This window comes from Diorhabda sublineata, chromosome X (assembly GCF_026230105.1).
Source record: "Diorhabda sublineata isolate icDioSubl1.1 chromosome X, icDioSubl1.1, whole genome shotgun sequence".
In the NCBI taxonomy this organism is placed as follows: Eukaryota; Metazoa; Arthropoda; class Insecta; order Coleoptera; family Chrysomelidae; genus Diorhabda; species Diorhabda sublineata.
Genome location: NC_079485.1, coordinates 21768296 through 21873351, shown reverse-complemented (window position 1 = coordinate 21873351; position 105056 = coordinate 21768296). Strand labels below are relative to the sequence as shown.

The window sequence follows — 105056 nt, the reverse complement described above, 5'->3', positions numbered from 1 at the left end:
TCCAATTGCTAGAAGCACAGTAGGCAGAATTAATGCAAACTTTAATGAAACAGGTAGCGTGGCAGATGTTCCAAAATCAGGATACCAAGAATAAGCAACGAAGGAAAGTTTGATGTTTTAATTAATTAATCTGGATTCAGATATAACAAACGCAGTGCCTCCAAAAAAATTATTTTTTGGGAAGGAATCGTCGGGGGAAGATTTATCGTTCCTTATTTCTATTGTAGTAATCGAACAGCTCAGCGATATTTGTAATATTTTCATATGACATAGCTTCCGGACCTAATTGCGGCATTTGCGGATCCAAATAATAGGAAAAACTGGGATCCCAGTATTTGGTACCAACAAGATGGAGCACCACCACATTATGGTCTTAATGACTAAGTTGGAATTTCTGGAACCGTTGGCGATATTCATACTGAATATACTGTTTACACCACCACTACACCAACACTAACAATTACACTGTCTTACTGAAGGTAAACTTCAGTCTTTGAAGATGATAACTTGGTTATCGAAACGCGCGTCAGACAGTGTAATCGTGAGTGTTGGTGTAGTGGTAGTGTAAACAGTATATTCATTATGGTCTTAATGTTCGAAGGTTTCTGAATAATCAGTTTAAAGGAATGTGAAATTGGAAGACGTGGGTCAATAGAGTGGTTACCTACTTACATCTTACCCTTCTTGATTTTTGTGGGAACATCGCAAATCTGTAAATCAGGTCCACCATCGTGTAGTGAACAGTACACAGTTTGAACAACTCCTGTAAGAAATAGTTTTGGTTCAATAGACAGTTTAGTTGATTTAAAAGTTATTACTAAAACCTAGTTTATCTTGATTTTTATTGGTTTCCTCCTATTTTTATGTAATTCCTACTCAAATTATTTGTTATTATGACGTATTTCTTTGACTTGTCAAATGACGCGTTTTCACATTTTTTTCGAAAATGAACATTGTACGTTTTATGAATTTTGTGCATTACTTTATAATCCTATATATAGGAGCAAACAATAAACAGAACCGAATTTACGGAAGTACCATCTTATCCTTTAGAATCTTTAGATAAATAGTCCTTCGAATCAGAAAAATATTATTGTAAAGCCAGCTCTGCAGGAGTGGTGGGAACCACTCCTCCGAATGCCTCATAACTTCAGAACAGCTCTCGAGACAGCATACGTCGCGTTAGTCGACCCAGCTCGGTATTTTGTGCCGTTACAAAAATCTTAGTCTATTTGTGTAGTGTATTGCGTACGAAAAATTTGTGAATTTGACTGACTACCAAAAAGGAAATTGCTCTTATACAAGCCCAACACCCCATTTGTCAGAATTAAACTGGAATTCCAAATTTGTAAGGTATGTGAGATTTGATTTAGTGACCTTAAGCCACGTAGAAACTACCTAATACAGGTAGACTGATGATAGGTACATCGTTTTTTACCTGGATTTTCAATTGTTACGTTATATATAAAAGCACAGATATTCCAATGCATTCCAAGATATTTTATAATTGACAACTTAGCCAATTATACAATAGTTATGTAATTATAAACAGTTATATTTATTTAATGTAGTATGTTTATAGTAAAATATTCGGCATACCAAACGAAACTAGTTTTTTCAGGAATTCGTTAAGAAATAGGAAGTGATAACATTTCATATTAAATTTCAAGGATTTACTAATGAGTAGGTACCTAGATTGTTTGAAATTATTTAAATAAGTTTTTTCTAAATAACACCAGCTACATTTATTGACTTTTTCTTTACGTTACCGCAAAGTCATATTTAAAGAACTTAACAGTACTAATTTGCTTTCCTTAGGTATAATCTAATATTTTTAGTATAAAAATCTTATACACATTTTACATTTTATGTACTAGTCTTCGATGTTAAGGTATGTGCTAAAAGGAGTTTATTATTATCTGTAAGATATATTATATGGAAGATAAAATAATCAATCCATCTCTTTATGTAGAAATTGAACTAAAAATATAACGACGTATGAATAGCTAGAAAAATGAAATCTAGAGATGAGATTGTTTAATTGTTTAATTTCAACTTAATTTTCTATTGCTATTATAAATTTCGTGTAATTAACAATTGTTTTAATTAATAACTACAGTTTCGTATAAAACAAAAAATAATGTAGATATGTTACATGAAACAACAGTTCCGTTTCTGCTTTTGGCGGCATATTTCAAATTCAAATTAGAAACAATTCAATGTAGTTGTATCAATTCGAACGATTGTAATCGTTTTGGTCGATACAACTTCAATGAGCTATTTCGAAAAATAACTGAACTAAAGTTGGTATTGAATATCAGAAATGAAACAAAACAAATGACAGTTTTCTACTACATTCGAAAGACCATAAAAGAATCTATTGTGTCCACCTTTATTGCTGCGAGACTGGGGGTCCTTAATGCTTATAGCTAATCTATTAATTTTTCTTTTCTTGGAAAGTTCATAATATGGGATGACTCTTGCAGCCAGATATCTTCGTTTTCCATTTCATACGCTCCCAGATGTAGTGCTCTGGAATGTTTCACACTTCGAGAGGTTTCATTCTCTGCGCAACAGAATCTGCAGGCTGCATTATATGCTAAGTTTAACGTCTTCAGGTGTCCGTTGAGGCGATACTGCCATAGATAAATACATAGTTACTACAAATTTACCATTATACCGGTTTTTTGTATATTCTTGAGTTTTTCTATGCTATTTTGAATAAGAAATCACCATATTTTAATCTTTCATCTAAACCTTTCAAAACTCTCTTAATTTTTTCACATATTGAATAAAACTATATTTAATATAATATTTAACAAGTTAGTTTGCATTTAAAACGTATTATTGTTATCACAAAAAAGAAATTTATAGTTGTTACTTGTTTTTTATTTCGATAGTCCTATTAGAAGGTCTGGTACTTCACCCACAGATTAAAAAGTTGAGGGTTAAGGCACAAGAGCATTTTCGGTAACACAAAAAAAAAAGAAAAATACAGTATACTCCTTACACGGCAATTACATGTGTGGAAATTCAAATGCCTACATTAAACTTATCCCTGTATTTGAATAGCAGTCTTCTTCGTCTATTTACTCTAATAGGCCTAATGGAGTACTCGCAAATATATTTACAAATACTACGAACCCCGTCCCATTTCAGTTGGCCCAATTGAAAAAAATTACTAATTATTGCTTTTTTAGCTATTAAAAATCGGCAAATTATTTCGTTTTGAGCACTTTATATTTTCTATAAACATTTTAGATACTTTCACAGGAGTTACAAGTCTTAACATATGTTATAATTACAAACCAAAAAAAATGTAATCAGAGAAACTTAAATATTAAACATACTTTCAAAAGTTACCATTGCGTAACATCCCCTTTATTTTTAATAATAGCCGTAATTCTTTGAGGCATGGTGTTTATTAAATTCTGGCAGTATTCGGGAGTAAAATCATTCCAAATTTCTTGTAGTCTTTCTTTCAATTCCATGATAGTTCTAGCTGGATTTGCACGCAACTGCTTTTTCATTTCATTGTATCAAAGTGTTTCTATTGGTGATAAATCTGGACTACTTGAAACCCACTCTAAAAGTGGAATATTGTTTGAGAACCGTTTTAAGACCTTTTTTGACTTATGGCATGCTGCTCCATCTTGCTGAAAAATAAGGCTTTCCTAGCGGTTAAAGTTACTTCTCTTGTTGGCAACAATGATTCTTCTAAAATATCCAGGTACTTTTCAGTATTGACAATTCCATTTATGAAATGCAGTTTTCCCACTCCTCTTGCAGATATCGAGCCCCACACTATCACAGATGCCGGAAATTTTACTTTCCGCTTCAAAAAATTTCGATGAAAAGCTTCATTTTTTTGTCGAATAACTCTACTTCGATCGTCACCCACGCAAACTTCAAAACGAGGCTCATCACTCCAATGTATACAGCTCCACTGTTCAAAATTCCAATTTTTATGCCCTTTGGCCCATTTAAGTCTATTTTTCTTTTGGATTTGAGTCAATAATGGCTTTTCCTTGGCCCATGTAAAGAAAATTTAAATTTAGAAAAACATGCATTAAACTGTATGTCTAAAATCCAAATTTTTGAGCCTCTCTGTGACATGTGGATCTTAAAACCCGCCTACCCACTGCATTACTCCAAAGTACACTTAATTGACCATAGTTAGCACTTCTGTTTTGTTGAATTATTCTTTTCAACGCTCGTTTATCTTTGTCTGACAATTTCGATTTTCTTACGTACCGGCATTTAGGGACAATTGAACCATTTGCTTTGCTTTATACAAGCAAATACATTTATATTTCGAATTTTTTCATCAATAACTTTTCCTCTACCAATTTTAAAAATTATACTCACCTTATTACTTCAAAAATCTATCTGTTACTTAAAAAAAAACATTTTAAAAACATTTTGTGAAAATATGACTTACACAGCCTACTTTATTATTTGCGTATTTTAGACCTAATGAAACTTTGAACACAATTTTGGAAACAATGAACCCTTGTATATGCATAAAAAATTATCATCAACAAGGTCTATCTATTTCCATCATATTAAATATCATTCAAAATATTTGACAATATTCATCCAAAACCTATTTTAGACGTAAAACTAAAAGTTTGAAACATTTTACTAACAGCTACTTTTTGGCATTTAAAAAAAAGTTTAATAATTTCGAATTTTTCTAAGTGGGCTAACTGAAACGAGATGGGGCTCGTATTATATCTACCTTAAATTTTTTTCTGATGTTTAAATCTTTTATTGAAGTGTTGCTTGTGGTGGAAACCAAAAGTTATCGGTGGAGTTAGCTTTGAGAAATTTTGAGAAAATCTGAATCTTAAGTTTAGCTGTTGACGTTTCATACCAGTACATCTCAAATTTGAGAAAAAATTAATTTTCCTTATTAGAACAAATTTTAATTTTATTTTATTCTTATTTTGATGTTCATGATGTAGACGATCTATTGATTAATATAAATACGCAAATTGTCAGTGTGAATATCATATTTTGATAACGACTTAAAGAAAAATCGAAACGTCAAAAGTTTTCTTTCTTTTAAAAACTATCGAAAAAAAACTAATTTTAAAACAGAAGAGACTTAAAATCAAGAACATTTCCTTCATCTATTTTTGTTCATGGCTGCTTCACGCCAGTTCTCTATTCCTATTCTTTCTAAATCTTCTCTTGATGCTTCTATGTATTTTTTCCGTTGACGCCCTCTTTTCTTTTTGCTCCTTATTCCCTTAACAAGGATCTTTTCACCCAACTATTTTCGTCCATTCTGGCTATATGCCCCATCCAACGGAGTCTTTTTGCTCTGACCAAATATCCCATATCAGCTTGACGATACAGTGCTTTGATCTCTGCGTTTGTTCTTTTCCATTTATTTTGTTGCCGCACTCCTCCGAAAATCATCTTTAGTACCTTTTTCACCCATATCTTCACTTTGTTTTCTTCTTTTTTTGTCAAATATTAATTGACATCTATATTTGATATTTATCATAATAATTTTAGGATCGATCTTATAAAATATATGAATAATGTTATGTATCTTACAGACAAACTTTTTCAATTAATTCAGATTCAGATAAATTACACAAAAAAGTGCTTATGAAAAAATAAACAAGTAGCAAAAGAAAACCCAATTCCAGTAGATATTGAGTTGTGAAAGGAAAGAGCGAGACAAAATAGTAAATAGTGTATGAAGCATGGACAGCCAGAGGTGCACCAAGAAAAACATGACATAATGAAGTCGGATATACTCCAGCAGTGGGAAGAATACGATTGCACCTCACTGGATAAAATCTCAGACTTCTAATGGAATAAGTCTATTGCAAACAAAAAATGAAGTAAATAGAGAAAGGTTCCAAATGAGGTCGGCAAATGGCCTTAAAAATAGCAGAATCTAGAGAAATGAAGACAAATTAAGGAATAGAGACACATAAGAACAGTTAGAAGTTACATAATGATAAGGCAAGTAATCATAATCTGTTCTATCGGAGTTACAAATAGAAACTAACCACATAACCATGACAATGATACAATGAGAACTACAATCTTCAATCCAATAACATGATCATTATCACTTGCGCTCTTGCAAAGTGGTAATCAGCCACATTTGAAGTTCAATTGGATGCCAGCTTTCTAACTGAACTATATTTACAAATAAATCTAGGGGTTGGAGGTGATGAAACGGTTACTAATGATCTGTTTGTTTTCTTGCCGTGGTCCAGCAATGATCTCCATGATTTCTTAGCCCTGATCTAGCACCTGTATGAAGATAAATAACATCATTATTTATTTATACGATTTATAATTGTTTCTACTAGGAAGTAATAAAGGATTCGAACGTTCGAGAATTGGATATAACTAATGGAACGGAGTAGGTAATAGACAAACTACTATTTTTTGGGTATAGTACGAAAGTGATTATTGCGCCACAATAATTAATTGACGGAATAGGAAAAATATTTTACGATAAATGTAACAGGCTATTTGATATGCTACATTCCTTCTTTTCTTTATTAATTTCTTATAAACTTAACAGTATAAGAAGAAAAAAGGTGAAGTTCAAAAAGATAGAACATTGATGTTAACGAGACACTGTTTTTTTCAATTAAAGCTACAACTTTGAAGTTATCAATAAAGGTTACCTAAAATTGAAATTGGAAGCAAAATGCAGTTAATTATAAAAATTCATATAAGAAGAGCATACTGCCATTAGCAGTAGGTTAATAGAAAATTAACCAAAAAGTGCCTCAAAAAATTATCAGTACGATAACAAAAATTAATAAGAATGGTAGCTTCTATTGAAATATGAATTGATAAACACTAAACAAAATCTTGAAGAAAAAAATTAGAAAATGAGCAATAATTCAACAATAAGATAAGATGAAGAAAAAAGCTTGAGATTATTCGCAAATGGTAATTAATACCTGCTTACAAAACATGAAATTTTTATTTACTAAAAATAAGCAATAGTAATGACCCCATGTGAGAAACCACAAAAGCTAAGAATAATGATTATACTTATATATCGAAGAAAACTGTGTCAATGTAAAAATACGTGATACTTGCCAAGCTTTCAAAAGACAATAGTGCTTTATGGAAACTATGATACAGGATAAGATAATATGACTATCAACTGATATTGGATCCTAACTCAGAACGAGATTTTCATCAGAGTTTCCGAACGTCGTGTTGTATTTTCGTGGGAAATTTTAAATTTGAAATAACCCATAAAAAATTTTTATCACCTCTTCTAGTGTCATATATTGCTTTACAGGTTTTGTTTTTATAGAGCTTTATTCATCTGTCTCACAGAATTCAAGTATTTCCGTATTCCAATATTTACACAACAAACAAGGAGATTTTACACCTACTTTGAATACCGATAAGCTATTTTTAGATCAAACCAAATCGCAATTTCCGAAAAGTGCTTATGTAAACAAAATCAATCTAAAACACTTTCTATAAAGTATCCCACACAAAATCTAAATTAATCAATTGAGTTCTGCAACTTGTCATTGATAGAAGAAAGAATTCTCACAATTTTTTATGATACTTTCGAAAAACATCGACGAGCAGGATAATTTTTTCTACTGGAGGATTATCATAAAGTCATGCTTCTATTTTTAATGTCAAATCAGTTATATTTAAAAGAAAACATATAAAAAGCTGATGGCAGAACGTATTTTATCAAATTATTTTTAATAGTTTATAATTTCAAAATATTTTTGTTTCATTGCTTTTAAATTTACACATACTTTTTCTAGTCAAGGTCAGGATTTGGAAACATAAAAATTTCCCACGATATTTTGTTTTTACAGATACATTATTTAGAAAATAACACCAATAGTAGGTTTTTCCTTGAGAACGTTACGCTGATCGTAAAATAGTAACTAAGGCTTAATGATAATTTTAGATAAACATCCTGAAATATTTTTTTAATAGAGTGCGAAAATTTTGACACAGTCACGTAATCTTTGAGGTTTTTAAATTGAAATGTTATAATATAATTAAATAACTCAATTCACCAACTTGCTTTTTTATTGTTTATCGCAGTCCATAGTAATAATTTCACTTCTATTTATGTTTCGTTTATTCAATATACTGTTGTGTTGAGATGTTAGGGAATTGTGAATTTGTTTATTTATTGCGTGAATGTTTTCTGGATGTTCTGGTATGTAATTAGAGATAATTTGTTCTTCACTTAATTCGAGAGGGTTACGATAATCACGTTTTCCTCTAACGATTTGAAACTGTGTATATTTTAGAGCGCTATGGGTTGAATTGTTATCGCGTAATTCATTACTTGAACAATATTCGCATTTTTATCTTTATTTTTCGGGGTCACTATGGTTTCCTGTAAGGTGGAGTGAAATCTTTAGATAGAAATATTAGAGTTGGGATTTCTAGGTGTACAGTAATGCATTTCAATATTGTGTAAGGAACATAAATTTTGCAGATTTTCGTTTTTGAATATTTTACTGTTTTTTGATGTTAGTTTTCTTGGTATGCCATAATGATTGAAGTATATTATTAATTTATCTATTATTTCGGTGCCCGTTTGTGTATTTAGGGGATAAGCTTGACCTAACTAAAAAAAAAACTATCAATAATTGTTAAAAAGTCGTATTATGTGTTTTGAAAGTGTCTATGTAAATATGATCGATGGGTTCATAGCCTATAGGAGTAGGTTTAAATACTAATTTGTTCTCTGTTATACCTCTATGAGAAGTTTTAGTCTCATGATAAAACTTTATTTTTTCTTGTTGGATGTCATTGTCTGCTACATCTTCCAATATTGTATTGGTTATATATAAAATGAAAGAACCTTTTCTAAAATAGAACTCTTTAATATTAGAGGTTCGAGGTTTTTATTTTTAAAATACATGCAATAAGCCGATTTTCTTTAATTATTTTGTAAATGTCGTTTTCAGAGGGATCATTGGGTAAAAATATATATGATCTTTGTTTATCAAAAATTTTTTCTTTTCTGATTTTTATTATATTGTCATTTGAATATCTAAACACGATTTGATTTGTATATACGTTTAATATATGGGGCTCCTATTATGGGATTTTCTGTATTAGAGTGTATAGTCTCTAATTCGTCACGTTGATTGGAGTCTTTAGCTTTGTCGGGTTTAATTGCTATATCTGATAAAATTTTGATTTTTGGTTCTAGGCTCGCATCTATGGTGAGTAATATTTCGTCTAAATCGGCGGTATCTAGGTAAGGTAGATCATTAGAATCGAAACTTGGAAAAAGGGAAATATTTTCGTCTATGGCGTTCATTTGGATTCTGGAAAGGGCATCAGCATTTGTATTGTTTTTATAAGGCATAAATAAGTCGGTATTTTCTTCTAAATCGGTATTGATTCTTTTTTATACTACGGAGGTAGCGGGAACTTCAATTTTTTGTGAGTTTAAATCTTTTCTATAGTAAAGAGGTATTCAGCAAGTAGGGCTAATTAAATAACCATTGCTAAATAGTCGTGGAAATGATAAAGAATGAATTCTAGTTCTTCTAGTAAATTAAATTCCTTTAGAAAGGGTATTTTGCTTTGTTTTTTGTTTTTGTATAGCAATGTATTAACGGTACATGCTATTAAGGTATGGTTCGAGTGAAATATTTTGTTTGGGAAATTTTTTTCAACTATATATGGTCGTAAGATAAAACTGTGGCATCCGTTATCTATAAGTAATTTTATAGGTGGGGTTGACATTTAAATGTAAGGTAATGTATTCATTTGAAAGCTATTTATGTTTGATACTGATTTGTTTCTGAGGCTGGTGTAGGAAATTTTTTCGTTATCGTTAAGGTCGGAATTATCATTCGTTATTTCGTTTGAATTATTGAAATATTGATAATTGTAATTATCCTCTGGAAAATAAGGATTCGGATCGTTAACAGAATTTTCATAAGGGTTTTCTTATAAGTTGTCTCCATCGTTGACATTGGTAATTTCAGTAGATGTAAATTGATGTCTACGGGGGTAAGCGAAAAATAGATTTTGTCTAGGAAGTTTTTTGTCTGAAGAGAAGGTATTCTACTAGTTGTAGACATTGGTCCCAAAATTTGTTGATTTGTAAGGAAATGCTGGTTCACGGGTCTTGACTGAATATTAATTGGTGGGCTTGGGAATCTTGGAGGTGTTTCTAGATTCGTATTGTGGTTTGGTTCACTGAAAGAATTGGGTTTGTTATGCAATTGAGTGCGGGGATAGAAATTAGAAAGATGTAATATATGTTCCCTGGGTTGTTGATGCATAATCTTTGGTTTTATATTTGTTTGATTGGAAAAAGGCTTATTAATATGGGAACGTGAAGTAATTTGTTGTTCAATCAAACTATGATTGAAAACAAGACTGTTTGCGTCTTCTAGAGTTTTGAGGGGTAGAAACATATGCCAACAAAACAGTGAGGGCTATTGATTCGGCTTGTTCCATTAAAGCAATTTTGTTTGGAATGCTAACGTATTATCGGTCTGTATTTTAATAGAAATTTTAGATAATAATATTTTTAATCTATCAATAAATTTTGTTTTTTTAAAAACAATTTATTTAGCAAACTGAGGATTTAATAATTTAAAGGTACAAGTGTTTACACCAATCTGGCGTACTAGGCGAATATCAAATTGAATGAACTAAGAATTTAATGTTACAAGTGATTACACCAATCTGACTGGCGTACTAGGCGAATATCAAATTAAATGAACTAAGAATTTAATGTTACAAGTGATTACATCAATCTGACTGACGTACTAGACGAATATCAAATTAAATGAACTAAGAATTTAATGTTACAAGTGATTACATCAATCTGACTGACGTACTAGACGAATATCAAATTAAATGAACTAAGATTTTAATGTTATAAGTGATTACACCAATCTGACTGGCGTACTAGGCGAATATCAAATTGAATGAACTAACAATTTAATGTTACAAGTGATTACACCAATCTGACTGGCGTACTAGGCGAATATCAAATTAAATGAACTAAGAATTTAATGTTACAAGTGATTACATCAATCTGACTGACGTACTAGACGAATATCAAATTAAATGAACTAAGAATTTAATGTTACAAGTGATTACATCAATCTGACTGACGTACTAGACGAATATCAAATTAAATGAACTAAGATTTTAATGTTATAAGTGATTACACCAATCTGACTGGCGTACTAGGCGAATATCAAATTGAATGAACTAACAATTTAATGTTACAAGTGATTACACCAATCTGACTGGCGTACTAGGCGAATATCAAATTAAATGAACTAAGAATTTAATGTTACAAGTGATTACATCAATCTGACTGACGTACTAGACGAATATCAAATTAAATGAACTAAGATTTTAATGTTATAAGTGATTACACCAATCTGACTGGCGTACTAGGCGAATATCAAATTGAATGAACTAAGAATTTAATGTTACAAGTGATTACACCAATCTGACTCGAGTACTAGACGAATATCAAATTGAATGAACTAAGAACTTAATGTTACAAGTGATTACATCAATCTGACTGACGTACTAGACGAATATCAAATTGAATGAACTAAGAATTTAATGTTACAAGTGATTACATCAATCTGACTGACGTACTAGACGAATATCAAATTAAATGAACTAAGATTTTAATGTTATAAGTGATTACACCAATCTGACTGGCGTACTAGGCGAATATCAAATTGAATGAACTAAGAATTTAATGTTACAAGTGATTACATCAATCTGACTGACGTACTAGACGAATATCAAATTAAATGAACTAAGATTTTAATGTTATAAGTGATTACACCAATCTGACTGGCGTACTAGGCGAATATCAAATTGAATGAACTAACAATTTAATGTTACAAGTGATTACACCAATCTGACTGGCGTACTAGGCGAATATCAAATTAAATGAACTAAGAATTTAATGTTACAAGTGATTACATCAATCTGACTGACGTACTAGACGAATATCAAATTAAATGAACTAAGATTTTAATGTTATAAGTGATTACACCAATCTGACTGGCGTACTAGGCGAATATCAAATTGAATGAACTAAGAATTTAATGTTACAAGTGATTACACCAATCTGACTCGAGTACTAGACGAATATCAAATTGAATGAACTAAGAACTTAATGTTACAAGTGATTACATCAATCTGACTGACGTACTAGACGAATATCAAATTGAATGAACTAAGAATTTAATGTTACAAGTGATTACATCAATCTGACTGACGTACTAGACGAATATCAAATTAAATGAACTAAGATTTTAATGTTATAAGTGATTACACCAATCTGACTGGCGTACTAGGCGAATATCAAATTGAATGAACTAACAATTTAATGTTACAAGTGATTACACCAATCTGACTGGCGTACTAGGCGAATATCAAATTGAATGAACTAAGAATTTAATGTTACAAGTGATTACACCAATCTGACTGGCGTACTAGGCGAATATCAAATTAAATGAACTAAGAATTTAATGTTGCAAGTGATTACATCAATCTGACTGACGTACTAGACGAATATCAAATTGAATGAACTAAGAACTTAATGTTACAAGTGATTACACCAATCTGACTGGCCTACTCGGCGAATATCAAATTAAATGAACTAAGAATTTAATGTTACAAGTGATTACATCAATCTGACTGACGTACTAGACGAATATCAAATTAAATGAACTAAGATTTTAATGTTATAAGTGATTACACCAATCTGACTGGCGTACTAGACGAATATCAAATTGAATGAACTAAGAACTTAATGTTACAAGTGATTACACCAATCTGACTGGCCTACTCGGCGAATATCAAATTAAATGAACTAAGAATTTAATGTTACAAGTGATTACATCAATCTGACTGACGTACTAGACGAATATCAAATTGAATGAACTAAGAATTTAATGTTACAAGTGATTACATCAATCTGACTGACGTACTAGACGAATATCAAATTGAATGAACTAAGAATTTAATGTTACAAGTGATTACATCAATCTGACTGGCGTACTAGGCGAATATCAAATTAAATGAACTAAGATTTTAATGTTACAAGTGATTACATCAATCTGACTGACGTACTAGACGAATATCAAATTGAATGAACTAAGAATTTAATGTTACAAGTGATTACATCAATCTGACTGACGTACTAGACGAATATCAAATTAAATGAACTAAGAATTTAATGTTACAAGTGATTACATCAATCTGACTGACGTACTAGACGAATATCAAATTGAATGAACTAAGATTTTAATGTTACAAGTGATTACATCAATCTGACTGACGTACTAGACGAATATCAAATTGAATGAACTAAGAATTTAATGTTACAAGTGATTACATCAATCTGACTGACGTACTAGACGAATATCAAATTGAATGAACTAAGAATTTAATGTTACAAGTGATTACATCAATCTGACTGACGTACTAGACGAATATCAAATTGAATGAACTAAGATTTTAATGTTACAAGTGATTACATCAATCTGACTGACGTACTAGACGAATATCAAATTGAATGAACTAAGAATTTAATGTTACAAGTGATTACATCAATCTGACTGACGTACTAGACGAATATCAAATTGAATGAACTAAGAATTTAATGTTACAAGTGATTACATCAATCTGACTGGCGTACTAGGCGAATATCAAATTAAATGAACTAAGAATTTAATGTTACAAGTGATTACATCAATCTGACTGACGTACTAGACGAATATCAAATTGAATGAACTAAGAATTTAATGTTACAAGTGATTACACCAATCTGACTGGCGTACTAGGCGAATATCAAATTAAATGAACTAAGAATTTAATGTTACAAGTGATTACATCAATCTGACTGACGTACTAGACGAATATCAAATTGAATGAACTAAGAATTTAATGTTACAAGTGATTACACCAATCTGACTGGCGTACTAGGCGAATATCAAATTAAATGAACTAAGAATTTAATGTTACAAGTGATTACACCAATCTGACTGGCGTACTAGGCGAATATCAAATTAAATGAACTAAGAATTTAATGTTACAAGTGATTACATCAATCTGACTGACGTACTAGACGAATATCAAATTGAATGAACTAAGAACTTAATGTTACAAGTGATTACACCAATCTGACTGGCCTACTCGGCGAATATCAAATTAAATGAACTAAGAATTTAATGTTACAAGTGATTACATCAATCTGACTGACGTACTAGACGAATATCAAATTAAATGAACTAAGAATTTAATGTTACAAGTGATTACATCAATCTGACTGACGTACTAGACGAATATCAAATTGAATCAACTAAGAATTTAATGTTACAAGTGATTACATCAATCTGACTGGCGTACTAGGCGAATATCAAATTAAATGAACTAAGAATTTAATGTTACAAGTGATTACATCAATCTGACTGACGTACTAGACGAATATCAAATTGAATGAACTAAGAATTTAATGTTACAAGTGATTACACCAATCTGACTGGCGTACTAGGCGAATATCAAATTAAATGAACTAAGAATTTAATGTTACAAGTGATTACATCAATCTGACTGACGTACTAGACGATTATCAAATTGAATGAACTAAGAATTTAATGTTACAAGTGATTACACCAATCTGACTCGCGTACTAGGCGAATATCAAATTGAATGAACTAAGAACTTAATGTTACAAGTGATTACACCAATCTGACTCGAGTACTAGACGAATATCAAATTGAATGAACTAAGAACTTAATGTTACAAGTGATTACAACAATCTGACTGGCCTACTCGGCGAATATCAAATTAAATGAACTAAGAATTTAATGTTACAAGTGATTACATCAATCTGACTGACGTACTAGACGAATATCAAATTAAATGAACTAAGAATTTAATGTTACAAGTGATTACATCAATCTGACTGACGTACTAGACGAATATCAAATTGAATGAACTAAGAACTTAATGTTACAAGTGATTACAACAATCTGACTGGCCTACTCGGCGAATATCAAATTAAATGAACTAAGAACTTAATGTTACAAGTGATTACACCAATCTGACTGGCCTACTCGGCGAATATCAAATTAAATGAACTAAGAATTTAATGTTACAAGTGATTACATCAATCTGACTGGCGTACTAGGCGAATATCAAATTAAATGAACTAAGAATTTAATGTTACAAGTGATTACATCAATCTGACTGACATACTAGACGAATATCAAATTGAATGAACTAAGAATTTAATGTTACAAGTGATTACATCAATCTGACTGGCGTACTAGGCGAATATCAAATTAAATGAACTAAGAATTTAATGTTACAAGTGATTACATCAATCTGACTGGCGTACTAGGCGAATATCAAATTAAATGAACTAAGAATTTAATGTTACAAGTGATTACATCAATCTGACTGGCGTACTAGGCGAATATCAAATTAAATGAACTAAGAATTTAATGTTACAAGTGATTACATCAATCTGACTGACGTACTAGGCGAATATCAAATTAAATGAACTAAGAATTTAATGTTACAAGTGATTACATCAATCTGACTGGCGTACTAGGCGAATATCAAATTGAATGAACTAAGAATTTAATGTTACAAGTGATTACATCAATCTGACTGGCGTACTAGGCGAATATCAAATTAAATGAACTAAGAATTTAATGTTACAAGTGATTACATCAATCTGACTGGCGTACTAGACGAATATCAAATTGAATGAACTAAGAATTTAATGTTACAAGTGATTACACCAATCTGACTGGCGTACTAGGCGAATATCAAATTGAATGAACTAAGAACTTAATGTTACAAGTGATTACACCAATCTGACTCGAGTACTAGACGAATATCAAATTGAATGAACTAAGAACTTAATGTTACAAGTGATTACAACAATCTGACTGGCCTACTCGGCGAATATCAAATTAAATGAACTAAGAATTTAATGTTACAAGTGATTACATCAATCTGACTGACGTACTAGACGAATATCAAATTGAATGAACTAAGAATTTAATGTTACAAGTGATTACATCAATCTGACTGACGTACTAGACGAATATCAAATTGAATGAACTAACAATTTAATGTTACAAGTGATTACACCAATCTGACTGGCGTACTAGGCGAATATCAAATTGAATGAACTAAGAATTTAATGTTACAAGTGATTACACCAATCTGACTCGAGTACTAGACGAATATCAAATTGAATGAACTAAGAACTTAATGTTACAAGTGATTACATCAATCTGACTGACGTACTAGACGAATATCAAATTGAATGAACTAAGAATTTAATGTTACAAGTGATTACATCAATCTGACTGACGTACTAGACGAATATCAAATTGAATGAACTAACAATTTAATGTTACAAGTGATTACACCAATCTGACTGGCGTACTAGGCGAATATCAAATTAAATGAACTAAGAATTTAATGTTACAAGTGATTACATCAATCTGACTGACGTACTAGACGAATATCAAATTGAATGAACTAAGAATTTAATGTTACAAGTGATTACACCAATCTGACTGGCGTACTAGGCGAATATCAAATTGAATGAACTAAGAACTTAATGTTACAAGTGATTACACCAATCTGACTCGAGTACTAGACGAATATCAAATTGAATGAACTAAGAACTTAATGTTACAAGTGATTACATCAATCTGACTGACGTACTAGACGAATATCAAATTGAATGAACTAACAATTTAATGTTACAAGTGATTACATCAATCTGACTGACGTACTAGACGAATATCAAATTGAATGAACTAACAATTTAATGTTACAAGTGATTACACCAATCTGACTGGCGTACTAGGCGAATATCAAATTAAATGAACTAAGAATTTAATGTTACAAGTGATTACATCAATCTGACTGACGTACTAGACGAATATCAAATTGAATGAACTAACAATTTAATGTTACAAGTGATTACACCAATCTGACTGGCGTACTAGGCGAATATCAAATTAAATGAACTAAGAATTTAATGTTACAAGTGATTACACCAATCTGACTGGCGTACTAGGCGAATATCAAATTAAATGAACTAAGAATTTAATGTTACAAGTGATTACATCAATCTGACTGACGTACTAGACGAATATCAAATTGAATGAACTAAGAATTTAATGTTACAAGTGATTACAACAATCTGACTGGCCTACTCGGCGAATATCAAATTAAATGAACTAAGAATTTAATGTTACAAGTGATTACATCAATCTGACTGACGTACTAGACGAATATCAAATTAAATGAACTAAGAATTTAATGTTACAAGTGATTACATCAATCTGACTGACGTACTAGACGAATATCAAATTGAATGAACTAAGAACTTAATGTTACAAGTGATTACAACAATCTGACTGGCCTACTCGGCGAATATCAAATTAAATGAACTAAGAACTTAATGTTACAAGTGATTACACCAATCTGACTGGCCTACTCGGCGAATATCAAATTAAATGAACTAAGAATTTAATGTTACAAGTGATTACATCAATCTGACTGGCGTACTAGGCGAATATCAAATTAAATGAACTAAGAATTTAATGTTACAAGTGATTACATCAATCTGACTGACGTACTAGGCGAATATCAAATTAAATGAACTAAGAATTTAATGTTACAAGTGATTACATCAATCTGACTGGCGTACTAGGCGAATATCAAATTAAATGAACTAAGAATTTAATGTTACAAGTGATTACATCAATCTGACTGACGTACTAGACGAATATCAAATTGAATGAACTAAGAATTTAATGTTACAAGTGATTACATCAATCTGACTGGCGTACTAGGCGAATATCAAATTAAATGAACTAAGAATTTAATGTTACAAGTGATTACATCAATCTGACTGGCGTACTAGGCGAATATCAAATTAAATGAACTAAGAATTTAATGTTACAAGTGATTACATCAATCTGACTGGCGTACTAGGCGAATATCAAATTAAATGAACTAAGAATTTAATGTTACAAGTGATTACATCAATCTGACTGACGTACTAGGCGAATATCAAATTAAATGAACTAAGAATTTAATGTTACAAGTGATTACATCAATCTGACTGGCGTACTAGGCGAATATCAAATTAAATGAACTAAGAATTTAATGTTACAAGTGATTACATCAATCTGACTGACGTACTAGACGAATATCAAATTGAATGAACTAAGAATTTAATGTTACAAGTGATTACATCAATCTGACTGGCGTACTAGGCGAATATCAAATTAAATGAACTAAGAATTTAATGTTACAAGTGATTACATCAATCTGACTGGCGTACTAGGCGAATATCAAATTAAATGAACTAAGAATTTAATGTTACAAATGATTACATCAATCTGACTGGCGTACTAGGCGAATATCAAATTAAATGAACTAAGAATTTAATGTTACAAGTGATTACATCAATCTGACTGACGTACTAGACGAATATCAAATTGAATGAACTAAGAATTTAATGTTACAAGTGATTACATCAATCTGACTGACGTACTAGACGAATATCAAATTGAATGAACTAAGAATTTAATGTTACAAGTGATTTCACCAATCTGACTGGCGTACTAGGCGAATATCAAATTAAATGAACTAGGAATTCAATGTTACAAGTGATTACATCAATCTGACTGACGTACTAGACGAATATCAAATTGAATGAACTAAGAATTTAATGTTACAAGTGATTACACCAATCTGACTGGCGTACTAGGCGAATATCAAATTGAATGAACTAAGAACTTAATGTTACAAGTGATTACACCAATCTGACTCGAGTACTAGACGAATATCAAATTGAATGAACTAAGAACTTAATGTTACAAGTGATTACAACAATCTGACTGGCCTACTCGGCGAATATCAAATTAAATGAACTAAGAATTTAATGTTACAAGTGATTACATCAATCTGACTGACGTACTAGACGAATATCAAATTGAATGAACTAAGAATTTAATGTTACAAGTGATTACATCAATCTGACTGACGTACTAGACGAATATCAAATTGAATGAACTAACAATTTAATGTTACAAGTGATTACACCAATCTGACTGGCGTACTAGGCGAATATCAAATTGAATGAACTAAGAATTTAATGTTACAAGTGATTACACCAATCTGACTCGAGTACTAGACGAATATCAAATTGAATGAACTAAGAACTTAATGTTACAAGTGATTACATCAATCTGACTGACGTACTAGACGAATATCAAATTGAATGAACTAAGAATTTAATGTTACAAGTGATTACATCAATCTGACTGACGTACTAGACGAATATCAAATTGAATGAACTAACAATTTAATGTTACAAGTGATTACACCAATCTGACTGGCGTACTAGGCGAATATCAAATTAAATGAACTAAGAATTTAATGTTACAAGTGATTACATCAATCTGACTGACGTACTAGACGAATATCAAATTGAATGAACTAAGAATTTAATGTTACAAGTGATTACACCAATCTGACTGGCGTACTAGGCGAATATCAAATTGAATGAACTAAGAACTTAATGTTACAAGTGATTACACCAATCTGACTCGAGTACTAGACGAATATCAAATTGAATGAACTAAGAACTTAATGTTACAAGTGATTACACCAATCTGACTGGCCTACTCGGCGAATATCAAATTAAATGAACTAAGAATTTAATGTTACAAGTGATTACATCAATCTGACTGACGTACTAGACGAATATCAAATTGAATGAACTAAGAATTTAATGTTACAAGTGATTACATCAATCTGACTGACGTACTAGACGAATATCAAATTGAATGAACTAACAATTTAATGTTACAAGTGATTACACCAATCTGACTGGCGTACTAGGCGAATATCAAATTAAATGAACTAAGAATTTAATGTTACAAGTGATTACACCAATCTGACTGGCGTACTAGGCGAATATCAAATTAAATGAACTAAGAATTTAATGTTACAAGTGATTACATCAATCTGACTGACGTACTAGACGAATATCAAATTGAATGAACTAAGAATTTAATGTTACAAGTGATTACACCAATCTGACTGGCGTACTAGGCGAATATCAAATTGAATGAACTAAGAACTTAATGTTACAAGTGATTACACCAATCTGACTGGCCTACTCGGCGAATATCAAATTAAATGAACTAAGAATTTAATGTTACAAGTGATTACACCAATCTGACTGGCGTACTAGGCGAATATCAAATTAAATGAACTAAGAATGTAATGTTACAAGTGATTACATCAATCTGACTGACGTACTAGACGAATATCAAATTGAATGAACTAAGAATTTAATGTTACAAGTGATTACATCAATCTGACTGACGTACTAGACGAATATCAAATTAAATGAACTAAGATTTTAATGTTATAAGTGATTACACCAATCTGACTGGCGTACTAGGCGAATATCAAATTGAATGAACTAAGAACTTAATGTTACAAGTGATTACACCAATCTGACTGGCCTACTCGGCGAATATCAAATTAAATGAACTAAGAATTTAATGTTACAAGTGATTACACCAATCTGACTGGCGTACTAGGCGAATATCAAATTAAATGAACTAAGAATTTAATGTTACAAGTGATTACATCAATCTGACTGACGTACTAGACGAATATCAAATTGAATGAACTAAGAATTTAATGTTACAAGTGATTACACCAATCTGACTGGCGTACTAGGCGAATATCAAATTAAATGAACTAAGAATTTAATGTTACAAGTGATTACATCAATCTGACTGACGTACTAGACGAATATCAAATTGAATGAACTAAGAATTTAATGTTACAAGTGATTACATCAATCTGACTGACGTACTAGACGAATATCAAATTAAATGAACTAAGATTTTAATGTTATAAGTGATTACACCAATCTGACTGGCGTACTAGGCGAATATCAAATTGAATGAACTAACAATTTAATGTTACAAGTGATTACATCAATCTGACTGACGTACTAGACGAATATCAAATTTAATGAACTAAGAATTTAATGTTACAAGTGATTACATCAATCTGACTAACGTACTAGACTAATATCAAATTAAATGAACTAAGATTTTAATGTTATAAGTGATTACACCAATCTGACTGGCGTACTAGGCGAATATCAAATTGAATGAACTAACAATTTAATGTTACAAGTGATTACATCAATCTGACTGACGTACTAGACGAATATCAAATTTAATGAACTAAGAATTTAATGTTACAAGTGATTACATCAATCTGACTAACGTACTAGACTAATATCAAATTAAATGAACTAAGATTTTAATGTTACAAGTGATTACATCAATCTGACTGGCGTACTAGGCGAATATCAAATTAAATGAACTAAGAATTTAATGTTACAAGTGATTACATCAATCTGACTGACGTACTAGACGAATATCAAATTTAATGAACTAAGAATTTAATGTTACAAGTGATTACATCAATCTGACTAACGTACTAGACTAATATCAAATTAAATGAACTAAGATTTTAATGTTATAAGTGATTACACCAATCTGACTGGCGTACTAGGCGAATATCAAATTGAATGAACTAAGAACTTAATGTTACAAGTGATTACACCAATCTGACTGGCCTACTCGGCGAATATCAAATTAAATGAACTAAGAATTTAATGTTACAAGTGATTACACCAATCTGACTGGCGTACTAGGCGAATATCAAATTAAATGAACTAAGAATTTAATGTTACAAGTGATTACATCAATCTGACTGACGTACTAGACGAATATCAAATTGAATGAACTAAGAATTTAATGTTACAAGTGATTACATCAATCTGACTGACGTACTAGACGAATATCAAATTAAATGAACTAAGATTTTAATGTTATAAGTGATTACACCAATCTGACTGGCGTACTAGGCGAATATCAAATTAAATGAACTAACAATTTAATGTTACAAGTGATTACACCAATCTGACTGGCGTACTAGGCGAATATCAAATTAAATGAACTAAGAATTTAATGTTACAAGTGATTACATCAATCTGACTGACGTACTAGACGAATATCAAATTAAATGAACTAAGATTTTAATGTTATAAGTGATTACACCAATCTGACTGGCGTACTAGGCGAATATCAAATTGAATGAACTAACAATTTAATGTTACAAGTGATTACACCAATCTGACTGGCGTACTAGGCGAATATCAAATTAAATGAACTAAGAATTTAATGTTACAAGTGATTACATCAATCTGACTGACGTACTAGACGAATATCAAATTAAATGAACTAAGATTTTAATGTTATAAGTGATTACACCAATCTGACTGGCGTACTAGGCGAATATCAAATTGAATGAACTAAGAATTTAATGTTACAAGTGATTACACCAATCTGACTGGCGTACTAGGCGAATATCAAATTGAATGAACTAAGAACTTAATGTTACAAGTGATTACACCAATCTGACTGGCCTACTCGGCGAATATCAAATTAAATGAACTAAGAATTTAATGTTACAAGTGATTACATCAATCTGACTGACGTACTAGACGAATATCAAATTGAATGAACTAAAAATTTAATGTTACAAGTGATTACATCAATCTGACTGACGTACTAGACGAATATCAAATTAAATGAACTAAGATTTTAATGTTATAAGTGATTACACCAATCTGACTGGCGTACTAGGCGAATATCAAATTGAATGAACTAACAATTTAATGTTACAAGTGATTACATCAATCTGACTGACGTACTAGACGAATATCAAATTAAATGAACTAAGATTTTAATGTTATAAGTGATTACATCAATCTGACTGACGTACTAGACGAATATCAAATTGAATGAACTAAGAATTTAATGTTACAAGTGATTACATCAATCTGACTGACGTACTAGACGAATATCAAATTAAATGAACTAAGATTTTAATGTTATAAGTGATTACACCAATCTGACTGGCGTACTAGGCGAATATCAAATTGAATGAACTAAGAATTTAATGTTACAAGTGATTACACCAATCTGACTCGAGTACTAGACGAATATCAAATTGAATGAACTAAGAACTTAATGTTACAAGTGATTACACCAATCTGACTGGCCTACTCGGCGAATATCAAATTGAATGAACTAAGAATTTAATGTTACAAGTGATTACACCAATCTGACTGGCCTACTCGGCGAATATCAAATTAAATGAACTAAGAATTTAATGTTACAAGTGATTACATCAATCTGACTGACGTACTAGACGAATATCAAATTGAATGAACTAAGATTTTAATATTACAAGTGGTTACACCAATCTGACTGGCCTACTAGGTAAATATCAAATCGAATGAACGAAGTATTAGTTTTACAGGCTTCCTTATATATTAGTTCTTATCTTATACAATAATAATTATAAAATTAGATATTTATATTTATGGTTCATTATTGTCACATTAATAATAATTAAATAATAAATAATCGAAGACGATACCTTAATGGGGTTGAAGAGGAATCTATAAAACTGACAGAGACTAAACACAGACAAATTTATAGCAACGATAACTTAATGAGGCTGGAGTTCATAATAATAAGTAATTGATGATGATGCGCCGCTGTGAAAAAGGTTGTTTTGGATTACTTAATTATATCTCATAATGCGGAGATGCACCATCTTGTAAGTAGCTACTACAATCTGGTGAATTAAGATTATTGGTATAACACTCATTACACTGTCTGACCTAACCTAACCTAACCAAGTTATCGTTTTCAGAGTCTGAAGGTAAACTGTAGTGTAGTGGTAGTATAAACAGTGTGCTCAGTAGATGGTTATACCTAATATTAATTAACTAGATACAAGTTATGTCCGTTGACATAAAACATTTTATGAGCACTATTCACTACAACGGCTGACTTCGGTTTTCACAGGTGAAATTTCAAGTTCTCGTTCGATTAGTAGGTTTGGAGAACTGATAATGCTGCGTATCTTGTTCTGGAACCGTTGTAGTATGTCAAGGTTTGAATCACTGGCTGTATCCCATAGCTGTATTCCGTGAATCCATATTCGCTTTAATATAGCTTTGTATGTCAGCAACTTATTTTACAGATTTAGTTGGGATTGTCTCCCAATTAACCAATGGTCCTGTCTTAGTTTCATGCCTAACTTTTTCCGTTTCATAAATATATGTTAACCTTCGATTTAAGAAGATTCCAAGGTATTTCAGTTCATGCACGAGGGTTGATTGGACATGAATCTTTCTTTAGGGCGAAAGTTACATCCACAGTTTACAATTTGTTTGCTTTAATTTTCCATGCCTAGAAACTTTTTTTAATATATTTAGAGATGTCTAGATGTTTTGTTTGGATTTTGATGCATTGCAAGCGAAGCTTTGTCAACTGAAAATGTTGCGATGGCTATGTACATCGTCGGTAAATCCGCTGTATATATTAAATACAATAGTTTATGTGCATGCTTATGTTATGAATAGAAACAGATTTCAACAAGATGATTCGTTGCACAAGACCTATTGGATATGTAGGAGGAGGCCACTGAAATCTCTAGATCTAAACCCTTTGGACTTTGTTATGGGGGTACTTCAGTTTTCAAGACCAAGTCGGAAAATGTTGAGGAGCTAAAAGCACGAATTATACATTACGTGTTGCTCGAGAAATTTGGAATTACATTATTCGTTATGTATAATCTTGTTGAATTTAATTGACAAATACACAATTACTTATGCTAGATATGTTACAAAGGAGAAATCGAATATTTTCCTAATTAATAAATTGTTTGTATGTTCGTAGATGTTATGAAATGATAAAAGAAAGTAGAGATGGTGTGGTGGTGGAGTGATTCTATTAAAATAAAAGGATATACATTTCACTATATATATATATAACGAATTGTTAAGCTTCAGTTACTCATAGAAAGTAGAAAATTATATTCATTAACTAGCAGAAAACCTCGTATTAGTTTCGATTTGACTTTTAAATTACCTACACTCATTCGAATGAAAACATATATACCGTCCATGCTAGATTCATTTACTACGTCAAATAGGGTAATTTAATTTGACATAGTGTAAACAATTAATGATATATAATATCTTCCGTATAAATATCTAAGAATAACAACGAACGCCCAAGAAAAGCAAAACTTAAAGACTGCAAGGATCTCGTATACAATAATTAAAAGTAACATACGTTACTGAAAGTGTTGTTATATACTTAAAGTTAGGCAACCCGCGCATCGCGTTTTCAATAACTGACGTGCGAGCAGCTGAGTTTTAAAGAACATTTCAAGTTTGACAATGGTTTAACACATGTTTGATATAAAACATAATCTTAATTTAACTAAAAATAAAACGTTTGCTATTAAGAGTATTAAGTATAAGTTTTAAATATTTTAAAAGACATTCAAATGTCTTTTAAAATTGTGCAAACTGAAGAGCCGGGGCATAAGTTGCTATCTTTAACAATTGTGCGTGCAGCTTGAGAAAAGGATGGCACTCTTTTCCGGCCCCCTGGCCAAAAGAAAAGGCTTATTACCAAATTAATATGTGATGGCAATTCGAGGCCCCAATCAGATTGGGTGCCTCAGCCCTGTATCAGAAAAAGGAATTTCAGTAATGTTGAATAAAATGGGCCAAAATTCGTCCCTTGAACTTTTGTAAATGGTCAAACCATCCATACTTAAGTTGATTGAAATATCTGAAAAAGTCTGCAGACTCTGATAACACTGCTTGGTTAAACAATATTCAAGACCTTGATGCCAATAGTAACCATCGCCCACTGGTTGTAGTAGAATATTTGTAGGAGTCTCCAGTAATGTTCTCGGATCCACCGGTAAAATGTTTGGTAAACGATTATTAATTATTCTTATCACTTCCTTCAAAGCAAAGATGTGTTATGTTAAATTCGCAACCCCATTTTTTTAAATCATATCTTAACTGTTCATTTTTTGTGCATTCTAAATCCTCCTCGGAGAGAGGAGACAAATCATCATCCTCAGCAAGTTCTGTCAACCACTTATTAAGTGGCTGTAGTGCAGTCATTCAAGGGCTGAAGATCATTTTCTGCCGTCGTTGGCGTTGGATTGCTATCATTTTGTTATGTAATTTGAGGGATGTTTGCGGAAAAAATTCATTATTTATCTGTCTAACAGTAGCAGTTACCGGTACACAATCTACGATTCGTTTAAAATTTTTTGTCACTTTCCGCCGAAACGCAGCGCAGAGCTGTGCTTTATTTTTTTCCAATTTCGTAACATAGCGATATTTTACAATAATAAATTAATGTTTATTACACTGCTGCTGCTCACTGCTCACAAACAACTGGTGTTAGTACTGTTAGTGTTAATTTTGTATCTTAATAATATATTCTTATTCGACAATCGACACCGGCAAGAATTTTGTCAATCGTCATCTGTAATAAGTTTATATATATATATATATATATATATATATATATATATATATATATATATATATATATATATATATATATATATATATATATATATATATATTGGGCAATTAGCAATTGATTTTACTTGAGGTAACCGACGTATATAAAAGAAATGGTTGTCCCTGTTGTCCCTAACTTGGTTACCAAAAGTTTTTTAATAGGATATACAAACACTAATAATCCCCAATTTTTTTAATTGTGTTTAGAAACACTATTATATAACTCAAAGTCTATATAGTTATATAATTTAGGTAACGGAAAACCTTATATAAATTTGTTATAAACACATTGGTAACAGTTACTACATTATTATTATTAAATGGTGATGGAAACAGTTATACCACTTCTTTATATACCCACAAGTTACAGAAATTTTATAAAACTGTAATATAACTGAGTTACTAAAAGGTGATCTTACAAAACTTTGTAACCTTTTTACATAATTTCATTACCTTTATATAGTCTTTATATAACTAGGAATCACCATAAGTTACAGAAAATGTTTATTGGGTAGTAACAATTCGGTATAAGAAGTCTACACCGTTGTCAAATCGAACACAGATCGAACGCGATGCTTCTTACCCTTGCATGCTTTTGGTCAACATTCAAACATTTGGGGATCCATTTTGCAGCAGTTTTTCTCAAGTCCAAATTGACTTGAACTATATGATAAACGCATTCGTATGAAATATTCAATGTTTCAGATATCAGTTTACTTTTTTGACGTCAAACTTTATACTGACACTTCTAATAAATTATTGTTCGTTGCTATGGTAACGCAAGATTTTGTTTATGCATGGATCTGATATAGGCTAACTAGATATCAATACATCCTCGTATGTATTTATTGGTAGTGAAAATATTTTACCCATTACAAGCCCAAAATATGAATATTCAAAGCAAATAACGCTCTGATCTGAAATCTGTTTAAGTAAAAATAAACTGGGTTTGCACGTTTATCTAGACCATTGGGTATTTTTTATCATAATTGGTAATGAATTATAACTTAAACACCGTTTTGGATAATAGTTGGCTATGAAAATAATAATAATTGATCCAATTTGTCAGTGTAGTAACTGAATTTTAATGTTATGTTTATTGAAAGATTTAAAAAAAAAGAAAGAGGCTGGCATTGAATGCTTTTGAATTTTTTAAATTCTTAATTTACAGACAACATTTTTTGAGACGTCATTTTACTATCCAGTCATTGTACTAATTTCCATATCGTTTGTTTGGGACAAGTAGTGAGTTTTTGGGGCCGGCGAATATTTTTTTACAAAATAAACTGAACATTTGCGAAAAAATGTCATTAGAGGAGACATATAATGACATTATAATCGGATACATAATTTTACTACCAAAAATTGAAGATTAAGTGGTTAAAACATTATTAAACTTTTATACATATTTTACGATTCTGAAGCAAAAACCTAAAAAATAAAAAAACATCCTCAAATTTTCTTTAACGAGAAGAATTAATAAGAAACCTATTAACAAAAAGTTGTGATGTAAGTATTTTTTCATTCATAAATTGTACGTTTGAGAGCTGACGCGCATCGTTCGTTTTGATATCGAAGTCCAAAAATGTCTTAAAATTTTCTCTAATTATTGCAGAAGATGTAATTGATGTAAGTACTTTTTATAACGCCAGAGAAAATTCATAAAGTTTATGTTTGAGTCCTGAAATTTTTCAAATTTTCTTAACTATTGCAAAGGACACTTGAATATCGAATAAAACTTTTTATCCTATGGTATGCAACAAAAAGTTTCGGATATCTGGGAAATTTCACACGGGATAGCCAACGGCCAAAATGCAAGAAATTGCTCAAATAACTATGCAGTATTTGGCTATACAATGTATAGTAGTAGTTTTTAACATTGACATTGTATGAGTAGATAATGCAACTATATTCCCCGAATTCCAGAGGTAGGGGAGGATTGTGATTGGTGTAAGACTATCTCCGACCCTTTTTTTCTTGAGAAGCTGAATTTATTTTTACAGAAAACTTTGATGAAATTGGCATCATGGTTTCGTTTATTATTATGAAAAGAATTACAGTTAGCGCAGAAAAAGATTTTACTCGATTAGTAACTACACAATCTACACAAGCAATATATAAAAATAATGAATGTTCCTTAAGAAGATGAATTTACTTTTTTATAAAAAAATAGTAATGCTGACGTTTCTATTAAATGACTGTTACACATAATACACCATAAAAAGTCGCCATTTAATAATGATGTTATAAAGGATATTTGTATTAAATTCGAGTATGTCAAATTCTAGGCATTTCAATGTAGTAGATAATTTTTCTCAATAACTGACAAGAGTAACAAATATCAAACAACATCATGTTCCGATCATTGTGTGAGAGATTATATTTTATTACTGGTTATATAATTTAAAAGAGTTTATTGCAGATCCAATTATTGCTGGTCTCTCCATTTCTAGTAGAATATTTTTTTTATTGAGTTACCGTTCTGACAAAGGTGTTCATTCCATAAATAATAATATTACAAACAGGTTTCAGTTTTCATTTTTCAAAAAATTTTAAGATATTGATTCCCTACAATATTACTTTACAGATTACATTTTGGTTTAGTTTCAACGACTATTGAAGTGTAATTAACTTTAGATATTGTGAAATAGAATCAAACGTCATGTTTATTAATTTTTTTGCGTTATAAAAAATAGTTACATCACAATTTTTTGTTAAGTCTCCTTTGCAATAGTTGAAGAAAATTTTAAAAAATTTTGGGGTTTCGATATCAAAACGAACAATGCGCGGCAGCGCCCAAATGTAAACTATATGTTTAATTTTTTTGGCGTTATAAATAATACTTACATCACACTTTTTGGTTAATTGCTTTTTCATTAAGTGAACTTTGTAATAGTTATTATTATTATTTTTTAGGTCTTCGCTTGAGAATCGTGAAATATGTAGAAAAACGAATGTTTAATATTTTTTATATCCACTTAATCTTCAATTTTTGTTAGTAAAATTATGTAGCTTATTACAATGTCATTATATGTCTCCTCTATTGAAATTTTTTCACAAAAGTTCAGTTTATTTTGTAAAAAAACATTCGTGGTAGAAATCCTTGGATACTTCACGCGGGTACACACTGGACATCTCACCGGGCCACGACAACTCGCTACTCTTGTCTCACACAAACGATGTGGAAATTAATTGTTTGGTACGTACAATGACAGAATAGTAAAATGATATCTCAAAAAGTGTTGTCTGTAAAATAACAATTTAAAAAATTCGAAAGCTTATTGGACGTCGTTTGTCAACGTCAAATTGTATTTAATATTTTGTGACTGGTTTAAAAGTGAAAATAACAAAGCTAAGTGAAATGAACAAGAAGGAACAAAAAAGAAGTAACTAGACTTCTTCCTAGAATTGCAAGTACGAGATTTTGCACGAAACGATCAACTAAACTTCACCTACGCTTTCGATCAAGGAATATTGCGTCTTGCATTGCATTGCACGTTGTATTGCATGGGGTGCAATGCTCATTTCAGACGATAAATGGACATTGACGTTAAAGAGTGCGGGTGAATGAATATCGATTTGAGATTTGGGAGTTTTTCTGGTTCGATGGCGGGCAATGTCCTACATTTCGAGAGATATTTACTTATTCAGGTAATATATTTATAATTACTATAAAAATTTGATATATTAATGTGGTTTTTCTTTTAAATTTCGTATTGTACGTACATATATTTTTTGCAATGAAACTATTTTGATTTAAAAAAATTACTTGCATAACCCATTAGTGACCAAATGCAACTGAAATTGCATGATAATTCAAAATTTTCTGAGAATAAGAAATTTTAAGCTTTTAGACAAACTTTGAATGTTGAGAGGGTGAAGATAAAAAATCAACAATTGATTTAGTTGACAATATCATGTGACTCATAGTGAAAGGGAGTTGTTTTGGGTAAATCTCTTTATTGTCAGTTACCTGCTGGACTTCATTGTAGTAAGATTAGAGTTATTTTCTTTTTATGAAGTTATTCGCTTCATATTCATGAATAATTTCTATTACTATGGTCAAAAAATTATATTCAAATTTTGATGCAACTTGTGCTACTTTTTTCAGGAAAAAGAGAAAAACTTTCTCGTATTTCCCTATATATATGTGAAAAAAATTATATTCTTAATATAATGAAAATATAACTTTAACTAAATTTAACAACAAATTCCTGTGAGAATATTACATGGAAATCACGAAAATTGAAGAAAAATACCTCTATAGAATAAACATTCATTTTCTTGAGAAATATAGAGTAAATATCAAATGATTTTCAATAGGAAATTGACTATGATCTGATGAAATGACAATAATTTCGTTACAGTTTTGATAAATTGTATACTATGGCCCCAAAATCCGCGAATAGATATTATAAAAAGAATCTCGATTCGAATGACTCTAGTTCATAAGGGAGGAATGGATTTGATCGATCAATTCATACGCACATATAGGATTGCAATACGGTCCAAAAAAGGGGTGGCATTATTTTTTCAGGGTTATAAATGTTTGTATGGTCCAAGGATAGGTACTGCATAGGCAGTCAGGTTCTAACATAAATCTTTTACAATTCCCGAGGAAATGTTTATGTACATTCTTCAGAATATGGTCATGAACCATACCTATCTTATATAGGAAGAGATGAGCTTGGTTTGGTGCGGTTAGGACATTTGATTGTGAAAACAGAATCCAAATATAGAGTGTATGTATCATGTAAAAACAATTTACTTATATGAGAAATGCAATCTTTAGCTCCATCTGAAGTACTATCAACCGTAAAATATAAATTGTTGATGTTTGGAGATGAAATTGATGAAATATATTAGTAAAACACTTTGATTTTAGTTCATACTGTGGAGTAATAATTTTCTAATAACTCTTTTGATTGATAAAAATAATTTCAAAATTATTTGATGTCATTATCCTAATCTAAATCCTAAATTGCTTGGTAGAAATTAGTCTCTAAGTGATTAGTGCGTCACTCCATTGATGTTTATTTATTTATTCAAGACCATTTTGAAACAAAATGATTCAAACAACATTTTTTTAAAAAGTTTTGGGCATTAATGGGTTGAGAACATTTTACTTTAAATGCTTCATAATTTCTTTCAGAAAATTTCATTATGAATTTTAATAAGAGTTTCATTATGAATTTTTCATTATGAAGTTTTATTTACAGGTTCTATTTCTAGTTACAAAAAAGAGTTAAATAGATAATACGTTTAGATATGATGAGTATAAACATTTGTAACCAAAATAGACTACGGAAGAAATGAAGAAATAAATTGTGCAAATGCGATAAAAAATATAAATAATTTTTTTTATGAAAAAACAAACACGTGGTTGTTTTTTTGTTGTATATAAAATGAAAAAAAATATGCTGAAAAATTTTTATTGTTTATAACAAATTGTTTTCTCAATAAACAATGAAAATTTAAATGAAACCGATTATTTTTTCAATTATCCAAGAACAAAATAAATAATGATTTTGCAAAAAATGGTTCCTCAATCTTAGATACTAGAGGCGGAAAAAATTTGTTAATTAAAAAATATTTTTTAAGCATCAAATGAATCATTTAACTTTTTAACTTCTCACCGACTTAAATTGTTGATAACAATGTGAAGATTAACAATTTTTTTTATTCTATCGTCGGCAATCTGGTCTAATGCCTGACTTTCAAATTATTAACTTAGAATACACTTTTTAAAAACTTTATTTTACACGAACTAATTATAAAATGATTACACTTTATTGTAAATGACCACAACTGACTGACTAAAAAATGTGTGAGAAAATACTTTTATATTAATGTAAAATGCTGATGAGGTCCTCGCACTGTGATTCCGTGGAAACAGCAACTCATCGATTTCTGTGGGAATGGTAGAGATAATTCCTGCAAAGAGTGGCTCCAAGAATGGAAAAAATCTGAGAATTATAGTTTAACAATTATCACACTTACAATATTGATTTACAAGCTACATGAAATTGTTAATTAACAAATGCATAATTTATTAAAAAATTGCGATAAAAATTTTGTGCCGGTAGATTATTATTTGTTGATCTATCCTGTAAGTTCCTAAATTTTTTCAAATTAAAATTCTAATATTTACTTATGCTTAAATAATAATTTTTTGGAAATGTTCGAAAGGGGCGTGGCTTGCTAACCCGAGTACCCGTTTTAGAACTTATTTTCAGCTCTTGATAAAAATTATAAATATTGGTCCTACAGTTTCTCCTTTTTTGGAATCTTCAATATATAAGATATACGCAGAAAAACAAACCTCCTTTTCTTGTTAATTGTTTATAACTTTTGTAATTTTTGTGAGCGAATCTTCGATTCTTTCTACATGCGCCTACGAATAGAATGACACCTCAATCATATTTTAAGGAGCCGGCGAAAAAATTTGACCTAAAAAGTACTCGTTGACTAGAATGTTGACTGAGGATAATTTCCAGAAATTATTCAGAGGAGATAAAAAATATGAAAACAGCTAAAAAGGAAGTTTTATAGAGTTAATATAATTTACACATTTTCTTACACTTTTCTAAACATTTTTAGTATCGTTTTAACTTTCTTATTAATAAACAAATGAAAATATGTATGTCCAGGTAATAACTCAATTAAGTTTGCTTTGAGTTCAAAACCATCATCCTTTTATTACATAATCTAAATTCAAAAAGTTACAAACTTTTTGAAAACAAAAAAGAAGAAAACGATTAGGACCCAAAGTAACGTCACGAATGTAAACTAGATATGCTAAATTTAAATATTTATGCGCTCTCTGTTTACTTGATTCTCATTGATATCACTTTTAACTTGAACTTATCGAATAACTATAGTTGATTTTAATACCATAGAAAGAAAACCTAACCTGTCCCATGAATAGATTTTGACAGGATGGTGTAGTTAATTATGAGTTATAGACGGGGAAGGTAGGGGAAGTATCTCATATAGGAGAAAAGTTGAAAAAAGGTCCAGTTTTATATGATGAATAACAGTTCAAAAATCTTTCAAAATTAAATTATGCAGAGTTAAAAAATTTAATATCATAATTCATTATTAAAAATTTCAACAACTTACGTTGTACAAACGTGTAAAAAGGTAATCACGGCGTAAATAATATTTTGAGCTTCCTTTAAAATTTACCCTGATGCTAATGTGACGCCACCTTTATTTAACACTTTTTCATATACACATATTGTTGTTCTTACCTCCACCCTTCATATTATACGAGGGTTGCTACTTAAATTTTGAGATAGAGAAATAAAAACAAATATTTATAAAAGAATATGGTTTTTCAAAATATTCTCCATTCAGATCAATACACTTTTGCATGCGTTGAAACGAATTGTCGAAGCATTTTTCCATTCTTATTCAGGTACCTCCAAAACATACGATTTGAACGCATCAACCGCTTCTTCAAGTGTAGAAAAACGTTGACCTCGCAATTTATTTTTGATTTGGGGGAATAAGAAGAAATCTTTGGGTGCCAAAGAAGGACGGTAGATGACTCATCAATTCACTCCACATTGACTGTTCAAAAACGTTTTTATTTGAACTGATGTGTGAGAGTTCGCATTGTCGTGGTGGAGAATTATTCGTTTTCTGCGATTGGGTTCCCTGATTTTTTCTAACAGTTCGGTAAACAAATGCTGGTTGAGTATGTTCACCATTAAAAAGTCAAACTTTATGATGGCAATGTCACATTTCACATATTCACATCAGTATTGCCATATCTCAAAATTAAAGTGGCAACCCTCGTAAGAGTAAAGGTCGAAACCCACTATAATCTGGCCGGTCGGTAGTGAGAGCGATAAAAACGCGTGATCGGCTCATGGGATGCTAGTGGTACCTTTTATAACGATTCGTATTGGCTGAAGCATTGTCTAAGAAAGTCAAGTTCACACAGCTGCACGTTACATTAATTCATTATTATTATATTCTAAAAATTTTATATTAATAATTATTTTAAGCTTTTGTTTTATTATGTTATTTATTTACTTTGATAAAAATTAAACTACATTTCTAACATGCGCTTTTACAGTAAGAATTATGTGACTGTATAATAGCGCATGTTAAACATGTACTTTAATTTTTATTATTCATTAATATGTGGTATTATAGTTATGTTATACATTGACTATCCTCTATTTTAAAATAAATTTTATTGTTAAAAGTGGCTGTGATATTCATGGAACTAACTTTAAACTGTCTATTTACGTTATTCAATCTGAAGAACAATCATTTCTAAACGCATCATTGCTTTAATACTTTTAGAATTTTGACAAAATGCATCTGAGCCACCTTACCATTGTGAATTCAACCCATTTGAACTCATATGGGCTCAAATCAAGGGTGAGGTGGCAAGGAAAAACATATTTAAAATTAGTGATGTCCAAACTTTATTTACTAAAGCTTTAAATAATGTTACCCAAACCAATTGGAGTAAGGCAATCCAACATGTCCGCTTTTTTCGAAATAAAATGTGGGACATTGATAATTTAATGGAAAAACGGTGTGGAACCTCTAATAATAAATTTAAGAGCTGATTCGTCCTCGTCGAAATCAGATTCCGATTTAGATTAAAATAAAAATTCATCCGCCCTTATATCCCTCTCAACCACCTTTTTTGAAAACAAAGTATTTATTTAGGAAAGGACCTTGTGTTGTTTATAAAGATTATTATTATTATTATTTATATCCTTTTTTATGAATTTACTTTATAATCTTTGATACGTATTTGAATAAAACATATAGCACGACATTTCTTTCTTAGATATTACTTTACAGTATTAGGTACCCTTACATTTGAAAAACCGTCTAGCTATTTAAGGTTAGGGAAAACAAAATTACAATTAAAATAATAATTATATATATTTATAGATACTTTTAAAAAAATCAAGGCAACGTGTGAAATATGTAGGTATAACATTTAGTAGTTAACTAAGTGAACGAAGATTTTAATGTATGAATGCTATGCAATTGATAAATAAAAGTATTATTTATATGATATGATATTAAAATAACGTATTTAAAATTCAAATAAAAATGTTAGTTTGAAAAAAGCATTTAAAATTCAATTCAAATTTGCCACTAAATACTTTTTAGTGTTGTGTATGGTGTGATTCAGGCTTACAATTTCTCTCGCACTCTCTGTAATGAGCGGCCAGATTATAGCAACATGCCACGTCACGTCACGTCACCCTTAGCCATGCGAAGTAGCTACACGTTTGTAACACACCACGTGACGACACGCTCAACTAGTAGTTCGTCTAGTGACCTAGAGTTTTTAGAAGAATCTATATAAACCCAATGGGATGAAACGTTTCCATAGAATGGATACAAAGGTAAGAGAAGGGCAATCACACGTCTTAGCACGCATCGATCGGTTACATTTGAGAATTTTGAATCGTCCCACGTGGGATGGCGTGTGGTGGTCTGAGTGTGTACGCAGACAATTGAATTAAATGGAAAAACATATGAACATATATTCGACACGTAGTGTGGGGTAGCGTGGCGTGTTGCTAGTGGATTTCAGCTTTAACTTGATCTTAATTTTCATTTATAAAAGCAGAAGTTAATAATGTTAACGGCTGTGAGGTTCATTGAGTGAGTTCATCTTTAGCAAAATATTTCATTTTATTTGTTCGCAACTAGAAAAGTAATTGTTATGACACTATGACAAATTCGAATTGTGTTATGTATGAAGTAAACAGGCTATATTCTTAGTCGTCGTAGTGCCTTGGAGCATCCTATGTAGTTCGCTTAGGTTTTTTCCTTCTTGGTAGTTAGTGGGATTTTTTGTGTGATCATCAACAGTTGTAGTAATGCTTTTTAATAATCATAAATATTTCATGTGCTCATTAAAACGTTCTTTACTAACTGTATGAGAATATTTCAATTAATGATTTACAATTTTAGGTAAGTATTTTCAAAAATAAATTATATATATGAATAAAGTAACGGATTTTGCACTACTATAATATATTCCTCAATTAAAGCTTCATTATTATTTAGTTGCTCAGAATGAAATTCCGAATGAAAATTTCAAGCCCGACAAACATTGAAAAAATAAAATTTGTGCGAAAAATGTTTTAAGATATTCATAAGATGGAGTTTTATTTTATTTACAACAAAATCCAATTATGAATTATAACAAAAGTAATTTTACTTGGCTTAATCGTTTGAAATAGCCCATATGGCTTATTTCCGTAAGAGTACCATCACTGAAATTACAAGGTTTGTATCAACTATACAGACGCAGGTGCATTCACAGGAAGAATAACAGAAATTCGTTGAAAACAGTTGCTTGGCTTCTCGACTTATATTTCCACTTCGAAGGCACAATTGATTCGTTGCAAAAGGAACAATGGTTAAATGAGTTTGCTTTATCGTCATTGTGATACTTAATAGAATGTGATTATACTGTAATAGACATTCTCCTACGAAAAATGTTTTAGAGGGTAAGTTATTTCAATTACTTTAAAAACGATGTTATAAGGATAAATTTAATTTTGTGATTCTTCGAAAATTGAGGGACCGTAATATTTACCTAAAGTTCATATTGGAAAGTATAGACTATGTTAGTTAACTTCTAATAATAATAAGAAAGAAAGGTGCTCACTTATTGATAGTTTTTTGATGTTTTTTTGGAAAAAACTGTTGTTTGTCTTGAAATTATTGATTTATTCTTTTCATTATAGCTTACACGCTTTAAAATTTGAAAAAAAAGACTGCAATCAAAAATTAATTATTTTGTGATCACAAAGTTAATATTTAAATATATAGTATGTGAACTACATTTCTTATCTTATATTTCTGACAAGCAAAGTTTTCTTTATTTCTTAATGAATATGTGTATGTTTCACTGCCGCTACATATTTTTTCACCTCGGCGGAACATGGAGCAGCATTAACAATTATTAAAAGGAATTTATTATAGGTTAAGATCAATACATGTATTTAACCAGTTGTGATCCTGAAAATTAGTAAGGAACTTGACCACAAGTAAAAACATAACACAAGTAGTTTCGTTGAAAATAAGTGTTGAAAAGTAGCTTTTTCTCCATTTAAATAAAAAAATGGGTTGGTTCATTTGCTGACTTTAATAAAAATATACTGATCACGGTGTTCAGTTCATCTGATAAGTTTTGTTGTAAGCTGACCAATCTAATAAATTTATTTTATGTGTGCCTGTCATAGAGGGGATTTGTGAACACTGGTTTTCTGAGGTTGAATTAAGTTTATATTAATTAAAACGTTATTAAATTTTACTCCAAAAAATACTCTTGGTAGAAATCTATAGGTACCGTGTACCATTTCTGGAATATTTCTACTTGAAAATCATACAGATATACGGTAATTCCTAGTAACTATAAGGCCCTAAAAAAATGTATTAAATAAAATTGAATTTATATACAAAATCAAACTTTATTCATAGCGCTCATCAAAAATCAACGATAAATCATTTCGGTGAATAAAAAAAATTAATTTTAACCTTTAAACAAAAACTAGGGCTAGCCATCTTTCCCAGTGTATACGGGAGTGATGGCCATAGTGTTCTGGCAGAGATGGCTAGTACTTATTTCGCTCTTTCCTTTGCCCTACAGTTCTTTTAACTCCTTTTTTTATTGCCGCAATAAGAACACATGTCCTCAAACTCATTACCTGGTCGATTGCAACCCGGACTCGTCTATGCTGTAAATATGGGCAGGTTTATTTATTAAGTCATTGTCACTGAGCATTTCAAAATAGAAACTTACTTCTGCTTTATTTATCCCTTGACGTCTAGCATATGACAACCCCTCTGATTTCTTCAATGAAATATCGGAATTTATTTTCTAAAACATTTGCTACCAATCATAACCCGCCTTCTCCGAAGTCAACAAATCTGTGTATAATTCCTAATTGCTCAGCATTCTTGAATGCAACAGTTCTCAAATTATTGATAGTCAAAGGAAAACCTCGTGACTTCATGTCTTCTGTGTGCTTGCTCAGTCTTTTTTCGTTATCCAACCAAAGGTTGATGATGGTTCCATAAGTCTCTTTATGTAATTGTTATGTTTTAATCTTCTCTCTAATGCTTTTCGTGGACTATTGTAAATCAAAGAGGTACTATGAACAGTCATCCACCATTTTGTACTTCTTCCATAACATTTTTCAAATCGTCTTCACTCTAGACCCCTCGACTAGTAGTCGCATTCCGTTTGTATTGATTATGTGTCTGTGGGAAATATAGAAGATTAAAAATCATTCGAAAGTACCACATTATATTTTATGGCTATCTTTCCCATAAACACTATGGTCATCTCTCTCTCTATTGTCTGGGTTCATAGCAAGTAACTGAACCAATTTCTAAAATTTATAGGTTATTTTGAGGTTAGAACACCACAGGCCAATATTTCACTCCATACAGAAAGCATATAAACAGAAAAAGCTTCCAAAATATTTTCGTAACCTGTTAATATGTCAACCCTTCAACATAAATCGAACGTTTGATTAAAAAACAAAGTCAAATAACTTACTTTTGATTATTGAATATACTGAAACTTGAGCCACTATTGAGGAAACACTGGTGTTGTGGTTACGTGTTATGCATAATAGTAAAAAACTTTCAGAACCATGAAATTATGTTTCCGAGATACTGGGAATATGAGACAAGAAAAAAATTAATTCTGGTATGCTTAGACTTACAAGAACTATGCAGAAAGAGAAAAATATTTCAAATTTAGTTAATAAAGATTTAAAAATTAAATAATAAATGTGGCAAGTTAAACAAAGTACACACACTTTAGAATTTAGATATTATTACACAATGAATTTTAAAGTACTGAACTGCTAAACATATTTATGAAAACACTATTTCTCCAAATGTAATGTATCCTTAGAAGGTTGTGATCTCGTTTTTTGCCGATATACTATTTTTTTTTTAACTTTTATTTTAAATGTTGTTGGTAAACACCCAAAATTTTCAATGATTTTGAAGCGATTTTAAGAGAAGTGATATAATGGGGGGATCGGGGTGTTGGTTTGTCCTATCACGAAAGTAACAGTGGCCAGAATTGTACTGTAATAACGGTTAGGCGCGGATAAAGAAAACCTACTGGTCAACCGAAACATACCACCGAGCGTCAAAATAGGCGTTTTAGGCAACTAGATCTGCGAAATAGGTTTGCTTCTGTTCTTCAAATTGCTGACCAATGGTTTGAAAAGAAGGCAGACCTGTTGTATACTATCTCTATTTTCACTCCATCCTCGATTAATCCTTCTTTTGAATCCGGATCACAGTATTTAATGCTGGTGCACAGAACGGTAGTACTGGGAGGCACACTATAGTAGCTATAACATTAACAAACATTAATAATTTTCTGTGTACATTCTTGATGTAAGGTTATGATATTACCAAAACATCAAGGTCAATAAATATATTAAGAGTATCGAAATTGTAGTGATTTTTGTTTATTTGTTTATATACATCGGTTTTTCATCTTTTTATCATGATTATATTAGCTTCACTTGTACTCGTATTTAGGTTTGTTTATGAGCTTGTTTGTAACTCTCCTTTGTGGCTTATTAGAGTTAGAAGATGCCACCACTTTTTTAGAAATTATCACTGCAAAGTTTCTTTTCACCGAAACAAATTTTACAACTGTCTTTTGGAGATTTACAATACTACCTGCATCAGTATTATTTTAGACTTTAACATCTTAAAATTTATTATGTCGTTCGAGATAAATTTTACATCCGTGCACCCTCTGTTGGAGATTTACAATACTAATGACGATATAAAATAGATCGAACTAAAAAGTGGGAAATAAATATAGTTAAAAAAATCCAAAAAAACCTTTCATAATATATGAAACTAAAAAGTTAAAAATAAATATACTGAAAAACACGCTTCAATTTTCAAAATAAGCTTAAAACAACAATTATAATACTAGTTTGTGAGGTCGTCGGGCGCTCAATGTACGAGGAATATGGATTAAATCGTACAAAAATACTAGTAATATTTCATTTTGAAAATTATTTTCAATTTTTAGTTTCATGTGCTTTAAAAGCTTTTTTTTTTCTAAATTATATTTATTTTTTCAAATTTAATGTTCGACTTCTTTTTTGAAAGAATGAACAACTCTTGTTTACTCCTTAGTTATCGAGTTTGTGAACATTTTATTGAAATAAGTTGACCTAGGTATAAATTAGCCATGAGTAGTTTTATCAGTTTGCATAAATAGATAGAAAGATAATTAATACGCAAAAATGTCTATGGTATCTATTATTAATTAACAATGTAATCGGCTCAAGTATTTCACTTGGATGACTTAGTTCAGAGTTGAAATTACATTTTGCAATCAACATTTACCACTATCACTGCTTCATCCAATTGCATTGGCAATTAGATTGAGTTAAAACGTGATGACGCTCTGCACATTTTAGCAAATAACAGAGAAATGCATTAAATCGAAGACTGCTCCTGATCATTAATATATTTCTTTTGGGCCTTTTTGTATAAAAAAATCGCATCCATCATGTTGAGATATTGAAATATGTAAAATATAAATGTTACCGATATTTCGATTTACGACACCATTCAATGTACTCGTACTTGCTTCTTCTTTACTACTCTTCAATGCACTCTATTAATTCAGAATGTTTTGTACATCTCATTATAGTTTAATTGTCAAACTAGTTCTCTTAGTACTTAAATTTATCATTTTCTTCTGTTGTAGGCACAAAAAACAAATGAAGAACCACACAGGATTTCACAATTACTCTCAAAGTATGTTCCTGTTTTCTGTAACATAATGAGCAGTAAAGACATAGAAAATTCTCAGATAAAATAAAAACATGCAGCTAGATTATGAAGAAACCTTACATCAGTGACATCAATCGTCCCACCGCTCAAATGGTTCTAGAAGATGCTGAAACATATAACAAATGGAGGTATCTCAAGCCGAGGTACCAGGCCAGACAGCTCCATGGTCCTGGAGACTCGAATGGATCATCGCTACCGCTCTCCCAATGCAAACATCTCCAGAACATCTCAACAATACCCTCTAAATGTTCCCCATCTCCATTCAACAAATTTAGACACTTCAAAACACTCCTTGTACAGTAACAGCGTACTGCCCCCTGGAAATAAAAGCTTAAATGGGGGACTAAATATTTCTCGAGTAAGGAACCAAAGTACAGTGAATAAATTCATCACTAAGTCAAAAAAAGTAGGAATCAAAGAGATGCTCGTTAGCTTGGGGTTGCTGTGTTTAGTAAGTTTGTTACTCGCATTACTATCATTGATATTTCTGTTAAAAATATCACCAGTGACTACCAATGATGTCCGTGAGTTACTAAGGTCGGAGCAATTAACTGTAATAACTGCTGAGGAATACGTCGTTGTTTACGAGGTGACTTTAGCGTTGTGCGCTTTGACATTATCACTTAATTTGTGTTGTTTGCTGGTATGTGCTATACAGTTCTTATTCGCGGTGAAGCTAGTTAAAAGTCCACATGGAGGAAATGACAGGTATGTTACTTTAAATTTACAAATAAATCGACAGTATAAATAATTAATAAATTATTTATAATATATTTGCGAATTTTCATAATTCGATAAACAACAAAACCAGGAATTTTTCAAAATTAATTTTCCACTTTTGATAGTGATTGTCTAAAATCACCTTCACAAAGAAGCTATTTTTAGTTGAAACATTAGTAATAACAAAGTTATAATTTCTCAAATTATTTGTGGCATTCCTACTGAATACACTTTTCAAGGCAACACATACACTGTCTGGCGCTCTTTTCGATAATCAAGTTATTTCCAGGCTACAGACTATAGTGAGTTCAGTACACAAAAAAAATCGTATTCCTTAAAGGAAAGAAGGGTAAGTCAGATAGAGCGGGCAAAATCGGAATTAACTTTATAAAAAATTAAGTGATCTGTGACGCAAATGTGTTAATTTGTCTGAGTTAATAGAAAGACATCATTTTTGGCAGTGGAATTATTTGACAAAGGTGAGAAAAAGTAACCGTTTTGTTATATCAATTAATCGCTGCAACAAATTGTTTGGATTAATACCTGTACCAAAATAAAATAATTGTTAGTTTATAGTTGTGCTGATATAATTACTATGGCCAGCGTATGGGTAAGATAGAAATTTTGAATTTAGGGAAAAATAGAATCAATTTAATCTTGTCAACATGATAATGATTTTATTTTTATTCTTCTCTTAAATTGATTTTTTATTTTTTGGAAGGTGTACAAATATGAAACAACAGCTAAACGCGGAATTTCTTTGGAAAAACAGTGAAAAAGGATGGTAGGCTTTAGCCTGTTTCTTTAAAGAGTTTAAAATTGTGAAATTCCTCTTAATATACTAATTTATGGGTTAACGGAACAATAACACACAAGAACTGATTAATGAGGTGACAAGGTTCAACAAAATTTCATAACTTTATGGGGCAAGGCTGGGAGAGCATGACTTGACGACTATGAGAAAACATTCCCAACTAACATTTTGAACGCCAGACCCTACAGTCTCTGCCCTATTTTAAATCGAATTTCGGTGAAACGCTTCTATATTAACCCGTGGGATATTATTCTAGATCAGTATCTGATCTGAGCAGACTACATATTTTACACTGTGCTTTTAACGCTACAGATTTTCTAACGGCTGTCAAGACCAATGACAGATCGACCTGTTTCATTGATTGTAGATAATCACAGTTCTTAGCATTTTTCGACACATGAGGTGTAAGCTGCTACTATTAGACGAAACAATTTACTAATTATTCAAAGTAGCTTTCTATTGAACGATCGATAAATTTCAAAAAGAAGAGTGACGTTCTATACCACTAGACTGGTTTGTACTATTGACGAAAAAACTGCCTCCCTACAAAATACTAACAATGGCTTTAGAAAGCCTGGAGGAATCTTTCCATATAATTGATAATCGAATATTGTTTCGGATTCGGATTTTGCTTCGGTGTTTATTTGTGAAAACTCACTAGTCACGTTAAATATCAACAGAAAATTCAGTCATTTATAGGGACAATGCTGAGAAGTCTATGAACATGATTCTAGGTAAGTAGAGAGAGATGTATTGATTGTTATATAACTCTTGAATTGGAAAATGTTTCTGAAAAAAAAGCAATGCGGGTATAAAGGCAATGAAAAATTGCCGTGACTATAGAAAAAGATGTAAGTAATGGGGAACACATAACACAGATACAAGAGCTTCATACATTGAAGAGAAGTGTATTATCTTCAACTATAAAAAGTAGACTGATTAAAAATAAAAGATCAATTAATTATTTTCCTTTCATAATAACCCAAAGTTGATCACCCTTTCCCTACGTGTGTTTATATTAATAACAGAATGGCTCTGTAACGTCATGTCTAGTTCTCGAGTAATCACTGGCAAAAATAGGATGATGTTTTGTTGTATTAGGAATTTGTTAGAATAAGGATGAGTTTTTCCCTTTCGTTTTGTAAAGTGAAAATTTGCACAAGCTGGGCCAATCCTGTAGAGTGTTCATTCCAGCTGATAGATCCCGCCTGGTACTTTGAAATTCCAAAATGTTACTGGGAAAGAGAGGCAGGAACGCTCCTGAAAACTATACGTAAAGTTCCAACAATTCATTTTTCACCAATATCCACAAAAATATAACATTCACATAATATTCGTATGAGTAAAAAATGAAAAACAGTTCATTATCTACAAAACTTATACCAATGATTTTTTTCGCAACATCGACATTCTTTGCATAAATCTAAAATTTTGATACGAAACTAGAGGAAATCACTTTTTACCGGGTGAAAAAAGCTTAAAGTCGTCAGGGCTTCGCCTACTGGAAATTATAATGTTTTAGAAGGTTGAAACATTCCTCCATCCGTAATTCCCATATTGTTGCAAAATTTTTTGAAAAAATAGTTGGAAATGCACTACAAATTTAACATGTGCATATCACCTCGCCAAGTCACATTCTCCATTGTATCGTCTTTTACTTCCTCCACCTTAGTTTATTCCACTGTCTTCTTCTTCCGGTCCGGACCAGCTTGACATGAATCATAGATAGATAAACATTTGTTGCAGCAGTCCACCTTACAATGGAAAAAATCATCTTCAGGAGCTTTGGATGGGCCGGCTCTTTTGTAGTCTGTAATACATCCCCGGCACACTCCTGTCCCCATTTTTCGGGTGTTCGGGGTAAACTGTTTTTTTAATATTTCCCTAAAAAAACCTCAAATATTTGGTCCACTTTTAGAATTTTCCGTTTTTTTTTAATTGAATGCAGATGAAAAAATTAAAATGTTTCAAACCTCAGAATATTTGTGAATACATTTATAACAGCGGATCGTGTGCCTGGCGCGGAACTCTCGGTCTACAAAACAAGAGCGAGTTTGGGGCAATTTACTTTTTCTGAGAAATCGAAACATACGTGAATGGAAAGCTAAGAGCTAGATAAAAAAGGGACCTGGTACCAAAAAAGAAGAGTGTAAGCTTTCTAGTGATATGGGATATAAAGGGATACGATGATTTATACACTTTTAATTCACGATTATACGCGAAATATTTGTAAGTTCCTAAAACAGCCAGAAAAAAAAACAAAAATTGAAGAGGGATTTTATAATAAATTAAAAAAAACACCCGAAACAACCTTACTTGGCACATCTTTCAAATACCTATTATCGAAAAGGATTCGAATAAATGACAATTCATAATAAATAAAATTTCCAAAAGTGAAAATTTTAGCCTGCTTTTGCTATATTTCGCAACAATCAAAATCGGGTTCAAGTTACAGTTTATGATAGCTATGGAGCTGCTTTTTTCAAATGAGCTATGATTCATCAAAAAATATCAATAACTACACTACACTAGACTAATTATAGACTGAGCGTTTGAAAAAATTATCAGTACAAGTAGTACGGTTCTGTATATATTCTTTGTGCATTTTTCACCTACAACATTGTTAGTGGGAAATTCGAATGGCCAACAAATTGAGTAAATTTATTGTAATTTTAAAACCTTTTCAAATTCTCAAAATGTTTGTCGAAAAATATGATAGTGTTGCTTCGGAACATTATTCACATTCTAATATTTTTGTTTTCTGGAAATTATTTTTTTTTATAACCAGTACCCGACCCATTTGGACTATGTGTTATCAAGAAAATATATACAAAGAAGCTCTTAATTTTGACCACAGAAAGAAATGGGCAAATTCCACTAAACAACCTGAATCTCCGTTAAGAATACTGCAAAACCCCAAAAATGTAGTTCAACATGTAGAATCTACTCGCAATGACCTCTAGATATTCTTGGGTCAAGTTGGGTCACATTTACTATTGAAACACCTACTATAAATAAAAACGTGGATTATTATTGGTTATTCATTATTCTTTTTGTTGTTGAATATTGGAAATCAAACCACAATCCACACAAATATTTCAATATTCACCTTTTATCGAAAATATAATCTACTGTGAATGGACCTTAAAAAATGTACGACAATTTTTTGTATCAATCTTAAACCATCTTATTATATATAATAATATATAATATTATTAATGTTTTCGAATTTTTTGAATCCAGGTTTGCAACGGAAATTGCCAACCCATGATTTTACTGTTGATATTGCTGGCAAAATAAACCCTTTTTGTTGCAAATATCTGTATGTCTTAGGTCCTTTATAAAATAATGACAGGGCAGTTTTCTTTTCAGATAGTAACCATGGGGATTTCATCTATTGTTGTAATTGTATATTCGCAAGAGATTTTGTAAAATTCGTGAGAGTTCCTTCTCCATACAAAACGTTCGCAGAGAATTGCGTTTTCATAATTCTTTTTTTTTTTAGCTCTCAATTGAGTATTCAGGTTATTGACTTTTTTCCTAGCATTGGTTAGTTCCTTTCTCAACCGTTTATTTTCTTCTTGCAATGACTACTTCCTACCTCCAATTCCCATAGAACTAGATTGAAGGTTCTGTAACTCTTTCAACCACTCTTCATCTTCATGGTTACTGATAGAAGTATCTGTCATGTCAATGTTTCTGGAATGAATCTGGGCAATGAAATCACTATTTGAATATGTTTGTGGATGTGAGGAAATATTCAATTGGATTATTTGTTCATCCAAATTTTCCCTATCCGATTCACTTTCTGAACCTTCATCATTTTTGTAGCGGAATGGTACAGCAGTAGTAGGCAATCTTTTAGGTTGACTTATATTTTCACTGAAATGTTTGCTGCAGATCAGCTTACTTCTTAGGGATTTGTGGCTTAGGTTTGCCAAAACAGCATTACCTGAAATAAGGAACATCAATGTTAACATACATATTTATTGTAATGGTTATGGTAAAGTAGTATTTTTTTTGTTCAAAAACTTGAATTTATTTTATTTCAATAACGGGCATAAATGGAATATCAACTAGTAGTACCCTTATTTGGAATTTCCCTATTTGTATCTTATATCATCGTCGGAATGACAGAATTTTCCCGAATTGTGTAAAGATAATTTCATACCTGTGTATCATTCTCAAAAACAACTACACATCATTGAAATTTCTTGGTATGCTCACAACAACGGCAAAAACACTCTCATGCTTATTTTTAACAAGAGTTTTTAAAATCAAACAAAACAGACCATTCAAAAGAATTGTAACAAAACCAGAAATAAAAAATATACAATTAAGTATATAGGTACCAAAGATATTTAAAAAATCTGATTTTAATATAAATATTATATTCATTGGCTTTGTATTGAAAGTTACGGATCAATGCGAAAAGTGTTTTCAAAAGTGTTTTATTCTATTATGTTTGTCTTTACTATAAAGGTGGCTTCTAAGTTTAAATTTAATTTGAAATGATTCAAGTATTTTTGATAAGTTTATAAGATTGAATGGATTTGGAATTTGTAGTAAATCATTGTACTCGTATAATATGCAATGCGACCATAATACAAATAAACTCATTATCAGAAAAAACTATTGGACGAATTATCTTTTATTTGACGATAATTAAATACCTACTTATGTTTAGTATTGAACATTTGTAAACAGTCATTTATTCACATTCACTATTTTTTATTTCTTTATGAAAAATAATTGTCTTAAGAATAACTCACCCGAGTGTATGATCCATTTTTGACATCTCGTAGGGTCATTCACAGGAAATCGGTACATTTTAATTGAAGGATCTAATCTCTTACTTAGTCCACACTTGAAATAAACACACTTATTTCCAACCATTTCTAAAAAATTGAAAAGAAGAAGTGATTATTTGTTTTATAAATACATTTTAGTTAGTAGTTCGCTAAATATACAGTTTTTATTTTCAAAATTGTAAGCTGTAGCATTTATACATCTAGCGCCTCTTATAATTTGAATATATTAACTAAGAAAGTAGTGATGTATATTGATTGTAATAATATCCACTCACCTTAAAAATGAAATATATATCCAAGTTCAAAGATTCTCAAATAAAAAAATAATCCAAATGCACAATCAACGAAACAACAATAACACAACGAACACAATACAATAATGAACTCAAATTGCAACTTTGCTGTAGGCACCCAAAAAAAGAAACTTTACAACACAGCTTGAGGGTTGAATATAATATTTTAAATAATTTTGGCGCCATCTGTTATTGGGGTAATTCGGCAACCAAATCTAAGAAAACACGTAATTCAAGCTACGACGTACAGTAAGAAAAGACGTGCTGTGGACGCCAACTCTCCACTGCCATCTATTGGTGGCGTCCACCTCATCAAATGATATCCTCATAAGGTTAACCTACTATCCTATTCTTTATACAATGGTAATAGCCTTTAAATACTATGTAGCAAAAACAGTTCTCAGCAGATATTTTCATTTTCAACATATCCTATCAACTGAGCTTCATATAATAAATTGCACAAAATGTTTTTTATGCTACGACCAATCATATATGTTCGTCCCTGAACGCTGGTGTTTTTGTCATACATGTGAACATCCGATATGGCTGCTCAAATTAACTGTTATTCTTTGTTTAGAGTCATCATAAAAGTAAATCTAAAAATACTTGGAAATATATTATAAGATGTCAAGATATTTTTGATATTTGGTACCTGTTACTTTTCATAAATTGCAGAAATATACGGTTACGCTATTAACGCGCGTAGACAACCAAGCCTTTTGGAAATTTTTCCTCATAATTTTATTTCCACCAACTTTATTTGACTATGTTATTATTACTCGTATATTGTGTTGATCGAACGTGAGAGGCCTCTAATCAGTGGGAACATGATAAAACCATATCTTCAAATCACTGGTATATTTTCAACTTAGACATTTAATAACAACTAAAAAGTAATTCAATATTGTTGTTACTGACCTACGACAATATGTCGGTGTGTGAGTACATCGATAACAATGTCACTGTTAACAACTCTGTGACTATACATATTGCTGATTCTTACATTTACAGAATTATTTTCTGAGTAACAAGATCAATGTTATATTGTTTCTAAAGGTACATGTTTGTTGATCGGGACGAATTAACACGTTTATTGATTTATCGTGGTCCACATTCAACCTATTTTTTAACGACCTTCTACCTTAACAACCGTCACATTATCCCCTCTTGGATGAGACTACAGTATATTGCTCATTTTTCATTAAATATTTTTTGTTTATCTAATCTTGTTGATTTCACATGTTTAATGTTCTCTACAATAGTGTCCTTTTAGTGGTCGGTAATTGGGTATTTAACATATTTATACATCACTTTTTATTAATGTTGATTCATATTATATTAAAACTTGAAATATTATAAGTCACAAATATATATTGGTGATAATTTCAATAATAACACATGACAGAAAACATATTTCTATTGGTTACTGCGGCTGTGACGTAGAAAGTAAGTAAATACTGAAACGTGGTCGCCGCGTGTCGCCTTTCAAATGCCATTCTGTTGTTGTGAGTGGAGATAATTGGTTGTTTAGTGCGATTTGTGTTTTTGTAAAGGTTTCAAAGACTATTCTAATTGAAATTGTCTTGTATTCCACAAAATTGAATACTCACAGCCGTGCGAGTGTTTTTTTTAAAGAATCCTAACAACTCTGTTTAAACTGTATTTACTTCTAACCTCACTTAAGTCTTTTTACTTACTTTCTACGTCACACTCAGTCATGTGACAACAAATGCGTTTTGGCGTGTCATTTAGGTATTTAAATTTATTGATTTTTTTTTCATAAACTAATATATTGTTTTAAAAAATTAGAAAATAGTGTGTGATTAAGAACGATATACTAAACGTAGTTAAGCTAAAAAAAAGTATGCACGGACCCTATTCTTGTGTACAAACGTTAGAATTATACAAAACAATCGGTTTTTATGAACGATTCGCCTTTTATTACTTTGAGATGAAATTTCACAGTCCACACCTATTATTTTTGTTATCTGAAACGCTCGTAGGTAATGAGGATCAAATTTTGCTGTTATCTTTTTCTTTGATAAAACCAAGTCTCTTTTCTTATAATTTACTGGTGGGTTTTTTCACAATTATGTTTCCTAATTAACTCATATTTTAGTTAAAATTCTCTAGCTCGATCATGTGCATACTGTAGTTTAAACTTCAATTCGTTGTGATATATTTCAGAATTGTAACACAGTTCAATTCTTTTACTCGAAAATTCAGGTATGCTAGGCTTTCCCTCATAAAGTAATTCAAATTAAGTGTAACGATAATACGTATTGGGTGTCGTATTATAACAATATGCAAACATTCTCACAAATTCACACCAATTATCTCTGGATTCATTTATAAAATTTCTTACATACCTGTTAAACGTTCGGTGAAGTGTTCCACAACTCCCTATCGATTCGTGATTATAAGCAGTATAAAAGTTGTATTTTATTTTTAATAGTTCGCCTAGCGTACTCATGATTTCATTCTTATATTCTGTTTCTTGGTATGTCTTCATTCCTTTCATTATACCGTAAATGGGTATGAAATTGTCCAATATTTCTTTCACAACTGTCTCTGCTTCTTTGCTTTTAACCGGTATCATAACCGCGCATTTTGTTAGTTCACACAGTATTGTTATATAGTAACTGTTTTCACTACATATACATATACACGTATGTTGAATGATTTAACAGCAGTATCAGTAATGATAAAAATCTCTTCATGACCTGTTTTAGCTTTGTTTACTTGACACTCGTGCCAATGCTTTATATATTACCATACGTCTTTCTCCATTTTTCCCATTTGAAATTCATTCTTTTTTATTAATAGTTCAATAGTCTGCATGTACTCCAAATATTGGGTCATTGTGGTATCTGTCTAGGATTTTTTGAATCTCTTCTTTGTGCTCTACCATCTTTGATGGCATTGGAATTGCTAAATATAAGAACAGTTTAAATAAGGACAAAGGCATCCAATAATTTATTATTGGATTGTCTATTCCTTACAGCCCACTCTATAGTTTAGTCGATAAAGAATAAATGTGAAGATTCCTGCCAAGGAGGTTTTGCCACTGGAATTATTTTCGTGGGAGAAGGTTTATTGGTGAGAAAATTTAGTATAAATCTGGTAATTCAGATTTAATGGGTTTTAGTTTGTGTTCAGTCTCTGAAGACGATAACTTTTTGTTATAGAAACGCGCGTCAGACAGTGTAATTGTGAGTGTTGGTGTAATGGTAGCGTAAATTGTGTGTGCAGTATGACCAACCAACGTTTCAAAAATTTCCAGCCTAGCGTCTGTAGTTAGAATAAGTTGTTTATTGAAATCTGGGCATTTTAGAATTGGTGGGGGTATTAAAGCTTTTGTAGAATTTGAAATGCGTTTAGATATAAGAGGAGTATTATCATTTGGAGAAAATTTCGCTCTTCCATATAAAAATGAAATCAAATTATCATATACAGTACATATTTCAAGTATAGAAGCTGATATCATAAAAAAACTGAAAAAAACTAAAGAATTTATAGATGCAATCCTCAAATTACAATTTTACAACCAGACAAATGTTAAAAAACCCTAATAATGAACACCGATGATTATAACAATAAAATGACTGAGTTACTAAGTAATACAAACACTTATCAAAAAATTTAATCCGACCTAACCAAAATATTTCAAAACAAAAATATTACATTTATAAAAAAGCTTTTAAATAATGGCTCTAACAAGGCAAATGAAGCAAAAAAATTACAAACAGATAATGCTTTACCACCAAAATTATACGGTTTTCCAAAATTACATAAACCGAATATACCAATGCGTCCAATAGTGTCATATACCCAGACTCATTTCTGCTCAAGCAGTTTTTAGATACAGTACATATTCCTGACAATTAGAAAATCATATCTCTAGACGTTGTCTCAATGTACACAAATATTCCTAATGATCTCATAACACACGTAGCTATTGAAAAATAAAAACTTTTTCCAACAACTAAACGGATGTACAATGGGATTCTAATTTCCTTAAGTCTAGCGCAAATTGTTATGGAATATGTAGAAGAGAAAATACTGGATGATATGGATATTGATGTAGTGTTTTTCAGAAGATACGTTGACTATTTAGCGGTAATTCCTAGTAAAAAATGCAATACATTCCTTGATAACTTTCATAAATTTAACCCAAGTATCCAATTCACTTTAGAAATTAAAAACAACAACAAAATGAATTTCTTAGACATGACACTTATTAAAATCAATGATAAAATAAAAACTAAATATTATATAAAAGAAACATGGTCTTGAAGATATCTTTCTTATAACTCATGCCATCCCAAATCACAAAAAAACAGCGTCGTTATAGAATTAACAGATAGAGCATTAAAATTAACTTCTCCAGAATATCACCGTGAAGTAATAAAAAAACTCAAAAATACTTTGAAGAATAATCAATACCCGGAAAACCAAATTAATAGAATCATCTGACAACGCACATTTTGAGATGTTAATTGAAGTGGTAAGGTCATTTAATGCAACGGGCAGACAGGGAAACATTTTTAATGTAAGTCCATCAGTTCCAGATTTGTATTCATTTTTAATTTCATTAATTTTACTGAGTAGCTCTACTAAAACTACGGGAATAAATAAAAAACTGTGTAAGTTAGCGTTAGCACCAAGGAGATATAAAAGCGGATCATGAGGAGTTATAGAATTTGATAAATTTTTGGCTACATTCACAAAGTGAAGATCTCTTCTATTTTAAAATTAGTTTTTTTTTGATAATTTTTTTCAACTAATTTTAAGTCTATCAAAATATGATATTGACACTGATAATTTGCTTATTTATATTGATCTATTTGATATTCATCATGAATATCAAAAATCAACTTAGAACTTTGTTCCAATAAGAAAAATTAATTTTTCCTTGGTCCCTACATCTCAAAAATATAGCAGTTATCAATTGAATTATTTGTAATTTTATTAGAATTTACAAAATAGAGCTATAAATTTTACTTAAATTATTTAGATATTTTATCATTTATAGCTTTTTCGTTCTTATGAATGTGAACTATTTATAAAAATTCCCTTTTTAGTGTATTAGATTCCGTTTTAAGAATTTTTGAATCCTTATAATTGAATTTATGTTTTTTTGATATTTCATGGTTCGTTAATGCAGTTCTATTTTTTTATCGTATTGATGACCTCTTAGTCTATTTCCGAAATACTGATATGTTCGTTAACGAAGTTATTGATGACCTTTTAGTCTATTTTGTAAATATTGAGAGGTCTGCCCTATGTAGACAGCGTCTCAATTAGTACAAGGCACTTTATATATAATATTATTTCTTTTGTTTTTTGGTATAAATATTCTATTCTTTTTCCGAATGTAGATGATTACATTACTGCTGTACCAAAGAATCAAATTGATAACATAAATAAAAAATTCAATTCTTATCATAAAAAACTTCAATTCACAATCGAGGTTGAGCAAAATAATAGAATCAATTTTCTTGATGTCGCATTATATAAAATTAACAAAAACATAAGAACAGAATGGTATAAGAAACCAACTTGGTCCTCAAGATATTTAAACTTCAATTCGTCTCATCCTATGTCACAAAAAAGATCAGTGATTATAAGTTTGTCTGATAGATCTATCCAACTATTAGATCCTGAATTTGGATGCTTAGCTATTCAAAAAGCAAAAACTGCATTGAAAGAAAATAGTTATCCCGAAAAAATGATAAACAACATATTCAAGAAAAGGATAAACAAATACCACAATCAATTAAAAAACAAAACTGAAACTGAAAACTCTACTCTCCGAAAACAGTCACCAGTTTCATGCAAAAATAATAATTTTTTTGACAAAAAATTTTTTCTATAATTGAGCAACGGAGAATTTATTCAGAATTTGATTTGGGTAACATTCTACTTTCATTATCTATTGATTTTGCACATTTAGTTTTCACTACTCTGGTAACTTCATTCTAAAGTTAGCAGAACAGCCAATTTCTCAAAAACTCGCATAGCGAAATATTTCGTAATAAGGCACTTAATTAGCATTTAATTTTCCGCTTATTGTTTTATCTGTCTGCTCATATTGTTCTGTTAACTTAAGTGACATAAATAATTAAAAATTTTTTTGTTTAAAATAAAGAGGGAGAGAAATGCTTTATTGTCAAAAAATTGTTACAATTTTATATTCCAATATTGCTGGGAAATTCATCCAATCTCTCAAACCCCTCTGAAAATTCCTTTTCCATATCACCAATAGAAACAACAATTAAAGATTACTTTTGCTATTTATTACGCTATCAATTCGTTTCAATAAATTGAGCCTAAGGCAGATTGAATACCGAGTAATGGTATCTGATTTATAGTATTAACTAGAGCACACAAAATGTTTACTGGAGTATTATTTAGTTTACATGTTAATCTGACTTTTCCCAAGGTATCGTAATCTAAAGTTTGAACTACCTTATGACTATGAATTAATAGATTTAGGAACATGCTTTGGTATCACACTTATTTCTGCCCCTGTATTCAGCTTTTTAGTGGATTTTTTACAAAAAATTACTAGCGTTCTGTCCGTCCGTCTATCGTAGCAGGAAGCATGTGGCGAGCACGGTTCTTTTGCATTCCTGTATAGCTGATGATGTATCAAACCAAAAAAAAATTGAGCATTATCAGGAAAAAAGTTAATCAAATTAACCAAAATGAGATTACATTGATCCCATTGCCTAAATGATCTCAAATGAAATGAATTGACGTGAATCGACATCAATAGACATCATAAGACATCGATCAACATCAAATATCGCATTATCATACGCACAAGTTTTATTATTTGAAGGAAGCTTTGCATGGGAAAGCCAAACAGCTAATAGAATCTCGATACTTACAAAGGAGTCTTTTCATTCGTTAGGAAAATTTCTGAACTGAGAGGAATCAGTTGATACTTGGGACTTGAAACTTGATACCATCACGAAACTCGATTGGGAAAAATACTCAACGAAGTTAGAAAAAAAAACCGAAATTAACACATCTCGAAACCTTTCTTAACGAAAGGTGCAATATATTAGAAACGTTAGACACTCATAATGTTAAAGACATTCAAAATCAATTTATACAAAAAAGGGGAAATACGCGATCATTTGCTTAAACAAATTCAATTCAATAAATTATTAGGTTACTATTACATCTCGCTTAACTGAAATTAAACTCAGGTTCACAATCTAACTTCATCAGAAGTATGTGTACTGAGCTAGGCTTGAACGGACGCAAAATTAATATACCAGTCACAGGTGTAGGTCAAGTTCAAAAAAAAATCTAATCGCAAATACAACAATTTCGTCTATACAAAATAACTATTCTAAAGAACTGTCATTTATGATCATTGAAAAAATTACAGACGAAATGCCAACTTCAGTTTTCGATGTCGCAAATTTAAACATACCACATAACACTCGTCGATTCCACTTTCAATACGTCCGGTAGTTTAGATATGCTTCTTGGAGTGAGTGTATTTTAGGATATACTCCTGGATAGCCATATCAATATGGGAAATCACAAATCAAAACTACAAAATTCCAAGTTAGGTTGGATCATTTCGAGAGTTATCAACGTAAATCATACCTCATACATTACAAAAACAAAAACAATCTTGTTAACGGAAGCGCATTTCATGACAAAATAGAAATATTTTGGGATATAGAGGAATGTCATGTTGAAAGCCAGCCTTCAGTGGAAGAAGCAATGTGTGAAGACATATTCGTAAACATTTCGACGCATGATCATACTGGACGATTCATCGTTAATGTTCCGGTACGTAAATCGGTTTCGCGGTTAGTGGACTCGGAAAATAATGCACTCAAATAGGATTTGTCATTTGAAAATAAATTAAATCGTAAACTAAGCTCAAGAAAGAATACACCGATTTTATTCACGAATATCAGAATTTAAGTCACATGATAAAGGTCATGTGTTACGTTTTAGAAAATACAATTTTATAATAATTGCTAACATTGACAAAATGTATAGGCAAATTTTGGTTAGGGAAAATCAACGCGATTTGCAAAGGATATTATGGCGTGAAAATCCGGACAAACCTATAGCTGACTATCGTCTTAATACCGTCACATGAGAAATTTCTGTAGCGTCATTATTAGCAATTCGCTGTTTCCATCAATTAGCTCATAAAAACTCCGAAGCATGTCCTGAGGCAAGTAGAATTATATTATCAGATTTCAATGTCGACGAATTGATAACAAGTGCAAATACTTTTCAAGAAATACTCAAAATCAAACGCGAAATCAGCTAAATTTTCGAAGGAGGAAAAAATTGTCCTGCAAAAATGTATTCGAATTGTCACAAGGAACTAATTGCTTCGGACCACACTTTGGAAAGCACGTTCAGTATATTATTTTAGACAGTTCACGTATAAAAACATTGGGTTTGTTGTGGAATGCCACACCTAACCTAACCACTTTCACCGAACCGGCATCATAGAATAGCACGAAACGTTCGATACTATCTACTATCTCGCAAATTTTTGATCTACTCGGATTAGTTAATCTAATACCCATAAGGGCAAAAATTTTGCTATAACAATTCTAAAGATCGGCTGGGATGATCCAGTCCCAACTGAAACCTATATCACGTGGCAGCATTTTTGCTCCCAAATTGATAATCTAAGAAAACTAGAAATACCGTGTTTAGACCTTGCCAATGATTTTGACGCGCAAAACATCCAGTTTCATGAATTTAGTGATACTAGTTAAGTGCGTATACGTGTGATTCTCAACGAGATATCACTGTTTCACTTATTTACGCGAAGTCCAAGGTAGCGCCGGTAAAAGCATTAACGTTACCTAGGTTGGATATCAGCTCCTTCCAGTAATAATTGGAAAACCTTTGTGTGTAACCACGCTGCAAAAATACAACAATTGACTTCAGATCATCAGTTGCATCACACCAGGTCAGAAGACAATCCCGCTGATATAATTTCTGCGGTATTACTCCCGAAAGGTTAGTAACCTCAGCGTTATGGTGGTCAAGCCCAACATTCAGATTCAAACTCCTGATATATGGCCGAAAAATATCGTTAAATTGAAGGAAGTTATACCCGAAGGCAAAAGCATCACGTTATTACAAACAGAAATTGTTTGTAAAATTTTTAGTTATTCCTCACTATGGGAATTGCAACGCGTAGTAGCTTATTTGTTTAGATTTATGAACAATTGTACAAATAATACAATGTCTGCAAGTCTTTCGGTTGACGAATTAAGTCACTCCATGAATGTCTTAGTTAGGATAGCTCAATCGAAAGTATTCCCGGAAGAGCTAAATCGCCTTAAAAACTGCAAACAAATTTATAGGAAAGTAAACTCAGTTCATTAAACCCGTTCATAGATGAAAGAGGAATTATTGGAGTAGGCAGTCGGTTATCAAAGTCGCAGGTTACTATGGATTAAAAACATCGTATTATTATTTCGAGCAAGTATCCATTAACTCGTTTTATTGTATTTAACGATCATATTAAAAAAATTCATGCTGGTCTTCAATCTACACTCGATTTCGCGAGACACACATTTTGGCCTCTAAAATTTGCCTGGCAGTCGAGCAGTACATTTCGAATTGTGTAGAAATATGTTTACCTTCAGCTTCTGAAGACGATAACTTGATTATCGAAACGCGCATCAGACATTGTAATTGTGAGTGTTGGTGTAGTGGTGGTGTAAACAGTGTTTTCAATATGGATATCACCAACAGTTCCAGGAATTCCAATTTACCACATGAAAAGAATCGTTGGCAACGCGCATTTTATTTTCGAAGATTTGATTACTATATTTATACATATCGAAACCATCCTCAATTCGAAATCACTTCCTCCTATATCCGACAGTTCAAATGACTTACCCCCCTCACCCCAAGTCATTTCCTAATTAAAGACATTCTGAACCACGCACCTCAACAAAACATCATTCAAATACGATCAGGAAGACTTTCTCATTATCAACGAATTCGACAGATAATCCAACATCCAACTGTTGGAAATCAGCACTGCAAATCAGAACAAAATGGAAATCATCTTTCCCACGAAAATAGAAGTAGGAGCTATAGTAGTGATAAAAAACGACAATACTCCACCTCTCAGCTGGCCCATGGGAAGAATAATGCAATTACACCCCAGTGAATACGGAAACTTCCAATAGAGTTATTAAACATTCAGTGACAAAAATTTGTTATAGCCTATTGTAAATGAAGACATTTCAACCATATAAACTGTTGTTATTTTATTAGTTCGTTTTGAAAGTCCTCCCAAGGAGGCCAATATGTTAGGTTTATTTTGAATAATTTAATTTGATTTGCATAATGTATAATTTTAAGCAACACCCGCCTATGGAATTTTTTAGCATTTTTTAATCATAATTTTTTTTATAATGATTCTAATCAAAAAAGTTGTTGTCGTAAAAGGGAAGTCGTAAACATTAAAGTTAACACATATTTTTTATATATATATATATATATATATATATATATATATATATTTATATATTTCACTCTCAACTAGAATTAATCAATAAGGGTACCCATTGAGAAAACAGACATATAAATTACAGTCCACTAAAGGAATCAACGCAACCAAAGCTCCAACAGGTCAGGCGGTATAAGATAATTCTCCATTTTCTTTTTTTGCCAAAAACAACTGCACTTAACAACCGTTCACACCTGACACCATGTATTATAAGATGGAACGAAGACACACAATTAATTCCAACTTTAAGAATTTAAAAATTATTGTTTAATTAGGTACATAACTTTTCAGCCGTTATCGTAACCTTCACTGTCTGCTGATCTTGTCAAGGCTACCATATTAAACAACTACTACTGGTGGGCTCTTGAGATTTTTATTAGAATTTTTTCATTGTGAATTGGATTGATGTGGATGGTTCCGATTTAGGATTTGTTACTTATGCAGGGCTTGTTTTGAATGGAAAACTAGGGTTGCTGTTTATATTGTTTAAGTCAATAAAAGAGTGTGGCGATATTATTTTTTGTTTACATTATGCATTCACGCCAATTATTCGTGTTTTAAAAAATTCTGTTTTCATTTTAATATTATAATTTACACACAAATTAAACTTCGAATATCAATAAAATAATATTAATCAATAAATATAAATACTTTATATAAAATTCTGAATCTAAAATATAAAGATTTAAACCAAATATCTCCATGAGATACCGGGGTGCTTTGAGTCAAAATATAAAAATTGATTTTGTCTATCAATGGTCGAGTGCTAATTCGTATTAAACTTTAATCGTCCTGATCAACAGAAATATGTTCCATTCTCCACTTTTCCATTAGGCGTGTTTTTCCTAACCGTCTAAAAATGTTTTATAATTTGGTGGTATTCTACTGGATGCATACTGCATATCCTCATCAAGCAACACCACATTTATAATTTTTTTGTCTCTGTGCAAAAAACATTTCCCATGTTTGTATTTGAACAATTATTACAACCAAAAATTTTTATTTTTTCAAATATTATGTTTTAAAATGTATAAGTTGATATTGAACTTTACAAAGCAAACTACAGTGAAGACATATAAATCCTACTATGCAATATAACTTTCGATTTGAACAAAAAGTCAAATAAATTAAAATATTATATTTAACCAGGTTTATTTGAGTTTCTATTTGTGTAGTATGATATCAACATGCTGAACTAAAATCAAAATACTAACCTTATATTTGTCAAAAAGTAGACAGGTACACTTAAAATATTAAATGCAACATGATATAACATTCTAGATTTTTAATAACATTGAACTATTATGTGATACATATTCTAAAGAGTCCTTTATTTAAAAAATACATCTAAAGCTATTCTGGAAATAGTGAAACAATACATTGAGTAGGCAGTTGCTCTTAGTCGGATGTAAACATAAAAATTGGACATTCAATGGCTGGTCAACGGACCGTATACCCTACTGTCGTCACTGTCTTCTATAACTTAAAGATGGCGCTACTGTAGTAAAATTCGAAAATATGTAGAAAGTGCTGAGAATTACTAGAATATAACAAATTAAAAAAATGAAAAATATTCAGGTAGATGATAGCTGTCTTTCTTCGTGACGTTGTTCAACTGACGATAGTCCACACACAATCTCGTAGTTCCATCCTTTTTCTTAACGAACAGTACTGGAGACACCTATGGACTAGTAGATGGTTCTATTAATTTATTTTCTTCTATTTCTCGAATTATTCTTCCAGCTTCCTTTCTCTTTGGTTTTGGTAGTCAGCGAGCTGATTTTTTGATTGGCTTGGCATCACCAGTATCGATTGGTGTTTGAAAGTTGATGTTCTACCAGGCTTCCCTCTTTTTGGTACGAAGACATTACTGGTACGCAGGATCCAACAGTGGTTTCCTGTTTAATGGTGATCAAGTAATCGTGTATTTATCGTACACTTATCACACGTACTGGGACTAATCCTTTTCCAAGTAGTACTCCTTTGTCAACCTCTCCGTCGTAGTTCTATGGCTCCATCACAACCAGTAAACCTTTTTCCATGATTCCTAGTAGCCGCGCTCCATCATAACCGTTGTACGTTCTTCCACGATTCACAGTAGCCGCGTTAATATCGTAGTTTCACTTCGTGCAGGTAGAACAGTATCTTCATGTACACCTGCCAACACTGTGTTACTCTCATGAAGTTCTCTCTCATAATAGTTCTATATCTAAGGTCCAATTTGAAACCATGAAGACTCATGACGTCATTTCTCAGAATCATGTTTCTTCAATGTCATCTATGATTACCTTATGTCCAATTGCCAATTGGATTTGTGCTTCTCTGTGAACGTTTGCACTTTAGCCGCCCGTAGCCGAATCCTGGTTGGTAGAAGATTTTTTTCGGAACTTATGATCGGGTCTGGTTGCTCCAGTGTCCTCCAGCAGAGTATATTTCTTCTAATTCACTTCTTCATCCACATATGCACTATTATGGCGACATCTGAGAGAAGTTATCAGTATGAGAAGGTCTTTGGAACGATCTTGGGCCGGTACTGCCACCTTGTAGAAACAGAAATAGATAAGCAACTATATCATGGAATCGTTTAGTTTATTTTCAGAGTACTCCATATAATAGTCTGGTTCACATAATCCTTTCTAGAATATTTTCAAAATGTTCAAACATTCTAAATTCTAGTTTTGGGATAATCAACTTGTTTATGTTAACTTTCAACTGGTGACAATCGACGCGATTTTACCTTTATTTTCATCGCTAAATTAAAGTTATACATACAACGGTACATTTCCGGGAGTTAGGACTTTTCTCTGGGAAATTTTTTGCTATCCAATGATCTTTACGAATTTTGATTATCTCGAATAGTTTTTGAAATATTTCCAGAAAAACAATAATTTTTTACTTTATTGTTTATAACTTTTTATTTTAATAGTTTGTTATATATACCATTGCGAATCGAATGCTAGCAAAATCATAATTTTCGGTGGTTCAGTCAAGGTTTTGGATGGAACAGTATAAAAAGTGATTTTCAACAGCCTGGATTTAATAAACTATCAACAATTGAACGCAAGCTCTTAAGTATTTCTATATCTGCTCTTCAAAAAGAATAAAAATCTGTTACGAAGTACAGTGTATTTCATTAGAAAATACATGTTTGGTTTGGTAGTGAATTTTAGATTACCCTGTATATTTATAGATATTTTTAAAATCTTGTCCTTTGCGATTATTATTTATTCCAATATTTTTTTGTAGCGCTATGGACAAACAAGATATCTGGCTCGCTTCGACGAGGTATCAGAATACTATTTTTAAAAACAGTGAATTGATATAAAAAATCAACCTTACTCATGAAATTGCAATTTTAGCTAATTCTAAATTTTTGCGCTACTTTATCGTGTTTGAGAAACAGTTGTAATGCTCATCTTAGAATTTGATTTTTAAAATTATTATTAAACTAAAAATCCAAGCTTTCGGAAAGTGTTCTTCCCATCATCAGGGAAACCACAATAAGTGAAGAAGTAAAAAAGGAAGAAATATTTCTTTGAGTGCTATGTATATAACATGTTTGTTGATATATAATGTTTAAGTAGACTTACGTTCAATTCAAGGATGAATTCCTGTATGTTATCATAACGCAGTAAGTCATGGATTTTACATTAACAATGCATGTTATAATTCATATACGGTACCATGACTTACTGCGTTATGGTAACACCTAAGAACTCATTCTCAAATTGTAGTTTCCCTAATGATGGAAAGAACACTTTCCGAAAGCTTGAAACGGAATCTAATACATGAAAAAGGCAATTTTTAATTTTTAGAAATGGTTCACATTCATAAGAACGAAAAAGCTATCTTAAATGATAACAAAGATCTAAATAATTTAAGAAAATCCATAAGCCCTGAAATATACTAATATATATATATATATATTTATATATATATATATATATATATATATATTGCAAAAATTAAAGTACCTAGTTAGAAAATTAAAAATTACAAGGATAAAAAAAAGAATTAACTGGAAAATAGAAAAACGTCCAGCCTGTTCTTAAAAATATTGACAGACGGTGCCGTTACAATATCCTCAGGTAGATATTAAAAAAACACGATTACACAAAAAATGTTGCCTTGTCCAACAAGTAAATATTTCTTTTTTCAATTTCCATCTGTGTTCTCGAAGCCGATTATCATGTCCACATTAAATATGTTTCCATAATTGAAATTTAAAATGCGATAGGTGATTATCATATCCCCACGAAGAAGATGTTATTCAAAGGTCGGTAAATCCATTATATTTAGTCTTTCTGTATAACTAGGTCTTGTACGCTCGAGGGATAATCTGGTTGATAGACGTTGAACTTTTTAGATCTTTATCCCGCACTAGTTCCGGACACCGCACAGTTCCACAATACTCCATATATATATATATGGGCGAATATAAGTTTTATATAAACGAGTTTAATTATGTAATGATATCCTTCCATAAGACTTGCGGAGAAGATACAGCTTACTTTTTGCTTTGTTGGCAATACTTATAACATGTTCAGACCAACTCAAATCCGTAGTAATTGTAACACCGAGATCGTTATAAGAATTCACTTCATTTAAAGCGTGACCGTTTAAGAAGTATGTATGTCTCGGATTGTTTTTGCCAAAGTAAAGAGTTACACACTTATCTGCATTAAGAGGCAACATCCAGTCTGAGCACCACTTAGATATCGAATCCAAGTTTTCTTGAAGATATATATGAAGAGATGAATCAGCGAATATTTTCGAATCGTCGGCATAGAAAACTTTGTTGCATTGAATATGAAATTGGAGGTTACTTGCGTAAATTATAAATAAGAGAGGACCCAGTACTGATCCCTGCAGAACAGCGCTTAATACAGGTTTCTCAGCTGATAAATAATTTCCCACTTTCACACAGAATTTTCTATTTGTTAAGAATGAGTCAATCCACTCCAGTAGATCACCTCGTATGCCAAGATGTTCCAATTAATACAGTAATCTTCGTTTTGGCACTCAGTCAAACGCTTTCGCAAAATCTAGGTAAATGATGTCCATCGGGATTTTCTTGTCTAAAGATTTTGTCCATTCATTAACACACCAAAGTAGATTCGTCCTTTTACAAATCCATGTTGTTGTTCAGGTATTATTTTTTCTATAACCTTACAGATGATTGGTGTGAGGCTAATGGGGCGATAGTTATTGGGGTCAAGTTTATTGCCTTGCGTGTTACCGAGGCTGTTTTCCAGATAGGAGGTTGTATGTGTGTATTAAATGACAAGGACATTATTATAGACAGAGGATGAGCGAGAGCATTACATCTTTTTAGAAATAGATATATCTAACCTATAAAAATTCATTCATAATCTAACCAATTGAAAATTAATAAAAATTCCTATAGTAACCAGAATCGATATTTCAATTAATCAAAATTTTTATCAAACTTCAATTTGAATATTGAATTTTGAAACCTATGAATTTTAAAATGTGTTACAATACGATTCAAAACTACCGAAAATATTAATTGATTGTTGTAAGTAGGAATTTTATTATTTTTATAGATATTTCTCATATTGTATTTGACCATAATTTCAATCCCAGACAATGATTACGTAAGTATTTGAAACCTCAGAAAATATATTAAATAGGCTACTTTGGTGTTTCATTGCCACGTTCCCAATAAGAAACCTCTCATAACTTAGCTGGCAAAGACTTCTTTACAATTTATACAGATATATATATATATATATATATATATATATATATATATATATATATATATATATGTATATAAATTTCTTTAATTTCCTATTTCTTTTGAAATGTTTATGTTTCTACAACTTCTTGATTTTGGGTTTCTTCTGTTTCAAAATTAATTTTTTTAAATAATTTTTGAAAGATAGATACAATTGAGGTTTCTACTTTTCTCTCGTTTCCGTTGAATAGCCCAAGTGAACGCTCATCACGCAAAAGGGGGCAAAAGAAAACCTTAGCGTAGTCCTAATCAAGAAACCCTGGGTTTACAGGGAATATGCAATGGGTTCCCTCGTAAAAACACCATAAACAACATAAATCACCTTTGTCTTTCAGAATTTCTGACCAGAGAAATCATACTTCATACACATAATTCGAGCATACCTCGAATAAGAGAAAAAACGTCAAGAAATCGTCATACCCTCATGTTACTGCAAAGACTAGTGAAGTACTATCCGAAAAAGAAGCTACCAATACTCCTAGAATGCGATGCAAATGCACAGAACACTGTTTGGGGAACCAAAGTCACCAACAGCAGAGGTGAGCAACTCTTAGAATATATTTTAATTAATAACCTTCACATACACAATTTAGGGAACACACCAGCATTTGTAACAAGAGTAAGGGAAGAAATTTAGACGTAATATTAAGTAGATTGAACCTAAAAGAACGTGTAAAAAAACTGGAGGTTACCGAATGAGTTGTCTTCCTTTGATCACAGAATAATCATGCTCAGTTCAGAGACTAATTCCACTGAGCCAGAGCTTATCAAAAATTGAAGAAATTCCAATTGGAAAACATAAAACACCAATCTACAGCATAACTTGATGCGCATCTAAACCAGTAAGGCTGAACTTCAGCTGGACTTGCTTAGAAAACAAAATGGTGAAATATAGCAAAACTACGAGAGAAACTGCAGCAATTGCAAAACAAGTATACAGCAGTCAACAAATAAAATGGGCTTTAAACACTTTTCAGCTGTTCAAGTCTCCAGGAGTGGACGGAATCTTTCCAGCTCTCCTTCAAAGAGAACAATAGGAAATCCTGCCGCACTTGATCCGCCTTAATACAGGCAGTGTAGAGCCAGAACATTGGGAAGGGCCAAAGTAATCGTCGTACTAAAAGCTGGAAAGAAAAACACCATGCATACCCAATCCTTTAGACCAATCAGCCTCACCTCGTTCCTACTTAAAACGATGGAAAAAGGTGTCGACAACTACATTAGAACAGATATTCTGGAATGGAAATCTCTCCATCCGTGTCAATTTGCATACCAAAGAGGCAAACCTACGGAGATTGCACTGGTACAAGTGATAACTGGAATTCAGAACGCTCTGACGAACAAAGAAAACGTAGTATGTGCCTTCTTAGACATAGAAGGCTCCTTTGACAATACTCCACACGAAGCTGTTAAAGAGCATTAGACACGAGAGAAGTAGATATGACAACCTCCAAATGGATCGGAAAGTTACTATCTACTAAAACAGCAGAATTAAAACCAGAGTAAGGAGGCGCATCTTCATTTATGTGGAGCTTAGGAGTATTATTAAGCGGGATTACTGAACTCGGCATATCATGCTAAGAATCTGCAGACCAAATAGTTCAAAGAGGACTCAACTATACGAAAAGGTGGTGTCGATCAGTGGAGCAAAACGTCAACCCGAATAAGATCTACCTAATTTCCTTCACCATGAAGAAAAAACTGAACGTTAATCCTATTAAGCTAGACAGACATGTCATTGAGTGGAAAACAGAGGGAAATATCTGGGACTTACACTAGTAAATTTCTCTGGAACAAACACGAAAAGAAGATAATCACTAAAGCTATGAAAGCTCTGATGATGTGCAGAAATTGGGGTTATTGCCCAAAGATCCTCCTGTGGATGAACACGGCAATTATGAGACAAGTCATCACATATGTGCAACCGAAGCCCAAAAGTTTCAGCCCAAAATCATGTCCAAAAGCTGCACTAGAAGTGATTCTAAACTCTCCACATAGTACTGGAAAGCATGGCAGATAAAACATCACTTAGAATGTCTTGAGACGGACCTCGGTCATGCCTCAAGATGATGCATCGGAAAATTTACCTCAATTCCAAGTTGTAGAAGTAAGTGATATCATAACACCATACATGAAATCAACAGAAATGCCTTTAAATTGTATACGGACGGATGTAACAGTCATCCCACATTCTTGATTTTCTAAAAAGCGTAGGATTAACAGATCATCTGTGAACACTGGATTCCCAATATCGCAGCAAGAAAGGGGGACAATAGATCCTATGGGTCGTAGCGTATATAAAACTTCAATAGATACATACAAATATACACACAAGACGCAGACCAGGAGAATGATTTTTTGAATATACTATCTCTCCAAAAGAGCCATTTAGTGGTGATTACGTTATAAAGTTTATGCTATTTATAAGAGATGCCTTCATGTTCATGCTCTAAAATGCAAGATGTTCGGAAAGACCAAGATTATGAACAAGGGAACTATATATACAAAGTGTTTTATGTATGGAAACCTCAATTATCTCAGAAGAGGCTTGTACGATTTTCATAAATTTTTATGTATAAGGGTCCTGTAATACGGACGGTATTATGGTCGTATTTACATTGTTGTCATATCTTTATTGGATTAACTTGTGGGTTTTCTGCACTCTGGATTGGATAAATATTTTACTGCACCAGTTTTGTTAAACTTACTGACACTAAACCTTGTTACGAGATTTTTATTTGCACATAAATTATTGAAGAATATTCAAACTAAACGAGTTTATCCAATCGTAACCATCTCAATGTACAATATTCATTTTAACTTAGTGGAGATACTGTAAATGTAGCTATAACTTCGAAATTATGGCATTTAGGTATAGATAATATGATATTAAAAATAATCAATATTTCTAAGGATTTCTAAAAACACAAAATATATAGGGTGATCCAATTGAAATAACAAAGTTCATTATTTTTCCGGAAAACATCTGACAACAATGCAGATAACACCATAATACCGGCAACCCTGCGCACAAAAACTCATAAAAATCATCATACTAGCCTAACTTGACCGTTTCCTAGATAATTAAGTTGATTTATACATAAACTCACTCATATATATATATATATATATATATATATAGGGTGAGTCGGGAGGAGCACACCAAACTCTAGGAGTGTATTACACGTGAAAATAATGTAAAAAAAACTCTTATGTTCTTATCCGATTTTCATTTGCTTTCAAGTTATAGCGTTCTTTCAATAAATGTTCAAAAATACCGCCATTGACTTCTAAACATTTTCTGCTTTGTCTACAAAGAACGTTTGTTGCTCTCCCAATTGATTCATTTATTTCTTCTTTAATATGGGCTGCAGTATTTTCAATTCGTCTAATTAGTGCATTCCGTGTGTCCACTTTTATTTTGTAGACATTTCTCATCCAGCCCCATAAACAAAAATCTAGTGGTGTGAGGTCTGGAGATCTTGTAGGCCAATTAATGGGACTTCCACGACCAATCCAACGCCCTGGAAAATGTTGCTTGGCCTGACGAGCGACATGTGCAGGAGCTCCATCATGCTGATAGTACATCTGCAATCTAATATTTATAGGAACATCCTCTAGTAGGCCTTGTAATTCATTTTGTAAAAAATTTAGGCAGTTGTCTCTTGTGAGACGATTCTTCGAAAGGGTCAATTAAATAACTGTCAACCATACCACACCACACGCTTACAGAAAATCGATGTTGAAAATTGCTTTCGACTGTTGCGTGGGGATTTTCGTCCGACCATACATGATAGTTACGAGTATTATTAATGCCATCACGAGTAAATGTAGCTTCATCCGTAAAGAGTATACTCGATACAACACGATGATTATTATTTATCCACCGACAAAACTCCATACGGTTAGCGTAATCCTCTGGTTGTAGGTGCTGTACTCTCGGTACGGGATAAGGATATAAGCCTTCGTGGAGTGTGTTTATGACCCTTTTTTGTGGAATTCCCAATTGAGTGGTAATTCTCCGTGAGCTAGTAGTTGCATCTTCTACTAGATGCAGAATATTTTTTACTTCTACCAAACCTAGTCGAGTAGCGCGTTCAGATGATATGTTAACACTGAGAAGCTTACCAGTCTCGCACAATTTGTTAAAAACTCTATTAAACACCATATTTGCATATTCTAAATTTGAATAAGTATCCGGTATTTTGCAACACTAACAATCACATAAATTCGAAATTAAACGTTCAGTTACTGTTCACTGTACACTGACAGTTCATCAAAACGTCAGAATTATCAAATGCCGTTGAGCCTCGAACATAGCATACTTTTAATGTTAAAATTCAGATATAAGTGGAAATCTAGATGAACATTTTTAATAACTTCATAACTTGAAAACAAATGAAAATCGGATAAAAACATATGAGTTTTTTTACATTATTTCCACGTGTATAATACACTCCTAGAGTTTGATGCGTTCCTCCCGACTCACCCTGTATATATATGTTCTTGATTTTAGGTCTCTTCTGTTTTAAAATTAGCTTTTTTAATAACTTTTGGAAGATAAAATTTAACGTTTCTACTTTTATATGTGTTTATCAATATATATATAATATATATATATATATATATATATATATATATATATATATATATATATATGCATGGAAAACATCATGAATCTTTCGAGTGAATAATAAAAAAAATGGCCAGACATATAAGGCAAGTTAATCAGCTCTGTTAATTTAACTAGTTTCCTAATAGCAGGTAGACGCATAGACTCAACGTACCAAAAATTATCCATTTCCTGATCAAACAAATAAGGTATAATTATTATGTAGCTAACGGAAATGTTAAATCTATTCAGTTCATTCCATGAGATTATACAGATATATATATATATATATATATATATATATATATATATATATATATATATATATATATATAAAACTTGCTTACTCAATTTTATTGTATTTATTTACATACAAACATATTGGGTTGCAATAGTTCACACATTATAGAATTTATGCCAGAGTTTTAAAAGAACACTTCTTTATTGTTATTATATTAACAATATGACAAAACAGACATATAGAAATATTTCATCAGCTCGCATTAGGATCACGAATAGACTGACGTTCAAAATTTATTTCCTCGCCACGGGCGGATCGCGATTCTATTAAGCGAAAACTGCGGTACTGAAACGGATTGGTTTAAAATTTATGATTTGAAAACTATTCACATTAAGTTGAACGTATATTTTCAATCTTCTTTCACCTTCCTTTACTATTATATAAACACATAAAATGATTGATAACAATAGTGCTTGTTATCAAGTTAAGGATGGTTGCCGCCTCTAACTCTTGCAGGTTATTGGGACAGGTAGGAGATGCCGAACTAATCTTTGTAGAGCATACCAAAGTGCTCTATTGGATTTAAGTATATTTAGGCAATCCATAGTAGTAGGCATCTATATTTATAAATGGCACAAACTTTATAACGTAATGATATTTACCAAATATAATTCTGTAGTTATAGACCGCAGGTGCGTAGGAACCAGCTCTGCATCTCTCAAAACATATTCCTCTCAAAACATTTTTGAACCACCACCAAATGGCTCTTTTGGAGAGATAGTATGTTCAAAAAATTTTCTCCTGGTCTGTGTCTTATATGTATGTTTTTATGTATATATTGGAGTTTTATATACACTGCGATCCAAAGTATCTATTGTGTCCCTCTTTCTTGCTGCGATATTGGGAGACCCAGTATTTACAGATGATCTGTTAATCCCACTCCTTTTATAAAATTAAGAATGTGGGATAGCTGTAGCTGCCAAAGATTTTCTTCTTCTCTTTTATACGCTCCCAAGTGTGGTGCTCTGGAGTTACGTAGTGTTTCACACTTCGAGATAATGTGGATAGATGTTTCGTCCTCTGTGCAACAAAATCTGCACGCCGATTATCTGCGTCAGCGTCTTTAGGTGTCTATTGAAGCGATAGGACTCCTGTTGGTATTCGTAGATTGTTCTTACTTAGGTTGATACATTCAGCAGATCTACTCTGGTTCTTTCCAGAAGAGTCTATGTCTGTCTTAGCCCCTGTATGTTGTCCCCATAATTGGTTCTGCTCCTATCTACCCTCTTTTCCAGTGCTTTCTCCATTGTTTATCAGATATTTCATTTCCCTTCGCTCCTGTATGTCCCGGAATCCATTGTATTGTAACTTTATTATTCCCAAATGAGTTTGGATTTTATATTATTGCAGTTTAAAGCTCAAATGGCTAATTGGCTATCGGGCGGGATAATAATCTCCTATTTGCGATACTTGCTCTCTTGATTAAACTGGACGCATTTTTTAATTGCATGAATTTCTGCTTGAAAAATGCTTGATGTGTTACCAGGCTTTTAGTATTTGTGGTTCTGGCTCATACACTCCTATTTCCAGTTCTATCGCATGCTGGTTTAGATCCGTTGTATACCATTTCATGGCATTTCTGTTGATTTCATGTATGGTGTTATGATCCCTCTTACTTCTACAGTTTTAAATTGAGATAAATTTTTTTTCAGAGATAAACTTTTCGAATTATCATCCTGAGGCATGTCCGAGGTTTGGTCTTTATTTAGGGACAGTTTGTCTTTGGAGATTCCATTTCTGGATGTTCTAAGTGATGTTTTATCTGCCACGCTTCCCAGTGCTATGTGGAGAACTGGGAGATTTCGAATCACTTCTAATGCAGCTGTTGGTCATGATTTTGTCCGGTTGCATATACGCAAGCCAGTCTTTTTACCTTCGAGAGATTGTTCCTACTGGTATTCAGACTAGTTCTAGTACTCCAAAACCACTACACCATATGTGATGATTGGTTTTATAATTGCCGTATATCCACAGTAGGATCTTTGGGCTACAACCCCAATTACTTTCTGCATACCATCAGAGCTTTTTCTGCTTTCATTTCTGCTCTTCTAGTAGATTCTGTTTTCCACTCAATTACTTGTCTGTCTAGCTTGATAGGTTGCTTATAGGTAGGCTTAAGGTTGAGTTTTTTCTTCTTGGTGAAGGAAATTAGGTAGATCTTATTCGGGTTGACGTTTTGCTCCACCGATCGACACCACCTTTTTGTATAGTTGAGTCCTCTTTGAACTATGTGGTCTGCATATTCTTAACATGATATGCCGAGTTCAGTAATCCCGCTTAATAGTACTCCTAAGCTCCACATAGATGCGTCCCCCCTCCTTACCCTGCTTTTATTTCTGCTGTTTTAGTAGATAGTAACTTTCCGATCCATTTGGAGGTTGTCATATCTACTTCTCTCGTGTCTAATGCTCTTTAACAGCTTCGTGTGGAGCATTGTCAAAGGTGCCTTCTATGTCTAAGAAGGCACATACTACGTTTTCTTTGTTCGTCAGAGCGTTCTGAATTCCAGTTATCACTTGTACCAGTGCAATCTCCGTAGGCTTACCTCTTGGGTATGCAAATTGACACGGATGGAGAGATTTCCATTCCAGAATATCTGTTCTAATGTAGTTGTCGGCATCTTTTCCCATCATTTTATGTAGAAATGAGGTGAGGCTGATTGGTCTAAAGGATTTGATATGTGTGGTATCCTTCTTTCCAGCTTTCAGTATGAAGGTTACTTTGGCCCTTCTGCAAAGCTCTGGCTCTACCCTGCTTCTAATGAGGCGGATCAAGTGTGGCAGGATATCCTCCTGTTCTCTTTGAAGAAGAGCTAGAAAGATTCCATCCACTCCTGAAGACTTGAATGGCTGAAAGGTGTTATTCGTTGCTGCAGTTTCTCTCGTAGTTCTGCTATATTTCACCATTTTGTTTTCCATGGCTGGACCACCACTTCCCGACAAATGAGTATTTAGCAATGGCTGTGCTCTTTCCTCCTCACCCTCCATGAAGCTGCTATCTGGTTTCCTCGGTGCCATGGTTATACAGAATTTGCCGTCCGCCAGGACCTTGTGAAGTCTTGTAGCCTCAAGTGTAGACTCAATATCCTCGCAGAATTTTTCGAAGCATTGTCGCTTTGATTTTCTGATTTCCTTATTGCAGACAACGGGTTTTCTGGTAGATCTCTGCCAACCCCCGGAACACTTTGCTCGGTAGATTGATGTTGTATGTTTCCCAGTCTTATGTTTTTCGAATCTTGCTGATTTCAATAGAATCAGTCTTTAAACTGAACATGATTATTTTGTGATCAAAGGAAGACGGCTCATTCGGTACCCTCCAGTTTTTTTACTCGTTCTTTTAAGTTCGATGTACTTGATGTTATATCCAAAACTTCTTCCCTTACTCTTGTTACAAATGTTGGTGTGGTCCCTACATTGTATATGTGAAGGTTATTTGTTAAAATATATTCTAAGAGTTGCTCCCCTCTGCTGTTGGTGTCTTTACTTTCCCAAACAGTATTGTGTGAATTTGCATCGCATCCTAGGAGTATTGGTAGCTTCTTTCTCTGGTAGTACTCCACTATACTTTGCAGTTCTGGTGGCGGTTCAGGTCCGTTACCATCGATATATTAGGAGAGTATGACGATTTCTTGATATTTTTTTCTCTTTTTCGAGTTATGCTCGAATTGGTACGAGGTCTCTGGTCAGAAATTCCGAAAGACAAGGTGATTTATGTCGTTTAGGATGTCTTTACAAGTGAGTCCATTGACATGTTTCCTCTAGACCCTGGGTTCCTGGACTAGAACTATGCTAAGGTTTTCTTTAGTGAACGTTTGGGTGATGACTGCTGACACCTCTTTTGCGCGATGAGCGTTTACTTGGGTTATTTTGATACCGCCATGAAACCTTAGTTCCGTCCTGCTCACTAAGGATGTGTTCCTTTTGGTACTCTTCCACAGCAGGCTCGTTGCTTGTGCCAGGTATTTCCATTGAAGCATCTGTGGTCCAATCATCTAATGTGAAGGTTATCTGTGCCCTCTACATCTTCCTTAGCGTCTTCAATGCTTTCGTCAGAGTGCTGGGAGTGGTTGTGTTTTCCTCCTTTTTATTTAGGCCGTGAACAGGTATTTTCCTGAACCTATAGTGGATGGTGCAACCATTGATAGGATTCTTCGTCTGAACCTAACCTTACGAGCTGCCAATTACTTTCGTCCTTCCGACTTAGGACTTTCCAAAGTTATGTGGTGGAAGTCGTTTTTCTTCACCACTTCTTTACTTCTAGGAAGGAACAAAGTGTATGCTTTCAAGATATCTTCTCCCGCACAGGTCATTAGCTCAACTCTCGTCCAGCCCGAGAGCTGTGGAACCTTCAGCCGACTGTGGTATGGTGACTAGTTTCACAGTCAACCAGAATTATTCCCGACAGAAAGTGGATGTACATGAATTGGATCTTATGCTCCCATCCAGAGAACATCTCATCCACAAGTGCCTTCTTCATCAAAGTTTGCTTGTTCGCACTGAGGACAGCCTCAGAAAATGCCTTTGGCAGAATAGTCAACCTCATGAGCTTGGCAGCAGCTGCGTATGTGCCTCATTATGTCTTGGTGGCCAGTTTATGGAGGTGCAAAGTCCTAAGACTCTCCTTACACAACTTGGCCACCCTGGTATGGTCTTCCTTCAGTTTGATCCCGATCGGAAAGATTTCCTGGGTTCCCCGACCCTTGGCCTGCGTCATACGAACTCTGGAGATTGTTCAACTCATTTGGGTTTTATTTGTGAACAGCACCCTCTTCTAGTCATCAACAGCATATTGTGCATAATCTCAAGCAAAAATTCTGTAGTAGCAGGCCTCCTACTAACTAATCCAGTTTCTGTTGCTCTAATTCATTTAAAAATTATGTGACGAAGTACTTAACAACTTTTTATGAGGTACTTAATTTTAGTTTTGATTACAATCTAAGGAATCTTTCGATTTTCCTGAAACCATGCTGGGCATTAGTAAAAGCCTCCACTTCTTGCTATTTCTCCCAATAACCTGCTTTTCAGAAGGTGCTTGAGCAGCTTACCCATACAATCTAGCATACATAAGTGTCGATATGAAATCTTTCCCTGTGTATTCTTTCTTGTTTTTTCTAACAACGCTAGTTTGCCTCTCTTCCAAATGCTCGTAAACTCTTCCAGTTGTATCTGTCGATTCATCACTGCTAGACATACTTCGGGTATAGTTTTTCCAACGCACTGAATTATTTCTGGCGAAATCATGTCTGGTCCTGGGGCCTTTTTTTGGTTAATTCTACTTAGAGATTCACCAAGCTCTCCTGGGTTAAAGATCGCTATCATTCTGATGCATTTCAATTGTATTCCAGTATATAGTTGGATGTTGTGGGAATAGCTTGGTAGCTTTTCTCATCATAGTTTTCTGTGAAATTGGCTTCGTTAATTTCAAGAGGAGAGTTTTCAGGTTCTAGAACCTCCTTCCATGCCTCTTATTCTGCTTTTTGTATTTATTTTTTGGGTACATTCCTCTTTTCTTTGTATTTAGTTTTCATGAGTTCTTTATTCCTTGCTGTTCTGCTTCTATTGATGCGAGTCATGGTCCTTTTTGCCTCCATGGCATCCTTTTCTGGCTCCAGCAATATGGGTATTCCACCAGTACACCAACGTCCTATTTCCATTAGGTATAAATTTCTTTTCAAGAGCTTCATCGCATCTATTATTGTTAATATTCATAAAGGTTCTTGCTGTTAGATCGTTAATAATTACACGATTAGCTTTTCCTTCATTTTCCTCTGAAATTCCAAGGTTCCATCCTCCCACTTCCATCGTATCTGTGCAATCTTTGTTTTGTTGACCAGTATTTAGAACATGTGTCTTTTTAGTTGTACCTATTGCAGTATCTACGTTACTGTCTGTATACCAACCAATATCTTTAGCTACACTTTTATTTGGTTCACTCACCAGGAACGCGTCTATACTGTGCGAAGTTTTATTCGAGGTCTTTTTTATTATTGCTTTCTCGTTTTTATGTATGTGAACCATTTCTAAAAATTCTCTTTTCCGTGTTTTTGATTCCGTTTCAAGAATTTTTGAATCTTTATAATTGAATGTATGTTTTTTTGATACTTTGTGGTTCGTTAATGCAGTTTCATTTTGTTTATCGTATTTCTAATTTATTTTCTAAATACTGAGATGTCTACCTTATGTAGAGAGCATCGCAATCGTTACAGGGTACTTGATCTTACTTCTTTTCTTTATGTCTGTATTATATTTTAATTTAGTAAAATCTTTGGATAATGTATAACGACTACTAATATCATATTTATCAAAATAATTCTATAGTTGTTGGAAAAGTCTTATGGTAACGAAAAATGTTTTATTTTTTGATAGATGGCTCCTACATTCTTTTGAGATGTAAAAACTAAGGAAAAATTATTTTTTCTTGTTAAAAAAGATTTCTGTTTTGATTTGACTTTTAATTTTGATATTCATGATGTGGGAGATCTATTGGTTAATATATGTACGCAAATTGTCGGTGTCAAATCATATTTTGCAAAAGACTGAAAGTAGTTAAAACGTAAATATTAAATGTTTTTCAACAAATGTATGTTCCAGAATGCTGTGCTATATCAAACTTACAGTTTTTTAGGAAACACCCTATATTTCAGTGCATACTTGGAATCAGCTTTACTTCTTCATTACAATAATAAAGGGTTGTGATGTGCTCTCCGGGTTGTTTAAAAAATAACCAATACTTTCAATATTTTCTTAACCCTGGAGTACTAAACCTCAATTTAGGTACCTTATTACTAAACCTTCGTCATTGTGACTAACAGTATCTAAAAATCAAATGAGAGAGTTGTAATGGAAACAAGAACAAATAATTATCCATTTAACATTTTTATTGATGGGATATTAAAAATATGCACATTTTGTGCCGAATATTACAAAAGTAAATATGTAAATAAATGCTTTCACAGACTGTTACATAAAAAATTCATATAAAAATGGCTTAAAGAACACAAAAATTATATAAAAGCCAATATCTTTTTGAATTCATATTTACTACATTACATTTACAAACAATTTTTACACAATATCACTTGATGTTTGCCGCATATTGCTAAGGAACAACTCCTACAAGACTCCTATAGTCGCATTTAGAGCATATGCGTCGTTTTTTCTCTTGTGTTTCTGCTGCATCCTTGACTCTTCGGTGTTGTCCAAGTAGATCCCTTCTTTTTCTAACCTAACCAAGCATCAGTCAGTTTGTCCGACAATTCACACATGTAATCAATCCTTGTCAATGGCTTTCCTTTCTGCTTATTTTTATAAAAATTATGGCAGTATATGATATATGAATTTAATTCTGCTGAATTAATATCTCTATATTGGTGAAACGAAGAACTACTTCCATAAATGAATCGGTAAAAAATAGTTTCAGACACTCCAGGATGTCGTCACTGTATCCAGTTTGAGGGGTAGGGCCTTGTCTTATGTGGACAACATCAATACTCGGCATTTTTCCAGATCTCACCAAGCTAGACGTCTTCCATTTCTTTCCGTTTTTCTCTCTAATTTTTCAAGACCTGGTTGAATCATATATTTACTTGAACTTCTCTTTTGTACTTCCGGGCCGCTCTTATCTTCATCAAGTAATGTTCTTGGAGACTTTCGCTTTCTCTTCTTTCCAGAATCTTGTTTTTCTTCCTCTCCGATTTCAATTTCCTCGATTAGTTCAGCGACTTCCTGAGTTTCAAGCCAATCTGTTCGTCAGAATGACGAACACATTTTACTTGTAATACCAAAGCTTCGTCGAACAAACGACGTAAGTTTTATTTAGATTTACCTGGTTAAAATCCTTAGAGTTCAACGGTCCTTGCTCTTACTGGGTTCAAAGGGCACTGAGCTGGGGAAAGCACTCCCTATTCCTGACATTATTAGTTTTTGAGATATTTTGATTTTTCTATGCAAAACAATGATTATGTACCTATTACTAATAATTTAACAATTAATTATGAGTTTTTATTATTTATTTGTCACAAACTGATATTTAACATTGACATGACATGACAATAGGTACATTATTGTTTTTGGATTAAGCGGTTTAATATATTTTTTGGTGTTTTGATGACTTTGAACTTGGGCAAAAATGAAGTTCACTAGTGATGAATTGATTGATATGATCTGGATATTGGAAGAATGCAATAAATACGCCTCACTATCATGAAGAGTATACCATGAACTTTTCCTGAAAGGCGGCAACCTACAAAAGGAAATTTGGAGATATTAATGGAGCGGTTCAATCGCACTGGCTCAGTTAATTATGAAAAGCACACACAAGCGTATTGAGTATTTCCAACGAACAAAAATTGAACTACTAAAGTGTGCAAAGAATCCTTGACAAAAAAATGCAGCCTTGCCACATTTACTTACAACAGGAATTAACTGAAGTTGATTGAAAGTTCAACATTGAGACTATTTGGTGATGAATACACGTTTTATAAAAATAGTTGTGTTAACAGGCAAATTTATTATATAACTTATTCATATCACATAGTGACACACAGTCAAACTGAATATTCGTTGAATGACCATATTCTTTGAGAAACATAAACACACTGAGATGTATTTAAATATTCTAGTAAACCAATTACCTCTTTTATTGGAAGAAGTCTCACTTTGTACACGTTAAAGCATGTAGTTTTCGCATGATGGTGCGCATGCTCACGCTAATCAATTAACTAATGGTGAACTGAATGAACTATTTCCTGGAAGATGGATCGGAAGAAATGTTTATGTATTCTGGCCACCAAGGTCACCAGATTTCAATAAATGTTCTCATTTTTCTAGAGTCACATTAAAAATGAAGTGTACAGAATACTTCCAACGACAAGGGATCACATGATGTAGAGAATACAGAATGAAATGTATTTCGGAATGTTTTTATAGAAATACTTCGTAATATGAATAGCTCTTTGAATTGTCGCTTTCAACCATTCATAAATGTTTTTGGAGGTCATTTTGAACACCCCTTGTGTTAATCAAGACGTGTACGTATAATATAGTCAATGGGATAGTTTTTTATTGTTTCCTGTAATCTATTTGTATTATACTTGTTTTTTGTTTCTATTTGCAATTTAACCTCAACAGCAATTATAAAATGTCAGTTAAGAATGCTTCATGAGAAAAAAAAAGTGTGCTGGTAGTACTTTGCGATACTCATATAAAATACATGGTAATTCATTTGAATAACCGGAGAAAATAATGTATTAGTATTTTGATTCACCCTGTATCAGATTTAATGAATATTAACGAAATAAATTGAACTTGTGACGATTTACCCCGTAGTACTCATCACAACTCTATATTATTGTGATGTGGAAGTCAAACTGATTCCAAATGTGCAATCAAACGTAAGTTGTTCCATTTAAGAAAATGTAACTTTAACATAGCACAGCGTTCTGGAACATCTTGTAAGATTATAAATAATTTTAAAATGTGGAGACTAATGATGACTGTAATCTCTCAAATTTTTGTATTAATATCTCTAAAGACAAAGGATGCACACACACTAATCAATCACCCTGTATATATATATATATATATATATATATATATATATATATATATATATATAAATTTCTTCTAATGCATCTAATAGTTCCTGATTTTAGGTCTCTTTTGTTTTAAAATTTGTTTTTTGAATAATTTTTGGAAGAAAGATAAAATTTGACGTTTCGACTTTTCTTTAGGTTAAGTCTAATATCTAATAAGAAAAATTAATTTTTCCTTAGTCCTTCCATCTCAAATATATAAGTAATCAATCAAATTATTTGTTGGTTTATTAGAATTTACAAAAAAGAGCTATAAATTTTACTTAAATTAATTAGATCTTTTCAGCATTTAGATTTATAGCATTTTCGTTTTTATTAATGTCAAACATTTCTAAAAATTGCCTTTTTCGTGTATTAGATTTTAGAATCTTTATAATTGAATTTATGTTTTATAGATATTTCATGGTTCGTTAAACGAAGTTATTGATGACCTTTAGTCTATTTTGTAAATATTGAGAGGTCTGCCCTATGTAGACAGCGTAACAATTAGTACAAGGCACTTGATATATAATATTACTTCTTTTGTTTTTTGGTGTTTAAAATTTCAATTGAGTAAAATATTTGGATATCATATTTATTAAAATAATCTGATAGTTGTTGGGAAAGCATTTTCTTTTTTCTTTTTGAATAGCTAAGCATCTAAATTTAGGTTCTGATAGTTGGATAGATCTATCGGCCAAACTTATTATCACTGATCTTTTTTATGACATAAGATAACATGAATTGAAGTTCAAATATCTTGAGGAGCAAGTTGGTTTTGTATACCATTCTGTTCTTATGTTATTATTAATTTTATATAATGTGACATAAAGAACATTAATTTTATTATTTTATTCCATTTGGATTGTAAATTGAAGTTTTTTATGATAACGATTGAATTTTTTATTTGTTTTCATATTGTTTTTCATATGTTTTTATGTTTTGGTACGGCAGTAATGCAATCATTTACATATCGGAAAAAGAATAGAATATCTATATCAGGTATGTCATATACTATGTTAGTATATGAAATACATTGTTTAAATTATGACAAAAAGTCCATTGGTCAGCCGAAAAGGTCACTGAATAACTTCTCATAAAAAAAGTCGAAACGTCAAAATTCATCTTTCTTTTAAAAATTATCAAAAAAAAAACTAATTTTAAAACAGAAAATATATATATATATATATATATATATATATATATATATATATATATATAAAGAACGTGGCAACGAAACACCAATGTGGACTAACTTTAATATATTTTCCGAGTTTTCGAATACTTATGTATTCATCGTCTGGGACTGAAATTGTCATCAAATACAATATAAGAAATAAGTATAAATGTATAACAATAATAAAATTTTACTCACAATAATTAATTAAGATTCTGATTTTGAATCCTATGAGTTTGAAAATTTATAAAAGCATTAATACTATCCAAAACATTCGAAAATTTTAATCAATTATTGTAAATTAAATTTTATTATTGTTATATATTTATACATCTTTCCTATATTGTATTTGACTATAATTTCAGTCCCAGACGATGAATACATAAGTATTCGAAAGCTCGGGCAATATATTAAAGTTAGTCCACATTGGTGTTTCGTTGCCACCTTCCTAATAAAAAACCGCTCATACTATATCTGGCAAAGCCTTCTTTACAATTTCATATATGTATAATAAGATATAATAAATAATGAAAATTATTCATTTTTTCATCCAAAGATGTTGCTGTTCTTTGGTTCCACTTCTTTTCTTCATTTAATCATTTCATATTTATTTATAGCAAATAGAATCTGTGAATAAAATCAAACATCTTAATCTTTTTATCTGTGATAACATCAATAAAGAATTCCAACTAAAAGCTTCACACATAATTCAAAGCAGACGAAATGTGTTCTTTATAGGGGCGGTTAGTGAATAAGTGCTGTAGAGCTCTCAAAGAAATTGTTAATTAAAAGTGGTAATAAATGAAATTACATAATATAAATCTAATACATTTTCTATTGCTTATCCAAAAGAAATATTTTAATAATTCGTAGTCGCCTTGATAAACAACCGATTAATAGTCCACCTACCTTCCGATTTACTCTCTTGAAGTAATATTCACCTGGGAGATCGAACGTTTTCTGCGCGTTTCTACTTTCCATAATCGTAGCATTTTTCATGCATTCGATGTAACGCGAAGTGAGTCCCAAAGCATACCTTAGTGTAGTGAACAATCTCTCATGGTTAAGTTGCTGGAAGTATTAAATCTGTATAATTTGACCAATAAAGTAGTAAAGGATAGTAAATACCTCGGTAAAGATTTGCCAAAGACGACAAAACTTATACAAACTGAATTTTTTTTTCGCAGAAATTGCAGAACACCTAAAATTGTTTACAGGCCACAACTGGTTCATAAGATACAAATTTTAACAAAAGACACGATTAAGGATTCAAATTAAAGCCGCTGTTTTCCAAATTAAACTCGAGCAACCAAACCAAATTAAGTCGTGAGAATAAAAATTTTGTGTTATGTCGTTAAAACTGTTATTGATTAAAGGCATGAAAATGACACAAACGCCGTGCTGTTAGTTATCGAATATAAACATACCATTTATGTTAATAACACAGAACATTATTCAAAGTTTTAATCGTTTCTTCACCTCTTACCCTTTCCGTGATTCAATTGATACGCTTTAAACTTGGTACATATTTTTTTGTTTTTTGTGTTTATTATTATTAATAAAATAATATAGAATTAATTTTGCCAAATACATAAAAAATTACATTTAATCTGACGAAAGTTTTAATTAGAGAACATTCTTAACATGTTATCTCCAGTAATATGTAAAAACTCGTATTTTTATCTGATTGTCTAGTTCTAAAACTAGCCGCATAATGTAGTCATTATCAATAAATTTCACATAATTCCCAAAAGAAATCTGTTAATAAAGGAGGTTAGGCCTAGTACAGGTCCCTTCCAGTTCATAGTCGCGAAGATTTTGATGTAATAGAGTTTTTACTTATCTATCAAATATGTGTAGAAGTACGATAATGTTAGAACTCAATTTAATTGATGAGGGAATTTGATCAAGCAATTACAATGGTAAATTGTCTTTGATAAAATCGGTTAAGTAAAATGTTTGGGCCGTTTACATTTTTATTTAATAATCCAGCCCGACGTTTACTGATCATCGGCTTTAATTACAGCTTTTACAAATTAAATAAGAAATATCATTTTAAATTTGTAATCAGATAGTGAATAAAATATTAATAATCATATTCAAAAAACAATGGAAAATCGAAACAGTTAATGTATTCGATTCAGCAGGTTTTCAACTCGACATGGTACCAAATGGACAATAATATTGATATATTGTTTCTTTGTTTCAGGACAAATAAATATTTACAAAAATCATCAATAAGTAGGGTATGTGCAGTCGGAGGTTTTTTTGTCTCAATTCCAGTTTTTCTCACAGGTAAGTTGAAGAAGACTTCAGTTAAGTGGGATTGTTTTCCTTTTTTTAAATTCAAATTCATTCTATAACAGTTTTGAAATTTTTTTGAATTGTAGTGTAGCTAATTTCCATAAAAAGACTTTTTATGGACAGTAAATTTCTAAATTCTAAATAGGATGTCACATAGTCCAATTTCAACCACTTTAGCATCAAATTCTATAAATGATGTCTTCAATGATCTTAATTCGTTTTTATTTGATTTTTCAGGAATTATTTTATATACATTCATCCAATTCCACTCTACACCAGCCATAGTGACGAGTGTTTTCATTGGATTGGGCATAATATTCTGCGGCTGTGCCATGGTTCATAATGTTTTTATTTGGCAAAAGGAAAAAACTAATGCTGTCAGGGAATTGGCTCTACAACATCAAGAAACGACATCTCAACACCACAACTCTCTCCATAGCATTACATCGGTTCCCGCAACCCATCTAAATCATTCTTATGTTAGCAGTTTTGGTCATCCAATAGCATCTGTTCATAATGGTCCATACATTTTAAGACCCTCAACTACAACTCCTCCAAGTGGAGAAAATTTAAATCTTACTAAAATGTCACATCCTAGAGAAGCTAGCGGATCAGTTAGTCCTGGTATGCCAAATGTGACAATGGAGTTAAGTAGTGTATGTACTACTAATTCTCCTCATGAATTATCAACTTTAGTATGACTTTTTTGATATTTCCAAAATAAAAAAACATATAGGAGAAACCAAACTTCATTAGAATTATATTAATAATGAAATAGTGACTAATATATCAAAATCAAATATACTCTTAGAACCAAAGGAATACCTAAAGTCGTTCAAAAAGTTACTCAATTCTTGAAATGAAAATCAGCTTTGGTTATTTTTTATGATTGATTGATAGTTATTTTTTTATTATTAATGCCGTTTTTTGAAAGGCATCAAATAGATCCTTTGAAATTTTCAAGTGAAACTGAATATTCTTGGCTCATTCCGGGCTATGTCATTACACTTTTCATATGTTAAATGTCACCTTTCATTTGTATTAGAGTAAAAAATATAAATACAGATTGGCCGTTTTTAAACTTGTTTCTTATATTTTTCTTATAATGGAATCCATTGCTAAATAGAAAATTCCAAGCAGTTTTCAAATTATAACTACACTCCCTAAGAAAATTAATGTTTTATCGTTAGAAAGACACAAAATTACCAATAAATGAACAAAAAGGAATTTGGAACAAGTTCTGAGAAAAAATAAAAAGGCTTTCTTCCCCTTTTGGCATTAATTACAGTTTGACGGCGCCAGGGCTTAATTTAAATCTAATTTCTTATTTCATTTTAGTCAAGAGAATACCATATTTCAATAAAATGAGAGACAGCCCATGTAAATTTCGGGATGAATTTGATAAAACTAGTAAGCAACTATCAATTACATCTCAAAATGACTTTGTGTCAGGACTATTAGCTTACCATACCATACGTCGTTGAAGTTTTAACAGCACGGATGTCAAAAATAGCAAATTTTCAGGAGAAAGAAAAAATTGCATCATTTTGTATAGATACTATATATAAATTTACATAACTGACATTATTTTCTACAAGGAATTAAAAAACAAGAACGTTATATTTATTCATTTATTTTATTACAATGCAATCAGTCTTTTTATTTGTTAAACATTACACCTATTATTTTAGTATTTAAACATTTTAAGTTCAATTACACTTTTATTAATATTCATTAATTCACCTTGTAATTGAGGACATCAATACTAATTGACGAAATCACATAGTCTTATAAAGATAATTATACTGTAATAATAATTATAATGTAACAGAGTGTAAGTTAAGTATTTAACATATTATATTATTGAACAAAGTTAAATTCGAAAATTTCTTTAAAAAAACAGTCTTAAAGACATTTAAATATTTGAAGATATAATACCCAGCATAATTTGAAGTTTTTCTTTTGTGGCAAACGGTCGTTAAAGCTGTGACAATGACTAGGTATGACACGTTCTTTTGAGAAATTGATATTCTGCTTTGGTACCACTTTGGCTTTGGCAGAGAGCTTCTTGGTTTAGGTCTTTTGGGTAATCATGCGTAGTCGTCATTATAGCTTAGTTTTTATTTGCCCTTCAGATTCATAAAGTACTCTGATATCCGTAACTACTGGGTCATTAGCTAGTCTACCTGGTCAAATCGAATCATACATGAGATATTTTAAAAGGTCGAAGAAAAAGTCATAATTTAAAAAAATTATATTGTAGGGCTGCTTAGGAGGAGCTTCCTTTGAAATTGACGCAAACGGCGAAGCCAGGTAGATGTCTCTGTGCTTAATTTGACAGTCTATTGTACTACATTTTAGGAAAATCTTGAAAAAATTTTTTTAGAAAGATCACACAGTCTTTTGTTTTTCTCTCCGTAGGTGATCGTGTCTCTTGTTATCTTGTCATACCTTTTTTGAAATGTTCAATCCAATAATGCACAGAATTGTCTGTAAACCTAGAGTAGTTGAAAACGTTCTCATACATACTTAAACTCGGTCTCGTTTTTCAAAAATGTTGTATAATTAATATGCTGATATTCTGATACAACTATTCAAAAACATATTTTTCGTCATAATTAATTAGAATTATATACGTCAAGAAAACAAAAATCCAGTTACAGCGTGACATTAAAGTTAAGTATTAATTAATACTTGAAATTTTTATCAAATCAAAACGATAGTAAAGATAAACACTAGTATTTAATATGAGAGTAAGCTAGCAAAAAATATTGTTATTTAATTTAATAGTAAGCCTGGTACAAGTGAAATAAGAAAGTACTCGTATTAATCTGTATTTATTAATATTATACAATATTACATCAAGATACTCTAGTGAAACTTGTAGATAATTTATTTCTGTACATTTTAAAAACATTACTTTAAAACAAATTTAGTAAACTTAATGTACAAAAATGATGTTTTCGTAGCTCATTCATAATCATAATAATTTTAAGTCTTTATCAATATATATATATATATATATATTATAAAATTAGTCGAAACGACAATTTTTTATCTATTATAAAATATATATACATACATATATATGAAGAATCCTTCTGTATTCATGAATATATATATATATATATATATATATATATATATATATATATATATATATATATATATTCATTAACCAATTTGTATCCCCCATAAAGTAGAAAAAACATAGAAGTTTGAAAAATTTATTTCATTACAGAAAACAATTAGATTGTCATGAGAACGAACTAAATGTATATATATATATATATATATATATATATATATATATATATATATATATATATATATCTTTAAATTGTGAAACGTGGCAATGATATACCAAAGTGGATAAACTAGAAAAGGAGAATACTGAAAAATATTTACTTTTTCTTGATACTAAATTAATAAGAAAGGAAGATAATAAAATTTTAATTGACTGATATAGGAAACCATGTTCTGTATCATTCATATCACCCACATAACACTAAAATTAATTTAATGAAACAGATGAAAAAAAAAGCATTAAAATATAAACAAGCGTTTTTATGAAAACTCATATCTCCATATCTTCTAAAACGAATGTTGTATAATACATCTGACATTGACATAAACATTGAATCATCATTTTCAAACGTCACTTCTAACATTTCTATTCCATATATTTATACATCTTTGCCATATATAAAATCAGTGACTCCTAAACTTCAAACAACACAATATTAAAATAGCTTACAGAATAAAGTAAAAACTAAAAGCTAAAGTAAAAGATAAAACACCAATAAATAAATTGCCTAACATAGTGTATGAAATACCTTGCTTACATTGTGACAAAAAGAACATTAGTCAGTCGAAAAGGTCACTGATCAGTCAAATAACTTCCCACAAGACAGCAGATTATATCCTGATATATATTCATTAGCGACTCATGTCTATCATGAAGGACACAATATGAATTATGAATCTGCCAAAGTTTTAACAACTGAAAAAAACTACAAAAAACGTTTATTTTAAGAAACAACATATATTGTTGAAAATAGTGAAGAAAACTGATTTGAATAACCTTAGTGTAATTTATGCATATCTTTTAGATTCTATAAAAATTCAACACCATTAACAACCAACTAACCTCACCTAACCAAACTAACCTATAAATTTCATCTTCATCTATAACGACCTAACCCATAAAATTTATTGTTATATATATTCTAACCAATATATATTCAGCTACATTCATAACGACCTAGCCTATTGAAATTTAATGTTATCCATAAATTAACCAATCAATATTAAACATCATTCCCTACAACTTATCCTTATCTAACCCATAAAAATTCAACGTCATTCATAACCAAACCAATTAAAAATTAATAAAAAGTCCTATAGTAACCAGAATCAAATTTTAAATTAATCAATATTTCTATCAACGTCAATTTGAATATTGAATTTTGAAACTTATTAATTCACAAAATTTTTACAAGAATTGATAAGATTCAAAACCACCGACAATCTTAATAAGTAAGTAGAAATTTTATTATTTTTATATAAATTTCTTTATTGTATTTGACCATAATTTCAGTCCCAGACGATGAATACATAAGTATTCGAAAGCTCGGAAATATATTAAAATTAGTCCACTTTGGTGTTTCATTGCCATGTTCTCAATAAGAAACCACTTATATCAAAAGGTCTAAGAAATTGAAGAAATTTATATATATATATATATATATATATATATATATATATATATATATATATATATATATATATATATATATATATATATATATATATATGTTTTAAAATTAGTTTCTTCTATAATTTTTGAAAGTTACTTAGAAATTTAACGTTTCGACTTCTTTTAGTCTTTATCAAAATATGATATTGATATTTTGATATTGATTTGATATTATTGATATTTTTTCCTCAGCTTTCACAAATATGTGGCAGGCATCAATTAAACTATTTGTAATTATTTTTAGTTGTAATTTACAAAATAGAGCTATAAATTTTACTTGAATTATTTACGTCTTTTTTATCATTTATAGCTTTTTCGTTCTTACGAATGTGAACCATTTATAAAATTCTCTCTTTCGTGTCTTAAATTCCGTTCCAAGCATTCTTGCATCTTTATAATTCTATTGAATTTTTTTAATATTCCGTGGTTCATTAATACAGTTTTATTTTTTTTGTTAATATATTGATAATCTTTTAGTCTACTCTACTGAGATGTCTGCTCTTTGTACTAATTGTGACGCTGTTTACATATTATTTTTAACAAATATACTATATTAGTAAATTTATGAACCAAACTGTGTACCAAACTTCTTTTCTAATCATGGCATCTTTATCCCAGCTCAAGTAAAATATTTTGACCATCATTTTGGACGATGGAGAAACCAGTTTTGCCATAGCTTTTATTGTAACCCCATCACGTTCTGGTCTGAATAAAAATAGTTAGAATCTTCATTGTTTCTATTCATCTCTAAATATACAGATTCACATTAAAACCAACTAATATTTAATTGGTACCACTTTTGCACGTTTGGCTATATATAGTAAAAATTTGTTTGAATATATCACACTAGGTTGTATTTATATTTTGATTTGCGCTAAAAATGTGCTGAAAATTGAATATGGAATAACAGAATCAGTAACAAGTTGAACTCTTTCACTTCACTTATAGGAATATGCCTTTCGGTCTATTCAAAGAAAATCATATTTTTCTATGTATTCCTAAGAAGTGCAAATAAAAATTTTCAGGTGCCAGATTCAAAGGTTGTTTTCATTACAATCTAATTGTTTTCTGTAAAGATCATAATTTTTTAGAACACACGTTACTTTTACACTTTACCTTAGGGTGCAAATTACTTAATGATAATTAATAGGTAGTACATAGGAAAATAAATCGAAATAAGTATGATTTTTTCCCCAAATTAAATAAATTTTTCTCTAGAATCAGGAGTTTCTACCGCACGTGCGCAGAAGGCGCGACCCTGGAAGCAGCAAATATAAAATTTTACATTTAGATGTAATATATAATGAATAATGAATAAAAAGCTAATTACTCTTTGATTTCTTCAAAAGGTTTCATTTTTCCACCACAAGTATAGGTTTTAAAAGATTCCTTTTTTTTCGCTTTTTGGGGGAATATGAATTATTTAATAGAATTTTTCTGGCAATACAAATAAAAACGAAACTGGGGGATTTTTCTATGAAATCAATCTTTCCGATCTAGTATATAATAATTATTATACATTAAGTTGAAAAGGATCCCATCAGATGACTAGGGCCCTATTACTTCAAACGACAGTGAACGTGATCCGAATTACTTTCCGACCATCCAGATCATGATCGGAATAACCATATTGTTAATACAAAAGATAAAGAGATCGAGATGTGAAAAGTTGTTCGAGTAAATCTGAATTGCTTTTAGAGAAAGAAAGAACATCGATATACTACTCCTTTTCTCTACTCTATTCTGATTGGATTGCTATGACGTCTAACTTTCACGTGGCGGGAACACCAAAGGAGGAGGATAACAAATTTTAATTTTGACAGCGAGTAGAGAGAGATAGAGTGGTAAACCTATACTCTTTCTCTATTCCTTCAAATAGTACAATTTCATTGATACCACTCTCCGTATCTTCAATATTAACTCTAGAGGATTAACTCGATCAGAGTTTCCGAAAAGCTTTAGTATCTTCCTATTTCGTATGGCTTTTAAAGGTGAAAATTAATGTAAACATTTATTTGTATATTTCTCTCAAAAATTATTACTTTTCATCAATATAGCCAACTTCATCTTTTACACAAAGATGTGTTAGTCTTTAATACGTCATTGAATTGAGACTCATTCAACCCAAGAAAACTCTATAATGATTACTAAATTTAGTAATTAAAAAATGTTTTGTTCATTGGAAACTTAAGGATGATAAGGTATAAGGAGAAGAAATATCCTTAGTTTGAATGCATCAAGGATATTATTAAATCTGTAATTGTTTGGATAACTGTAACGCAGAAGGCACCTAAGGATTTTTTAACCGACAGGCGAATTGTTATAAGCAAATTGGATACACTGTTTACATCCACTGCACCTAAACGTATGCGTATCATTTAATTGCATTCGTTCCCTGCCCAGTAATGGTGTTTTGAACCCACTCTTTTTTATTACTGCGAAGTTGTAGTTCATTCCATAAAATTTCCTCTCAATCTATATTTTAATGTCTCTGATACACTTTCAGCTACTATTTGCATTGATGTGTGATTCAGAATTACTTCCATAACCACTGTATGGTACGTATTCATTATTTCTATTATATATATGCAGGCCTACCTTTGAGTTCTCTTACTTTAAGTGTTTATAAAAATACGTCATACATCTCAGAAATATGAATGTAGCATAGAGTTATAAAATGAAACCAAAGTTTGTACGTACACGACCGACACAGTTATCACCAACTGTATACATTCTTTAAAAATAGAACAGTACTACAAATTTAATAAGATGTATAACCTGCTTAATATCTACAAATTTCAATGGAATTGATTTTTAATATTTATGCTGAATGTGGCAACAAAATACCAACGTAAAGACTTTCAATATATATTTTGAATAACCATATATTCATAATCGGAGAATTGAGACTTTGTCATAAACTCTCAAATTCAAAGGATCCAAAAAACAATATTAAAAATTACAATGACCGTATTTTGAATCGATTGAAGGTAAAAAGGAAAAAGTGTTATTTCGCAATTCTCGATTAATTTCAATTCCCAAATGATTAATAAGTAATTTTTCGAAGTTTGGAATACATATTAAAAATAATACACTTTGGTATTTACCACAGTCTCACAAGAATAACGCCCATGAACTAGTTTGCATAGGTCTATTGCGGTCTTTATTGAAATATAATTTAACATTGGCATTGTTCATAATTATAATGATCAATAGATCGCTTAGAACGTGGATATGAAAATACTTTCAACCACATCATATAATTTTTCTTTTTTGACAAAATCATCAAATTCGGAAGCTTCAAAAATCAATATTCATTAATATCACAAGTCAATTTGAATATTGATTTTTGAGAAACTTAAGAAGTTAATGATTTTGTTTAAAGAGAGCGAATTTCAACGCGCCACAATCCTTCATTGATTATTTTCCCGATGATAAATACACACTCTCTACGAAAACGTATATGATATGTCACACTAGTAATAATAATAATAGTACAAAATATGTCACTTCTATTTATTATATAATTATTTAAGAAACCTACATACCTACATAAGAATTGTTTTGTATCTCAACACTTTTATATATATATACATATACATATATATATATATATATATATATATATATATATATATATATATATATATATATATATAATGTATATATAGGGTGGTCGTTTGTGACGTCCTCTAAAAAGCTTTTTGTTGGAAAAGCACTAGGGCAAAAAATTTTATTTTTGAATTGGAAACAACACGTATCTCGTGGCTGTTCACGATCTAAGTTGATTTGTCTGTTATCTTTTTTGGAAATTTTTCGGAAAAATATAATTTTATTCGAAATATAAAAAATTATACTAAACTAAGATAAAAATAACAATATTTGATCAAAATAACAATAAACAAAAATCAAAATTAAAAATTTTTCCCAGTTGTTTTAGTCTATTGAATAAAAAAATGATAAGATATTCGAATTGATATTTTTATTTTAAAATTACATAAGTATATTATTTTAATATTTACTAAAAAATTATAAGAAAAACTTATTTAAAATCAAAGACCTAAGATCAAGAACATTCAGAAACATAAATATATATATATATATATATATATATATATATATATATATATATATATTCTTAATTTTATGTCTATTTTTTTTTGATAGTTTAAAAAAGATCTAAATAATTTGAAGTAAAATTTATAACTCTATTTTGTAAATTCTAATAGTTACCGCTTTATATTTGAGATGTGGGAACTAAGGAAAACTTATTTTTTCTTATTGGAATGAAATTCTAAATTAATCTCTTATCCTTATTTTGATATTCATGATGAAGGTCACCTATAGATCAATATAAATAAGCAAATTGTCAGTGTCAATATCTTAAAGAATTAAAGAAAAGTCGAAACGTCCAAATTTATCTTTCTTTTAAAAACTATCAAAAAAAACTAATTTTAAAACCTAAAAGGCCTAAAATTAAGAACGTTTAGATGCATTAATATATCAAAAGGTCAAAGAAATAAGAAATTGTAGAAATATATATATATATATATATATATATATATATATATATATATATATATATATATATATATATATATATATATATATATGTATATATATATGATATATGATATATATATATATATATATATATATATATATATATATGATATATGATATATATATCATAGAATTCAAAGTGATGTTTATAGAAATATTGATTAATTGAAATTAATCAATATATAAACCACCGAAAATCTTAATGCAAATCTTTATTTTTTTAACTCTCTAATTTTTTAGGTTCGTAGGTTGTTTGGATGAATCATCCTCAAAAGAATTTTTTTGAAAATGCTTCAATCAAAGGAAGGAGCGAAACATTAAGTTAATATCTAACATAAAAATGTGATGTTACATCGAAGTTTGATTATTTCATCCAAACAACCTACGAACCAAGAAATTAGAAAGAAAAAAAATTGATATATATATATATATATATATATATATATATATATATATATATTCTTTAATTTTTTATTTCTGTGTTTGTGTGTAAATAAATATATTTAAATATCATGTGTAGTGTTTTATTTCAGATCACGAGCTATTTAGCCACTCTTCTACAGTTTCCTTCACAAACATCAATCATACAATGAATGTGGTATTTGATATTAACAATACAAAAATATTATTAATAATAATAAATAAATATCGTAATTAGTCCTCGTTATTATGATAATTGAAGGGGAAACCGTCTTTACAAGCGTGGGATTTTTCTTTGTCAGCATAATCTTCGTCGTTCAGTTTATTCCCCACTGAATGTAATTGCCACTAAACATACTCAATAAGAAGATCAACTTCCAATCAAAGTTAAGCAATACAAATTTAGTTCCGCCACTTATCACAATTCATTAATTAACAATTAAGAAATATTCATAGACAAGAAGACAGCCTGCTGGGCTCACTGGTTAGATAAACGATCCAGAGTGCCCCATATCAATGGGCGAACGTGGAAGGAGTGTATTTTGTGGAAAATATTGAGGAAAATATGATTTTTTCTAGTAGTATGGATGGAATGTCTAAGAAGATAAAAACTGGCTTTGTTGAGGATACGAGAAATTGATGATGATTTGGTGTGATGTTTGAGTTGAAGGAATTAGGTATGACATGATAGTTACGAGAAGCTTTGAAGAATGTGAGGTCACAGAAACAAAAAATGTTGCAACAAATCCCAAATTTCTAGAAGCATCCACAAATTTTCATCTCCAACAACTCCATCCTCCACCACTAGTTTAAAGATCAACTGGAGGTATCTCTTCCTTACATCAAAGGTGAAACAGGCAAAATATGTGAAATCTTCAAACCCCACGGTATTCACAATCAGATCCGTCAAAGACAAAATATCCATTGAACACCATGCATGTATGAAACCCCTGCACAAATTGCCACTGTTCCTATATAGGCCAGACAAATCGACGTATTTACGTTAGAGACAAGGTACACTTGTCTGTTACTAATTCCGATATTTCTTCCACCCTTTCCCAACATCGTATACATACCGGACACACAATTGATTTCAATAGAACCAACATTATCGCCCCATTCAGCTCCTTCAAGTCCAGGATTATTCGAGAAGCTATCGAAATAGAGAAACGTTTAAACTATCTGAACACAAAAGACGATAGCAAGAGATTGCCGACAACTTGGAAACACTTTCTTCATCTACTTTGCTCCAATACGATTCCGGCCAACAACATTTCCTCTATAACTCTCCGAGAAGCCGATCTCTTTATATTTATTACCCCTCTCGCCAATAATATAATGGCACTAAAATGGGAGCTAAAACGTCCAGAATTTTTAAAATTCCAACGCGGTTCAATCAACAGTTTTATTTAGATTTGAATTTTGAAATAATCCTCAAATCAAGAATATTTAGAAACATTGACATTTCCGCTTTTCTTTAAGTCTTTATCAAAATGTAATATTGAAAATGACAATTTGCGTATTTATATTGATCAATAGATCACCTTCATCATGAATATCAAAATAAGAATAAAATCAAACTAATAAGAAAAATTAATGTTTGCCTAGTCCTTACATCTCAAATATATAGCAGTAGTCAATTAAATTATTTGTAGTTATTATATTAGAATTTATTTAGAAAATAAGTTCTTAATCAGCACAATATACTGTCCACCTAAGGGCAATGGCGTAGGTGACACCTCCCCCTTTAGAAGGAAGCTTCTCCTGGAAGCTGGATCCCATCTTGGTTAGGTTAGGTTAGTAAGAATCACCCGCAGGCATGTTGCCTTACTTGTCCTTCCTGAATGTTTCCTCATATACAAAATCCATAAGAAGGCCAGTATCAATGCTGTATAAAGAAGAATAGTCCAAATACTGGGAATGTGAAAATTAGTGTTATCCATGAATATTGGCGTTACCAGTTGATTTGGAATATCCTTTAATTTTAATCTTTTTAAATCAATCTTCATTGGAGAAACGTGTAATTGATTTAATTTCAAATTTAATTCATTTATTACAAAAGGTTGTCCAAACGTTTTTTGTTGAAATATTAACTCTTGGTTCCTAAATATAATTTTATATGCTGAATTTTCTATTAAATAAATGCCTTTAAGAGTTCCAATTCAGTTTCTTGCTTACATTTTATGATTAATTTTTCTTCTTCGGGAAATATTGCTAAAAATTGATTTATCTCCGGAATAATTTCAATGTGATTCTTAATTATTTCAATTTTTGTATATTGACAATATGTAGAATTTCCTGCTAGCAATATGTTTTCTTCGTATCCATAATTATTATTGTCTTGCAAATGGTTAGGACATTGAAAAATATTGCCGCAAGTACAAATGTCATTTAGAGGTTTAATGACATTATTTGATTTAAGTAAAAATTTTGAATTAGGTATTAATGTTACGTATTCTGTTTCAATTTCTGTAGGTATAGGTAACATATAAAAAAGATTAAATAAAATATCATAGTTAATGGGTATCGATAAAAAATATTGTATTTGGTTATTTTCTACTTTACAAACTACGTCTATGACGGCTTCAAATTCTAAAATATTTTTATGTTTTTATTCAAAGGGTAATTCCGCTTGGTAATAATAATGCACTTTTTGCAACTCTACAAATAAATCGTGAGATTTTATAATACTTGGATGTAATGTTCTAAGTTTACAGAAGGTCAAGGAATTTTCAACCGTTTCTAAAATGTCTTAAATTACATTGAATGTGATAAGAAGTTCGTTGAATAACTCTTTCAAATATTTAATATTTTCCGCATTTGCTTTAAAATCTAGAATATCTCTTATCTCAAATATTTTTGTTTTTAATAATTTTTCATTATACTGAATGTCCTGAATTGCCTTATTAAAATTATCAATTATTTGGGGACTAACAGAATATTGCATTCTTTTTGATTTTGCAATTTTTCTTGGTTTTGTTTTCCTGTAATTTTTGATTTAAATTCGAGTATAAAATTTTCATTTTAGCTTTATGATTTAGTATATAATTATTAACTACTTGTTGATCAATTTCTATATCGAAAGGTGTGTTACTGGTTATGTGTCCGGTAATTATTTCGTTTGATTTCAGTTTTGTTGCAGAATGAACGCTATTATTATAGGCTAATAATGCGTAAAGTATCTTATTTTCAATAGTCTCATTTTTAAAATCTTTTTGATTATTTAAAAGTTTGACGTGTTCAATAATCGTAGAGTGGAATCTTAACAATTCCATTCGATTCTGGATGTTGGGAACTTATGAAATGAATTTTAATTTTATGCGTTTCTAATAGTTCTTTTACAACAGAATTTTTTAACTCAGTTCCATTGTCCGAAATTATTTGTTCTGGTATACAGTGGTGTGTAAAATATTTAATTAGACTATGAGCTACCTCTATTCCTTGTCTAGATTTTAATTCATACATTTGACCATATTTGGAAAATGAATCTATTATCGTAAGAAATTTACTATTTTCTAAGGTTATCGTGTCTAAATGCAAAATTTGGAAAGGTTTAGTAGCTGTAGGGGCAACATTTAAAAATGGATTTATTGGTTTTCTATCGCATTTGTTTAACTGGCAAACTTCACATTCGTTTATATAAGTTTGTATAGATGCTCTTTGATTTGGCCAGTAATACAAAGCTTTTAATTGATTTTCAGTTTCATCTAGTCCTCTATGATTAGTCTTACCTTCGTGGTAATTTTGAAATACTTCTTTAATTTCATTTAAAGGAACATCTATTAATTTTTTATTACATTTAACAAAGTCAATTTGAGAATCTTGAAAGTGATTTTGTAGAACGACACTGAATTTTTCATAAATTGGGTCTTCGAAATAAATAAAATATTTAGTTTTTGGTACTATGTATTCTTTCACGAAATTAATGACATCTTGCTCAAAATTGTTTTTAGATAATTGCACAACAATTCTTTGTTTATTTTCATACAGTTTCATAATAGTAGGTACGGCTGGTTCGAAATTTACTTCTGAAAATATTAATTGATTTTTACCAACATTTATCGCTGAATCTGAAATTAGTATACCAATTACAGGATTTTCCTCATTTATATGAACAGTTATATCTTCGTCGTCATTCTCATTATTATTACTTTCATTATCTGTTTCAACTATTAGCGATACATTATCATCGGGAATTGATAAGAGCTTTTTATTAAATTTGTACTTATAAACTAATAATTTTTTAGAACATTGAGGTTCTTGTAATTCAGTTTCATTGATATTTATTTGAATTCGGGATAAACAATCGCTATTGGTATTTAAAGCATCCTTTTTGTATACGATATCATAATCATATTCCTCAAGTTTCAAGCGCCATCTAACAAGTTTTGAACTTGGATCTTTAAGTGAGAATAACCACTGGAGTGGTTTATGATCGGTAACTATTGTAAATTTTCTGCCAAAAAGTTAGGGGCGGAAGTATTTGGTTGCCCAAACTATGGCAAGAAGTTCTTTCTCGATTACAGAATAGTTGCATTCTGAATCATTTAGGGTTCTGCTGGCGTAAGCCACAGGTAAATCAGAGCCTATTTTGCCTTGACTTAGAACAGTACCTAAAGCATAATTGCTGGCGTCTGTGGTAAGGTTAAAGGGTTTTGTAAAATCTGGATATTGAAGTATTGGTTCATTCATCAACAGATTTTTACACATTTCAAAGCATTCGACGTAATCTGAATCGTTTACATTAATAATTGCATCTTTTTTCAGTCTAATAGTTAATGGTTTAGTTAATTTTGAAAAAATTTTTATAAATTTTCGGTAATCCCTAAGAGTCCAAAGAAACCTTTTAATTGTTTTGAATTTTTTGGTATTGGAAATTTTTGAATTGCTAAAATTTTATCTGGGTTCGGTATTACACCTTCTGGCGTGACAATATGTCCCAGATATGCTACTTCTTTTCGCAAGAATTCGCATTTATCAATTTGTAATTTAAAATTAGACTCTCTTAATCTATTGAATACTTCTTTTAAATTTGAGACGTGTTCTTGTAAACTGGTACTGAACACAATTATATCATCAAGGTACTCCAAACATTTTTCGTTCTGTATACCCATTAGGATATTGTCTATGACCCTTTGAAAGGTTGCAGGAGCTCCTTTCAGACCCATGGGCATGCGCACATATTCATAGTGCCCATTTTCTACATTAAAGGCTGTTTTCGGAATATCCTCCTCAGCCATTTCGATCTGATGGAAACCAGAAGCGAGATCTAATGTTGTAAAATATTGACAACGTCCAAGCTTATCTAGTAACGTTGTAATATCTGGCAATGGATATCGATCTCCAATTGTGATCTCATTCAGTTTTCGATAGTCAACAACGAGTCGAAACTTCGACTTTTGAGAAGCATCTAGCTTCTTTGGGACTATCCAAATGTTGCTAGACCATGGAGAATTGGATGGTCTAATAATATTATCACTTAACATTTTTCGTATTTGATTTTGAATTTCCGTTTGGTGAATCTCAAGGTACCTATATGATTTTGAATAAATAGGTATTTCATTAGAAATTTTAATGTGATGTTTTATTTTACTTGTGAAGGTGAACTGATTTCCTTCAACATGAAAAATATCACTATACTCTTGAATTAATTTTAATACAGATTGTTTCTCTTCGGAATTCATGTGTTCAGTTCTAACTTTCGAAACATCAAATTTAACATTTTCACAATAAATTTCATTAAAATTTGGGTTGAGACTTTGTTCGTATTCATCGAATGTCTCAACACTAATAGAAGGGCTTAAATCTACTCGAAAGTTGGATTCTGAAGGATTTAAAATTGTACATAAAGCTATATTATTTTCAACTTTTGTTAAACATTCAGGGATTTCTAATTTCCCAATTCGTGTATATGGTATAATTACATTACCATTTTTTACATTTTCAATATTTAATTTAATTACTTGTTCACAACGTGGAGGCACTACTATACAATTCGTGGATCCAGTTTTAATATCAAAGTAATTCAATTTAATTTGACTATAAGGAATCATAAGCAAATTATTATTTAAATCGATAATTGCATTGAGTATTTTTAAATTATCCAATCCTAACAAACAATCAAAATGATCGTGAAATTTGAAAACGCAATATTCTAAATTGAGCGGTTTCCTATAAATAAACATTTTAGGGATTGGAAGGAGTGTGCAGAAATTTTGTTGACTGCTACCGAAGGCAGATTTTACATGGAAGGGTTTTTTGACAAAAGATTTTTTGAAATATTTCTCAGCAACTGCTAGTGTCACAAAGGATCTTGTGCTACCAGTATCAATTAAAACTTTAAGATTTTGTTCTGGAAAATCTAGGGTAAAACGCTTTCTGAATTATTTAAATTTAATAATTCGATCATGTTTGGTTTGGTTCCGAGGCTGGTGTCTCTAAAAAATTATCGGATTTATCCTTAGTGCAATCAGAATCGTCTATATTATGGAGTTCTTACGAGATAAAATTTCTAGGTTGATTCGGATTGTGTTGGAATCTATTTTGATAATTTTGAGGTTGGGGTCTAGATGTATTTCTTGTAGACATACTCATTGGAGTGGGATTTGGAAATCTTTGGTTCTGATTGGGTTTAAAGACGTTTTGACCATTATTAGAAAAGTTTGTATTATTCATGTTAGAAGGGATATAGGAAGTTGATGGACGATTTTGCGGGTTTGATGCGGAATTTCGATTAGTATATTGATAATTCGGAATAGAATTTTGCCTAGGAGGTCATATGCTACATTTTTTTGGAAATTGGTTTTATTTTTATGTGAATTATTTTGCGTATTCAAGGATGAAAAAACATTTTTCGGATGATTATTCTGGGTCATATAAACTTGAAAATCATTTGTAAGAACATTTAAAGCAATATTCAAATTTTCTGGATTTTTCGTACGTCTTAATGTGCCTTTTAAACCGCGTAGCAATAATCTGAGAGTCAAATTTTTAAAGTAATTACCCAAAATTAAATGTTCACTAACATTAGAATGTGTCGTGAGATAAGAAATTTGAAGATTTAATAAATGTTGAATTCTATTATAAAATTCGAAAGGCGTTTCATTACCTTGTTTCATTTCTGAAAGTTCTATATTTAAAGTGTAAATATCTCTTTAGTCAGCGTAAGTATTAAGACGTGCATCTTTTAGATTTTCCCAAGTTCTTATCGTACAAGAAGAAATGTTTATGGCTGCTTCACCTTTTATTATTGCTAAGATGCTGGACATCAAATATTTGTTTTGAAAATCCCCTACATCCACAATATTATAAAACTTACTTACTAATTTCTCTGAAATTTCTATAAATCTAGGAAGTAATGCATTGTTTCCATCAAATTCGGGTATCATATCAAGATACCCTTTTTTTAAAATAGGTATTTATGGAGTAGCCATTTTATCAAAATTATTCGTAGAAAAGAGTTTTGGTGATGCTAAGTTAAATTTTATTTAAGTATTAACAGAGTTTGAGCCTGAATTTGAGTTATTTGAATCAGAATTTGAGTCAGAATCGTCAGATGTGTCAAGTAAATAATTAATATTTCCTCTATATGACATTAAAAACACTTACAGCAATAGAATGAAGATCCTTTCCATTGGCTCGGACTGCACAGGAACAACCAATATCCTCTTGATTCTTCCGGTTTCTAGCACAACACAGATCTTCTAGTTGAGATACTCGGTTCGCCCAACAAAGAGTTCCAATAATTTAACTTTACTTGTTCGAATAGTCAACAAATCGTAGAAACGAACCGGATGTTATATGCTTTAACTTTCGATTGACTATCCTACTGACTGCGCCACTTAACTTTTAATTTACTGGAACCGTATTTTTAAAAACTAACTTTATTCTAACATAAAATCTACCAACAACTTCAATTACAAGACTGATATTTTTTATTACAATCGTGAATTAAATAATCTTTCAGTACACAAACTAAGCAATTCTACAATAAAATAAGTTCTTAATCAGCACAATATACTGTCCACCTAAGGGCAATGGCGTAGGTGACATATATCGTCGGTTTGGAAGAAGACTATTACATCTCAAAAATGTGATTTTTATGTTTTATCGATAGAATAACACAAAATCGTGTGAGAAATTATGTGGAACACTGTTCTAACTTGTACTTTTATTCAAACCGCCAGGGCGCTCTGCTTGAAACTATGACATCTCCCCTCCCTTTTGAAGTTTTGAGAAAGACCATTACATTTCAGTTAGCATTGTGAAGTCGCTTCAGAAAGTTCGTTTGTTTTGTGAAAGTTTATTATATCTCAAAAAGTGGACAGTGAAGAAAAGAGTTTCATCGCACTTTTCTGAGCAAAACTATTACAAACCAAAATATCTGCCGGTCTGAATCAAAGATGGAATATATAGAAGGAGGGAAAACTGTCAGAGACCTTCATCGAGATTATGTGGAGTTATGTGAAGAAGTGAAGAAGCCACATGTCAATTAGCTGATGTATTATAATATTTTCAAGGAGGAGTTTAATATCTCCTTTTTCGTTCCCAAAAAAGACGCTTGTGACTATTGTGAAGGTTTTCGAAATTGCACAGAAGAAGAGAAACAAAACCTGCTGGAAGACTATAACAAACACATACAAGAGAAAGATCTAGTAAGAATTGAGAAGTCAACTGACAAGGAATCACCCAATACTGTCGTGGCAGTATACGATTTACAAGCAGCTCTTCCATGCCCACAAGGTGATTCCTCTTCATTTTATTAAGTATCAAAATTGAACGTTTACAATCTATCAATTTATGAATTGAAAACGACTGACGCTTTCTGTTACATGTGGCATGAAAGTCTTGCAAACAGGGGGGCCATTGAAATAGGTTCCTGCGTTTGGTCCTATTTGCAAACTTGTAACGAAAAAGCGACTGGAAAAATAGATATTATTTTCTACTCAGATAATTGTGTGGGGCAAACAAAAATCGGTATATTTTTGCTTTGTATATCAATGCTGTTTCAGTTTTGGAAAATATAAATTCCATCACGCACAAATTTCTTGTAGCCGGGCACACGCAAAATGAAGGGGATCACATTCATTCTGTAATTGAACGGTCAATCAGGCAGTTTAAAAAAAGAGCTCCCATCTACGTACCAGAGCAGTATTTAAGCTTGGTCAGGCAAGCTAAAAAGAATGGTAAACCGTACATTGTCCATGAAATGGGTTTTGAAGATTTTTTCGATCTCAAAGAATTGTCAAAGGACATGGGAATGAAGTAAATTTTTAAAAACGAGAATAATGAAACAATTCGCATTGCTGATGTGAGCGTTGTTAAGGTAACCAAGGCAAACCCTGGACATCTTCTAGTTAAAACGTCGTATGCGCAATTGGAATTCATGTGCGTGGATGTTTTGCAGCAGAACAAGCGTGGTGGCAAGCGTGTTTCTTCAATTCCTGAACAGGGTACATTTGGACCTTTGAAAAGGGCTTACAAGAAGAAGGTGGGAATAAGTGAGAAAAAAAAGAAAGGTTTGTTGGCTCTTTTTGCCAAGACTAAAAAATCTGTCGCTGTCATGCCTCAGTATTATAAAACGTTTTTTGATAACTTAGAATTGCTTATATTTATTTTATTTTTTTAAGTGAGGTTATGTTATTGTAGTTGTACTATTCATTTTTTTCTACATGTCTGGTTTCATTATTTTTTAATTTGTTTAGAAGATTGTCAACAACTTACTAATCAATAATTCAAAAAATTATACAACAATTTTGTGTTACGAATTTGAATTTGAACTATTTCTAGGACTAACTTTGAGCTTTAACATCATTTTACCAAGGTTCTTACACTAGTCTATAATAACGTTATCATTAACATTTTAAAGTTGCAAAAATAAATTGTAATCTTATCTACAGGGAGAAAACAAAGAATGATTTTGTAATTCAATTTGGTTAAAAAAAAATTGTAAACAATCATGTTATTATGAAACATAATGTTTTTCTGTGATTTACACAATAAACATTTTTTAATTCATTAGTTTTTTTATCAAACTCTTGTTGTAACAAAATTTTATCTTCAAAAGTATTTGAATTTCTTTTTGGGGAATACTATCACATTTAAGAAGAGGGGATGAAAGTGGCAGATAAGGGGGAGGTTTTTAGACATGCAAGAATCCAAACACAGACATTTCACATTGTTCCTCCTGATTATTGAATAATAGAAATATGAAATTACCTACTGACCATTTTAACAAAAATCAATATGAAAACTTTAAATGGCTCTCCTGAAAAATGCCATTTTTTGAGATATTCTTCTTCCAAACTGACGATATATATATATATATATATATATATATATATATATATATATATATATATATATATATATATATATATATATACATTAGCGGCGTGAAGTGGAATCCCCCCATGTTAGAATTGCGGTTAAGGTGGCATCAGCGGTAAAGTGGAATCCAATATACAGATGCCAATTTGCAAATCGAAAAAAGATAGTGCATTCGACTTGGAATTTCATCAGCTATCACATAAGGTAAAAATGGGTGGGAGTGCAATTTACACCATATTTGAATGGATTTTAAATTAAAGTTCACAGGGTTTCTGTTGTATGGCTCTGGTATCGCTTATTTGTATATGTAGGATTAAATGAACGGTCATATTGACATCCGTGTATATATTGACCATTTAGCGGACACTCTGGCTTCTGTATATCTATATTATTTGCACTCAGGCATCCGCACAACGTTGCCAATTCAACGGTTCATCTTAAAATGAAATATTATCGTTGTAATCAAATCAGTTACTAGTATAAATCAAATTTTCCGTCGCACCAATGTTGCTCTTGATAATATTCTGTTTTTTCATCAACTGAGGCAACGTATCAAAACGTTATAAGTAATATGTCGATAATTTTCGTCTGTAAAAAAATCTAAAAATCATCTAATTCCAATAAAAAACTCTCAATTGTTTATAGAAGATATGAGAATATCAGAAAATAATGGTTTTGGATGTTCATGTAAAGGCTTATTGACGAATAATTGTTAATATATAATAATATAATATATAATAATAACGTAACCTGACCAGATGGCCGTGAGCGTGTATAATTATCGTTAGTGTTACATTATCTATGACATAAAATGTAATAATTAGATACTCAATGAATCAACAAAACAATGATTAGGTTCAGTTAGGTAAAAGTGAATTCTCAATATCATAACATCAAACTCTCCATGATTCAATATGAATCGCTTTGAATAATGAGTGAATCATTAATACAATAAAGACCAGTATATGGCAATCCTTATATCTATCAAAACAGTTTGAAGGATGTCTGATAACTTCATTTCTTGATTAAAATTATTGCTTTTAAGTAATACTTTTTGTTTTATATTAATTATGAATTCTGCTCTCATTTCTTATTACAACAATAATATGAATTTGTGATGTTTTTTGAAAAGATAACCTCGACATCAGGTAATTTAAGTATGCTAAGGAATGTCAACAAACACTGAGAGATATCTCTTTCGATTATTAGGTTTCTGACATGGTGTCATAGTAACTTGAAACTATGTAATGAAAATTTGGAGTTATCTCGAAAATATTCTCGAAATACATCGAGACGTTACTACTGAGAAAACCATAACATATATAGGGTGGATCACGACTAACGGGACGGAGGTTTATAGCGAAACGGCCAAACCATACGAAATTTTGATATGAGACGGGGTGGAGTAAACACTTAAGATCGTACAGACTGAAACAACCAGAAAAATCTCATTCTGCTAAACATCTACTCGACACAAATCATCCACTAAACCTTATACAGAAGTAGAAGTACTACATACATACATAAGAAACAGGAATTAGATTAGAAGACACTTTAGATATGGAACCCATAATACGAAGTCATCAACGAACATATCAATCTGTAAAATTGCTTTCTCAAGTCGTAATTGTAAAGATCAGCAGATGATAGTTTTTCTGCTTTCCTATATCATTGCATTGTGATTTAATTCAAGTAGAAAATACGTAATTTGAAATTGACAGAGTTTGACATGTAGATGTAACAAATTATATTTTGAATGATATTTATTCGTCGTCTACATCGTAATTATACTAGTTGTCACACAAAAAAGGAGATAACTTGGCTAGATGTATTGCAAGGTGTGTTATTTATTTCATTCAAATAACTAATATCTATTACGGAACCATCAGGGAGGTTTTCTAAATGTTGTTCTACATAACTGCCCAAAATTGCATTCAAAGATTGTTCAGACATTAATTTAGTACTTTCTGCAAGACGATCACCAGCGATTTCATCAATTGAAACATCAATTTTCATATTATTTGAAATATTCATCTCAAGAGTTCCTAATATATTGTTTGCATCCTGTGGTTCATATTTTGTTTCAACTGATGCTGCTTGTAGCAGCGAGGACTCAAACGTTGACATATCTGATACGGTGGACGAAGGAACATATTCGGATTCTGAAGTAAGAGATGGATCCTATATTGAAACTAAAACCAAATGTTATTTCAACAAGATTGGTAATGATAGAAATAATAATAATATTGTTGATGTACTGAGCCAATTTCTCAAAATTTTTTAGAAATAGAGTATATGAGACTAATGTTTGTTAAAATAGGAACTCAATACTATACAGAGAAAGTTACATTTCATGTTGTACTAGCAAATAGTGAAGATACCAATATGAGAGTCCCAAAGAATCAGTTACAGCTTATTGCAATTACAAAGACACGATAAAATTATTCTGAGGAGAGAACTTCTTGCAAAAAATAGCAGCTGTGTTACTCGGTAACGAGTGGACAATTCATGAAAGTAGATATGCGAACAGTCACAAATTTACATTATTTGTTCTACAACAAATTTTCATTTCGCAGTCAGACTAGGTGGTCTGTAAACGTAGATGGGAGCATTCCAAGTGGATTCGTAATAGGACCCTATTTTATTGAAAAATCGGCAAATGGATAGAGTTTCAAGTCGTTTA

General features: G+C 31.3%; 1 protein-coding gene across 1 annotated transcript; it reads left to right on the top strand.

Moving 5' to 3' along the window:
* Positions 1 to 1152: 1152 nt before the first annotated feature.
* On the top strand, positions 1153 to 85264 carry LOC130451429 (uncharacterized). The gene is made up of 4 exons (XM_056790437.1): positions 1153 to 1353; positions 41322 to 42115; positions 82208 to 82293; positions 82540 to 85264. Exons 2-4 carry the CDS (start codon positions 41511 to 41513, stop codon positions 83001 to 83003), a joined length of 1155 nt encoding a protein of 384 aa, XP_056646415.1. The 5' UTR covers positions 1153 to 1353; positions 41322 to 41510; the 3' UTR covers positions 83004 to 85264.
* The last annotated feature ends 19792 nt before the right edge of the window (positions 85265 to 105056 follow it).

What these genes read in the sequence shown, in the direction of transcription:
- LOC130451429 (XM_056790437.1), top strand. Translation starts at nt 41,511, where the DNA reads ATGCTGAAACATATAACAAATGGAGGTATCTCAAGCCGAGGTACCAGG. An exon ending in CCACATGGAGGAAATGACAG is followed by an intron (nt 42,116 to 82,207) that starts GTATGTTACTTT and finishes TCTTTGTTTCAG; the next exon opens with GACAAATAAATATTTACAAA. An exon ending in AATTCCAGTTTTTCTCACAG is followed by an intron (nt 82,294 to 82,539) that starts GTAAGTTGAAGA and finishes TTGATTTTTCAG; the next exon opens with GAATTATTTTATATACATTC.